This window comes from Balaenoptera physalus, assembly GCF_965194825.1.
Source record: "Balaenoptera physalus genome assembly, chromosome: 6".
NCBI classification, from domain to species: Eukaryota; Metazoa; Chordata; class Mammalia; order Artiodactyla; family Balaenopteridae; genus Balaenoptera; species Balaenoptera physalus.
Window position 1 is genome coordinate 73277321 of NC_138885.1, and position 144179 is coordinate 73421499.

The 144179-nt window shown below is 37.6% G+C and overlaps 1 pseudogene across 1 annotated transcript; it reads right to left on the reverse strand.

Annotated features, from left to right (window-relative positions):
* Positions 1 to 34889: 34889 nt before the first annotated feature.
* LOC309663178 (heat shock cognate 71 kDa protein pseudogene) lies at positions 34890 to 103596 on the reverse strand (annotated as a pseudogene). Its single transcript, XR_014268412.1, has 2 exons — positions 96684 to 103596; positions 34890 to 40774 (listed from the first exon to the last, which is right to left on the reverse strand). The product of XR_014268412.1 is annotated as a heat shock cognate 71 kDa protein pseudogene (transcript).
* Between the last annotated feature and the right edge of the window lie 40583 nt (positions 103597 to 144179).

A 144179-nucleotide genomic window follows, 5' to 3' on the forward strand; every position in this document is an offset into this window, starting at 1 on the left:
CACTTAAATACTAAAAAGCATGTGATAAATTTCAAAGTTCTTTTTTAAGCCTAGTTCAAACGCTGCCTCTTTCAAAAAGTCATCCTTGATTCCTTTGGCTGAAAGTAATCGCTGCTTTGAACTCTCATATCTCTGCATTTATTTCTTGCACTTTTCACACTATATCTTATATTATAGAAATTGTGTATATATTCCATGTGCTTTGCTTCATTCTAATCGCCTACTGGTAGAGATTCTGTTTGTTCTTATTTCTCATGTCTCATAGAACCCAAGTGAGAGTAGCTTCCTAATAAATGCTTGATGAATAAATAAATGCTTGAAATTGGGTACATCCTAATTAAAGTTATAAATGCCAGGATGTATATAGATAAGAATAACAATAACTTGTATAAGCATTTTCCACTGGCATCATTTAATAATTGGGGACATCAGTATACACCAGAGGTCAGAATATAGCCTTTCTAACTACTTTGTCCTTATGACAATTCTTCTCTGACAATACAAAAGGGTGGTATATGTTATTACATGATGGGGGTTATAGTAATATTTACCCTGGGAAGATTATTATTGCTTTTTTCTTCTTTTTCATGTTTGGGGAACAGTTGTAAATTGTCTAGGCAATATGATAATGCAACAAAGGAAATTAATTTCTGTAAATATTTGAAAATCATGGGGTCACAGCAATTATATTAGGAAATTCTACAATAAATGGAAGTTCTTATTAAAATAATAAGTACATTTCCTCTAAATAATTCAAAATGCTTTTCTCGAAGTTATATGATTTTAGTTACACGTGCACTCATTTTATTATGGGTCTTTAGTAGGGAATTACACCTTAAGGATAAAATCCAAAGTGACCCCATATTACATGGAATTTTCTCCATAATGCTCATGAGAAATGTGGTCCCATAATGCTCTGATCTCCAAATTGTAAATTGTCAATAGCTCTTCTACAGATTTAGTTTGTTTCTATGAAGCTATTTCATAGAGAGGCTGCATGATCGTAGTAGAAAAAGCACAGGGTTTGGAACCAGATAAAGGTGGTGTCTTATTACTGCTCTGACATTTATGTGGCTGAGTGAACTTGGGCAAGTTACTGATTCTAAGCCTCAATTTGTTCATTCCCCACATAGGGACAAATACTTCATATTTACGCTAAAGATTAAATTATGTAATGATCATAAAAGCACCTAGCACATAACAGGTGCTTAGACAATGCTCTCTTCCCTTACATGAAAGATCATGGATCGTAGGGATTTCTGTGCCTTTCTTCTGAGCATCTAGAAGAAAAAAACATAGATTTCAGGAGAGCAGGAGGAGATCTGTTGTGTCTTAGTGAGTTAGCCAGTGTTTGGTACATAGAGATGTTCAATCACTTGAAAAAAAGAATGCATGAAAATGTTTCTGAGGGTTTTTTTTCACTTTATGACCACCAAAAGCTGATTTCTAAGAATCATGACATAAAATTGTTCATTGGCAATTGTAAATTATTAAAATTCTTCAGCATCTCTTTTGACATCCTTGCCCACACCCCTATAATTCCAAATAAAACCAAAATTTATCTATATTCTTTTCTCTTTGGACTTATTTATAAAGTTATATTATTTCATATTTGTTTTCTTCTACATTTATTCCTATTAATAGGCTAAATCCAGTGGGATATAAGCATAACAATGCTTGTTTAATCTTTTACTCCAGTTGCTGTCCCAACTGGACCATGCAGACTTTCCCTTTATCATCCCCTAAAGCTATCTCAGACAGATCCCATAACTCTTTGATCATTATTTAAAAGATATTTTTAGTTGAACCCAGTTTAAAAGCATCTACCTTATATTCAATTTCATTATCATCTCTTCCCCTCTTCCCAGGAATACCTCAACTTCATCTTGAAGTGGAAAGGAGGCACAGTCTACTCCTCCACTCATTTCCCCCCTCTCACTTCTGGATCAATATCTCTTTTGGGGTTGGAGTCTGGGAGGAGGGAATAAGAAAGGTGGAAAGGGACAGGTGTCTCTTTCATAGTTAGTGTTGTGGTCTTCTCTCTGATATTGCTGTTCTTTTGGAGAATCCTGACTGGCCATTGATGTTCTCTTGCCAGCAGACACACAAATGCTATCGTTTTCATTGAAGGCATGGTTGAGTTCTTCAGGTGCCCTATGGGGACATCCTCATTACTGCCAAGATTTTTCCACTTCTGCTTTTTCATGTATACCCCAGCAGGGTACCCATAGCTGCTCGTTACTAGGGTTATTTTTCCAGCAGGTGGTCATCTTGGATAGGGGTCAGGCTAACTTTCATTGTATCTAATTGAGCCACAAACTTGCCATGCCACATGATGGAAGTGCAGGTTGCTACTCTGTTGAACTCTTCTCTGCCCTGCTGTCTCTCTCCACTTCTTTTCTCACAAGTTGAGATAAATGCAGGAGAAGATCAGAAAATTTGCTGCTGCAGAAGTATTCTAATGGGGAATGAAATGCCAGTCTTCCTTACTCACTGGCATCCTTAACCTCTATGAGTGATTCTTTGGGATCTCCTTTCCCTCAACTCTGTGGACTCTTCCTCTGAATACAGCCAATGTCTCAGGACTCCTGTGACTCCCTTCCTCTCACATCTCTCTCCTATTTAGTTTTCAATGTATATAGACTGGGGTTAGGAAGCTCTGGGATAACAGTAGAAGGTAATAGAGAGAGTTTGTCTGTCTTCTAATGAATTCTGAAGTGGCTTTTTTTTCCTCTTTAATTTTGTTCTCTTGAGAATATCAGAAACTTGGCAAATTTTTGTCCTCAACTCTGGATCCTAGTAACCAGTTCTGATGAAATAGGAAAAAAAACCTATCACCATTCTGTTAATTTCTAAAAAATAGTGCTGTGTTTTCTCTCCAAAATTTCAAATCAAAATGATGAATTTATAATTTATTGTACGGATAGTATTCTGTCTTTACCTTAAGCAAAAAAAAAAAAAAAAAAAAAAAAATCGAGATAAAGGGAACTCTAAGAGGAGCAAATTTCTAAAAATTTCCTCCAGTAAAAGAGTACAACTGTCAAAGGGTGGTGGGATCAGGGTAAACAAAATTAATCGAAGCCAATTGCTGAAGCAAGCAAAAAATATTGATAATGTGTCGTAAACTTTTAGTAAATATGGCTACATGGATACAGGTGGAACCAGCTTAACTCCAGTTTTTCTTCCAGGTAAAACCATGTGCTGTTGTGAGAAGTAAGAAATGGAAATCTAAGCAAACTCTGTGTGCGGAAAGGCACATATAGTCCATAGGAGGGATAAGAGCCCTCTAGTGTAGACCCTCGTCCTGTCAAAAATCCATACCAGCACTCACTCAGCTGTTTCAGCAGGAAAAGATCAAGTACATGGCTAAGCCAAACAGAAAGCCTGTCGGTGGTGGGCTTTTCTCTAACTTTTTTTTTTCTGATGGGTTCCCCTGAATATGGGAAAACGCTTTTCTGAATCTGAAGTCTTATCTCTTCAGAGAGTTGGTGCCCTCTCTACCTTAGACATAAAAGTGCCAACAAAGAGGCCAGATTCAGTCAAACACAAAGACTGAAAGTACTTACATATGTCGTTTAGAAAGTAGAGTCAGGTCAAGATATTTAAAAATCTCTATTTTAGGATTTTAGAGATGACGAAACCTTTCATTTATTCTTAGAGATATTTGTATCCAAGTAAGAGACTTATAAGGAGTTTGTAGCATATAACAAGTCCAGAAATTATTTCTATCCTTTAGATATCAAGAATTTCAACATATATTTTCAAACATGAAATTAAGATTAAAACAAGTTTCTATCATACCTTCAAAAAAGAAAATTCTGAAAAACTTCTTTTTTTGAACAACAATCTTAGTTACCTACTGGAAGAGTTCAGTCCCATCAAAAAGTGGGATTGAACCAAAAAGAGGAACCTGGTATCAGGAATCAGAGAATACTATACAGGAGAGAGACAAGGAGAATCCTCTTAGTGATAGTGAAGGGAAATACAAGGATGAGAGATGTGTACTAGTGATACATCACTACAGATTGGAGCCGAGGGATATAGAGTGGTCTAAGAAGATGAAATTGAGAGAATGGCTGACAGTAGATAATATAGGGAAGAATTAGAAAACTAAACAAAACAATTAATTGGGAGAGGTTATAAAAGAAAAAATGAAATCAGTTTATCCTACATGGCTCAGCTTTTAACATTTACCTAATCATAATTGCATTAAAAATGAATGCTAATCTAACCAATTATAATTAACTGGATCCTAGATGGATGGGAAATATGTGGGTGAGGGAGAGTGGTGGTGAAAAAGCTAACTCCTTATCATCCATAGTAAACAGAAACATTTTTTAAATGGCAGCATAAACCTAATGTTTTGTAAAATGATTTTTGGAATGTAATATTCAAAGATTTGATAGTGGTTGCCTCTATGGAGGATATAGAGAGAATCCTTGGGATAGTAATAAAACTTAGAAAATTATTGCTGGTACATTCTTCTATAACAAATATAAAAAATATAATCTCTAGATCCATCCATGTTGCTGCAAATGGCATTATTTCATTCTTGCTTATGGCTGAGTAATATTCTATTATGTATATACGCCACATCTTCTTTATCCATTCATCTATTGATGGACCCTTAGGTTGCTTCTGTGTCTTGGCTATTGTAAATAGTGCTGCTATGGACATAGGGGTACATGTATCTTTTCAAATTATAGTTTCCTTCAGCTATATGCCCAGGAATGCTATTGCTGGATCATATGGTGACTCTATTTTTAGTTTTTTAAGGAACCTCCATACTGTTCTGCATAGTGGCTGCACCAGTTTACATTCCCACCAACAGTGTAGGAGGGTTCCTTTTTCTACACACCCTCTCCAGCATTTATTATTTGTAGAATTTCTGATGATGGCCATTCTGACTGGTGTGAGGTGGTACCTCATTGTAGTATTGATTTGCATTTCTCTAATAATTTAGCAATGTTGAGCATCTTTTCATGTGCCTGTGGCCATCTGTATATCTTCTTTGGGGAAATGTCTGTTTAGATCTTCTGCCCACTTTTTGATTGGGTTGTTTGTTTTTTTTGATGTTGAGCTATATGAGGTGTTTGTATATTCTGGAAATTAAGCCCTTGTCAGTTGCATCCTTTGTAAATATTTTCTCCCATTCCGTAGGTTGTCTTTTTGTTTTGTTTATAGATTCCTTTGCTGTGCAAAAGCTTTAGAGATTATCATACAAAGTGAAGTAAGTCAGACAGAGAAAGATAAATGTCATATGATATTGCTTATGTGTGGAATCTAAAAAAATGATGCAAATGAACTTATTTACGAAACAGAAGTAGACTCACCAACATAGAAAACAAACTTATGATTACCAAGGGGGAAGGGGGGAGGGATAAATTAGGAGTTTGGGATTAAAATATACACACTTCTATATATAAGATAGGTAACCAACAAGGACCTACTGTATAGCACAGGGAACTATACTCAATATCTTGTAATAATCTCTAATGGAAAAGAATCTAAGTGAATATATATATATAATGAATATATATATTTATATATATGTAAAACTGAGTCATTTTACTGTACACCTGAATATAACACAACATTGTAAATCAACTATATTTCAATAAAAATTTATTAAAAAACAAATATAAAAAAGAAAAATTTTGATACCAATGAAAGGAAAAAGTAAATATTATAAAAGAATTGGAGAAGAGATACTGGGTACATTACTGTAGGGACTGCTAGCTGCTCCCATATGTCTCCTCTCCTCTTCCTCCACGATGATGGAATTTTTAGCTAATCTCATAGTATCCCAGAAAAAAATCCATATTTATCAGCTTCCTGTGCTAGTAGGTATAGCTATGTGACATCTCTGGCCAATGAGATGTAAGCAGCAGTGTCCTATACCAACTTCTCAAAGCCTTCCTTAAGAAATAGCATATATGTGCTCTTTGCTTTCTTCTTCATCCCTTCCTCAGTCTTCATTCCTCTCCCTATTCTGCAGCTGGGAACATGGTTGCTACTATCCAGGACCCTAAACTTCAGGCTACTCACAACTTAGTAATAAAGACAGGAGGAACCGGCTCCCTGACAGGGGAGCGCCCCATCTGTCCTAGACCACTAACCTTCTAAAAGACTTCACACTTATTTGGGGTTTCTCATGCTTACAGTTGAAGTTAATCCTAACTGGTAAGTACATTTTGCAATATTAATATTAAACTTGTAATTCAAGATAAATGAAAATAAGAATCAGACATTAGATTAAGAAAGAGAATATTATGTCTCTCTCTCTCTTTTTTTTTTTTTTTAAATCAAAACAACAGAATTCTGGAGCCACTATAATCAGAAAGCTTCTTAGAATGAAATAAACAGAATAGAAATGTTCAAGTATACATAGAAATGTGATTAATAATGCAGTTCAGATTAGTGGGTTAAAGTATGACCAATGGGTTGTTATAAAATATATACATATAATATATAAATATGTATATTAAATATATAATAAATATATTGAAAGAGTAGAAACTTTTCTGGGACTGAAAGAGTGAAAATCAGCTTATACAAAAAAAAAAGGAAAAAGTAGTCCTACCATTCATCAGGCTTTGGGTACAGACCCAGAAAAAGCCTGCTCCAAAGTTGACAGGAACCACTGTTTCTTCTGAGCTGATACAACACCTGAAAAATGCCAAAACAATACTCTTTGTGTAACTACCATTTTTGTACTAATGATGCCCCCAGACCACTTTGCTGCACCTGTCTGCTACTTGGGATACACAATTGCTAAGCCATCCTTGTCTGGTGACAGCACCCAATCCGAATTAATCCAGCTTCTCCAATCCCACCTCAGAAATAGTTACCAATTCAGGTATCCAATTCCCAGAGCCCCTTATCTCCTCTTCAGAATACTTGTGTAGGAACTCAAAGCTTACAAAAGAATTTTCTCTCCTTCTCTCTCTCTCTGGTGAAGGGCAGCATTCCATGGTTCCTCTGGAGTGCCTTGTCACACTGAGTCAATAAATCTGATTTTGTTTGACTACAAGCTTGTTCCTGTACTAGTCTTTGGCTGATTAGACTTTAACAGTATAATTATATATCTCATAGTTTCTATGTACAAAGTTGGAACTTTATATATATAAATATATTTCCTTAAGATAAATTTCAGATAAATTAAAAATATTTAATGAAATGAAATTGGAAATGTACTTAGAATAAAATTACATGATTATCAATGTAATATTTTATTCAGATGGATTTTTATCACTCATATCAGAGCTCACAAAGGGAAGTGTTGCTAGATTTAAGAAAGCATTTTGAACTTTTATGTAGTAAAGGAAAAAAATAGTAAGGGAAATTAAAAGGCAAATGGGAAAACATTTGCAACATGTAAACTATAAAATAACTAACATGTCTAATTTATGAAAAGACTTTGCCAGTAAATTTTTTAAAATACATATCTCTACTAGAACAATAGACAAAGGATCAAGCATGAAAATGTTTCAAATAAAATATGAAATGTCTTAACTTTACTAGTAATCAGAGGAATATAGATTAGAACAATGTAATGAGTTGAATTGTGTTTCCCAGAAAGATGTGTTGAAGTACAAGCTCCTAGTCCTGTGAATGTGACCTTATTTGGAAATAGGGTTTTTGCAAATATAATCAAGTAAGATGAAGTCATTAGGGTTGGTCCTAATCCACTGCGACTGATGTTCCTAGAAAAGGGAAATTTGGACACAGACAGAGACATACAGGGAGAATACCATGTGACCACAGAGGAGGAGATTGGAGTGAGGTGGGTGCAAAAGCCAAGGAACAGCTAAAGATTGCCAACCACCAGTAAAAACCAGAAAGGGGCAAGAAAGGTTTCTCTCTTGTAAATATCAGAGAAACTTAACCGTGCTGGCACATAGACTTCTAGCTTCCAGAACTGTGAGAAAATAAATTTCTGTTGTTTTTAAGTCACCCAGTTTGTGGTATTTTGTTATGGCCGCCCTATGAACCTTGTAGAAACAGTAATAAGGTACTATTTTCCAGTTCTCAGGTAGATATCAAGATTACCTTCATAATTGCTGAGGATGAAGTGGGAATTAGTATAACAGTTATCTGGAACAATATTTATTGGCATAAATAAAATTCATATATATTGAACCTCCAGTTCTATTGCTAGGAATTAATCCTAAAAATGAGGGAAAAGTGGGGGAAATATATAAGGAGTATAAAGGGGGATGTTTATAATAATGTAAAATTATAAAGAATATCTAATATTAGCAAGTGGTTAACTAAAATGGGCTATATTACCACCCTTAAATTTAAAAAGCTATGTTTGTTGACATGGAATTTTGATACGTTTTTAGTAGAAAAAATATTCACAGAGGATCCCATCTATGAAACACTTGAAAAGATATAATCCAAAGTTTTAATAGTGGTTATTAGCTGCAAGATAAAATACAATTATTTTTCTTTTGTTTTTGCTTCTGTGCATTTCCTCAGTTTGTAAAATAACGAATGTGCACTTTTTGATTACATGCCAATTATTCATTATTTTAATAAATAGAAACAATAGTTTAAAACATATTCTCTTCCTTTAGAGTCAGTTTGATATCTTCCATTTTTTTCCCAATTAAGGTACTTTTAACTCTACTAATTATGTTTCTGCAGGGATATTAAGATTAAAGTTAGTAAATAAATGTGACCAATACACTGAACAAGCAGTTTTCACAAGGTATAATTGCAAAGCAATTTCATTTTGTCTCTTACAGTCTCTTTAAATCTAATCAGTGGGTATTATCCCCACCTTGACAACTGGATAAAATTTTCTTCTGGTTACTCTTAGGTAATACAAATCACACACACACACACACACACACACACACACACACACACACACACACACACACACACACACACACACACACACACACACACACACACCCCAAATCTCAACTCCATAATTAAGAAGGTCCTGTCCCAGATAATAAACTTTTGAGACTGACAGCAGGCAGAATCTAAATACAAAAAAATTGATCTTTCCTCTCTGTTTCCTCATTGTTATAGTGTTTCTACTTTTCTCTCAGGCTGCTAATGGGAAAAATTTGGAGGTAGAAGGAGAGAAGGAAAGGGACAGGAGGACAGGAAAGTTATTACCTGATTAGTTTTTTCCTAAGACGCTTGATGCTCTGTGAGCCTGCAGATTTTGAAGTTGCCCCTTTCTGGGGAACACATTCAGGATTTCCTCAGACACTCTCACTAAGAACATCCCCCTGCAACTTCCTGGGATGCAGGTGCTGCATTTCCCTTAGGCTGCAGCTTTGCTACAGCTTCTGCAGTGGCCCTTGATTTTTTGGCAGGACACTCCTCAAAGTCTTTGCTGTTGGGGTCCTGTTATCTCACATCCTCTAACGGGTTCTAGGTCATGATGGGTAATACTCACCTAGGGATAGAGCATCTGTTATCTTCTTGTTCAGCTGCAGGAAGCAGGAAGAATCTCATTTTAATATTCTGTCACATGTGGTTTTTATTTTTTCAACATATGTAAGTTGTTTGTGAAGGGAGGTGATCTAGTTCATGGCTAAAGCCAGCTTGGGAATCATTGTTGCTACCAATAATGTGAGAACATTCCACATTCTTTGTAGTTTTAAACACATTACCCTGTGTTTCCCCAGATGCTATGAAAAGTATCCTCAGTAGAATTATCATTTATTTTTACCCTTCCTCCAAATACCGTTCTCACTTCCTTGTCTTTAAATTGGAGACTCAGGGATTTTATAAACACTTATTTACCTTAAATCTTTCAAGATACATTCCACCCCACCCCCTTCCAAAACTAACTTTGCATTTTCTTACAAAAAGCACTACATTGTCATAAGAAACAATGTCTTAAACGTCCTGGGAGGAAGATGTTAAAGCAGCTGGCCAGGATCCATGGGATTCATTCTCTTCCTTCACCAGAGGAAAGTCCCCTAGGGAAGGAAAAGAAGGCAGATGCCGCAGTCTAATCTCCTTAACAAATGGACTTCTGGGTAAATAGACTAGCTATTTGCTAGGAGGAACAGACCTTATCTCTAAAATGCCCATAGTAGGATATCCCTAACTAAGGATTACATACAATAAATGGAACCCAGGATAAATGACATGGCTCCTTGGAGAATGTTGCATAGGCTACAGAACACTACTGAGTATGAAGCTGAGACATTTCATAATTTAAACATGGCTTGCTGCATTAGGAACCCAAGAGCCTCCCTTTAAGAACTTATCTATTATCCTGGGCTAGAGGTGCATGTCCCATGTGGGAAGAAAGGACCTGGGGAGCCACTGTTGATGTCCTAGAACTCACTCTGCTTCATCTGAGCCTCTTGAATGCCTAATATTCTTATAATTATTTAGTAAGCTTTGATATTGAATAAAATCTGTGTCATATGAATCTGGTTTGACAATCTGATCCTTTGTGCTGGCTCATTTCTTCAATTTCTCTTTTAAGAGGTTCATTCTAGATTGCCCTACATTGATAACAATGAACTTTTTCCAGGAATTTTGTGACTACTTCCAAAATGTGTCATACTGACATATTCTTGACCTTGACTTCAACTTATTCATGACTGGCATTATATTTCTATTTTGGGAAAGGCATCTATAGGTTCCATTTTTGCAATTAAGTGATTATAAATGTTTCCAACATACATTTGGTTTGTTATTCCCGTAGTTGTTATTTGAACAATAAATGAGCTGCTCCTAATGGACTCTGTATCCATTATTTTTTTGGTAGGTTTGTGTCAGCTTCTTAAATCTTTAGAATCATTTTAATTTCAATTGTTTTCATTTTCCCTCCCTGATTTTTGAATTTTATTTGATTTTTCTGGTATTAAGTCCTATAGACAGGGTCCTTTCCCATTTTTGCTTCCATGTGTCTAAATCTAGTCCAGATCTTATATTCTGCTCTTGTCTGGAGACCCTACTCTTTTTCCTGGTTGGTATCCAATGACTACATCACTTTATTCTTCTCTCTTTAGTTTTCTCTTTTCCTGCCATTTTATGGTGCTAATAATTTGGCTCTTTTTACCTAGGAAAAAAAATCACTGAGCTAACTTAGTACAATTGATACCAGTATCCCTAACAACCATCATAATGTCAAGTGTGTAAAGAATTGTGGCATTCATTTTTAGTTAGGTCTAATTATAAACAAAGGCTCTTTGGGTATTAAGTAAGTTCAAGAAATGTTTACAGCAGTGTTCCGGAAACCAGAAGGGACAAAGATTGTATTCTAATGGCTGTGGTAAGGATTGTACCATGGTACAAGTCCAAAGGCAGAAATGAGAGAAATAGAAGACACTGTGGTTGGAGCAAAGACGAATTGATTCCTTTTTAGTTGGAAAAAATAAGAAAGCTATAATATAAGAAGTATCACTTCAACAATGAGTCTTGATGCATGGGGTTGAATGGTGTATTAATATTCAGGGTTCTACAGAGAAAGAACCAATAAGGGGGAGAGAGAGAGAGAGAGAGAGAGAGAGAGAGAGAGAGAAGAATATTAAATGGGATTTATCGTAAGGAATTGACTCATAAAATTATTGAGACTGAGAAATCCCACATTGCAAGCTGAAGACCCAAAAAAGCCGGTGATGTAAATTCTAGTTTGAGTCTGTAGGTCTGAGAACCAAGAGTGTAGTACCAGTCCAAGAGCAGAAGACCATTGTCTCAGCTCAACAGTCAGGCAGAGAGAGAATTCAATTGCATTCATTTTTTAAATTACATTTGAGCACTCAATGGGTTGGATGATTCCCACCTACATTGGGGAGGACAATCTACTTTCCTCAGTCCACCAATCCAAGTGCTAATCTCTTCCAGAAACACCCTACAGACACACCAAAAATAACGCTTGACCAAATATCTGGGCATCTTCTGGCCCAGTCAAGTTAACACATAAATTTAACCATTGTAAATAGAGTTCAAGGGTAGGATAGAGTAAGAGGAAGGGGACAGAAAAGGCATGACAGACTAAGAGATTAGCAGAAGCAGCATGGAGAAAATGACTGGGTATTTAAGGGTTCTTGGGTTAATTTGCAAAGGGTTGTCCTAGGTTGTCCCATGTATTGTCTGTTTTGAAACAGAAAACAATTTGGTGGCTCTCTGTACATGACAAGGATTACAGAGTAAAGTAAAATGCCCTGAGTATTTGAAGTCCTTGAATGAAGAGGTCTACCTGAGAAAGTGACCATTTCTTACTAGCTCTGCTGCCATCATCCTGGACAAGTCCCCATCACCTCTCTCCTTGATATAGCTCTGAACTTGGGTCCCCATTTCTAACTTTGCTCCATTTACCACTCCCCAGGACAGCTGGAGTGATTCTGTTAAAACTTAGTGAGATCCTGCCATGTTGTTTGTACTCAAAACCCTCCAAAGACCTCGTCTCCCCCAGAGTAAAGCTCTAGTACTCCTTGTGACCCTCAAAGTGTCCTTCCCGCCTCCCCATCTCAGACTTCCTCTCTGGTATCTTGCCCTTCTTCACTCCTCAATGGCAACGCTGGCCACCTTGCTGTTTCTTACTCATGCAAGATTGACTCCTGCCTCAGGGACTTGGCAATTGCTGTCTCTGCTTGAGAGTGTTCTTCCCCCAAGATGCGTGTGAGGCTCATCTCCTCATTTCCTTTAGGTCTTCACTCAAGTCACTTTCTCAGTGAGGTCTTTCCTCAACACAGAATCTAAACTTTCAACTCTCACTCCCCACCCTTCACCCACATTTCATGTCACTCTTCTCTGCTTTTATTTTTAGAACTTTTAACTTATTTAATGTACTACATATTTTATTTATTTATTTATTTTTACTTTATGTCTCCCAGGGTAGAATGCAGACACCACGAAGGCAGGGAAGCTTGTCTGATTTGGTTACTGCTGTATCTCTCCAAGACCTAGAACAGTTCCTGAAACATTATGGATGCTAATAAATATGTCTTGGATGAATGAATAAATTAATGAATCCCCACTGGTATATATTTTGTATGCTAAATTACAAATGTAGTATTTTGATTTCATTATACAACATGGGAAATAATTATTCAAAAAATTTTAACATTTTGTAGTTACAAAGTTTGTAGTGCTCCATTGTGTAAAAAAAATATTTCTAAGATGGAAACTATTTCTTAAAATTTAATAAAAATTTTAAAATATTATAAGGAAATCAAAAGACAGCAGATATTTTCCATCTTGTCTTCTGACTGGGGTGCTGACTCTGTAACAATTAGCAACTTCATTAGTGACCATATGGCCGAATGATCTCACTATGGACCTTTGAATTAATTTGCATTTTCATTATAACTCTGCTTCTAAATTATATGTGTTATGTTTGGTCATTTATGTACTCTCAAAAGAATTGGAGAATTCTTATTTCATTGAAGAACATATATCTTGAGATGGAACCTAAGTAGTATGTACATTCCAAATTTTAAAACATTTAGATCACTAGATTATTAACAAAAATAAAAACAAAACTGAGTTGTTTGCTTTGTTTGATGTGCCTCTTGCCACTCTCCATGTATCTCTACAGGAGAACCTCTCATATGGTAATACCATTATTTGTTTACTAAGTAGATTTTGTGAAATTTAAAGAAAATCACCATTTGAAAGTTAATTATGTCTATTTAGGTTAAATTTCTCAGTGTAGGATAGACCTCTTAATTCAAAAAAATTGTCTGAGAACTTCTCTCCATCTCATCTACCATCCTTACAACCAAAACCGTATTAAATACAAGACCAGGCAGTAGCTGCTACCTTGGGAAAAGTATTACCAGACCATTATGGCTTAGGGGTGACTGACCTTCCCTGTCCACTGTCCTATAGATCTTGTCAGTGGGGAGGAAGCAGTGAATTAGAAAAGGGACTTGGAGTCTCCTGGGAGGAAAACACTCAACAAGAACAGGAAAGGAAATAATGCCACCTCCTGCGTGCACACGCATACACACACACACACCCACACACACACACACACACACACAGAAGATGGAGTTTGGGGTACAGGATGTTTATTAGGGGTCAACTCTTATGAGAGGAAGGAGAGGTAAGTAGGACTGGGCAGAGGAAAAATTTGAACTGTGATTCAGGTCTGACAATGCCCAGGCCAACCTGGCAGGGAGCCTGGCACGGAGCCTGGAGGTGAGTGTTACCTGTCAATGACCCATGTTGAAGTGAATTTGTTGGGCATTTTTATCTGTGCCTCATTCAGTCACTGGCTGTGGCTGCCCTGGGGTGAGGCTCCTTATCACACTTTCTCTTGGATCACTCACCCTGGGGAAGCCAGCTGTCCTGTTGTGAGACAGCCCTTCAGAGAGGCTCACTTGGTAAGGGGCTGCGGGACCACATCAGTAAGCTTGGAAGTGATGCTCCAAATCCCCCACATAGTAGAATCTTCAGATGAGACTGCAGCCCCAGTCAACAGCTTGATACAACCTCATGAGTGACCTTGAGCAAGAGGCACCCAGCTAAGCCATATGCTGATTCATGACCTATAAAAATTTGAGATAAAATTCTTGTTTTAAGCTGCTAAGTTTGGCGGATAGCTTGATAGCAGCAATTGATAGCTCATACAGCTGTGACAAACCCTGAAGGCAGCTAGTCCTTCCCTGGAGGAGAATCTGAGTGGCACATCTTAATATTCAGTATAGCCTCCCCCCGACCCCCGCATTTGTCCCTTGTATCCACTTTTTTGTATATGTTTGAGGAGCAGCTCCTCCAGGATTCTTGTGGGCCTGAAATTTAAAAGAGGGAGGTTAGCAGAATCAACTCCAGCCCCACTGCTGCAGTTGACCTCAGGGCCACAATTGCTGCTTTCTTTCCCCTGTACTCTTATTTTTAGATTTCTTGCACCCTTAGCCGTCACCTCTGCTGGTCTTGGTGGCTCATCTGGTAGCATTACCCAGACTGTCCTTCTTGAGTGTTCCAATCTCTTGGTCACCATGTTCTCATACCTGCATTGCTGTATCTGTCTATTTACACTTAGTTTGGCAAGAGAGTACCACAAGGCCCCCAGGTGGGTTAGCTGGGTCCTATAGGTATCTCTTCCGGCCCCCATTGTGTAACAGCAGTTCTGCCTCTTCCTGATGATCTAATTCAGTTATTCCTGACAAGATGATGACTCCTCTGCCTGCCCCAGATCCCTAGACAGCAGTCATAGCTTACAGGCTTGCATGTTTTCCTCTGGTAAAATTGTCACCCTTTTGTAGATCAGCACTTTTAACCCTGCAGAGTGCAGAGTTGAAGGGACAGGGAGCACAAAGTTCCCCATGGATCTTTGGTTATGATTGTAAATGGGGCAGTGAAGACTCAGTTGTCAATTGATTGTTAATGATGGTGGTCCCCATGTTTGGGAGTGAGTCCCCTAGGGCATTCCTTTCCTTTTCATATACAAAAAGGGACATCCCTTGGGATGCCTAAGGGAAGGTGATTTCATCACACTCTCCTTTAAGGCCTGGCCTCGTTGGCTATGTCATTCAGTTCTTCCCGTAAAATTAGGCTGGGGTTGTTGTTGAGCAAAAGATACAGAGGTTTGGCTGTAAGAGAGAAATTTGGAATCCAAGTTCAGCAATTACCAACTGGTCTGAGAAAACCTGGCAGTTGGTGCTAAGTTTTGGGTTTGGGGACACTTAGGACACCATGAAATCTATCTGGATCTAGGTGTAGATCTCGTTCTGATATCAGATGCCCTAAATATCAAACCTGAGTTTGGGAAAATAGTAATTTTTTTGGCAATCTTATGTCCCTTTAAGGCTAAAAGCTTTAGCAAGTAGATGGTGTCTTCCTGTGAGGAGGCTTGAGAAGAAGAGCAAAAAGGCAAATCATCCACATATTATACCAAAGTAAAACTCTAGGGAACTTTACGTCATCCAGTTCAGCCTTTAGAATTTGCAAAAAATAAGGACTCTTAGTATAACCTTGAGGCATTACTGTCCAGGTGAATTGTTTTTCCTCCCAAGTGAAGGCAAAAAGGTATTGGCTAGCTTCATCAGCTGGAATAGTAAAGAATACACTGTGTAAATCAGTTACAGTAAAGAATTTACTTCCGGTGGGAATGGATGTTAGTAATGTGTGAGGGTTAGGAACAGCAGGGTGTTGAGGGATAATAATGCTGTTTATCGTTCGCGGTCCTGGATAAACCTCCACCCTTGGCCTTTAGGTTTTCTCACTGGTAAAATGAGAGTGTTCCAAGGGCTAGTAAAAGGGATCATGAAGACTTGAGCCTTGTAATCTTTTATTATGAGTTTTATGCCTTGAAGGGCTTCTTCACTTGTAGGATATTGATTAATTCTGGGGAGAGGTTTGTGAGGTCTATTTGAATTTTGATGGGAGATACACTGTGAATTTTGCCAACATCAGTTGGAGATTTTGCCCATAAGGAAAGTGGTAGCTGATTTAATAGGGTCAAATGATCAGTGTTTCCAGAATCTGCTCTCGTACCAGCAGAGATGGAACAAATAAAAGATGTCAAAGTGTCATTTAATTCACCTGGTTGGTTACTTTGATGACAACTGTCAAATTCTAGAATTATTGAATACTTCCCCCTTTTGGGAGAAAGAAATTCTAGCATTATACTTCTCTAAGAAGTCTTGATGTAATAAATGGATAAGGGCAGAGGAACTAAGGAGAAAAGGGTGTATATCTCTCAAAGGGCCTAAAAAAAAGGAAATACATTCAGAGACAGGAACCTCTTGAGTTTCATGAGAAATCCCAACTATTTGAACTGAGTTAGTACTCCGAGGCAGGGGCTATTTTATAGTAGTGGGGTTGAGCACCAAGAGTGTAGCTCTAGTCAATTATAAGTGGAAGAGATTCATCCCCAATCTGGAGAAATGTTTCTCTAAACTGATTAAGAAGAAGGATTGGGAAGAGCCCCTGTAGTTCCTCAGAGCCCTGTCATTGAGAATTAGGAAGACAAAGAAAAGGCTGGTTAGAGGGCTGAAGGTACCTAAAGCTCTTAAATTTGTAACAATCTCTTTTCTAACATTCTGGCTCTTTGCAATAATAGCAGAAACTTGGAGGGTTTTGGTTTTGTTTAGAAGCCTTCCTTTGTTGGAGTTGAAGATTAAGAGTTTTATCGTTCTTCCTTGGAGGTAACTCATTTAGAGTATGAGAGAACTGGTATGCCAGATTAACTAAATCTGAAGTGGACATAGTTTCCCATTCCATCGTGGTCTTTTGTATTAAAAGGGAAAGGTCCTGGTTGTGCCTATGAATAAAGAGTTAGAAGCTACCCAGGTGGAATCAACATCTTAAGGAAGATCAGAATTTTCTTTAAAAACATTCTGAAGTCGATTGTGATAATAATGAACAGATCAGTCAGATTTTTGTGTACAAGCATGAAGTTTGTTCCAATCAACAGGCTTTGGAAAGCCCCTCGGAATTGCTCGATGAAGTCGCCTAGAGACTGTCTAAGCCTAATCATATAATAAGTTAGCTGGCTGGTTTCCCAGTTGTAATTCTAGATACCTTTCAGGATTTTCCCAGTTAGCATTTTCATCCAATGCTGGGCCTGGCCGTCACTGACAAGCATATGAACTAGCTGATATAAATCAGAGAAACCAGGTTGATAAATGTGAATGACTATATTGAACTCCTCAGAAAATATGTGAGGATCTTAGGTTACCTTGGGAGAATCTTTGTTGGTGGCTTACAGTTCAACTTTAGTCCAGGGAATATAAGAAATTAAGAGTTTAGCTTCTGGATCCTCAGAAGGCTTAATTTTAGAGGAAGAGATTCTGACAATTTCAGAGGAAAAGGGAGTAGGGAGAGTTTCGGAGAAAAGGGGAAATTTGGTGAAATAATTAGTATGGGGACTTGAGGTTATAGTGGAGACACGGGAGTAGAAGGAATGGAAGAAGGTGGCAATGGAGGCAGAGTCTTGCCACGAGGAGCTAAGGGAGAGAGACAAGATGGCACCAGAGGTGCAACCCGAGACAAAAAAGCCAAGGAAGAAGAGCCTCGGGCTTCAGGAGTCATTTTATCTTTTTTCAATCGTTTGTTTGCCTCGGTTAATCTTAAAATAGTATTTTGCAGAGGGGGAAATTTAGATTCCTGATAAGGTTGAGAAACCTCAAATTACCATTTGAAATAAACATTCCACTCAGTTCTGGAAATTTTTGAGCTATTATAGTCCAATTCAGTTTCAAGGAAATTAAGTTTGGAAATTTCAGAAGTTCCCCATAATGGCCATTGGTATTCTAAACTGCCTTTGGTCAGGTCAGTCCATTTGGTTAGAAATGCACATAAAGAAGAACTGCCGTTTTTGAACATGAAATAGGCTGGAATCCCTGTAGGTGGCTCAAAATACTTAGGTAACTGGGATCCCATTTTCTAGAGGTTTTTCCTCTAGAATAAAGAACAATTTTCAAATGGCTTGAACAGCTTAAAGCACGAGCAGCTCAGTTCAAACAGCTTGCAAGCCTGACTACCAGCCAGTTCAAAGGAAATAGCTTTTTTTCTGGAGGAGCCATATCAAAGGCTTTATCAGCCAGCTTCCAGAGAATAGCCCTCCCTAAGGAGAGGCCAGCAGCTGAGCTGGCACAGTTTCATTTGAAGCAGCCCTTTCCTGAGGGAGTTGGGCTGAAGGCATTTTCAGCCAGCTTTAGTTGAAACAGTCTGATCTCAAAATCAGACTGAAGTGCCAAACTAGTCCTCACATACAGAACAAGGCCTTAACCAGAAAGACGAATCCTTTAAATAAATCTTGAATAAAGCCTGGAGAGCTTCAAATGCAAGGAGAGCGTGGCCTCAATTCCAGGAGAAAGCCCTATCTTCAAATTCCAGGGTCAGAGAGAAAAACAGTGAGTGACAACGGGCTCAGTTGTGGATACCACACCTGTTTGCTCACCAGCCCCAGAGCCATCGGGAATTTTCTCTGGTCCCACCAAAATGTTGACCTAAAATAAATAGGCTGCCAGATATTTCTCCAGCAAAGATGGAGTTATACAGGATCAGCAGAGAATTGCAGTTTGGGGTCTGCACCCATGTTGAGCCACATGCAAGAACCCCCACGGCAAGGGAAGGAGAATGCTTTTAGAGAGAGGAGAAAGAAGTTGGGAGGGCTGTAGTAAACAGTCTGTGGCTTTTCACTGGCTGAGTCTTTGCCAGGAAAGAAGAGGAGTCTTTCTTCTTCCTGTTGGGCTCTGCTGTCACCATGGGGCATGAGAACTTCCACTTCTGGTCTCCTAACTCTGTTTAGTTGAGGTCTTTATTTATTAGTTTTTTTTTTATAGATTCCATACTTTGGATCAGGCCTTTCATAATCCCTCATATAGAGTGCTGCCTGAGGCCCTGGGCAAAAACAGCAAACCCGTACCGGAATACATGTTGTATCTTGTCCTATGAACATAAACTAATGGTCCCTTCTGGATGGAGATGGCTCATGTAGCTAGATGGGCGCCTTGAACAATGCCATATCAGGGGTTCCACATTGATGTCTATTGTTGGCAGGTTGGAAATCAGTAGCTAAACAGGCCTTGATAAGTGGGAGTCCATGATGTTAGCACGTTCATGTTCTTTTCTGCCACTGTGACCACTTTATTCATCTGTTCCTCAAGCCAGCGCTGAAGTGGCTGATGACAGAGCCTGGCTGACATTAATTGGCTAAGTTATCTTGCCTACTTGGTTGATTACTTCATCTTCTGTGGTAGATGTTCTTTAGTGGGCATCTTCACACTTTATACCCATTCACATATGTCCATCTCATACATAATCCACATGTTTAATCCAGCCTCCTTATCCCCAAACTTCTCATCTTTTTCTTTCCATATCCCTGAAGAGTTGGTTGGGCCTTTCACCATTGCCTATAAGTCTGAATGTATTATAACCTCACTCATTTTATCCAAAATGAAGACAAGGTACACTGCACCTTATCTGTTCATTTGGAGGATTTTCCTCCTCCTCTAGGTCATCATTCAAGACTCCCCATACAGCTGTAAGAATGAGCCAAAGGAGAGGGGCATGGTGTAACAGTGGTTGATTCCAGTTCTGTTTGTGCTCAGTTGCAGATGTACCATTTCACTTTATTATGGATTGCTTCTGGGTCCACAGTACCTTGTCATTTGGTGGATCTTATAGGTCTCAACTCATTATGGACAGTTCCAGACATATGTTCACTTTGTGAGTCATAGTCAGACATTCCATCTTTACCGAAGCCCAGTAACATGCCAGGAATTATTTTTCAGAAGATGTATAACTTCATACTGCAAGTGGCAATACCTTGCCCCAAAACTCGGAGGACCCACTTTATGATTCTCCCATCGGGACTTGGCATATGGCGTCTTTTCCCACCACTGATACCTCCCACACCACAAGGTGGACCAGATAATATGGTCCAAGTGTGAGGGCTGCTTGTACTGTAGCCAAGACCTGCAGCAGAGCTTTTTCCTGCTTTGCAACTCACTTAAAGCTGATAGTCTTATCATCCTGGATATTGATGTGGAATGCACTGATTCCAGAGATGGAAGAGGCCCACCAGCATGGTGATTCTTTATCTAAATGATCACATCTTGAGCATCGTGGTAAGATGCACAAGATATGCAAATTTGTTGTTTACTTTGAAGAGGATGTCTTGACATACCTTGACCATTGGGCTCCTAAAAATTTATGGTTGTAGTGGGTCCCTGTATCTTAATAAAGTTTATTTCCTTCCGTCTGGAGTGCATGTGACTTACTGAAACCTTCAATATGCTAGTTGTCTCTTCCTCATCTGGCCCAACCAACAAAAAGTCACCAGTATAATGGATCAAGTGGTGTTTTGCATGATGTCCAGATCATCCTACATGCATGAAAGAAGGCTAGAGAAATGACATAGTTCTAGGGCAAAACTGAAGACTCTCCTTGCTTACTCCCATTTCTTCCTTTGTCTGTCACAGGAGTTTCTCCCAATAAATCTCTCCCATTTCTAATCATAATTTAGCATCTGTTTCTCAGAGCACCTGATCTGGCACATGCCCCACTCTTCCAGGGGTACCTTGACATTTCAGTTCTCCAGATATCAGTGTCAACTCTGACCTTGTGTGTGACTGTCCTTAAAATGTCTGGACTTATCTTATTTTCTACAAGGTACAGTTGTCTGAGTAAATGACCATAGATCCCTTTGGGGAAGGAATGGGGGAATCATTATTGTGTAAACTTGATGTAGTGTGCAGGGTCCTCCCTTCTAAGAATCCAGCCACCCCTTCAGTCATTGTGTTACGGGTCTGTGAAATAGCTCAGGTTTGAAAACTGAATAAAGGATTGTAACTTTTTATTGGGACAACAGTTTTCGGGCTTCTGGTTATTCATGCTTGAGTTCTTCTGCTATTATAAATTGAGAAGTACCCTTGTTGGCTACACATTTTTGTGACCCTTAGGGTGTTGTGTTCTGTTACTATCTCTATAACTCTTTGCAGCTCAGGTCTTCTTGGCTGCAACTCTGACCTGCTTGGTCATTACAATGATTGCAACTCCTTGACTTCTGGAGGTTAAGCACTGCTATCTAGCTCTATGGTTGTAGGGTCCTATTACCTCTTTTGCTATCAACAAACCAATTTATATAACAACTTTCCTATTGTCGATCTTGAATTTAAGACGAGAGCCACCACCAAACTTTTTGGTGGTGCTGTTGTCCCTGTCGCCATCGCATTCCTATAACCATGGTATATATATAGTGTGTCTTCTGGGCATTGCCATGGAACATGATCATTTGGTGTGTCTTCCAACCTCACATGATATATTCATTCCCAAATGCCCACTTCCCTGAGCACTTTATTCCCTTCCTCCACTGTCTGCCATGACAATTATGACATATTGACTTCCCTCAGAATGAGCCATCACTTTTTCCATGCTTCTAGGATCCATCCTAGTAGCGACTTCACTCTTTTCCTTGGGGGTTTTGTTAGTGTGTATCTGAATAGAGAGCTCCAAAGTCAGTAGACTCTTCCCTATCCAACTTAATGTTCTGGTCCCCCGATCAAATACCTCGGATCCACTTCCATGCTTATTCTCCTTGTTCCTATCAGTTCACATGGACTAGGTCTTCTAGCAACTTTGGGGTTTTTCCAACAAACCCACACATTTCTCCGAACTGCACATAATAGACCTGCCTTGGTTTTGTGTTTAGCCTTCTTTGAAATAAAGTCATTCATACTATTGAGTACTAGGCTTGATCCTCATTTTTTTCTGCCCTTCCCTGTGAATAATGAGAACTTCTTTGTATGTATGTAACCAAAGAGGTTCACTCCTTTCATACCTGGATTTCAATTGGCTGTCACTCACCCTTCACTTTATAATATCTTTCTTTAGAGTATCAATGGCACTTAGAAATAGTCATCTAATTGTGTTATAGCTACTATTTCTTCTATATGTCTCAAATACCTGATAGGCTGTACCCAGTGCACTTGTACACCCACCTAATTTACCACCAGTGAAAGTTTTAATGACTGGGCTACCACTTTGTGCCAGGGGCTGTTGGTGCTTCACCTCCACCAATGATGAGACATTCATTGCCAGCTGTGCATAAGTGATCCAGCTTTGAAACCATCTTATTGCCTGCTTTCTCACACCACTCCTGAAAACAACCGTCACTTCTGAGACACTAAGATGGAGTCTGAGATGCAAGATGTTTATTAGGGATCAACACTTGTAAAAGGAAGGGAGAAGAAGCAGTATTGGAAAGAGAAAAAACAAACAAACCAACAGTGAATGAGCCCAGCCAAGTCTCAGCCCACCTTGCAGAAAGTTCTGGAATGAGTATTGCCCATCAGAGCAGATGGCTGGGCTTTTATATCCCTGGCTCACTCAGTGACTGGATGTGGGTTGCCCCAAGAAGGGCGGGATGTGGGGCCAAGCAACTCTTCGCAGCCGAGGCAGACAACCAGAAGCACTGAGAGCTGGCAGCCATCTGCTGACCATCTTGCCTGCAGCTGGGTAGCCTGTCTTTCTTTGAAAGGAGCTCTGTATTGCGCATCTCAGTGTATACCACAGAGAATCTGCACTGTTAACCAGAGTTCAATAGCCAGGTCTTGGTGAATGGTTGTTTCAAGACCTGAATTTACTTCTCACTCAGGCAAACTGGCATTGGGGTAAGGGTTGTATTCTGGAAACAATGGGCTTATGAGTTTAGAGCATGGAGTCACAATCTATGTTGCCTAAGCATTGGGTACCTTTGACCTTGGGTACCACTAGAAGTTGCATTCTCCTTCCTGAAGAAATCACTGTGATCTGTGCAGATATATGGGCCAGCAAGGTTACTTCTGAAGCCAGTGGATAGGAAAGCATTAAAATTTACAGAACAACAACTCTGTGAATATACTGAAACCCACTGAATTGCACTTTTTAAATGGGTGAATTATAGTATATCTGAATTATATCTCAGTAAAGTTGTTAAAAATTTTTTTGTAGAACAAGTTTTCAACTCATCTAGTTCTAGCCAAAAAGTCAAATCATTCCCAGTCTGGCTTTCTGGGGAACTTCTTACAGCCTCAGGTAATCACCTCATTTTGTTTCAAAGGAAAACTGAGGAAGCCTTCCAGATATGCTGTGCAAGGAAGGGTGAAGAGGGGAGAGATACTAGAGGGCCAGCTATTTTTGACAAAGAAGGTTTTCCAGCAATTATTTTTAAGTATTAAAACAGATATGACAATTTATATCCCGGGCTGGTAAAGAGGGTCAACCAAATACACATGCTTGTATGTTAGTCTTTTTTAAGGAACTTCCTTGGTAAGATGTTTCTTTTCCAGAACGGTTTCCAAAGACTTACTCTAAGCTTCTTGAGGATAGTGAGAACATTGACTGGTGCTTTAAGACTGTTGATTCATTCTTTCAGTTGGCATTTATTCAAAAAGTAATTTTGTGTATCTACTAAACAGTGGACATTAAGCTGGCCACTATAAATACAGAATTGATTGGGATGGTCCCTGTCTTCATAGAGGGGAAGATAATGAAAATTTAGAATTATAGTATATTTTGCTGTACCCTGTAATAGATGCATGGAGAGAGTGCATGGGGACGAAAAATAGAGTAAGATCTTTTTGATGTTTTGTTTAAATCGCTTGTAATAAGATTTGTGCTTGCAAAAACTGTGTTTGGCTTACAAAACTTAAATGGTTTCTTAACAGTATTTACTCTTTTCCTTTTTCTTCCTTTTGCCTTCCAGTTTCCTTCTGGGTTCTTTTAGCTTTCCTTAAGAAACACAAAATCTGGTTAGAGAAAAATATGCCTGCCTAGGTACACACTATCACGAAAACACCAAACTAAGTAACCAAAACAGGAGGCAGGGGTATTATGCTAGTAACTGCTTCTGATTAACTCTTCACTGAACTATTGTGATCTTTAGGAGAATATGCATGCAAAACACTTCAAGAGCCTGGTACCTCTAATAGGGAAGAGTTGTAAAGGTTGGAGGTGGGGCAGAATCTGATTTTGTTTTCTGAGCAGATGTGCCTAGAGGTATTGAGGATTAAAAAGTGTTAGAATGAGAAGAAATTGTATAGATCCACCATCATTTGTATCCTGAGAAACACCCTATTCCTAACGGAGGTCCTGAGGGGTTTTAGGATTTGTTTCATGGGGCACAGTATTTGAACTGTGGAGGGGCGCTGGCTCTACCACAGGCACACCCCGCTGACCCGTCACACCCATGTACAGAGCTGCTCTGATCCAGGTTGGCATCGCAGCAGATGGCCAGGGCCAGCAGTGGGAGCAGTTCTTACTAGGGATTTTACAAAATGACTCAGACCTGGCCAGAACCAGAAATATCTAAATCCCATTCCAGTGTGATTTGTGATCTAAAACGTTGCATAAAAATAGCATCAACTGCTTCAACACTAAAGGAATAATTACTAATAGCTTTTTAGATAGATGTTAAAGTACTCTTCTTGTGGAGTGCACATAGGATTTCTTTCTTTTTTCCTTATCGAATATGACCTCTATTTAATAAAATCTATTTCTCCTCCAGTCCTGGACCACAGATGCAATACTTGCGTAATGCAGTGTAGTGTGGCTGGCAGTTGCCAAGGGCCCTAAATAATGCACCTCAGTAAAGCACTGTGATCCCATTGCCTGTTGCATATGGGCTGCTGTGAACCAATCTGACACCAGCTGCAGGCTATTTCTACTCAGTGGTTCAGCATACTGGGAATGAGATACCAAGGTTTCCTCGGGCAAACCAACAGGTCAAAGCTAGGATGTGTGGCCAAAAGTCATTATTTATTATGAAAGTTTAATGGACATAGAAATAAATGAGAAGAAAAAATTAGTTAACAAGCATGTACATCATTTCAGATATTAATATTAATTATCATAGTTATCAAAGTTTTATAAAAGGATTTTATGTTCTGCTTCAATATTATGAAAATAGTTAGCTTGTGTCTGTTACCTAAGGTTGTGAGGGCAGAATTGGGTCCATATTTGGCCCTTATCTGAATTCACAAAAATCCTAAGACAACTCGTATAAGGGCATATACAAATGTTTTTTCTTTTTGTTATCAGACAAGAGCTAATCATAGGTGTTGGAAAATATACAATTTAAAATATCGCAACATGTCGAGGACAGACTTTATGAAACCAATTCTTCTGATATTTTGAGATTTACTTTGGAGTCAACATAGTCATCAATTACAAGATTCAGAGTTGCTGAGTATGATTTTCTCTCCATTGTTGGATTAGTTGGTTAACCTGATTGGGAACGAAATTGTTTACTGAATGTGATGGTGAAGTGACATTTTTGCAGACACTCGCCCTTTGGGAAAGATGGCTATACTTTTGGATGTGGTAAGTGACTTGCTTTAAAATGATAGTATCACAAATATTTTGAGGATAATAACTACTGAGAAGTTGAAGGAAGAAAATTCACACTTGCTTTCATAACTTTTAAATCACCACTTTTCCTAAGCATTTAAGAAGTAGATATTCAAAAGGTTGTTAGATAAATATGCTTTATATACCTTTCTAGTTTACTGGAAGTATTAGTATTATGTGTTCCAGTATTTTCAGTTCCAGTTAATCATTAGAAGATGTAATGAACTTTTTTTGTCATGTGTTTTTATCTGGCTGGAACTTTAAAATATGAGCTTTATAAATGATGTGTTGGCACCTCTGCTACCTGGATTATTCTGGAGAGAGAGTAATCAAGGTATTAGATGCTCTGGAATCCTTAAGGCAGTTTGTCATGATCTCACTTTTCTGTTTCCACTTTTAATTCATCTTCAACCTATTACATTAGACAGTCTTCTGTCTTGCTCTGGCTTCAGCCCCAACTTGTTTTGACTTTTCTCTGTCTCCTGCTGCCCTGTATTCCTTTTCCTTTGACCTCAGCCCTAATACCAACTCTATTCCTAACCCTCAATCGTCTATCTCCCTTTCTGGCCTCAGTCACAATCCAAAATTTTTCAGGATTAAGCAAACATCAAAAATACTGGCAAACTAAGACTGAGAGTATTTGCCACATCCTTGCTTTAAAATTAAACCAGTAGAACTTGGGCAAAGCAAAAAGAACATTTGATTTTTGTCTAATGTGTATGCCATTTTTTGCCATTTTTATTTCACCTTGCTCAAATATAGTGAAAAATTAATCCTGCTCTTAGAAAAACAGCTGGGAAATACTGTTTCAATTTTTCTACTTGTTAAATTTGTAAATCCAAGTTAGTTGAATTTCTACTGAAATGATAAAATAATCTCAATGCTATCTTTTTCTTTTTAGAAGTATTTTGTGATTGTCATGCTGTGTGGAGGCTATTAACTGCAAATCATTCTTTGACTTTCTTGCAATGTTTTAGTGTACTGCTCCAGTATGAACTAATTAAGAAAATTTTGTTTTAAACTGTAGCTTAGGTAAAAACTTCATTCTCACAAGGGAAACACAGTGGCAAATCAAATTCTTTTCAGTATTAAATAAAGGTGAATTCCTCAAAAATGATAATAGGAAAACACTTTTCAAAAGATTATGTGACCCAGTTGTTTAGAAACCTAAATATTTAGAGATAACTGTGCTACTAAGGAGTTAAAGAAGGTATGGTTAATTAAAAAACAAAACATCAGTGTTGCCATAAAAATCTCAAGTCACACTATAGATGTTTTTTTAATAAAAAGGTGAGGGCTTCATTTGAAAAATATTTTACCGTGTAAGGATTAGTAGTTTTTATTTATCATTGTGTTTGTAGGCTGTGTTTATAGATGACATACTTATAGGCTCTGATGTGAATGAGGTAAAATGACACCCCAATTGTGGGCTAACCTTTTAGAATATGTATTACTTAATTCTTATTCTTAATGTCACAACAGTTGATCACTTACCCTACTGACATTTTATTAACATTTGCAGTCATTTATTAAAAGAAGTTTTATTTTGTTGTTGTTTTTTCAACTGTGAAGCAAAGATTTATTCTGACTACTCTTTTTCTTTATTTAGAGTCCCTCACTTCAGGTCATGATGTGGCTGAGGGGACTAGATAAAGACAGGTTTTCACTGTAATTTTCAGGTTCAGACACCTCCCACATCAGCTTTCTGTTACTAAAGTATTCAAACCATGCTTTGCGTGATGGTCACTCGGAGTCCTGATTTAAGTTGAAGCCAAGCTTGTGTAATAATGGCAAGAATTAATATAAAGTATGCTAACATTGTTCGGAATTTATCACAGTTCATAGAAATGGGACGTACTAACGAACCACTAACATATTTTTTCCTGAAGCATGATGCCTAAAAGGTCAAATTTGCATATGATAAAAGAGCAGGAGGCTAATTAAAGAATCCATAATCTTTTTTTTTTAACATCTTTACTGGAGTATAATTGCTTTACAATGGTGTGTTAGTTTCTGCTGTATAACAAAGTGAATCAGCTATACATATACATATATCCCCATATATCCTCCCTCTTGCATCTCCCTCCCACCCTCCCTATCCCACCCCTCTAGGTGGTCACAAAGCACCGAGCTGATCTCCCTGTGCTATGTGGCTGCTTCTCACTAGCTATCTATTTTACATTTGGTAGGGTGTATATGTCCATGCCACTCTCTCACTTCATCCCAGCTTACACTTCCCCTTCCCCATGTCCTCAAGTCCATTCTCTACATCTGTGTCTTTATTCCTGTCCTGCCTTTAGGTTCATCAGAACCTTTTTTTTTTTTTTAGATTTCATATATATGTGTAAACATATGGTATTTGTTTTTCTCTTTCTGACTTACTTCACTCTGTATGACAGACTCTATGTCCATCCACCTAACTACAAATAACTCAATTTCATTTCTTTTTATGGCTGAGTAATATTCCATTGTATATATGTGCCACATCTTCTTTATCCATTCATCTGTCGATGGACACCTAGGTTGCTTCCATGCCCTGGCTTTTGTACATAGAGCTGCAATGAACATTGTGGTACATGACTCTTTTTGAATTATGGTTTTCTCAGGGTATATGCCCAGTAGTGGGATTGCTGAGTCATATGGTAGTTCTATTTTTAGTTTTTTAAGGAACCTCCATATTGTTCTCCATAGTGGCTGTATCAATTTACATTCCCACCAGCAGTGCAAGAGGGTTCCCTTTTCTCCACACCCTCTCCAGCATTTATTGTTTGTAGATTTTTTGATGATGATCATTCTGACTGCTGTGAGGTGATACCTCATTGTGGTTTTGATTCGCATTTCTCTAATGATTAGTGATGTTGAGCATCTTTTCATATGTTTGTTGGTAATCTGTATATCTTCTTTGGAGAAATGTCTATTTAGGTCTTCTGCCCATTTTTGGATTGGGTTGTTTGTTTTTTTTGATACTGAGTTGCATGAGCTGCTTGTATATTTTGGAAATTAATCCTTTGTCAGTTGCTTCTTTTGCAAATATTTTCTCCCATTCTGAGCATTGTCTTTTTGTCTTTTTTATGGTTTCCTTTGCTGTGCAAAAGGTTTTAAGCTTCATTAGGTCCCATTTGTTTATTTTTGTTTTTATTTCCATTTCTCTAGGAGGTGGGTCAAAAAGGATCTTGGTGTGATTTATGGCATAGAGTGTTCTGCCTGTGTTTTCCTCTTAAGAGTTTTATAGTGCCTGGCCTTACATTTAGGTCTTTAATCCATTTTGAGTTTATTTTTGTGTATGGTGTTAGGAAGTGTTCTAATTTCATTCTTTTACGTGTAGCTGTCCAGTTCTCCCAGCACCACTTATTGAAGAGGCTGTCTTTTCTCCATTGTATATTCTTGCCCTCCTTTATCAAAGATAAGGTGACCATATGTGCGTGGGTTTATCTCTGGGCTTTCTATCCTGTTCCACTGATCTATATTTCTGTTTTTGTGCCAGTACCATACTGTCTTGATTACTGTAGCTTTGTAGACTTTCTGAAGTCCAGGAGCCTGATTCCTCCGGCTCCGTTTTTCTTTCTCAAGATTGCTTTGGCTATTTGGGGTCTTTTGTGTTTCCATACAAATTGTGCAGTTTTTTGTCCTAGTTCTGTGAAAAATGCCATTGGTAGTTTGATAGGGATTGCATTGAATCTTTAGATTGCTTTGGGTAGTATAGTCATTTTCACAGTGTTGATTCTTCCAATCCAAGAACATAGTATATGTCTCCATCTGTTTATATCATCTTTAATTTCTTTCATCAGTGTTTTATAGTTTTCTGCATACAGGTCTTTTGTCTTCTTAGGTAGGTTTATTCCTAGGTATTTTATTCTTTTTGTTGCAGTGGTAGATGGAAATGTTTCCTTAATTTCTCTTTCACATTTTTCATCATCAGTGTATAGGAATGCAAAAGATTTCTGTGCATTAATTTTGTATCCTGCTACTCTACCAAATTCATTGATTAGCTCTAGTAGTTTCCTGGTAGCATCTTTAGGATTCTTTATGTATAGTATCATGTCATCTGCAAACAGTGACAGTTTTACTTCTTCTTTTCCGATTTGGAAGAATCCATAATCTTTTGATCTTCTGGATCCTAAAATCACACCAGTCTGGCAACTAACCATTTGGTAATGGGACCTATGGGGCACTAGAAAGTTTTCCGTATGTGGTATTATTTGTCATGTTCATGAGCACTTGTATCTCATGGCTCAAGTGTTCTAGTCAATGTCAACATCTAATGCATGGAGGAAGAATAGGAGGAACTGCTGAGTAGAGTGGGTAGACACTCATGTTTTGGAGCCAGACAGAGCAAGTTCTCTGCCTCTGATACCTTGCGTATGACCTTTCTATGTCTTGATTTGCTCAACTGTAAAATAGGAATGTAATAATAACTGCATCTTACGAGGCTAATACTAAATGAGATAATTCAGGGAAAGTGCATAGTACAGTACCTTGCCTGTAGTAAATATTAAATAAATATGAGTGTTATTACTAGCAATATTGTATTGTTATAATTTTAGATGTTGCTACCTTAACTATAGCATGAGTTTCCCTGTGTAATAAGGCTCCTAGTTAAATTGTCTAGACTCCAGATATGGAAATTTCGTTTAGATAGTCACACCTCCCTATCACCTCACAACAGGAGTTCAGGGATTTTTTTAAAAAGTAACTTTGATGAAGGTTTCAGCACCAATTTGTTCAGTATTTAGTTGGAACATACACAAGAATATCTATGTAGTTTCTTAGTCATTATGTAAACTCTATGTAGTATTTCCTTTGTCAGGTAGGAGTGGAGGGAAGTTTCTTCAGTGGTTTTCAAAGTGTGGTTCCCAGATCAGCAGCATCACAGGTGCCTGGGAACTTGTTAGAACTTGGTCCCCACCACCCTCGACCTCCTGAATCAGAAATTCTAGAGTGGAGCCCAGCAAGCTGTGTTTGAACAAGCTTTCCTGATGATTCCAGATCCACAGTGAAGTTTGGGATCCACTGCTTTAGTGTTTCTAGCAACAGGGGGCTGGAGATACTAATGGTTGTTATGTAGAAATTATATGAGGAAAATCCTTTAAATTGATGAGATAATCCCTGGTTTATAGTCTTTTACTGAGAGAACAAATTTCACCAGTGAATATTCATCTGTGGGGTGGGCCAAAGAGAAGAACCTGAGGGTGGGTAGATTCAGGAGAAAGAAAGGTAAACGGTTACATCTCAAAGGGCTCAGTGTTTGTTTGAAGAATCCTTGCTGTTGAAGGCTGCCCCTGGAATTATGTTAGAGTAGCAAAAGCAACACTTATGGTACATAAAATAGAATTAAAATAGTTGGTTTCCTAGCTTGTATTCTTCATTTTCTTCGATTTAACTTTTAAGGGATTATGGTCAGTTTAAAGTGTTTTAAAATCAAAATAGAAAAAAAAAGAATCAAGATAGAAATTTAAAAACTGGGTGAGAAAATGAACAGATAGTGGAAGTGCTAAAGAAGCTAAAGAATTTTCCTACTCAAGGTTAAACGTGGAAGGAAATTTCTAGAATATGAATCTGGAGTCTAGGCACTGTTTAGTCCTCATTTCAGCCCTACCTAATTCAGTTACCTGCGCATTTTCTAAATGGAGGAATAATTGGCCTAAGAAGTCAGTGTAGTGTAATGAGAAAAGCCCGTTCTTTAGAAATAAAATAGACATGGGTCTGAATCTCACTTACTAGCTATTGACTTTAGGCAAATTATTCAAAGTTCCAAGAGTCAGGTTTTTAATTTATAAAATAGGGCTAATGTTGCCTACTCTTTAGGATGGTGGTTCCCCAAATGAGGAGGGGGCAGCACTTTCCCTTGGAGGGAGTTTTTGGTGGTCACAGGATTGCCGTTCAGTAGGCAGGGGCCAGGGGTGCTGGGCCCCTTGCAGTGTGTGAGACAGTCCCAGCATGGAGGACTGTACCATGTCCTGCACTAATTTTCAGTGCCCCCGAGACATTTATGTAAGTGAAAATCTTCATAATTATCTAAGCCTAGAACCTAACTGTGTTTTGCATATGAACATATTTTTGCACAATTTAAAAATACACTGACTTTTCCAGTAATGTAAATTACTATGATGTAAATTGAGGGAAGATAATATTTTGTTTTGTTTGTGCTTTCTTATCAAAAGTTGTTCACCTTTTGGAAAAAAAATCACATAGCCAGCAGCAACTCTCTGCATAATATTTGATCTTCAGTTAAACAGCCTTATCAGACTGTTTTTGAGGGGGCTTCATTCACAGTGCTATTACCTATGGGTGTAAACCACTGACTATCTCATTGTGTCTTCTAATAATTATGCCTGGCATTTCCTCATTCAAGTAAAGTAACTGAAGTGTATTAATGTAAAATATTATTTTAATATAAATTACTTTCTTTTTATTTCTCCTTTATATTCTAGCTAGAACATTATACTAATTTTTAAAAAGTATGTGTGCAGGTAAGTTATATCAGCTATGAATTTCATTTCAAGATAGTAAATGTGGAATGACACAATATTGTTCTGAAAAGGAGATGTTACATCTGAAGGCTGGGTGTGCTTTCAACTTGAGAGGATTAGATGAGGCAATGTTAGTAAGTGGTTAACATAATATCTAGTACATAGTATGTGCTCATACGTAGTAGCGTAGTAGGTATTATTACCATAATTAGGAGGCAGTGGCGCTGGTGGGATTGGATACCAGTGTAAGTCAGGGCAAGATGCCCGTTCACAGGCCAGGAAGTCTGTTTCTTGCCTGGGAATGCAGATCTGGGCCAGCCCCATGCTGGGCATGTACCCATTGGGACCTCTATTTCAGGATGATGGTGAGAGCAGCCTGGGAGTTCTGAACTTAATCTTGAGACCCTAAGAGAAGAAGGAGACAGGGAATGATTGCAAGATTAGGAATTAGATTCAACACATTGCTTCTCAGTCCACATTGGACAGACAGTAGTGTGGTGGGTGTATTTGTTGCTACTATTACTCTTATTCTCTGCGGACTGGTTCTGCCATCTGGTTGCCTGTGCCCCTCCCTCTAGTGTTGCAGTTTCTGTGTTACCAGAGGTAATTATTAAAGGAGAGGAAGCTTTAAGCAGCATTTTAGAAAACAAGCAGACCTATCGGTTTTGGGAATGACTGCAGTGGACTGAAGCCTGTGCCGCTGTAACTGGTACACGACCGTAATGCACCAGAGTGGTTCAGCAGGAGCCCTGCCACTATACTTAATTCCCATTTGGCTCTTGAGTTGTGACTGCTTCTCAGGACGAGGATATCTGCAGCAATTTTGGTAAATAAAATAAATAGTTGAATTCTTCAGCACGAATTCAGAGACATTTCATGGGGTAGATGGTATCCCAAGATATGCTAACCTTCTTCCCATATGCTAACCCCAGGTGTTATAAAACAATTTCATAAGAACTGATGATGTACCAAGTGCAATAATAGATACAGTTTTGGTCAATGTAAGAAAAATCTCTCTTTCTTGTTAGAAAAAACAGATTAAAATCCTTATTTAAGAAGTCTTCCATGGATTTTTATACCAAGGCAAGGCAACAATCTAGAAGATGTTTCTTTAGATAATTCACCCAGGTGTGGCCACTTGCTTTGTAATGCTCACTAGCCAGAATAATATATTAAATTATTAGTTAGCATTTATGTAATTCTTGATGATAATGATAATTAAGTAAGTAGTTAAATGGAAGTGAGACAGTATTCTAGGTTATCATATTAACAGTAATAGAAATAATAATTGACTAGTGAATAGCATTAATCAGGATAAGAACGTAACTATTTCTACTTGAAACCCTTTAAAAATGTAACAGTGTAGAAATCCGTATGGCTTAGAAGGATAGACTTAGACATCTGTGTCTTAGAATATGCAGACCGGAAATGAAAGATGATCCTGTCCCAGAAGCCACTTTACCTCTGAGGTTTGTTTAACTAGAACACTTCAAAAAACTGAAATACACACTGTCATTTAATACATAGGCTTTCAAAATTCTTTCAATTCTGCCACAGTATATTTATATGGTGAAAATGTTCCCTCCCCTCTGCCTTTTCAGTGCTGTTTTGGTAAAAGTAAAAAGCCTAGGAAATTTCTTTAAGGGTTACTCCGCTTATTTCCTTTGATTCTCGACTTGTCATACAAAATATGTTCTTCCCTTTGAAAATGTGTATTTTTTCTGAAAGCTAATCCTGTGTAAAGCACATTCTGGATGGTACAATCTCTAGTTTGTTACCGGCTAAGAAAGGAACAGACATGATTCCAACTGGGACTCCAAGTCTCCACACTCATAATTGAAATATATACTGTACATGGTTCCTTTGCCTTCAACATTAATACCCATCTGCTGAAATGGCAAGGTGCCTGCTCTCTAGTTGATTGGATGGATGCCCTGGAGCACAGGTGCCTGGCAGTGATGGGTTTAGAGAAGTCCCCGGCATAGCATTGTTCGTGACATTTCCTCTGCAGGACATCTCTCCCGGGTGTGTGTTATATGGAGGGCTCTTTCTTCCTGTCTGATGTCATGACTGCTACTGGACATCTTCAGAAATGTCTGTTCATCATTAAAAGCAAAAGACTTAGAACAAGATGACATTTAAAAAGTAGCAATCATAATATTTTGATTCTTGAAGTCTAGCTTAAAAGTTTTAAAAATATGTTCTTTCTTGGAACATCTTAAATACCAAGTTTTTAAACTCAGAGTATTGTTCCAGGTATCATTTATTCATTACTTACATATTATGGCCTGTGACAGTTGGTGATATAAAGCCAAAATCATGCTGTAGTAGTATACAAGTGGCAGTATTTTATGAGACGTATGTTTGAGGATTTCAAAGTAAAGGTCGTCTTTTGGTTATCTCATTATAAAAGCTATTGTGGGGGGGGGGAAGACCCCACAAAACCTTTTTTTTTTAAGCTATTAATCAGTATTATTTTTCTCCCCTCTGGTTTTTTTCTCTTGGAAGGAAATATCCCACTGAAGTAGCTAGTGGACTCTGTGTTTAATCCCTCAGGGATCAGGTGTGACAGTACAGAGAGAAGAGAAACCCCATGCATTATCCTAACTGTGGTTTCTAAAATTCTAAGCCTTTAGTAGAAGCAAGAGTTTTTATAGATTAGACATTTGGGAAAAACAAGGGGAAGAGTATAGGGTCTCCTAAGCCAAATTTGCAGTCTAGAAAACAATTGGGAGAGTTAGCGAAGAAGAATTGAGATACAGATGTGTTAACAGGCCTTAGAGAGAGCATCATCTGTGTCCGTCTCTTGGGCAGAGCTCAGAGGTATCACAATTATAATTATTATAAGATATTATAGGTATCTTATTTCAGAGAAGAAATAACTGTGAGCTTCTTACAGGTAACTGTGAGCCATAGAAAGCTTTTCAGAGACACCCACACCTCAGATTGACTGAGTTAAGGATTATTGCAAGGTTAGACCTTACCTTATGCCCAAATGGTTCATGGATCCATGCGTTCATGCTCCTTTCTCTCATCTCTTATGAACTAGAGACATGTAAACCCTCTGACACTTGGATATAATCTCAAGAAGGAAGAATGAAACCCAAAACTCACTGACTATATTTCTTTTCTCTTGGGAGGCTTGCGATTGATTGAAGTTGTTTATAAAATATAAAGTTATGCTTCTGGTTCATCTAAGCATGTATACTGAGGTTCATATTAACTAAAGTATTTATATATTGTGAATTGTTCTAGAAAAGACTTAAAGACTGTTGCAAAACTTTTTAGAATTTTCTTTTCTACTTTGATCCGTTTCTTTCCTACTTTTGAACCTTTTATTAAAGACAGTGTTTATGAGATGTTCTCTTTTCAGATGGAGTACAGATTACCTGGGTTGCCCACTCTGTTCACTAGAAGCCTAATTCCACAGCCTGATATATTTTAGTTTGGCAATCTAACTATAGCCATACGTAGAGGAGATTTTAGCTTAGTGTTTTGCAAAAACAACAGAAGGATTCTTTTTATAGTGACCAAATAAATACACTGTAATAAGAACTCTATTCAGTCTAGTGCACATATTATATAGAGTTATTTGCAAAAGCTGTGTATTGGATTGGCTATCAACATCTATTTTTCACTTCCTCTTTGCTTAGGAATATATGATAACCTCAAAAGTATTCATGAAAATTCTGATCAGGAGAGAATCCCCTTTAGTGGGTGTCCTGCTTCTGTTGTGCCATGATGTCTGTACTTTAGTTTCAAGTCTCTTATGACTGGGACCTTTTTTCCCCCCCTCTATCTTTGCTCACAGAATCATACAAAGGAAAACTTTAAGCACTAAATCATTCTTGGTAGATTCCCGTGGAAGATGATGCTTGTCCCCAGAACGCTTTGTGTGCATTCTTAGTGTGAATGGCTGCCTGGTGTTGCTGCTCTGCCCCTTTCAGTGGAGAGTCTTTGTGTTTCCAGTGATGAGTCTTCCTGCTACCTGATCAGCATCCCGGATGCACCATTGGGGATCTGCAGTCAGGAGAGTGGTGAGGGAACTTTAAATGTCTTTTGTGGGCAAAAATCACTTTATGTATGGTCCAAAATAAAAACAGATTTCCCCTATTATTCAGCATCAAGAAAATAGTGGGTTAACACAATTTAGGATTCTATTGCCATCTTCCTGTTTATTTACTTTGTCTTTTACTTCTTATCCAAAAGAGGGAGGGCATGTTTGTATTCATGAACCTGGGGAGACATCAGTAAAACCTGACCCTTGGCTATGGACCTTTGCTCCCTTTGCTTGTAACTGTGTTATTATATGAGTCAGCCTCTGCCTACTGCCTTACTATCAATATTTTTCAAAAGCTGGGTTTATCCCAAGAAAGAAAAGCAATTTCTAACGTGATCAAAATTGTTGAAATCTTTCTGATTTTCAAACAACCCATAAGCGTTCTAAATGGTACTTTGGGGCCTCTTGTTATACTCTACATCAAACATGGGAAAAATAGAAAGAAACTTGTAAGAATAATCCATAAGGCATTTATATACCACATAATCTAGTTGTATAAATCCATGTAACAGGAGAATCCCTGGGAATAAATTTCATTGATTAGCTTTTATGTCAATTTGTTATTTTTAAATAACAAAAATCTTTAGCCTCTGATTCTTCCAGTTTAGTAATTATCAAAATAATTATTTGGTAAGTACCAGATAATTTCGTCTAGTTGTCTTATTCTCTAAAGATTTCTTAAACAATAGAACAGCAGTTTGATATACAGTTTCTCTAGATGATCTATTTCCCTCTTTGAATCTTTAAGTAAAGAAAGGAAATAGGATAATAGAACATTAATATTGTCTTTTTTAGTATGACAAATGAGGTATTTCCCAAATCTGTACAGTTTATAACAATACATTGAATATAGTATGTAGTGAATTAATTATATTGATATAGGGTAAAATATAAATCATATGAAAGTATTTTTCATGAAAAGCTGCAGGTTTCAGGTTTAGAGGTACAATATAAGAGACAGTGCTTTTTATCTGATATTACTGCAAAATTTTAAAAAGAGAAAGACTAGGAAAAATCTCTATATTTAGACAGATTTACTCAATTAAAATGAAGAAGAAAATTAATCTGGTTATGTGGATAATTAAGGCTAAATCATCTTCTTGAAATATATTGTTGCAGCAAATAATGTTGCAGGGTTTTTTTCTTTTTCATTTTATTCCGCTAAGGTAGATGTAACCTTTAAATGAATCTCAGGACAACAACAACAGCAGCAAATAGAATCCAAATATAACAAGTTAGATCAGGAACTCACACACCAGTGTAAAGCAATTATACTCCAATAAAGATGTTAAAAAAACCCACAAATATAACAAATCAGAGTTAGATTCATAACATAAATTCAGCATTGTCTATGTAGGCAAGACTGACATTGCACTAAAAGCCTGATAGAGATTCCATATTTATTTACTTCAGAGTGCTGAATCGAGCTCAATGAAAAGTGATTTGTAAATTGCTTATTCAGTGAACTCGAATAAATAACTCACAAATCAATGTCTTACAAGAATTTGGTAACCAGCCTATTTCATTTGAAACTGTACTACAGCCTTATCAATTTCCTCCTCTGGATAATGTTGAACAGGAAAGACTCAAAGAGAAGCAGGCCATTCTACTTACCTGTTCAATTCCAAAAGAGGAACAAATGTGACTGGAGTTTTCAAAATAACCCTCTTTCCAGCTACCACTACCACCCTCAGAACTAAGGAAGAGGGACCTCTCAAATGGACCCTGCACTTTGGAAGACCTGGATCTGACTTTACCGCATTGCACTTCATAGGGCCAGGAGTCCACAGGGCAACCAGATGTATCTACACAGAGCTCATGTTCCCTCCCTCTAGACCGTGTTTCAAGTACCTGAGACCCCGAGCCCACCTTCAGGACTTCAGGTCCCTCCTCCCAGGCATGCGCCACATTGCACGTTGGGTCAAAGATATCGACAAGTGAGGGCAATTTGCAGAAGGTTTGGGTAGACCTTGAACAGCCAGGCTGCGGTGTCCTCACACAGAAGTGTGACGTCCCTCATGAGACCAAAAGAGAAGGAAGAACAAACTACAGGGATACAGACCTGGAACAGGTACTCTCTATGCTGTCACATTCTAGTGCAAAATTCTGAGAAGTCCAAAAATTTCAAATTTGAACTTGGTTTTCTTGATGGCTATAAATATACATTTTTTAAGGTAGGAAGATAGATCTTTTATTTAACATTGTGTCAGCTTAACTTATAACATTAAATATTTGGACATATGGCCTATGGGCCATCATTGGTACTCTTGCCCCGGGCTCTTAAGTGTTAAGGACAGGCTTACCAGCTATTACCCTAATCCTCTACCATTTTTCACAAACAGACTTCTCAAGGTTTTCTTAACTTGATACATCCCATTTGCTCATCCCGTATTTACTTTTCTCCTCACCTGATTTTGCTTTGGCACTTAAAACTTCAACAAATCTCCTCTTGCTTATCCCATTGCTTACTTCTTATTTAAAAAAACCCAATGGATATGATCTTCAGACCTAATCTTGTACTCTTAGCAATATTCAATATTATTGGAGCCTGGGAAGTCCAAGGTTGAGGCACCTGCAAATTCAGGGTTAGGTGAGGTCCTGCTTCCTAGATGTGTCCTCACATGGTGAAAGAGGCAAGGGAGCTCTCTAGGGTCTCTTTTGTAAGGGCACTAATCCCTTCCAAAGGCCCCCATCTCCAGATATCATCACATTGGGATTAGGTTTCAACACGAATTTTGAGGGGACACAGTCTATGGAAGCTCCACTCCAGATCTGGTTCTAACCTACATCCCCAGCCTCATCCAGTGTATGTCAGTCTTTTACTTCCTCTTCTCTAGACCAGAATTTCTCAACTATAGTCACCATGTTATATATTAAATCTTCAGACCTTATTCCAAAGAGACCCACACCAAGACACATAATAATTATCAAAAGTTAAAGAGAAGAAGAGAATCTTAAAAGTCGCAATTTGTTACATGCAAGGGAGCCCCCATAAAACTGTAAGCAGATTTTTCAGCAAAAAATATGCAGGCCAGAAGGGAGTGGCATGATATATTCTAAGTGCTAAAAGAAAAAAACCTGCCAACAAAGGCTACTCTACCCAGCAAAGTTGTCCTTCGGAACTGAAGAAAAGCTAAAGAGTTTTCCAGAAAAACAAAAGCTGAAGGAGTTCATCACCACTAGATGGGCCTTAAAAGAAATGTTAAAGGGAATTCTTCAGGGTGGAATTAAAGGACACTAACTAGTAACAGGAAAACATATAAAAATATGAAACTCACTGGTAATAGTAACTATACAGTTAAACTCAGAATATTCTAATATTATAATGGTGGTAGTTAAATTACTTACAATTCAAGTATGAAGGTTAAAAGACAAGAGTATTGAAAATAACTATAGCTTCAGTAATTTGTAATGGATATATAATGTAAAAAGATGTAAATTGTGACATCAAAAACATAAAATGTAAAGAGGGGGTGTAAAAATGTACAGCTTTTGAGTGTATTTAAAGTTAAGTTGTTATCAACCTAAAATAGATTGCTATGTTTTATGTAAGCTTCAGAGTAACCACAAAGCAAAACCTACAGTAGATACACAAAAGATAAAAAGCAAGGAATCTAAGTATACCACTACAGAAAATCATCATATCACAAGGGGAGAGAGCAAGAGACAAAGAAAGGAACAAATGAATTTTTTTTTTAAATAAAGAACAATTCATAAAATGGCAATAGTAGGTCCTTTACCTATCAGCAATTACTTTAATGTAGATGGACAAATTCTCCAATCAAAATATATAAAGTGGCTAATTGGACAAAAAGAAAAAAAAACAAGACACAACTGTATGTTACCTACAACACTCATTACAGTTTTAAGAACCCACACAGACTAAAGTGAAGAGATGGAAAAAGATACTCCATGAAAATGGAAACCAAAAGAAAGCTGGGGTAGCTATACTTATATCAGATGAAATAGACTTTAAGCCACAGACTTAACAAGAGACAAAGAAGGTCAGAATGTAATGATAAAATGGTCAAGCCATCAAGAGGGTGTAACATTTGTAAATATTTATGAATTCAACATAGGAGCACCTAAATACATAAAGCAAATATAAACACATATGAGGGGAGAAATAACAATGCAATACTATTAGGGGACTTCAGTACCCCACTTTGTATGTATGTATGTATGTATGTATGTATGTATTTACTTACTTACTTTTGGCTGCGTTGGGTCTTCGTTGCTGCACGCGGGCTTCCTCTAGTTGTGGCGAGAGGGGGCTACTCTTTGTTGCGGTGCACGGGCTTCTCATTGCGGTGGCTTCTCTTTTTGCGGAGCACAGGCTCTAGGCGCACGGGCTTCAGTAGTTGTGGCACGTGGGCTCTAGAGCACAGGCTCAGTAGTTGTGGCGCACGGGCTTGGTTGCTCTGTGGCATGTGGGATCTTCTCGGACTAGAGCTCAAACCCGTGTCCCCTGCAATGGCAGGCAGATTCTTAACCACTGCGCCACCAGGGAAGTCCCCAGTACCCCACTTTGAACACTGGGTAGCTCACCAAGACAGAAAATCAATAAGGAAACATTGGGCTTAAACTATGCATGAGATCAGATCAACCTAATACTACTGGGTAGAATGTTCTGTATATGATATATATATATCTTTAATGTAAGTCAACATGCTGGTAAAGGAAACTCCACCTTTTCCTTTATTCAAAATTTTTATGTTTGATTTTATGTTTAAAAGATTCAAATAGACAGAAATCTTATAAATTTCTACTATATATAATGCAGATGAGGTTTGGTATGTGATGTATGGTACATACAAGAACAATTGTATTTTTCCTTATTTAAAGCTAAAAATGACTTTTTATCCAAATTTCCATAAAAAAACAGTTGTTTACTGCTTTTGAAATTATCAGTTTCCTTTTTATAAATTCAAAAACAATTATAAAACAACATAATAAATTTCTTTTAAATAACTGCCTTGAACCAAGATGGAATTTAATTTTTCTAATGACAGGCTCTGTATATTTCATTTAAATGAAGGTCATAAATTGACTTTAATTGTTATTTCAACATGAAAGTTTACTAACAATGTTGAATAATAAAGCTACCAAAGCCATTAGCTAAAGCAATATGAATGAAAAATATAGCTTAAGCATGATTTTATACAAGACTTTGAAAAACATTTTCTTGCTGAGTCACATGTCAGGATCAAATATAGGCCTCAACAGTTACAAAATTCTTATACACATGTATTGTTTTCTTGATCTCTCTTATAAGCCTGTTCATGCATAAACTAAAAATAGAATAAAATTCACCTCTTTAATGTGAAACGTGCTTATTTTTCACTCCATAAATGTGAAAAAATTAAGGTCTTTGACTGAGCAAGTGAATCAGAGAAAGGGCCCTTCACCTGGCCAGATAATTGTGTTGAATGGGAGTAAAAAACTGCAGTTTTCTTCTGCAGTTCACCAAGTGGATTTCAGTAAAACTAGAGATGGCTAATAATCTTTCTCACCCTGAAATCCAAGCAGCATGGTAAATATTTCAGTTTCCTGTTGCAACATGATTTTTTCCCAGTGATTCTGTTTCTTTTAAAGCCAAACATCTTGTCACCTGAAGTCAAAACATTTTCTTCAGGGCCTTGCAGAGACTTGTCCAGCTGGTTCAATGTGATGAAAAATGTTTGGTAAGCAGGTTTGTCTGTAGTTATTCTTTATCACCCAAGCATTTAATAAAATCTGTCCTTCTGTATCCTTACAAGTATTCCTGCAATTTACCTTTCAGCTCCCACATCCTATAGATCTCCTCCTATGCAACAAATATGTGGATTTATGCAGGTAACAGATTTATGTTGTCCGGGTTCCCGAAAAGTTCTTGAGTGAACTCGTCTGACATCATTGAAATTTTCTTTTTTTTTTTTTTTTTTTTACAATAAACACAGAACCTTTCATGTTGATCATTGATGGGACACCCATCAACGCAGATGCCAGTAGTCCCCCAAGACTTTTGTTTCCAGATATGATGGCACCACATTAACTAAGTTTTGGCCTTTGCTTGTTTGGGCAGGCTAGATGCAACAGAAAGTTTTCTTGAAATTCACCACCATTTAGAAATCATACAAATGCTACAACATGACATTCACTGATGAAATCTGTTGACTCATCAATCTGTAACGGGAAGCTGTTGTTCTGTAGTTTATCATCCCAGAGCTCTTCAGCATCATGTGACATGCCATCAATATGACAACTTATCATATTGTATTATGTGGAGTCTTTTCAATTTCTCTACTTGTCAGCATTTTCCTCACTACATATTTATATGCTGGTATTATTAGATTCTTACCAAGTGGATGATCTTTTTCATTTTTCTGGGCAATAAGTTCTATTACTAAATAACTTTTTTCCTGAGTCTTTTCACTAAATATGACCTTTTTAACAAAAGTTTTACTCTAAAATAATCAACCGGTCACTTGTTAAATGGCTATGATTTGTACTCACGTGCCTTTTAAATTTTCCTGCAGCCATGGATTCATTTGCATAATGCAATACAACCACTTAGATAAGCAACCCATTCAAAACTCATTGATAACCAGTTTTTATTGTGCAAGTCAACTTATTTTGTAGCTCTTCTCACACTAGGACAGGGAAGTGACTCAGAAGTTTGCAACTCTTCTCACTAATCTTATCATAATTATCCATAAACCTAGGCCTAGAATATTCCTTTTCCACTTCAGTCTGTCTTCAAAAATTGCCATGATGGAATACCAGACATTTTGGAAAACATAAACACTGATAAAGTATGTCAGAATGACATAATGAATAATAAACGATAAAAATCACAAAAACATGAAACCACAGTATCATTCACTGCTAACCTACACAATCATGTTTTCTAACATTTATAATAATAGCAAAACAGCATGAGAGAAACTGAGTCATGACACATAAAAATACCTTCTCTAGAATAAAAATTTCCCTATAATTTTCTATTATACCAGTAGAACTAGGTCACTCCTATAAAGCAGTCACTGGCACAAAATAGGAAGATGTGGGAGATGATTTGGGATGGAGAGGCTGATGCCATCAATCTACCTTCCCTTTGAGGTACCACAGTGCTCACCATTTATCAGTGACCTCCTATAGCTCATGGAAAAGCTGAGAATGCACTCCACCTGTGACACATTCCTACTGCACACTGTCAGAGCTGCAAGACTGCTAATGAAATTGCTGTTGGGGCCACTCAATCACTAGACATTACTGCAAGTGCTAACATTGTGTGGTGTGTGAAGTTTAAAAAAAAATGCCCCCCCTTTCCCCAATCTAGTGAAACCCCTAGTGACACCTTGTAGAACCCTAGAATTCCATGGAAGGTCGGTTGAGAAACCTGCCTTAGTTATCCTGATTTATTTCATTTCCTGGTGTGCACCATGTTCTCTCCACTCATGCTCTCCAATTATCATTTCTTCTTCTTGGAAGCCTCTAACCCCTTAACTCCTGGATACTCAAGACTTTGAATTAGTTCACATTCCCCCATCATGCCTTTTCACAGTTCCCTACACTGCCATTCCTAGCACTTATCACAATTGCATTGGAGTAACTAGTAATGCCAGTGGCAGTTTGCCATCATTCTCTTCTACTCAGACTTAAATGGCAAGATGGCAGGGCCCAAGTCTCTTGTATTAACTGATAAATTTTCACTCCTTACTATGATCAAGGGCTCCAGGAATAATGTTGACCTTGGCTTTTGTGGCTCAGATTTTACTGAGTGGATATATGAACAAATCAGTGAACAAGTTGAAGCCACAGGATTCAAACAGGTGGTGGGCATGAAAACTAGGGCAGCACAGTAGATTGTACAGCTGGCTCAAGATTTTCCGTGAGCACTCTGGTATGCATTACACAGGTATGCATTATGCAGAAAGACAGGGAAGAAGCCCAAAGGACTGTCACAGCCATATCAAATTTTTGTTTTAAAAACTGAGTCTTGGGCTTCCCTGGTGGCACAGTGGTTAAGAATCCACCCGCCAACGCAGGGGACACTGGTTTGAGCCCTGGTCCGGGAAGATCCCGCATGCTGTGGAGCAACTAAGCCCGTGCACCACAACTGCTGAGCCTGCGCTCTAGAGCCCACGAACCAGAACTGCTGAACCCGCGTACCACAACTACTGAAGCCTGTGTGCCTAGAGCCCGTGCTCCGCGACAAGAGAAGCCACAGTGAGAAGCCTGCGCACCTCAACGAAGAGTAGCCCCTGCTCGCTGCAACTAGAGAAAGCCTGTGCGCAGGAACGAAGACCCAACACAGCCAAAAACAAATAAATAAAATAAATTAAAAAAAAAAAAAACGAAAAAAACCCTGAGTCTTTCAGGGCATAAATTACAATAAAATACTGGGAACATAGAATTCCAACTTTATGTGAAATAAAGTATTCTCAATTTTCTGGCATGAAACTCCTAATGCCACTTGTGTGGATCAGCATTTGTTAGGTAATTTTTTTCCTCAAAATTCTAAGAATGAAATGACTTACTGAGCAAAGGAGGCAATTGTCTTTGCAACAACACTGGTCTTGAAGGAGGACCTTGGCTCCATTTTGGCCATGAGCCGTACTCTCCTTCCAGAAGTCATATGCCCTTTTCCTGGGGAATATGAATTGAGAAAATGGGAAGAAGTAAACAAATGGGCTCTGAGTTCCAATGCTGTGTGTATATTTTATTTTTAATGATTACAGTGGGAAGTTTTTAAAATTGCTTCCATGCAAAGGCATTCTCTGGCAGAAGGTAAAAACTTCAAGCTAAGCAGTTATTAATGTCTTCCCAGAGACACTGCTCTCTAGTATGAAACACTGCCTCTGTACTTTCTAGACTGTGCCAAGTTAAGAAATGGATTTTGGAGTTAGAGACTAAATATGAGACTTCTAGATTTGTGATGAATAAGAAGTTTCCATTCAGTAGACTGTAAAAAAGAACACCTGTTTGGAGTTTAGATCAGGCTTTTGAATTCAGATTAGTACAAATTCTATTCTCAGATTTCTCTTTTTTAAATTTTTTAGTTTAAAAATTTTTTTATCTTTGAGGCATAGTTGATTTACAATAGCATGTAAGTTTCAGGTATACCATACAGTAATTCACAATTTTTAAAGATGATACTCCATTTGTAGTTATTGTAAAATATTGACTATACTCCCTGTGCTTTACAATATATCCTTGTAGCTTATTTATTTTATACATAGTAGTTTGGACCTTTTAATCCCCTACCCCTATTTTGCCCCTCCCCCCCTTCCCTCTCCCCACTGGTAATCACTATTTTGTTCTCTGTATCTGTGAGTCTGTTTCTTTTTTGTTACATTCACTAATTTGTTGTATTTTTTAGATTCCACATATAAGTGATAACATACAGTGTTTTTCTCTGTCTGACTTAGTAAACCAAAAATAGAGCTACCATATGATTCAGATTTCTCTTTGACCTTGTTAATATCTGTTTTATTCCATTTTGTAGCATTACAGGACTATTTCCATTGGAAGGAAACATATTAAAAGAAATGTTTAATAAGGCATGTGAACCTTTGTTTTAAGAGATATAATATTTTCTATTTATTGTGAATTTTTCAAGTAAAACTATTCTGTGAAACACATTTACTATATTTTATCCTTTCAATTTATCATTCAAACTCAGCAAAAATTTCAGCATCCTAAAACAACGAAGAAAACACTAAGAAAACATTATGCCTCAAATGAAAAATTGAACAAGTCTACCTGTCGCAGGGTAAAATAAACTTACCTTTTACTTCTCAAAAATTTAAAGCCTCGAAAAGACCTCTATAAAAATGTATCATCCGTATGCCAACAAGCTGTTAACCAAAAATTGATTTTGGTGGAGAATATGTTGTGGAGACATTCTACTGCAGGAATTATTCAGTCAGTGCAAACCTGCTTTATTTTAAAATGCCTGGGTCAGGCACTACGTGACTATTAAGCTAATCAATGTGTGATTTTGACAGAGATGATTCCTCAAATTCTAGTATCAGGCTTGAGTGTGTTATGGGTTGCTTCGCATGGACATAGAGTTTGGTTCACCTCCAAGTGATTGCTTTCATTTCTTCAAGTGTTGCTTGTGGAAATAAGCATTCCACAGTTTAGTCATGAATTCTCAGAACGTAAGCAAGAAACAGCTCCCTACCTAGAGCACATAATCTACAGTCTGTCAAGCTAGAATCAGCCAGGACGGAAATAGTCCTTAACACTAACACAGATTTCATTATTTTCCTAACAAATATGTTTCACTGGGATCATGTAATTAATAAAATATATTTCAAGAGTAAGAATTAAAACACTAGTAAGAGAGTAAATTAATCCAGGAATGTATGCACACATTCAGCACAGAAGATTATGTTCTGTCGGTAGAAGGAATTTTCCTTCAAACTTCTAACTCACTTCTCCCAACATATAAATGAAAAGAAACTGTGTTTCAGCATTTTATGAAGTGAAATAACTTTAGGTTCCATCTGATTTTTCCATTCCTTTATTACTTTTTTAAATTTCAAGTTGCAAGACAGGTAAAAATTGCAAGATAACTAGAAATGTCTGTTTTTCTGTTGCCTGGAGAAAGAGAGCAAGTAGTTATGAATACCTGTGTAAACACCTTGATGAACAAGAGGGTCTTACGGGACAATCAGAAAACAACTCAACTTTTTTTCACTGTTCAGACCTATATTGCATGAGGTTAGCATTTACCCTGCTCCTTGATGAAATCTTGGCCATGACTTTCACGGTCACTCACAGATAGTGAAAATTCCCCCAACCACTTCAAGGCACAGATCACAGTCTCATTTCCATAATTAATATATCCAGCCTGGCATAATAATTAACACTTCAAGTTTATAAATTAATTGTCTCCCTCCTTGGACCTATCCAGGCTGGCCTCCTATAGTAGGAAACGAGGGGAAAGTCTTGGCGAGATTCTCTCTCTCTCAGTCTAGAAATTCTACCCCTCTTTCATCTTTCTAATAGAGTTTTTGATCCTTCCATGGTTGGAATATAGATAGGGGCAGAGGAGGTAAAATTAAGGGTGGCAGGAAAGTTTTACTTGAAGAAAGCATTTGAGATTTGGCATCAACACTGTCTGGGCCTGGTGACAGTTTCTGTCACGTTACTTTTGTGAGCTCCCTGGAGATGCCTCATCTTTGGGGACCTCTCATTATCAGTGGACTGGACAGAGGTAACCACATCTTTCTCAAACTGCTGCCTTATAAAGCTCCTCGGCCTCCAGCAGATTACTTCCACCTTCTTTCTGCTCAACTTTTCTTATCCCTCAAGGCAGGGTTTGAATAAGCCTCCTGTTACCTGTGTTACAAGAGGCTGACATTTGGCCCTCTGGAAAAACTGGTCCCCTTTGCCTTGAGAGACATGTGGCGCCAGGCCATCCCAGTGTAGCCGCTTCCTCCTCGTTTCCTCCCCAGGCTTTGGGCAGCCCCAGTGTTGTGAGCCTTGATTTCTTAGGTATGAGGCAGACAACAACCCACCGAGTCTCCCTGGGCTCCAGGGACACACAGGAAACCCTCTGAGTGCTCCCTGAGGAGCACTGCTTCCTAGGCGTGAGGTGAGCAAGAGGCAACTCCGACTTCTACTTAGGAGGGAATCTGAGAAAACCAGCTCTCTACAAGAGTTCTTTTTTCTCCAACCTTCCCCTCAAACTCCCAAACGTTTTATGTGCTAAAGGTGGGAAGAGATTAATAATCACAGAACTGGTCCTCGGCCTTCTCCTTTGAAATCTTGCATATTTATCTTGTACCTCAATTAGAATGTGGTAGTAATTATTTGGGGGCTTCAGTCCATTGCAACATCCTGTTACATCTGGTTCTCTAAAACTAAGATTACAGTTTAGTTTCTTGTGTAAATAATCAACAAATGCTAGGGTTTATGTTTAAATTTTTGCTTTCTTGTTCAGGAAAGCCAAGGAAGAGTAGATCAGCTCACCCCATAAGCACCATTTTGAAGATGCTACAGTTATCTTTGGTGTTATCAACCTTTGTTTTCTGGGACTTTGGTCTACTCTTTCAGATATTTCTATCCTTATTTTTATTTATTTCTCTTCCAAAACCTTTTACTTATAAAACCCGCATTTCAATCAATTTAAAAAAAAAACCCATGGGTTCTGGACCCCATCCTTTTCAAACTTCCCTGGAACTATGGGCTGTCATTCATTTATTCTTTCTTTTATATCTTCGATGACACCACCTTTGAAGGAGTCTCTCTACTGAGCCTTCAAACACTTTTCCTCCCTCCTTCCATCTTCCCCCTTTTTCCCTCCCTCTCTCTCCCCCCTTCTCTTTTTCCTTCATGACTATATGTATTGAGTATCTACTATGTGCTGGATATGATACTAAAGGCTTAGGTCTCTCCCATTTCATAAAAACAAAACAAAACAAAACACACACACACACACACACACACACACACACACACCCCTTTCCTTGATCTTATGTGCTCCTTTAGTTACCACCTTGTCTCTCTCCTTTTATTTTCTTTTTATTTGCATGCATCATGTGCTGTATATTTCATAGCCCTAAAATTGCCTTCATCAGTCTCTTTTGGGTTATCTTTTCTTCTGAGCAGCCTCATTTTTTGGCTTAGGGAACAACCTGTTGCTTTTCCGTGAGGGTCATCTCCATGTGCTGTGGTTGCTCACATATGGGTGACGTGACTGTGATCTCTGTCAGCATCTTGGAGGCTTTGTTCACCTGATACGTCCAGTGATCAGAGAATCCATTTCGAAATCCTGACGTGAACTTCATCATCATTTCCTGCATTTTTAGGCGCATGTAACAAAGGTTCAGCACTCTTTTTGAGCCACTGACACCATTTCAAATTGCACTCTAGTCTGAGGATGCCAGCCAGCTACCCCATTATATGGAATGCATGTGACATATTTAAGAACAAAATAAAACATTCCGTCAGCCCATAACCCTCTACACTTATTGGCGTATCTCTCTGCTCTTTCACAGCCAAACTTCTTTTAAGTCTTATTCGTGCTCTACTTTCTCACCTCCCATTTACTCTTAAATGCTTTCTAATTTGGCCTTAGTACTCATCCCACTGTTTAGACTGCCTTCTTGCCAAGGCCCTTTTGCTAACTCCACGGAGCCTTTTTTATTCCCTATTCTGTTTTACTTCTTGGCAGCATTTGGCACTGTTGGCTACTTCCTACTTGTAGAAAAAGAGTCCTTTCTTTTGCCGTTCATTCCCCTACCCCCACCCCCTGTTTATTTTTGTGTTCTTTCTCCATCTTTTTGGACACCTTTTTAACTCTGACCATCCTCAAAATCTGGGTTTTCTTAGGGTTCTTTCCACTGTTAAATCACTTACCTTGTCACCCTAAACTCTCTAGCTGTACAATATTCTCCCCTTCTGTCTTTAACTTCAGTCATTATCTAATAAACTCCTAAATCTATCCTCTTAGATGGCTCTTCTGAACTCCAGTCTCTCCTAACCAGCCACCTATTGGATATATCCACTTGGATTTCCCATGGAAGCTTTAAATTTGTGTCCAGTACTGAAACTCTTTCATCTCCTAAATTTGTTATTCTTCTTTTGTCCTTTCTCAGTGAAAGATATCATCCTCTTCACCTGGTTCAAGCCACAAATCTGGCTCCCTTTCTCTCATACCCACATGTAGTCAAACCCCAAGCCTAGTTCTGCCTTTACACTGTTGCTCAGATCCCTGTACTTCTGTACTGCTGCTCTCACGCCAGCCCTGACCATTCTGCACCCTTTCTTAGCTCAAGCAGCAGCTTCTCAACACCTCTCCGTGACTTCCATATTGCCTTCCCTTCGGGACATAGTCCAGTCAGAGGGACCTTCCAGCATCAGCTTCTGCAGCTCCTTCTCAGGAGATGTCTGCCTGCAACCACGTGATGGTGGGCCTCCGTGGCCCTATGTTTCCTATCCATTAAAATAAAATCTTAACCTTCAAGGTTGGAATCATTGTATCCATATCCATGAAACCTTTCTCTTTTTTTAAAAAATAAATTTATTTGTTTGTTCATTTATTTATTTATTTATGGCTGCATTGGGTCTTCATTGCTGCACGCAGGCTTCCTCTAGTTGCAACAAGTGGGGGCTGCTCTTCGTTGCGGTGAGTGGGCTTCTCATTGCGGTGGCTTTTCTTGTTGAGGAGCACAGGCTCTAGGCATTCGGGCTTCAGTAGTTGTGGCACATGGGCTCAGTAGTTGTGGCTCACAGGCTCTAGAACGCAGGCGCAGTAGTCATGGCGCACAGGCTTAGTTGCCCCGTGGCATGTGGGATCTTCCCAGACCGGGCTCGAACCTCTGTCCCCTGCATTGGCAGGCAGATTCTTGCCACCATTGTGCCACCAGGAAAGTCCCATGAAACCTTTCTTGATATCTCAACTGAATGTAATCACTTTCCTATACCTTTCTTGAGTCATTTATTAAAATTTATTTCAATCAATTATAGTTTTTTAGTGTATTTGCCTTAGCAACTAAATCACTAGAGCACCAACTCAACACCCCAAAATTATAATGTAAAGTTATTGAAGGTAAAGACTATATCTTACTCATTTTTGTATTTTTACAGTATCTAGTATAAGTCAAAAGTTAAGACAAAATGGTATAATAGCAGTAATAATAATATTTAATATTGTTTACCATGTTCTAGGCAATTTTCACAAACTGTCTTACTTAATTTGCATGACAACCATTGAAGTTATACTATTACTCTCCCATTATAAAAATAAGGCAGACTGCAAAAGGCATATATTTGACATAATGCAGATATAAGCTAGAATCTTGACTCAACCACCCACTGGCAATTAGATCTGGAAAGTTATTTAACCTTCCTGCATCTTATCTGTGGTGGTGTCCTATCTCATAAGGTTGTTGTAAATAGTTAAAGAACTAATAGTGCCTGTCATGTACAAGTTACTTAATAAACATTAATTCCCTCTTTCTTTTCTTTTGCACATGCAGATACTCAATATGTATCTGTTGAAATAAGTTAAATATCTCTGCACCTGCGTACCATCACAGATAGGGCTAAAGAATATGTTATTCCCATATGCCTTGTAAATTGCTAATTTAATCTTGAATATGGCTGTGCCTTGTCCTACCTCTGGAAGTGTATTGAACCTGCATAGGAAATTTGGGAACACTGAAAGAATGGAGTGGATGATGCAGCGCTGTCTCATCATTTCTCTGAACAATCAAGAATGCACTAATGACAGAAGCCAAGAGTAGAAAACAAAAACATTGGTACTATTTCAAATATGATGATGTTTCAGTTACTGTGGCTATATAATACATTATGCAAATGTATTTGAATAAAACAAGCATTTAATATGCTCATGGATCATGAGAGTTAAGAGTTAGACAGGGCACAAAGGGGACAGCTTATCTCTGCTCCACAATGCCTGGGGCCTCAGTTGGGAGACTCAAGGCTAGGGGCTGGAATCATCTGAAGGCTCATAGCTGGCAGTTGTGACTAGCTGTCTGTTAGAGGACTCAGTTTTTCTCCACGTGGAACTCTCTATATGGTCTCTCCATGTGGGCTAGTATGGGCTTGCTTACTGCGTGGAGGCTCGCTTCCCACAGTGACTGGAAACAGAGAGAGAGGGCAGGGAAAGAGAAAGAATAGAGGAAATATAGACCTCATCTCTTGAGCAGGTGTTGCTATCACATTATATGAAGAATATGTAAGATGGGACATATATTGGTGCAGCCTTCTTGTGAAAATACAATCTGCCACTGAAGAGATATATACATACTTGGCATTTCTGTAGCCCATTACTAAGATTATTAAATGTAAGCTTTAAGTTGTAAGTTTCAAGGTATAAGGTGAAAATAATCAAGGCGATGCCTTTGACCAATTTTTATCTTAAGGCTGACATTTTAATAACATATCCAGTAGTTGTTCCAAGTACAATAAAAATGGCAAGCTTTCATTTTAGGAGGTAGGCAAAATGATAGAGAGGGGGAAATACTCTGGTGCCTTCTGAGTCATTACAAATTAGGTACTTTAGCAGTTATTTTGCCTGTTTTCCCAAGGATATCTCCATTCCCAAATTTTCCTCCCCAAGAATATATTTCCTTCTGCAAAATATTTTCAAGTGTTAGATGAAATAAAAGAGTTGAAATGTGTTGCTTTTGGCACTGGGTTTGATGTCATTCTTCTTAACCCAAATATTACTCTTTGCGTTTAAATTAAAATGTCAAAGATCTCATCCTTAATCTTTCTAGAACGTCTGTCAGAGGATCGGAGTAGAGAAAACTACTCTTAGGATCACAAAGTCAGATTCTGATCCAGATAAAGAATCAGCCAAATTTATACTCCTGAAACAAAATCTCTGCCCTTTACTGTTTTCCTCACAACCTTCCTATGAATTTATCTTCCTCATTTGAGCTGAAGTATCTTTAATAGTCTTTCATTCCAAAAGTAGAGTTACTTGTTAAATATTAAAACCTTTCAGTAAGGTAACTTAAATTTATAAAAGAGTTTAACGGGTGTTTATAGTACTCTTTCTTCAAAGCAGATTTTGATTGGAGGAGTGATTGGTGAGTCACAAATACTGACCTGAGAAGGATCACGCACACTGAGGAGGGTGGGACACCTAAAGGCAGGCTTCATCCGGTTCTCTGTCATGCCCAGGCCCATTATCATTATGTACATGGTCTTAGTTTAGATGTAGAAGAGACTTATGAAGCTGAACAGAAACATACAAAGTACTAAGCAATGTGGATGTGTGGAACAGACATTCCAGGGTTACATAATTTTAAACAGAGGAACTGAGGTATAGGATGGAAGAAAAATGGCAGCACATCAGCTAACCTGGCACATAGAGTTCAAAAGTTTAAGGAAAACTTTTGACATGAGAAATCGAGGCACATTTAAGCCAGATTTTTCGATGACAGCCATTAACAGCAATGGGGCCTGGTCTGTGGGAAGGACCAAGCATTTTTCAGGTGCAACCTCAGATAGAGATGGGGATATAGAGTTATCTTTGAATATTGTAGTCCAATGACAGTATCACTGCATTTCTGGAATTCTCAAGTCTCTATGATCCAAGAAAATGAGGAGCTACTAGACGATTTATGAAATATTTTGTCATGAAATTTATTGCATGACATTTAGGACATTTATCTCCTTGCTTAGCTAAAGTTCTTATATGCCCTATATATTCTCAAAACTGAACCCCTACACATGTCTTGATACCATGATGCAAGAATAACTCCTGAGCTAACATTTTAGACAGAAGATGATTAGAAATGTAGTAAGTATGTAGATGGAAGAAGATGCACAAACTAACACAGATAAAGGGATCAAAGATATAAAATGTGTGAAAATTATCTTTTCAGCTATAAAGCACTAAAGAGGTACAAATATAAAGGTAATGGTACTATATATAATACTGTTATTTGGAGGGCACTTTAGTTATAAGAGTACAGTGCTGAGTAGAAGAAGGTTCTGAATGATTCAAAATAAATCTTTTTTGAAATAAGTTTTCAATTGACTTCTAAAACTTTCCTGCAAAGGAAATGCATACATTTTTAAAAAGAATAAACAGGTGTTAAAGGATTTATTTTCCATTTAACTCCCTGTGTCAATTTGCTGATTCATTTTTTTCCCACCATTCCTTTAATATAGACCTTAATGGGCTGTACTCCTAATCAGCTTCTCATGAGCACTATAAAGACAGGATTACAGGGCACACATATCACAGACAAGAGTCTCTTTGTCCCATAGCAGTAGGTAGGTAGATGTTAGACAATTACAAATTAAAAAGCATAATAATCATTAAATGTAGTATATCAAGGAAATTATGTATTAGAACTAATTACTGTTCAGGTATTTCATACTTTTATCAAATGACTGAGGCTTCAAACAATTACCGGTCTCAAGTGTAGTTGTTTAGCAACTAAACTAGATTGAAAAATAATTTTTAAAACAAAACTATAAGACATCAACTTGGCTCTTACAATGCATGTTGGCTCTGCCCAATGTAACCCACCCAGGCTGCTTCACTTCTAACAACAGGAAAAGAGAATGAAGTAAAAGAAGCCAGAGTTTAGAAGCGGAACTCCCTGGATTTAGAGCTTTGATTCCTGGCTCTGGGACTTTGTAGCTATCAGAATATGGGCAGGCTGCAGAATTTCTCTGAGCCTCATTTTCCTCATCCAGAAGTAAGAAAACTTGTTCTTTTTTGCATTACAAAGTTTTGGAAAGGATCGCGTTGATTCAAGTATGAAAATGAGATATATTTTGTAAACAGAAGCCTAGACTCTAACCCTTTGGCTATATCAGGGGCTATAACCTTGACATGCAAATTCCATATGATACTGTTTGATTTGCTCAATTATCTCTCATTGTTCAAACAACTTCCAAATTTTCCCTCCCTCTGTATGTTGCACTAAATTGATGCAGAAACATAAATTGCTTTTATTCAACACATTGATATTAAGTGAAATTTATGTTCCAGGGGAATAAAGCTCATATGACTACATGTAGCATAAATATGAAGAATATTATTAACATATAAGATATATTTTTTGTGTGATATGAGAGATATATGATAAATATATGAGTTCATGTTTAATTGCACACCTGATTGTCTTTATGCCCACTCTCTAGCTTTTAATAGTTTTCCCTGATTTCATTTAGGCCTTGAGGACAAGGGCTGTGTGTCATCTCCTATCCCGGTCTAATTTATTTAATAATATAAAATGCATGTTTTCATTTTCAAATGAGTAGAGTGCTGAGAAAATAGTGTTGGTCATGTTGCATATAACAAAAGTGTGGATGCTAAGAGCCAGTGTAATTTAAGCAAATGGTTATGTTTATAGAGTAGCAAAACTAATGCTTTCTGACAGGTGCTCTGGCCTTTATCTTAACCTCTATTTTCCCAGTTACAAATAGAAAGTAGAATATCTAAGCTGCCCTGGAGGGGTGCTAAAAATGTATTATGAGTATCAATCCCTGCAAGTGGAAAATCTCAAGTTCAGTCTTGATAATAAATTTTGGCTCTCTTTGCTGTTGTTCATTTACAGTATCATACATGTGAAAATCTTTGCATCTTCACCTAGAGATATATCAAAGGGACAGTATTCTAAAATTGCATAGACCATTTTAGACTTTGAACATACAAAATATATAAGTGAAATATGTCATTACATTAAAGTTTTGGCAATGTGATGTACTGAAAAACAACACTAAATGCCCTAAGGAGGACTCCTGGCTTTATTTCCTCCTTTCCACCCACTGACCCAGTAAACTTGGGCAGTGTAACATCTCTGGTCCTTAGTCAACTCTGATAAAACAAGAGACTTTGTGATCATAGGGACTGATTTTCACAGCCCTAGGATCTGTGATTATAATATTGTGATAATGATTTTAACCAATGGCTCAGGGTCTATTGGGGCAAAATGCAACATCATAAGAATGCTTAATTATCCTTCCATCAGAGACCACTAAAATATCATCCTGAGGTTATATTCTTCTGTGTGAGGTTAATTCATTTAATAAGAACCTATTAACTATCTACAGTATGCTGAGTGTTCTCTGAAACCCTGGTGGGGAAGGGAAAGGAGAAGAAGATGAATAAGTCACAGTGCCTGCTCCAGGGTGTGTTTCCAGTTAAGAGGGCAAATAGATAGACAAACAAATAATTACGGTAGAGTGTGGTAAGTATTATGATGGCCATTTGCACAGAGAACTATGAGAGTTGAGTGGAAAATGGAAGGCTCTGGGGTAAGGTTGTTAGACCAGTATGATATACCTGTAGGTGGTTGATACTGTGGGGTGGTATGATGGATGTGCCATTGAACAAGGAGCCAGAACACTTAGGTTTTGTTCTTACCAACTTCACTTACTATCAACTCTGCCTACTCACAATATAACCTGGAGCAAATCACTTTAGTTTTTCCATATGGAAGATGGAAGGGTTTATACTAGGCAGTTTCAAATTCTAGTAAAGATCTAAAACCCTACCACTCTCTGACAGATATGCCAATTGATTTCTGATATTCTCCCCTTCTTTCTTAACAAAGTAGAACCTCAATTTTATTTGAGGTTACAATATTCCGATAACTTGATTCCCAGCTGCCCTTTTTTATAGGGATGACCATGTAACACATTCCGGCCAATTGGAAACAAAATGGAATACTTTATTTTCCTGATACAGACACTACCCTTCCTCCTTTTCACTTTCTTCTTCTCTCTGCCTAGAATATGGCACAACACAATAAATGCAAATGCCACTATTAGGATGGAAGAGTAGGAACCTATAAGGAGCCTGAATTCCTAACGGATCCCTTAACAGTTTCACTGACCCCAAAGTACCTACTTCCAGACTTGTTACCTAAGTAATATTTGTAATCTGGTTTCTGTTACAAATAGCTAAACTCAATCCTAACTTATACAGATCCTTAAGCTTTAGTATCAAAAGATGATGTATTCTGAATTCAGAAGCTGGTATTAGTTATCTGAATGTGTGTATGTATGTGTGTATGAGCATGTGGGCGTGTATATGTACATGTCATATCTATATACTATGTAAGTTGTAAGTCAGTGACTCCAAGATTTATATCCCCACTCAAGACTTCTCTTCTGACCTCTAAGCCAATTGCCATCCTAATACCTCTTCCTGGATGTCTTAGAGCTCCCTCTAACAAAAAATTATCTAAATCTAACATTTAAAATACACAGGCACACTCCCAAATCCAAATGTTCATCCAGTGTTTGCCATCTTCTTATTGGCATTTTCATCCAATCAGATACTTAGGCCAGACAACTTGGAGTTACCTGTGACACTCTCTGCTCCTATGCAAGATAAAGCCAAAAGTTTCCTCATTCTTCTCTCAGTGTACTTGTTATATAATTTCTTTGGGTCTCAGTTTTCTCATTTGTAAAATGGATATAATAATAGTATCTCTAGTATAGGATTGTTTTGAAGATTGAATTAGTTAATACACATAAAGTACTAGAACAATGCTTGACACATGCTAAAGTGTTCAAGAAATAATAATTTTTTTGAAATAGAAGTAATATGGTAATTACAGCTGTCAGAAATGTAAGCACTTTGATGTTAGGTGGGTGAATATGGATAGATGTATAATTTTTATTTTTATTTTAATATTCACTATGAGTGTCGTGAGTCAGATTCTATATATATACTTCAACATATGCCTTGGAAGTAAACTGAAAAATTAATGGATTGAAACTTCATGCAACAAATATTTAATGAGCACATTCTATGGCACTTTTCTCAGAATTGAATATACGATAGTGAACATGCAAAGTCCATATTATACCTTTGAAATTCCATGTCTGCTTCTTTGTCAGTAAAATAAAATGGTTGAATTGGAAGTAGATGATACCTAATTCCTTATGATAAAAGAGTATCAGAATCTATGATTATATACAGTGCTGTGCTATCAGTGGAAAGGCATGAAACTGGAGCATGGAAACGCTTGGATGCTAGGCTAAGGTTATGGCCACAGTTTGATATGCAATTGAGAAGCATTAAACACTTTTAACTGGTACAATAAAAGTTATGCTTTAGGAAATTTAATTGGGAAGCATTGTATAGGATGGATTGGATTCAGGATTTTCACGGATAGAAATATCATTACCCAAGGATAGGAAACTGATTAGCAGTGTGCCTGGAAGAGACAGGAACTCCAACACACTGGGAACTATGCAAAAAGGTAGTTCATGGCATAGCATGTGGCTGAAATAGGAAACCCCTCTAGATCTGGGCTTGTTTTGGTTGAAAAATATTTTTAAAGGTGTATAAATAAAATGTGGGTAGTATATGTGTGTATAAATAAAAAGATTTGTGTCATTAAACAACTTTCATGCCAGGAACCCAAATAGAAGGTTGCATGGAGCCGTGAGACATAATCATGAAACTACCTTGTTTATACCTTCAACTAGGGCCAGGCAATGAGGCAGGAAATACTTTATTTAGTAGGACAGGAATTGTACCTGGATGCTGGCTCACCAAACATTGGGCTTAGTGTGTGCCCAGGCCACTGTACATTGTTGCCAGGAAACACCTTGCCTTCCTGGACTGTGTTTGCTTGGGCTGGCTGCCCAGGTTACAGCAGCAGTCCAGTGTAAGCAGCCAAAGTACAGCAGGCAGGAACAGGGCCCTTCCTCTGACAGAGCGTGCTTTCCTGGATTCTCTCCCTGAGGTGAGAGTAACCAAGATGGACCCTCTGGATTAAGACATCATCCCTGGGGGTCTTAAAGCAATCAGTAATGAGAGGATTCTGAAGATATGGAATAGAGCCTTTAAACTTTAATTTGAATGAAAGAAATGTGACTTAATTTTGTCCCTCATGCTGGTAAGTGGGACATATTGACTGAATTAGAATGGAACTCTAATAGTGTTAATATTATAAAAGGATAATATTCTAAAAGGATCAAGCAATAGAAATATCAGAGATGTTGATGAGACTTCTGGAGTGAGAATTCACTCTTTGTGGTGTGAGAACTGCCTTATACTCTAAGAACTGATTTATTTTATGTTTTAGGAGTATGGGTTGTGTTGATTTTTTATCATCATGTCCAATGTGCCTTTTCAAACAGTGTACCATTTATTTAGAATTTTGTCACATCTCCCTCCATGATCTGTCTAGCAAAAGCCCATTCATCTTTGAAAATCCAGCTCAGGTGTCACTTCCTTCAGGAATCTTTTATAGACTTCAACAGCGAGAATTAAGCCCTCCTTCTTTTTTGATACTTTTATAAATGATGTACTCTTTTATTGTGGCCCTTGTCACATTGCATTTTATTTATTTCTCCTATTAGACTATGAGCTTCTTGGTTATGTTCATTTCAGAATCTTCACTGCATCACAGAGCCCGTAGAATGTGTTTGATAAGTATTTGTTTAATGAATGAATCAAAGTTCAACAAAAATATATTTTTGTTGAAATATGTACCAGCCCTGTGGCTACAAAAGTGATCAATAGTGATTAAAAGAGTTATGATCCCTGACCCTCGAACTTGCAGTATATTGGTGGGAGGGTGTTATATGGATAAAATGCCGTTTCACAACCTGGTATGAGGGGCATATATCTATATCTATGGAGGCCCATAGAATGAATGTGCCTCCTGTGTCCAAATATTTGAATATTATATATTTCTAACTTAAAAGTAATGATATTATTCAGAAAGTGATTAATTTTAAAGCTAAGGGGGGAAAATGGCTAGAAATATGAATGCCACTGAAATCTTGTGTGTTTGAGTGTGTACCCTTTCAGTTATATTAATATTGAAAAATATTTTGAATCCAACTTTATAAAAATATGTCTGTGGTAATGTGAACTGGGCCAATAACTCTTGGACAATGTACAGTTGAGAGAGTCAAGACATGATTGTCTTATCATCTGTACACAAGATGTACATTATTTTTTATTCTTCTTGTTCTGACATAGTTACTTAGAAAACCCTTTAGAATGGTTTGCTTTTAAAGGATTTCATTCTAGGAAACTGGGTGCATTTTTTAAGTACTTCAGTAACTTAGTAAAGAACAATGGTCATGTAACATGATGGTCAGGGTGCTTCTATCACAACCTTTCCTCCCAAACTATCAAGTAATTGTTGCACCCTGCACCTTAGTTGTCCTATTTCCTGAAAGACGGATTCATATTCTGTAGGGTAGAGCAACGTATCTTTATGACTGCATCAATACTTATATATGCATTTAAAAATTATGTGTAGAATTAGTTGTGTATACGTGTGTGTGTGTATGTGTGTAATTCATATGTTTCAACACTGTTTGCTGTGGGTGCACATAAAATATTATGTGTCCATCATGTAGGTTAGTAGAGGTGAAAACAACGTGCCTTGTTGTACATGTGTTTGCAACATTTCAGAATAAGTTCTCAGGGTGAGGATAGCCAAATTTCAGTCGTGAACACTACAAACTTTAAGTGTTGTTCTTTCTCATATTTGTAGTATGTAGAGATTACTTTCAAATTAGATGATGCATTAAGTTATGAAGATAAAAAAACTTAAATGAACAATATGACAAATTAGTATTTAGATTCTAAAAAATATAGCATAATACAGTGAAGTATGTCAACTGGAAAAAATTCTAAATTCTAAATTCATACTAAAATTCTAAAGTATGTCAACTGGCAAAAATTCTAAGAAATTCTAAATTAAGGATTTCAGTTTCTCAAGATTATGCTCTGTTATTTGTTTCAATTTAAACTGCCTCTCGGACAAGTGTGTTGACATGGATTCTTATTACTTTTTAAACTACAAAAGGAATTTTCCAATTTAGATAAATGATTTCCTGATAAAAGGTGAATGTAGAGTAACGGATTGCTAGTAACCATATCCCATAAATAACTCACTACTGCACCTTCTTCTCATTTATTTAATTTTCTATATAAAGACATTATCGATGAAATGCAAATAAAGTAATAGACCAGATGGCACTGTACTACCTGGAAAACATGAGTCTCTTTTCACTGACAGAGACCACTGAAATAGCTGAATTGTGGTTATAAAGAAATGTGACTGATATTTTTTTATTAAATCACTTACTCTAATGAAGGATCCTCAACTCAAAAGTACTTAACTACAGTGGTTTCCACTGCTCAGTTTTGAAATTCAAATTTTGAAATTGTCTTCAAAGCTGTTTATTTCTCTCTGGTGTAGTGTATATTTTGAACGATTTCAATAAACAGTGATACCAGTCCTTTCAATAGATAATCGAATCTTCTTAAACCTTAGCATTCTAAAAAGATTCAGAAGGACTGAAGGTCTATAATGCCCCATTAGGGTAAGGCAGTGCTCGAGCACTACATTCATGGGACTGACCTTACCATTACTCATCTAGAAATGCCTCTGTTGCCAATGTGCTAAGAATTAGCTTAGTTTTTAGAAACACTTGAAAGTCATAAAAGTCAAAGTTTTTGACATTTGGGGTTAAACAAGCTAGATTCAATTTTACTTAAAAAAGAAAAAAGTCTGACAATAAGTAATGAGATATAATACGTTATGTGTCTCATGAATTTCCAAGTAGAGGTTTTAAAAGCATATTGGGAACCCAAACTTTTAATCAGTGGGTCACATGAGAATTTTCAGGTAGGTAGAGGGTGGAGGTAATATAATTTAAAAAATCATAGTCAATATTATAACTAAATTTTATTTGGAAATGAAGGATCTCCATTATTTTCATAAAGGAATTGAGAGAAAAGTTTGTTAAAATCTTCTTGCCAAGATCAATATTCAGGAGATCAATTAAGAAAACATGTGTTAACCTTTTATTTAATCGAAGGTCTGACACATATTTATTTGTTATTTATAATATATATGGAACATATAAGGCAAATTTAAGTTGCTTTTCATGTTATATACCATAAACATAATAAATTATTTATGTTGAGGTTGAACATGTATTTCATTTAAAAATAAAGTTTGAGACCACTTCCACTTCTGCTTAGAAGTCTCAAGAGAACATCGATTCCAACTTAGAAATGAGAACAAGCTGAAAAACCTACAAAATCACATTTTTAAAATGCCCATCAGAAGTATGAGTTTGTAAAGAAAATTAGTGAACTGAAATTCAGAAAGTAATGAATCCCTCCTAGGAAAGAAGAGACCCATGGCTCCATCCATCCTTGGCAGAGCAGTGGGAGAAGGGAGGAAACTATGTGTGAGAAAAAATAGAATAGTTGACCTTGTGATGAATTTGTAAAGGCTGAAAATGGGAAGGCATGATCATTTAGAATACCCAGGAACCTTGGAGAAAAATTGAGTCTACCACAACTCTCTTCCAAGTTCCTTCACCAAGTACTCATAAGAAAGACTGAAGTTAGAGCAGGAAAACTGAAAGAAACTCTTTCTGAGGTGTATGGGCACCAGGTTTGCTGAAGTCAGAGGAAGAATTGAGGGAAACCTAATAGGCACTCCAAGACTTACATTGAGACCAGATAGTGACTATCTATAGCTAGGGGTGAGGACGGAAGAGAAACCCCTTCTGAGATGCAGGTACATTGAGCCTGCTAAAGGCTGAGAAAGGGGCAGGAAACCTGAGAGGAATGCTCCAGGCACTCAGACCCCAAGCTCTGATAAAGGAAATATTTGTTCCAGCCATCAAATCATTTGAAGCCTATGGTGAACTGAATCAAAGTAAATCAACAATAAAAACCCAGACTCTTGACATTTTAAAGACTAGGTTAATGCTAGTGGTCAGAGAGAAGGAAATGTGCATCCTTTTATATGCATAAATGTAATTTACTTCAGTCTCTACTGTTCTTTAGCCCACTGTCTGGTATTCAATTAAAACTTCTGAAAAGTTAAAAAAAAAAAAAAAGTATAGCTGATATGCTAAGAAAGAAGAGAAAATGTAATCATGTAAAAATGCTCAATTAAAACCAAGAAAGGCAGAAAAAGAATAGAAGACCAAAATATGAAAAAAAGAACAAGGGCAACAAATAGAAAACAGTAACAAATAGGGTAGATATCAATTCAACTATATCAATAATCACTTTGAAAGTCAGTGGTTTAAATTCACCACTTAAAAGACAGAGATTATTAGAGTGGATCAAAAAATATGAGTCAACTATATGTTGTCTAAAAGAAACTCCCTTTACATATAAAGAACACGTGGATTAAAAGTAAATGGATGGATGGGACTTCCCTGGCGGTCCAGTGGTTAAGACTTCAACTTCCAATGCAGGGGGTGCGGGTTTGATCCCTGGTGAGGGAGCTAAGATTGCACATGCCTCGTGGCTGAAAAAACCAAAACAAAAAACAGAAGGAGTATTGTAACAAATTCAACAAAGACTTTAAAAGTGGTCCATATCAGAAAAAAAAAAAAAAAAAAAATTAAAAAAAAAGAAAGTAAATGGATGGAGAAAAAATATATACCATGCTAACATAATCAAAAGAAAGCAGGAATAGCTATATTATATCAGAAAGGGAAGACTTCAAAGTAAGGAAAGTTATCAGGGTAGAGAAGGTCATTACATAATGATAAAAGAGTCAATTTTTTAAGACATAATTCTTAACATGTATATGCCTAACAAAGAAAGGATCAAACTACATGAAGCAAAAAATGATAGAAAAAAGAAGAAATAGATGAATCCACTATCATAGTTGGAAACTTAAATATCCCTCTCTCAGAAATTGACAGATATAGTAGGCAGAAAATCAGTAAGGACATCACTGAACTCAACAACACCATCAATCAACTGGTTATAATGACATCTATATATGCCATCATATCTATAGATGTCTATATATATGACATCTACTTCATCCAACAACAGCAGAATATACATGTTTTCTCAAGTTCACATGGAACATTCAACAAGGTAGACACATTCTGGGCCATAAAACACATTTTAACAGATTTAAAAGAATAGAAATCATACAATATCTGCTCTCAGAACACAAGAAAATTGAAGTAGAAATCAGTAACAAAGATAAGGGAAAATTCCCAAATACATGGAGATTTAATAATACACTTCTAAATAACACATGGGTCATAGACGAAATCTAAAGAGAAATTTTAAAATATGTATATTTTGAACTAAATGAAAATGAAAACAAAAGAAATCAAAATTTGTGGGATGCAGCAAAAGCAGTGCATAGAAGGAAATTTATAGTAGTGAATATACATATAAGAAAAGCAGAAAGACCTAAAATCAATCATCTAAGTTTCCACCTCAGGAAACTAGAAGAGAAAATTAAAAAGAAATAATAAGGATTAGAGTAGAAATCAATGAAATTGAAAACAGGAATTTAATAGGGAAAATCAACAAGACCAAAAGGTCGTTCTTTGAAAAGATTAAGAATATTATTAACCCTCTAGCCAGGCTAGCTAAGGGAAAAAAAAAAGGGAAAGAACACAAATTACTAATATCAGAGATGGTATCACTATAGATCTCATGAAAATTAAAAGGATTAGAAAGGAATTCTATGAACAATTTGTGGCACAAATTTGATAACCTACATGAAATGGATGAATTCGTTGAAAGACACAGTCTGCCAAAAGTCACAATAAAAAAATAGATGATCAGAATAGGCCTACATCTATTCAAGGAATTAATAATTAATGACCTTCTAAAACATAAAGCAACAGGCCCAGATAGGTTCACTAGTGAATTTTGTAAAACATTTAAGTAAGAAATTATACCAATTCTCTACATCTCTTTCTGAGGATAGAAGCAAAAAGAATTCTTCCTAACTCCTTTTATGAGACCAGGATTATCCTAACACTAAAGCTAGACAAAGACATTACAAGAAAAGAAACTACAAACCAATCTCTCTCATGAACATAGATGTAAAAATTCTCAACAAATTATTAGCAAATAGAATCTAAAAGAAGTCTAAAAAGAATTATATACCACAACCAAGTGGGATTTATATCAAGTATGCAAATCGGGCTCAATATTTGAAAAATCAAATTAATGTAATTCATCACATCAACAGACTAAAATTTTAAAAATCACATGATCTTATCATTGAATATAGAAAAAACATTTAACAAAATTCATCACTCATTCATGATAAAACCTTCCAGTTAACTGGTAATAGAGGAGAACTTTCTCAACCTGATAATCTACCAAAAACCTACAGCTAACATTCTACTTAATGGTGAAAGACTAGAAGCCTTCTCATTAAGATCAAGATAAGGCAAGGATGTCCCCTCTCACCACTCCTTTTCAACATTATGCTGAAAGTTATAGCTAATGCAAAAGGTAAAGAAAAGGAAATAAAAGTTATACATATTGGGAAATAAGACCTAAAACTGTTTTTGTTCACGGAAGACATGACCATCTATGTAGAAAATCCAAAATATTTGACCAAAAAGAAAGAAAAAAACCCAAACAAAACTCCCAGAACTAATAAGCAATTATAGCAAGATTGCAGGATACAAGGTTAATATACAAATTCAATTGTTCTGCTACATACCAGTAATGGAAAAGTGTAATGAGATTAAAAACACAATACAATTTACATTAGCACATTTCAAAAAAAATTAAATACTTAGGTATAAACCTAACAAAATACAGACAAGATCTATGTGAGGAAAACTACAAACTCTGATGAATGAAATCAAAAAAGAACTAAATAAATGGGGAGCTATTCCATGTTCATGGTGAGGATGACTCAGTATTGTCAAGATGTCAGTTCTTCCCAATTTGATCTATAGATTAAATGCAATCTCAATCAAAATCTAAGTAAATTATTTTATAGATATCAAGGAAATGTTCTAAAGTTTATAGGGAGAGGTATACGACTCAATAATAGGTGACACAATATTGAAGAAGAACAAAGTTGAAAAACTGTTATGACCCGAGCTCAAGACTTACTATAAAGCTACAGTAATCAAAACTGTGGTATTTGGAGAGAGGGAGAGAGAGACAGAGACAGAGAGAGACAAAGAGAAATAGAACAATGGAACAGACTAGAGAGCCCAGAAATAGACCCACATGAATATAGTCATCTGATTTTCAACAAAGCAGCAAAGGCAAAACAATGGAGGAAAAATAGTCTGTTCAACATACGGTGCTGGAACAACTAGACATCCACATGCAAAAAAGTGAATCTAAATACACACCTTCACAAAAATTAACTCAAAAATGTATCATTGACCTCAATGTAAAATGCAAAACTATAAAACCTTCAGAAGATAACATAGGAGAAGACCTAGATGACCTTGGGTATGGTGATGACACCACCAAAAACATGATCCATGAAAGAAATAATTGGTAAACTGGACTTTGTTAAAAGTAAAAACTTCTCCTCTGCTAAAGACGGTATCAAGAGAATTAGAACACAAGCCAGAGACTAGGAGAAAATATTTGCAAAAGACACATCTGATAAAAGATTTATCCAAAATATACAAAGAACTCTTAAAGCTCAATAATAAGAAACAAACAACCCAATTTAAAAATGGGCCAATGACCTTTACAGACATCTCACCAAAGAAGAAATACAGAAGGCAAATAGCATATGAAAAAGTTTTCCTCACTATTTGTAATCAGGAAAATGCATATTAAAACAACAATAAGATACCACTACGCATCTGTTAGGATGGTCCAAATCTGCAAAACCAAATGCTTATGAGGATGTGGAGCAATAGGAAAACTTTCATACAATGCTGGTAGGTATGCAAAATGGTATAGCCACTTTGGAAGACAGTTTGGCAATTTCTTATGGAACTAAACATACTTTTACCATATGATCTACCAATTGTGGTGCTTAGTATTTACCCAAAGGAGTTGAAAATGTATCTGCACACAAAAACTTCCACACAGGTGTTTATAGAAGCTTTATTTATAATTGTCAAAATTTTGAAGCAACCAAGATGTCCTTCAGTAGTCTAATAGATATAATAAATAAACAGTAGTACATCCAGACAATGGAATATTATTCATCCCTTAAAGGAACTGAGCTATCAATCCATGAAAAGACATGGAGGAACCTTGCATGCATATTACTAAGTGAAAGAAGCCAATTTGAGAAGGCTAAATGCTCTAACATTCCAACTATATAGCATTCTGGAAATGGCAAAACAATGGAGATAATAAAAAGATTAATGTTTGCCAGCAGGATGATGGTAGAGATATGAATACACAGAGCACACAGGATTTTTAGGGCAGTGAAAATGCTGTGTGATATTATGATAGATATATACCATTATACATTTCTCTAAACCCATAGAATATACAACATCAAGAGGGGTTTAAGAGGCAAATTTCCAATTAATAAGTAAATAAGTTACGGGGATGTAAACTACAGCATAGGGAATGTAGTCAATAATACTGTAATAACTTTGTATGCTAACAGATGGCAACTAGACTTATCATGATGATCATTTCATAATGTATGAAAATATTGAATCACTATGTTATACACCTGAAACTCATATAATATTGTAAGGCAATTGTACTTCAATTACAAAAATGGAATAAAAGGTTAACAATAAATCAATCTGGATAAAGGTTAGTAAAAAAGGAGTGAACCCTCAGGTAAACTATGGACTTTGAGCGATTATGATATGTCAATGTAGGTTCATCCTTGGTTAAAAAAAAAAAAAAATGTACCATTCTGGTGAGTGATATTAATAATGGGGAAGACTATCTGGGGATGGAAAGTATATGGGAGTCTCTTTACCGTCTTCTCAATTTTGTTGTAAATGTAAAACTGCTCCCCCCCAAAATCTTAAACAGACCAAAAAATAAGACAAACAACTAATTAAAAGTAGTCAAGAGCCTTGAATAGTTATATAAGTAAAGAAGATATATATGTGGTCAATAACATATGAAGATGTGCTGAATATCATTAGTCATCAGGGAAATGCAAATTAATATCACAGGAGATACCAGTAAACATTCACTAGAATGGCTAAATGCAAAAAGATTTACAAGAGCAAATGTTGGGAAGGATATGGACCAACCAAAATTCTCCTATGTTCTTGCTGGGTGTGTAAAGTGGTGCAGCCTTTGGAAAACACTTTGAAAGTTATTTTAAAAAGTTAAACATACATCTTCCTTATCATTAATCAATTCAACATCTAGGTATTTGTCAAAGAGAAATGAAAACATGTCCACAAAAAGCTTTCTACAAGTGTATGCATAGCATCACTATTCACAATAGCCCCAAACTGAAAACATCCCATGTTCCATCAGTGAGAGGAAGAATAAACAAACTGTGCATGCTCAGAAACTTGAGTACTACTCAGCAATAAGAAGAAATAAATTAGTGACACATGGGAAAACATGGATGGATCTCAAACAAAATTATGCTCAGTGAATGAAGCCAGACACAAAAGATTACATACATTCTTACGAAGTTTTAAAACTGGCAAAGTTCATCTGTGGTGATAGAGAACAGAACAGTGATTGCTTCTGGCAGTGGAGTAGTGGGGAGGGAGATGGTGAGATAGATTGGGAAGTGACACATGGGAACTTTCTGGCATGATGGAAATGTTTATATTTTGATAGGGGGTTGGGTTGCACTGGCATATACATTTGTCAAAACTGATCAAACTTTATATTAGATCTCCTCTTTCACTGTATCTAAGTTATACTTTAATGTAAAAAATCTACACTTTGATTGTCTAATAACTAACATTGAGTCTTAAAAAGTCCATTATTTTATATGTTATGTTTCACCTGCCACTTAAGGTAGCATGTATCAGCATAACTAAAATTAGGGCACTATCAAAGTTGAGTCATTTGAAGCTGACCCCTAGTATTCTAAGATGATGTAAGATATTAGGCTGCAGAGACAGGTATATACAGAGGTTAAATTTCAGTTATTGAGTCTTAGACATCCCTGGGTGTCTAGAACATTTCACACCCACCAGTTAACACACGCCTTTATTGATCTGCCAGTAAGACAGTGACAGCTTTTTGAAGATCGTTGCCAAAAAAAATGATGATTGATTCAAATCTAGACTCATATATATTACAAAAGATAGAGTCAAAATTTCTCAACAAGTTTTACGTTTATAAGCATTGAGCAGTGATCCATATGGCCTTCTTATTTGAATAAAAATCATGAAAACATATTTTAAATTGTTTTACTGATGATTCTTTTTAGAAAGTGCAGCTCACTGAAGTACATGAGAGTAAATGGTAATAAAACATGCCAGCAATCTCTAAAGGCTGTGAAAATTTGTTTAATATAGCCCTTGTAATTGTTAGGGGGAAAAAGTGATTCCATTTGAGAAATTCTTGTGAAACCTTGCATTCTGAGTGCTTTGCTAAAACATTACTTGGAGAGGAAATTGAAATGATATTTTATAATATTTCCTTATTGAACTATATAGTCAAAGCTGAACAGAAGATTTAAATAAGAATATTGAATTCCCGGTTTCCCAAAGATCAAATTATTGTCCTCCTTCTCTGTTGTCTGTCATGAAGGAATATGCTTAACCTTTACTTATGCTCAATCTGTGCCTAAAACTATCATGAGAAAAAAATTCTCTTTTCCTAATGCTTGGAGCTCTTCACTATCATTGAAGCTGCATGAACATTCTTCACTGTGAATATGTGGAAATGTAGCTGCAGCAGGGGATAGGGTGGGCAGTGATTAGAGGAAGCAATGTAATCTTGGTCCAACAACTCTGTTTTATGATTTGAGGGATGCACTAATTGTTCATCTTCAATCATTGACCTTCAAAACTATGTTCATCCGTCTGTGAAATGGCCTTAACCTCATCATCAAGGAACTCCATAGTGCAAAAGTTCTGTTAAATATTGTATCATTTTATTCACATTGTATGGATGTGAATCCTGGTCATAAAGCCCTTTGATTCATACTGAGGATTGTTGCTTATAAAAGGAGATTATATTTGGCTATATTTAAACACTAATGCTCGTAGTTTTCCTAAATTCAGTATAGTAGTGATAACACAAATTTTCAAATCTTCAAAAACAAACAAAAAAGTCAGTGGCAATTGACATATTTAGCAGATAGCTTTGAGGTTTTGAAAATATAGGATTTCCTTGGAGCTGACACCAACATTATTCTGTATTATATACCGCAAATATTTATAACTTAATATAATTTTGGATATTATAGATTAGAGTATTTTAAATTTTTCAAATTGATAAAGTTCTTAAGAACCAGGGCCTTGAACATAATTTCACGAAAAAAAAAATCAACTGGTCTATCTGAAGGATGACTTGTAATCATTCTTACCAGTGTTTAGTTGATGCCAACAGATTTTTCCAGACAAGGTTTTGGGATATCAAAGATATCTCAAGAAAATTAGTTTGGAGACTTTTGGGGTGAAATCTTTCTTCTTTGAAACAAGTGAGCAGGCTCCTGTGGACACTTACATACATTTGTGAAGTTTGTTATTCTGTATTTTTGTAAAAAAAAAAAAAAAAAGGCAAACGGCTTGGTATTTGTGCTCTGCCCTCCATACTACCTCATTTGTATGTGTGATATAGAATATTGCTGTCTTAAGATATAAACACACAGAGACTAAAACCCTGCTTAGGTTACTGCTATTGTATATAATTTAGACGTTATGACATCTGGTGTCTTCAGGATCAACAATATCAAATTATTTTAAAAACAACAAGGCATCCACACATATGCTATTGCTATATCTGTCTATATCCTTATATATAGCGATATATACTTATGTTTAGGTAGGTAGGTAGGTAGGTAGATGGCTAGATAGATAGATATTAGAACATTTTAAAAAGCACAGTTTTCTTTCCTTCCCAAGCTAACAAATAGAGCAGTAGAATGAGACTGTAAAGGGGAGTTAGTAATTTTGAGAGGATTTAGGTGACATGCTTAAAGTCATCGGGCAGGTTAGCAAAAGAGGAAATGAGAGTCTGGGTTCCCTGATATCCAGACCTCAGTTACCACATAAACAGGTTACCATTACACACATAGTCTAAATAATCTGCAATTTCTGTTTTGAATTTATCTTTAACCCTAGACACTTGTTAAAGGAATGCCTTTACATTCAGTGTTTAAATCCTTTTTCTATAATTTTGTTGTTAATATTGAGGTTTACTGGCCTGTGGTAAAAAGAAAAATGACCTGTGTAAATTCTGCATATTGAAATGTACTAAGTTATTATGTATTACCCAAAATAGGTATTAATGATTACACATATAAGCATATGACTGTTAAAATTAACCATGTTAAATAAATTACTCATATCCTCTATATTCTTACTTTTTTAACTTGTTTGATTTGTATGGTTTATTGGCTCCATAACAACCATTTCTGCTTTTTCGAACCAATTGTTTTTCCCTGGGGAAGTCCCCTCACTCCCATTCTCCTTCAAGTGTTTTGGGTAAGATTGACCCCACCCCCTATCACCACAGGCAGACCACGGGTCCTGAATGGCTCAGACCTGTGAGAGACTGGACCCTGGGACTCATGCAGCAGCTACCAGAAGAGAGCTCTCTCTCATTCTGGATGTTTGTGAAAGAAAATTGGAGACCTATAGCAGGTGTAGTTATTTTTTGGCCATGAAGGGAAGGCCTGGAGCTGGGTGAGGGACCACTATTTGGAGCCTGAGGATAAAACATTAGTGATCATGAAAGATTATATAGAAAAACAGAGAGAAGCATCCTGTCATCCAGTCCTGCTATTGCTTTACTTTTTTTTCTTTTTTTTAATTTTCACCATCATGATTCTCATCTCAAAGGTTTAATTACTTCTTTTTTCATGGTGGCCTGTTTTTATTGTATGTATATGATAGCTTTTTGAATTTCTCAGAGGATAGTAATATTACTCATTTTAAAGTCCTCTTCTACCTTGTTGCATCAACATTCTCATTTGGGGTTTGTTCACTCGGGATTTTAATTTTCCTCATAAGCTTGGTGATCTCTAGGGTTTACTCATACTTACAGTACTATTAACTGGATGCAGTCTCCCTAATACAAAGGGAAACCTCTCTTCCCCTGGCAAGAAATACTCACAAAAAGTACTGGCTTCAGTTTGTGGGAGCAGAGGGTATTGGTCTTTGGTGTCCAGAGAGTTTACCCTCTTTGCCCTTTATCCATCATGATGACTGCCTGTGGGCACTGCCCTACTTTTTTTCTTACTCCCATCTTAATTCTGAGCGTTTCCTTCAAGAAATCTCACTTTATTTACAGAGCTTTAATAATAGTTTTTTCTTGGGGACAAACATTGAAACCAAAAACTGAAATTGGGAAGACTGGGACAAAGCTTCCACAGCCTTTAACTTAATTATGATGCTTACTGCTAGACAGCTTACTGCTATTCCGATATTCATTCCTGATCTTGGGGTTATTCTTTGGTTCTGTTGGGGAGATTTACTTTTGGGGAGAGATCCTCTGTTTCTCTTCAGCTCTGTTGGGTTTCATGTTTGGTCTGTTCCCAACTGTTCTCTACTTTCTAGAAATTTCTTAATTTCAGATCTGTTGACAGTAGCATTTCTGTGACATCACACATTTATTATTTGTATATTTCTTCTTTCACTTTAATGGGCTTTATCAAAAGAAGCAAAGTAAAGGTTTTTACTTACTCAGCCATTTTAGAAAGAGAAACCTTCCAGACAATCTGTTTACTACTATTGTCAAACGTTTTGATTCTATTTAATATCCTTTTCTACTAGAAAAGTCTGATCTTAAATTCTAGTGATTTCTTAACCTATAAGGTAATTAAAAAATATAATTTCCTAACAGTTTTCCAACTCATCGCTAAATTGGGCCTGAATCTCTTGATGGGCCTTTTGCTGTTCAGTGACTTACAAGTAATACCTACTACACATAAAAGTATTCTCCCTTGGGTTCAATCTATAGGTCAATAAGGAAACCAGATAGTTATTTTCAGGCTAACGGTGGTTGTCAATCTTCTTTTCCCAGAGATTTTCCGAATTTCTAACTGGGAGTTCTAGGAAAGGAAGGGAATCCAAACTGGCAATTGTCAGGCTCACCCTCCAAATCTCTCCAAGTTGCAAAGAAAGATGGAGAGAGAATTGTGACTGTGACTGTGAGTTGGAAGTGAGATGTGAAATTCTTCTCCATTTCTCACTCATGGACCATCACCTCCTCTTGACTCACCAAGTCTTAACTGAGGGATACATTCACTTCCTTTTTATCATAAAAAGCTTGGACATCTCTATCTGATAAATTACACTGGAAAATATTTTATGTAGAAATCAGACCATCTCAAGGCTTGTCAATCTTAATTTCCTCTACCAATTAGGCTTTATATCTCTAAGGATAAAAAGAAAGTAAATATTGCCTTACTGAAACCGGTACAAGCTTTCATTTGTAGTCAGATGATTAACTTCCTGCATGACTAATGCATGTAATGTGGAAGACCTAATGCTGTTTCGGTTATGTTAGAACATTTCAGTTTATGAGGAGGAAAAAAGCAGAATAAACTGACATTATGTAGCTACTGATTTCCAGGAATATCACTTTATAATAAGGACCAAGAGATAAATGAAACCTATGTGCAGTAATGCATTCAAAATGATTTTCTTTTTTTCTAACAGAGACACTGCTTTTATGAGATGACCAACACTATAACACTAAGGTTGTGTAGCTTGGAATGACATCCTGTCTAATTTGTGTTAATTTAGCCACTGGAGAGAAGGTTAATTGAAGGAAGGATTGTAATGACATAATATCCCATGATGGGGTTTATTTTGCAAAAGTAAATTCACTGGCATAATAAACTATCTCAAAACAAACAATGACAACAACCAGTGACATGAGAACTTAAGGGCTTAGTGTGGTGTGAAGAAGTAGGAATATAATTGAAATGATTCTTCTCTACTAAGAGAAGGTAATTTTCCAGAACAGTACTACACCTGATGCTATTTTTAAGAGGAAAAAAACATTAAAATTCGGTGGCTGTGGCTACTTAGCTTAATCTAAATTAAGGACAAGGACACAGATTTGATTCCCAGACAGATTTGTTAATGGTTTATGACAACAGACTCTCATCATGCTCTAAGTAGGTGTCCTCAGAAATGTGAGCCCAGGATCACAAAGTGGTCTGAAGACCTTAACACAAACAACTAAAAGCATGAAGATTTGAGGGTATTAAAATGCTGCAATATTTTGTTTTCCGTAGGTCAGTACATTAAACTCAATTAGCTACGTGGGGAAAGTTTCTGTATATACCCCCATTTACATTATTGTGACATTAGTATTTTAGAGAAAATTTAACAATGGTGTATGTTTAAGAAATTACTAAACTGGATAGAAGTGGAGATGGCTGGCCACAACAATTTGTTCTTAATAGGTTTTGCCGCTTTCATTTATTGAGCAGTTGACTAGGTATCAGCTAGTCCAATTCTCAAATTTATTAAATTTGTTCTTCTGAGAGAACTCACAATTTTATACCAGTGAAAGAAACATTGATGACAAAACATAAGGAAGAAAAAAGATTCAAATTGATACCATGACAGCCATTAGTGTCTAATAGGGATTGACAGAATTAAATAGCTTTCTCTGTTAGCCAAGTTCTCATTTATGACTCGTCAAGGTCACTTGACACTTCTGCTTTAGATGGACAGTAAATAGAGATCCAAGGGAAAATGACAATAAGATCCAAAGAAAAGTGACACCTCTTTATATGACAGAAGGTACTGAGCTGGGGGGTATAATAATCACTTGAAAAAGATATAGAGACCTTTCAGCCACTGACAAAGCCAGGCTGATTATTAAATGCACAGAAAGAAACTACTTTCTCCTGTTGTGTTATCCATTAGGTTATTTTATTCATGAATACATGTTTTAAATATATTTTTAACTTTAAAATTAAACTATAATAGATTAGAAATAACACAGTTCTTCCCCACTCAATTCATTTTCCCTTCCAGTTTTTGTTCATATGCTATGTGTTTTAACAATTTCAATCATGTTTATTCAAATTTTTATTCTTTCTTCAATTATTATTTCCAAATATTTTCCATATCTTCTTAGTTTATATTTTTCAAAATGACTGTCTTTAATGGTTGCACAATTTTTTTTTTTTTAAAGTTTTTTTTTTTTTTTTTTTTTGGCTGTGTTGGGTCTTCGTTTCTGTGCGAGGGCTTTCTCTAGTTGCGGCAAGCAGGGGCCACTCTTCATTGCGGTGCGCGGGCCTCTCACTATCGCGGCCTCTCTTGTTGCGGAGCACAGGCTCCAGACGCGCAGGCTCAGTCGTTGTGGCTCACGGGCCCAGTTGCTCCGCGGCATGTGGGATCTTCCCAGACCAGGGCTCGAACCCGTGTGCCCTGCATTGGCAGGCGGATTCTCAACCGCTGCGCCACCAGGGAAGCCCGGTTGCACAATTTTTGATCTGATTAACGTGTAAAAATTGCAGCCATCCCCCCCATTGGCCATTAAGTTGTTTTCAGATTCTCACTAACATCATGCTAGAGGAGGCATCTTTATGCACTTCTGTTCTTCTTGAATTATTTCCTTAAGATATACTTCCAGAATTTACTATGTTGGTAAGCAATTCTACCACTTAAGCTGTTACAAAATTTTCCTACCGTTTGTTAAAATTAATGCCTATTAATGCACTCTAAGACATTGTATTAAGTATAGATGTTAGTTCCCTTTATAAAAATTACTTCGGTTACACATATTAAGAATGATTTCATTCTAAGAGCTTGGGTAGTACTCTGGGAAATATAAATGTTATTCATGTATAAAGTTTATTTCCAAGAATCTCATCACCTAAATTAATAAAAAAATTATGAAGACAATCATAAAACACAGGAATATGTAATGAGTCATAGCGTTATTAAATAAAGGACCATGAGAATTTAGATAAGAGAGACTGTATTTTCAACTACCTAGAGTCAGGGCTGCATTTTTGAACAGGTGCCATTTGAAGTGGAATTTTGCAAAGTGAATTTAGCAACACAAAGATAAAGTCTCTGTTAAGTTCATCACAGATAGTGAGCACTAGCTGTGTGTTACAGGAAGCTCAGGAGGACTTTTCATGTTATCCCAGAATTGCAGGGAAGACCCAAAGTAAGGGCAAGAACCTCACATTCTGAAGAAGTTCACCAACCAAACACTTTCCTGCAAAGCTTTCAAAGAGGCAGCAGAACCAGCCACCTACCTTCATCTTATCCCACTATCCTTCTTCCTCTTCAGGCCACATGCATGCAGAGGATTGAAGGATAAAGGAGGGATGTTGGCTGGAAATGAGATATAGGCTGCCTTCGTGGTATGCGAGGGAACAGCTTCCAAGAGAGTCACTCTGAAGAGTTGGGGGTATATGCAAAAAGGGACAGCTTCTTGTCTCCTTTTAGATATATGTTTAGGAGCAGAGTTCCAGATCTGCTCCTCTGACTATGTAATATTACTTTTACTGATATAAAATTGTCACATAACTTGGTGTAAGTTTAAGGAATACAATGTGTTGATTTGATACAATTATATATTCCAATATGATTACTAATGCAGAGATAGCTAACACCTCTATTGTGTCACATAATTATTATTTCTGTTTTGTGGTGAGATAAAAGATCTAGTCTCTTAGCAACTTTGACGTTTATAATGCTTTTGATTATATAATATTTTTATTTATTGTTGACTATAATCACTGTGCTATGGATTAGATCTCCAGGACTTATTTATCTACTAGCTGCAAGTTTGTACCTTTAAACAACATTTCTCTAATCTGTCTGTGTACTCTTGAAGAGAAATAAAAAGACATGGTAGGGTTTGGAGAAGAAATGAGAAGCAGTTTGCTCTCCCATGTCTGGCTGTGTGAATTTCCCCTTTATCAAGAAGCTACCGGAGCAGATAGCTAACCCCAGAAGGCTGTTTACCACGCCTGAGGCTCCAGGCAGTAACAGGCTGTGAGATCAACCATGGATGACAAGAACTAAGACAGGGGTGGGAGTGAAAGAGGTTCAGCCAAAGCAGAATTTTCCATGACAGTGGACCACACAGTAGCAGGGCCCTTCAAAGAACCCAAACATGTACCTCATAAGAGAATCAACATTTTGATACCAGCCACACCAGAAAGCGCTGATGATCAGTGAGTGTTAGCCAGAGAAGCAGCAACAACTTATGCACAGAATGCTGTGGCCTCATTCAGTTGGGAAAGCGATGTTTGTCCTCCTCTCTATCCTCCCCAGCTACCTCCCAACACTAGAGAAGCTAGAAGGTAGAGGAGGAGAGATGTATTAAGAGCAACCACACTTGACTCTCCACTCCAGTACCCTTCAATCAAAGGTCTAAGCCATGGTTGGGGGAAGAGGAGAGCTTTGAATTATATGTGAGATTTGATTTTTAAACTGGGTTGGACTTTTTACTAATCAAAAGGAACAGGAAAACATTGGATTCTGTTCATATGTCCAGAGAAAGAAAAGAGGAATTTGACATAAAGTTTTTTTTTTTAAAGCAACGGCATTTTTTTTAAAGTCCATGTTGATTTCCCAACAAATTTAGATCCTTTGGTTTACTCTTTGTGAAAAGAAATATATAATATGTCACATTTCTAGAGATAAAAATGAAGGTAAAGAGAATTAATAATAGGAACTTCAAGCCAGATGATGCCGATGAAGAAGGTGACGATGATATTAATCATAGCAATAGCTAACTTTACTGAGTATCTATTACATGCCAAGCACCATTCTAAAAACTTTACACACATGTATTATCTCATTTAATCTTTCAAACAACCAAAAAAGGCAGATACTCTCATTAGTCCCATTTTATAGATGAGAAAAGGGAAATGCAAAGAGGTTAAGTGACTTGCCTAAAGACACAAATCTAAGTGGCAGATTGAAACCAGGCATTCTGATCCCACAGCCCTTGCTTTCAATGAAGTGCACTTTATTACTTTTACTGAATGCTATACTTTTTCAAAGATATACCTTAAATCCTACATCCTCCTCAAAGCCATGTTTTCAGTTCCCTGTAACCAATTTCTCTGAATTTCCGTGCCCCTTAATTTGCATAATACCTCCTAGCATTAGGGATAATTCCATATACTTTTTTTGTATTCCCACTGCCACCCCAGGTTCCCCTCTCCTTCCTGATACTCCACCTGCCCCTGAATAGCATGTAACACCCTACAAAGAGCACAGACAGGCGTAATTCATAGATGTTGACTGTCTTTTCTTAATCCATTATTTTGTAGGCTGCTGTAGCAAAAATCTGACAGAAGAAAACCCTTTAAGCTTCAGTAAGAAACAAACTTCTCTCACTACCTATTCTTAGTTAACAAAATTTAAATACCATTTAGGTGGCGGGTATTGCTCTCATTTCAAACATTTAATAGTTTTGTAGATCTATTTCTCGAACTAATTTTATGCCTAATAATCATTTTGCTTGAGTACCAATAACCCACGTCGCATGACATCCTGGCTCCGCTGGAAAGCTGCTGTCTCTGAGAAACGGTTGGCAAGTACCAAATGTATTCTGTCGCAAATTGTTTTTATAGCAGCCTGATGTTCTTCAATCTTTTCTTAAATTGAACATTGGTAAGATACAATGTAAACTGCCTTGCAGCTACATTGGATTTGCCATGCTTGCTCTCCACACTTGGAATTAGATTGATGTTTCATTTTACACAAAGGATATTTTAAATAGCTCTGAGTATACCTCCATACTACACACATAGCATATTTCCTATTATTTTAATATTTCTTGAGTCTTCTCCTTTTTTAAAAAACCAGATAGCAATTTGATTAGTCGCTTGGGTCAGGGGAACAGCTCACGTTTTCAATGAGCGCTCACAACAGGTTTTCGCAGAGAATGCTTTGACATCGCTCCTATGACAGAGATCCCTGCGAGCTCATTAGAGGGTAGTTAAATCACAGCATCCAAGTATAAATCTCTCAAAGATAACCCTAATTTATGGGTATATTTTATCAAAATAAAAGTATGCTGGAGGAGGAAAGCTATTCATGGAAACACTTTTTCTTTGAGATATTTTTCAAGGCAGCAGTTCCCTCAGCGGAGTTTGCCAGTAATCATCAATTCATCTCCTTAAGCACATAATTCAGTCTATTCAGTGTTGTACGGTGACAGTGCTGATGAGCTCTTAATTCTCCTCTATTTATTACATCAAATATAGCAGTGACCTTAATGAACCATCAATTAAGACACAAATGTCAGTGCCGTACTTTTAAAGATGGACTCAAGTGCAAAATTCCAAAGGTCAACATAACATTTTGAAGTGGGTCATTCAAACATATATTAAGTGTTAAAAGAATATAACTGGAATCTCCTAATAATTTGATACCTTTGAATTAAAAAAAAATAGGATATGCAGGAGTGGCTGAAGTTTAGAAAGTATTGACAGTGGTCTGATTTTACTTTTACTTGACTGTTGTGAGTCCCCTAAATGTATAAATTTTACTCTCTCATGCAAATAGTTATAGCCTATTGATAGTATAGGTTGAAAGGTGGGAAATACAGTCCGTCATCTGACATTGGTCCTAATACACACAATGTGAACTGATTTTAAGCACTTTCTTGACCCAAGAGTCACATTGCCTTAGAAAATTTAGTTGTCTGAGTAAAGCTGTTGGATTGATTACTTTTGGATTGAATTAGCTGGATTGAATTAAATGAATACTTTTGAATTCTTTATGTCATAGCAGTCTCAAGGTGAAGTAAATCATAAAATTAATTTAATCATAAATTTTAAGAGCCTGTTATGTTCAGGATTCTTTGTTAGGTGTGGAAATAAGAAATATTTAGAATACCCAATTCTTGTCTTCAAGGAGTATACAACACAGTAGGAGGAATAAGAAACAAACAAACAAACAAAAAGAATATTTATTCTAACGTCTAACTCAGTAATGAGATTATTCTGTATCATCCCATACAAATGGCTCTCCAGTTACTGACCACTGCCAGCTAAGTGCTGCAGTCTGTTCTTCCATAAGTTTGAAAAATAATTGGGAAGTTCTTCATTGTACTGAACTGCAATCTGTTTCTTTGTGATTTCTTTCCATTGATTTTTGTTCTGATCTTTAGAATCAAGAACAATCTAATCTTTCTTTTGCAGGATAACCTTTTCAATATGTGAAGACCCTTGTGTCCCCATTTGGGTTCAATGTACTTCAACAACTGTCTTTTATTTTCTCTTCCAGCTAAACCCCGCTAGTTTCTTCTTTAAAAATTTTATGTAATGACATTTTGAGATACTTCTCCCCCTTCCCCCATCTTACCCCATTTATCTTCTTCTGGTTGGGAGAAAAAGCCCATGTGGATTAAAGATAAAAACTTTTTAATACAATAGCATGCTTTAGACTAACTATGAATTGGAGGTTAGATCGCACTGAGCACAAAACGCCATAGGAAATCACAATGCTAGAATGCTCGATATTCTTTAAGGATTTTTCTGGTGAGTCAGATCTTTCAAAAACTTAAAAAGTCTGCCCTGTCAGTGCTCACAATCTGGATGTATGGGTGTTGCTGATGCTGAAAAATGCAAAGCAGTGTTCTCCCCGCTGCAGACACACAAAGATTGCCGTTTCATTTTCATCTGCAGCCACCATCTAAGAATCTGTTTCATTTCCTCACAGTCTGTTTTACACCTTTAGTCAAAAAGTTACCCCATCTGTGATACTCCGTGCCATATTGTTCTGTCTGCCAGGGATGCTTCCAATCCGCTCCCGGCTCTATCACGCAACTTGAAATTGGGCTGCAGCGTCTTGAGAAAGCTTCCCTGTTCCACCTGCTCTTCAGCTGCCATTTGGACTCCTGCTGTTGTATGTTTATTCTGTATCCCTCATGGAGCAGAGGTATATAACCACATTGGCTGCTGCTTTAGACTGATGGCTTCAGAAGCTTCTTGGAGATCCCAGACTGTCTATTTTATGCTAATTTTGGTTGGCTGGTGACATTAATGAGTTTCAGAGAATCTGCTATGGCATCAAGGGTATGTCAAAGACATAGCAGGCATCTTGAAGATCAGGCCCAACCACTGCATAGATCCACATTTGGGTCTGTCCCATGGGATATGATTTTTTTAATTCATTTTTTTTTCTTGCCAATTAGCACAGCTGTATAAATCTGGTACAGACTGCAGAGTTCAGTGATAGTTTTTGACTCTATTGTTCAAGATAATGTTAGGTCTGAGAAGGTAATTTTTGTAGTTTCTATTTTTCAGGTTTATTAAAAATAACAGCACCAATAACAATGACAACAAATTCCCACTAAAAGTTATGGAACGTGTTGTGCACAAGAGAAGGACTTTTTGACCAACCCACACTTTCCTTGTCCTTCCTGAAGGACTTTTCACTCGTGCTCCAAGACATCCCTCTCTTTTTGGATCTTTTCAGAATGGTGTGTGATGGTGAGGTTGTAAGCTATAGGGACACAGAGATCTGTATTCCTATCCCAGCTCTACTGCTAACTACTGCAGAGAATTAGAACATCACATGTGAAACTGGGATAATACCACTGCCTTCAGAAGGTTATGCCAAGGATTAAATACATGTAAAGTTGAGGCCTCTACGTATGCTGTCCTTGCTTTGCACTTGCAACTTGATTTGCACGTTGTACTTTCCTAATGAGACCTTGTTGCATGCTCCATTAAAGTCATTTGTGTATTTGCTTATCATCCTGGTGGCAGGTACTCTGTCCCTTTTACCCTTAGATATTCAGCCATGAATAATACAATATTTTTAGTAAATTCTCCCATGTAGAAGCTAGGGCCTTGCCTAAGCTATGAGTCTTCCTTATATGGTTTACCTCCCAGAGACAGAACTGGGCTCAGAACCCATGACTAAAAATATTAAAGGAAAAACTGAATTATTTAATTGTCATTTCCCCTCTCAATCTCCCTGTTCCTCTTCTCCTGAAAGGCAACAAAAATTTGAATCTAGAATAGGTTCTGATAAATGTTTGCCTTATTGTTTCCCCAAATGTGTGGCACATAGAACTAGCTCTACAAGATGATAAATAGGAGTTAGTGAAAAAAATGTTTACATGATCAAATAAATTTGAAAAAATCTGGTTCAAGCAAGATTAAAAAGGTGTTTTGGTTATAGGACTGCTCAGCACTTCCAATATGCTAATATATATTTATAAACACAGATAATTAATATGGAAGAGAAAAAAAAAATTTTAAAAATAGAATTAACCCTGGACAGTTATAAGAACCTCTTTTCATTATATAGCTAACTACTAGAGCCACCATCACTTTTAGGGACATCATTATTAAGTATCTGACTTATTTATTTTGGTATTTTAAAATTAAATTTTTTTTCTCTTTTTATACACATGGTTATCTGTTTGTAGAGTAGGCCTGTCTGCTTACAACTTACAAGCCAGATGAAACAGCAGTCTGGATTATCTGGAACTCAGATCTTGATGCAGCATTCTTATAGCTGCTCTCTGTGGGAGCTACGAGCCATCAGAAAGGATATTTATTCACGAAAGGGGGTGAAACATCAGGGGCTATTAACTATTTGGGGGTCACCACTCTGAGAATCTAAGAAAAGCTATGGACTCTCCCACTTAGAAAAGGAAAATAATGTGTTTTATGTATAATTACAGGTGTTCACAAGAACCGTAGAGTCTATAACTAAACTCCCTAGAATTCCAAAGACCCCATGTTAAGAATTCCAGAAGAATGTATCACCCCTCCTCATTTATATGCCTCTCGAAGGAAAATACCATCATTTTCCCTTCAAGGAAAGAATAATTACTAAAGAACTGAACTGAGAGAATCTCAGAAGAGATGAAGAAATACTAGGTCTTCAGATTATCTAGTGGGTCTATTCCAGGAAAAGAGTCACCTTTTTCAGGATGGATCTTGGTAAATAAAAAAGATAACCAGGGATGTGCTTGACACATGCAGTGAGGGTATTTGCTCACACCCGGCTTCCAGCTTTGGTTCCTGAAGTAGGTATCTATTCAGTGGATAGCTACCTGTTCAACATCAATTTCCCCTTTATCTTCTGATCGTAACCCCTGCCTTTCCCTTTGAGGATGCAGTCTTCTCTAACTCAATTCATTTGGTTCAAGTATGGCTGAATCCACCTCAGTTCCAGAGTCTGGCACATAATGCAAACCTGGCTTGTCAGTGTATTCTCTCTCCTGCCTCCAGTGTTTGGTTCAGGGAAGGATCTGTGAGCCCATTTGGGGACTTATGTTCAACTCTCAGGGACAAGAAACCCTCTCAGGGCTGGCCAGGCTGATAGGACTTAGGCATAGAGCTACTGGTGGTCTTTTTGCCACCAGGGAGAAAAGCATGTCTAATGGTGATGAAGAATAAAGAAGGTCTAGTAGATGGAGACCTATCCCTGACGGAATCATATCTAGTTGTGCTTCTGTTTGCCTTTTCTGCCTGGCTTCCGTTTGCCTTTTCAGAACTACTCTCCACCTTTCTCCACTAGCTCCCTACCCCAGTGTCTGACCTGTGGAGACAACGTAGAGTGCCTTCTGGTTTTCAGGTGGGGTGGAGCACTGTGGAGCACTAGCTGAGTAAGGTGAGATACTTTGGGTCTCTCTGCAGAACTGTCTCAGGCTGGTTTGTCAAGTAACTTCTCCCTTCTCTCATATCATTGGGCCTAGAGGTGGTAACAACTGTACCCCTACAAAACCTGGGTTCCTGTACTAGATCATTTTCATTCACTATTTCCACAATTTCATGATAGTCCTTGTATAAATAAACCATTCTTGTTATTCTGATACAAGTGTGCCAGCTGTTTCCTCTTAAGACACCTGCTGATACACCAACCTTGCCTGAAATTAGCCCAACCCTCGACATTTCACATACATGAGCAGAAACATTCCATTTTGTGCTTAATACATTTTGAGAAGTGTTTCTATCACCGGCAACTGGAAAGAGTCTTGACTAATACAATCTCTCCTAACCTCCTTGGGCCACCCTGTGCTTTCTACTTGGAAAATAATTGCTTTAGAAACATAGACAGACACATTGTGAGAGTTAAAACTCACACAGCTTGGAACGTAATGCTCAAACCCATCCATCATGTCACTCATGATCTATTAATCCTCGTCCTGTAGGATTAAAGCAACCCTACCGCCCATGTTAAAAAAAAAAATATATGACCTCTACTGCCTGCAGAATTTTAACCAAATTCTTATTTACACAAGTTTCTGACACATACAAGTAAAAGTATGAATCAGACCAAAACATACTTCTTCCAATTAAAAGGTGCGAAAAGAGCAAAGAGAAATGGCCTTTTCTATTTACTCAACTCAGCAGCTGAGCAGTTCATTAGCAAATCCTTGAATGCACGTAGGTCATAAGCTCTAGGAAAGTGAAGGCTGTTTAATAAAGCAATCTTAGAAAGGCAACCTTTAAGTCAAAAGTACTATTCCCTGGTGAGGTTTATTAATTGAATCATTTGTTTACAAAAGGTGAACGTGGTTCTAAGGGACAGTACTGTTTGCACAGTGGCACCAGTATTAGGAAGCTTATGTGTAATGCATTAGTAATGTAGAAAAAGATGCCTCCTGAGTCAGGGGTATTTGTTTAGCACTTTGAAATCCTGTAATTTTAGGAACTCCCTGAGCATGAATTGAGTTAGCTTATTAAGGTTAAAAATAGTCTTTAAAATATTGCTAATGAGCACCATGAGGTACATAGTATCTTTTCCATCCTTGCCAGAGACTTCTTAATGTGAATCCTATGTTGGGTATCGGGTAGTAGAAAAGGTAGAAAAGAAAAAAAGGCGGGGGGGAAGGTGTTTAGGTTCCACTTTTTACTTCTTTATTCTTCAACCATACTAGAAGCAATTTCTAGAATGAAGACTTAATTTAATAATCCTTGTCAGTAAATATTTTCTCTTAATTGAACCGTAATTCCTTGCAGAGAATGTGATAGGAATACATATACTGATTAATATTACACCTTTTTTTTTTTTTTTTATGTTTGTCTGTGTTGGGTCTTCATTCCTGCGTGTGGGCTTTCTCTAGTTGTGTTGAGCGGGGGCTACTCTTCGTTGTGGTGCAGGGGCTCCTCACTGCGGTAGCTTCTCTCGTTGCAGAGCACGGGCTCTAGGCATACGGGCTCAGTAGTTGCGGCTCTCAGGCTCCAGAGTGCAGGCTCAGTAGTTGTGGCACACGGGCCCAGCTGCTCCACGGCATGCGGGATCTTCCCAGACCAGGGCTTGAACCCGTGTTCCCTGCATTGGCAGGTGGATTCTTAACCGCTGCGCCACCAGGGAAGCTCCTACACCTTTTTAAAAAACTTTGTTTCACCTGATAATAATTCACTGATATACTTTAATTTTGTTCTGGAGTGAGAAGTATTCAAAAGTTTATGTATTTTGATTAGTATCAAATGACTGTGATCATGTGAAATTGTTTTCTTTATTTGTAGAGATGGCTAACTGCCCATCAAAAGATGTTTTTTCCCATTCCGTAGCATACAGGTGGAGCTGGGAAGTGACTTCTTGGTCAGGGAATGCCTGTGACAGACCTTGCAGCTAGGTGTGACCATGTGATTAACTCACAATGGACCGTGAATGGAAGAGATGTGGGCTCTTCTGCACTAAGGTTTTTAGAAGCAAGCATGCCTCCTTTATGCTCCATTTATCTTTAGAGAAGTAGATACAGACGATAACAATGTCCAGAGCCTCAAAAAGAAAGGAATCTGGGTCACTTCCTGAATTGCTAAGTGGAGGAGAACCGCCCAATAGTTACATCAACCTTGGACTGTTACATGAGTAAGAAATAAGGTTTTTATTGCATTTGAGCCATACACATTTGGCCTCTATATTTTTAAATCCACTTTAACCTGTTTTAAAAGGTATATGATACAATATATCTTTTAAAACAGGTAACCCTGGGCTATCTGAATCTGACCCCACTGAGTAGGTAAAGCTCCAACATACGTAATAGAGCATGTTTGGCTGGCTGAACTAGACCCAGACATTGATGGTGTAGAAAATACTCCTCTCCCCCTCTCCTTCCACATGTGCGAACGTTAAATACGGGAGCATTTGTTTAGTAATTAAGGGAAGGGAGAGGAGTTTGCCTTCCTACTGGCAAGAACCAGTAGGAGAATGAAGGGGATCGACCGTGTGAGGTCTGCTTCCTGTTTAGGCACAAGGCCTGGATTTGAACCCTCATATATGGAGGAGAGAGGACCAGAAACTAACAGAAACCACAGGCCAGAAACTTGACAAGATGGTGGACCCAATTTGTTCTGTTTGGAGCCAAGAAGATAAGGCCCAACCAGGAGTTTAAAAGAGAGAGTTAATCTTCCTGCCTCTGTCCAGATCTCAGCACTAAAGAAGGGCAGCTGTGGGACACCTGGATACAGGGTGCTTGGCCTAGACATTGGCATTCACCAGACAGGCACCCTCAGCATGGGCAGTGGTGGGGCTGAAAACATCTCCTCTCCCCAAAACATGATAATAATGGCTAACGTTTATTAATCATTTATCAGACGTCAGACATTGTCCTACTAGCCATAACATTACTATGAGTGGTAATTACTAGGAGGTAGGAAGGTAATATTATCCCTGTTTTACAAATCAGGAAACAGGCATACAGAAATAAAGTAACTTGCCCACTGTCATGTAGCTAGTAAATGGCAGTGTTAGGATTCCGATTCACATAGTCTGAATTCAGAGCCTGAGCTGGTAATTGCTGTGCTATACGCTTATTCCAATCCATAGGGAATGTGCTTACTGGAAGAGAGTGAGCCTATTACCAAATTAAGTATTCCAGTCATATGAGAACAACAGGCCCTTCTAGAAACAATCAGGAACACTTGGAGAGGGGGTACTTCATGGAATTTCAGATAGGTAGAGACTTCAAATTATGTTTTGGGCAAAAACATAAATACCACCCTTTTTGATAGCTTTAGTCCGGTGAGTCCAGTGGACTTATGAATTTTATTAACTCATCATTTCCTCTCTAGGTCACAGTCAGTGGGATTATGCCACAGATTGGTAGATGACATAGATTCAAATGAGCAGATGTTTAACTATGATGGAAGAAATTAGTATGGTTGATGCAGAGTATCATGGCATATTTTTTATTGCAAAACAAAAACCTTGGGTTACTTATATTTAACAGATAGAATAGTAGGGAAAAAGAAGAAAAATGTACATTAGGACAGTGAAAGAAAAAATAGTTTTCTGCAGTAACCAATGCTGTTACTCATTTCACTGTTCCTTTGGGGTTAAGGGTGACTTCCTGTATGAATGTCTTATTTATGTGAACATACATGACAAATGGGGCCTATCTGGCCACATATTTCCCAGAGAAAGGGGTGGGCCTGTGTGTGTCATTTCTTCTGATCCTATTTTTACTCTCTTTACAGTTGAAAGATTGAAAAATACTGTATTTCTTTTTTTTTTTTTTAATGTGATGATTTATTTATTTATTTATTTATGGCTGTGCTGGGTCTTCATTTCCGTGCGAGGGCTTTCTCTAGTTACGGCAAGTGGGGGCCACTCTTCATCGCGGTGCGCCGGCCTCTCACTATCGCGGCCTCTCACTATCGCGGCCTCTCTTGTTGCGGAGCACAAGCTCCAGATGCGCAGGCTCAGTAATTGTGGCTCACGGGCCTAGTTACTCCATGGCATGTGGGATCCTCCCAGACCAGCGCTCGAACCCGTGTCCCCTGCATTGGCAGGCAGACTCTCAACCACTGCGCCACCTGGGAAACCCCAGGTTTCATTTTCATTATTAGGAAGGCTAATCCTGGGTGTGTGTTGAACACTGGGCATCTGTTTTGAGCTTTCAGAATGACTGTGATGGTGGGGCTGAGAGGTGTTGCCCTGTGTTGTTCTGCTCCCGTATTTACCTGGATGATTGGTGAGTGTGGGCCTTCTATCTCAGCTCCCAAATATTACCAAGGAGCTCTAGGTAATATCCCACAACCACTGGGAATAAATCTCCCTTGTAAGACTCTGCTCTCCTAGCTTCTACATTTACCCCTTTTCAGTCTGTTTTCCACACAACAGCCAGGTGATGCTTTTTGGTAAAATATGAGTCAGATCTAGTCACTCTTTTTTCTACCAAAAACTCTCCAGTGGCTTTCCAGCACACTGAAAAAGTATCCAACCACCTTACAAAACCAGCCCCTGGCTATTTCTCCAACATCGTTGGGTAGCACTCACCCCTTACCCTTCCTGGACCTCTGGTCTCCTTTTCTCCAGTATGCCAACCTCACTCTCCACTTGGCCTGCCCTTTATTTTTCATCTGGTGGCTCTTCCCCCAGATACCTCTTGGCTCACTCTCACATTCCACTCAGGGCTCCACTCAAATGCCCTTCCTCAGAAAGGGCTTCCCTCACTGCTTCCTTTCAAATAGCACCTTGGACAGTATGCAACATCTTACCTTGCTTCATTTTTCTTCATACCTCTTATCACTACCAGGCTGGGTCAGGTGGGTCTTGTTGCCCATGGCAAAGACATTAGAGGGGTTTGAGTGAAGTTATCTGCTCAACTTATCTGCTGATAACTTATCTGCTTATAACTTCATCTGAGTTATGGTTTGAAAAGCCCGTGTTGGCTATTTTACTGAACTACTAGAAGGAGTAGGGTGAGAATTAGAAGCTATTACGTTAATTCAAGTGAGAGGTGATGGTGGCTTGGACCAAGGTGGAGGAGGTGAAAAAAGGTCAGATTCTGGATGAAATTGGAAGCTAGAATTGACATTCAGTGTGTACTTTGCTCACGGAAAAGTATTAGAGAGATACATATTTGTGAGTGCCAGCAACTTGCCTGATCCACATGGCCATGTGGGTCTGTGGGCCTCTTCAGAATGAAAGCGTATTAATAGCTCCTCGTAGACTCTTTCTCCACCCATGATGATTCTGCTCCCATCTGAATGTTTTTCACTTGCTTATATTTCTGTGGGGTTAAAATAAGCTAAGTGTTTATGTTTATTTCACTGGGAGTTACATGTTCCAATTAGAAAACTCACCAATAAATCCCTTTTTGATGCTTTTTAAAAGAATTACAGTTACTTTATGTAGGTAGATTTGATCCAAAAGGTGCTTACTCTCCAGCTTTGCATTCTCAGTTGTTACGCCCACCTCTGTTTAAGAAAAAAAGAGTAATAACCAGTAGCCATGTGGACTCTATCATAAGGCTTAGAAAGGAGAGGAGGCTCAATGATCATTTCTATTTAAAAAAAAATCTTCTTTGAAATATTATAATTATCATGCATTTACTATGCACTGGATTTAGGGATTTTTATTTTAATGACTTTATGGAGATACTTAATCTCACAGAGCTAGAATACTAATTACTATACTGTGTTGCAGTAGGAAAAACAGCAAATTACTCAAATTGTAATTATGATATTCAGTTTTAAACAAGTGTGTAATAATTGACTTTGTGTGCAATAATGGATTTGTCATTTAGGCAGTAATTTTTTATGCAAATAGAGTACTTTATATGTGTGAACCAGTTATTATAAAATTAATTACTGCATATAATATCTTGCAGAACTGACTATCAAGAGTTCCTCTAGCTGGCTTATCCATTCATGCAAAATTTGGGTTTTTATGTACAGTGATGAGCTTTATAACCAAAGGAAACTAAACCACATTCTACATGCCTGCTAAATGTGCTTTTCATTGCAATTATCCTTTTCAAGTGCTTTATAAACACTTTTCCTCAAGGCTCTCCAATAATGAATTTTCACAATAACCCTAAAAGCTAGTTAAGCATTTTAAATCTTCCACATTTTGGAGACGTGGAAATTTACTCTATGGTTATATAGTAAATATTTGGATGATATTCACTTTGTAGTATCACTAATTATATTTGGTGACCTGGATTCCCCTCTATGAAGGACAATTTTTATTTTCTTGGTATTTTTTTTTCTCTTAGAGAAATTAGAGACAGTTGAGGGTAGTGAATGGGGCTGTTATTGAGGCACAGACTCAAGGGAGAAAGGAATCCAGAAGACCAATGAATATTTGTGCAGATCAACACAGCACATGGCTTCACATGGGCATCATAGCACAGCCATGACATCACTCCAGAAACTTCTGAGACCTTCTTTACCTTTCCCAGGAAACTCCTCAGATCTTTCAGTCAACTTAAACTGGATATTTGTTCGAAGCCATTTGACATCATTTTCTCCCAGTTCTCATGCTTGGCCCTAAGCTTGCCACTGGGAGAAGTTGAGCAGTCACTTCTTTTAAAGCAATTTTTGAAGCCAAAGATGGCTCATAATTGAGGCTCTAGAGTCTAATTAACTGCAATTACACATTGTTTTGGCTTTCAGATCTATTTACCTTCCCAAATACTACCAAGAATTTAGTGTTGTCTTTGTATGGTTTAGCTTTTCACAGTTAGCAGGGATGCTTCATAAGGCAGGGATTTTGGCCGTTTACCAGTATCCGCAACATCTAGAACAGTGTCTGTCATACAGTAGGTGCTTAATAAATATTTGCTGAACAAAGAAGTAGTTACAGTACATTGTCTTTTTAAAATTTTATTCACTAAAACTGCTATTGGTAGTACAAATAATGAGAACTTTTATGTTCAGTGGGTTTCCTTTTAATGCTGATACTAAAAATGTAGAGTATATTATAGGAAAAGGAGTTAAAATTGACTTTCTTCTGAATATTTTTCAAGATCATACATAAAGTCATCTTGAAAAGTTATTAAATTATGGTTAACACATTATAAGAATTTCTCCTCAAAAGAAGTTACACTGAAGACAGTATTACAAAGTGGTTGGTAGTAAGTAGGGTAAACATGATTTAGGTTCCAATCTCAGTTCTACCATTTAGTGACTTTTCACAGTTTCCCTGTTCCTCAGCCTTCCTCTTCTACCAACCCTCTTACAAGGCAAGTTTTTCTGCACCTGTTAACTCATCTCCACTGAGAGATCAACTGATAGTCCTCTCAGTCTCCTCATCTGTAAAACGGGAATAGCAATGCCCCAGAGCTGCTTAGTGTAATTAGTTTCAGTTCCATAGTCAAACACCATCATGTATTTCTAGGTACATGACTAGCACTAAATACATACTGGGTATTATTACTATTAATTTTATTAGTAAGCAGACATGAATACCACATATTGGACCCATGTCTGATCTTTATAAATGAGGTCACTTTCCATATATGATTCTGATTCTCAAATAGAGATTATTGAAATCATCACATCAACATTCTAAATGTAGGAAAAAGTTTGGGAAAGGTATTTATTGAGGAAAAAAGAAATCTGAAATTCAATGAATATGGATTGTTTTTCCTCATATATGTTAATTTTAGGCCAAGGGCCTTACAGGTTGTTGAATTTAGATACTGTTGGGGGAAATTTCCCAGTAGAAGTAATAGATTTCTCTTCTTGTTTTTTCTTTAATTCATATAAAATAAATTGCTCCTAAATCTAGTCAATGTGACTGAGCCTTCCCTGGATATTATTGACATTCTTTGTTTGTGACCTTTGTCCAAAAACTATAAAATGTAAAATTATAACTTTCTTCCTATCAAAAATTCTGCCTATGTGGCCGGGGGTGTGTGGGGTGGTGGTGGGATGAATTGGGAGACTGGGATTGACATGTATACACTAATATGTATAAAATAGATAACTAATAAGAACCTGGTGTACAAAAAAATAAATAAAATGAAATTCAAAAATTCTGCCTATGGAACATAGGACATAGAAATATGGTAGCTTATGGGAAAAATTGTGAAGCAGGCGAAATTTAGACTTGAGAGTCTTCTCTTTTCCAATCAGCCCATGCTGGTGTCTTTCACTGAAACCTGGTGCCCACCATGCCAAATTCATATGCTGTTATCAGTTAATCCCCACTGAGGCGTTGGCTAACAGTCACTCAAGGAGTTGTCCTCCAATGCAGTATTTGTGTGTAGCAGGGGCTCTTGAATGCTCAAAAAAAAATCAAGACCCAAATAAATAAATCGGTAATTGTGTACTTATAGGCCCCTCTGACAAACAATAGGGAAGATGATGGCAGTGTGGGAGTGTGGCAAGATTGCCACTTCAAGGTGCCCTTAAACATCCCTCGTAGTTAGCCTTCAAATAATAATGAATATTGTCTTGTAGTTTACCGTCTCTAAGTGTTTTGACATGCAATATTTCATGTGATCTCACACTCTTCCAGTGTAGTAATTAGGGAAATGTTAGTCTCCTCATCTAACAAATAAGGAGTCTAAAATATAATGGAATTAAACTATTTTCTCAAATTTACCTATTTAGTGACTGATTTTGTAAAGTCTGGAAGCTTTTTACTCTACATTCTTGTAGCCATCATTGACCCTTTTCTTTTTATCATAACCCTATAAGACCTACCATGAAAATATTGCCAGAACTCAAACATATAGTTTCGCCTCCACTGCTAACACCCTAATCTAAGTCACCATCATTTTTCATCCAAATTGTATACTAGCTCGCTAACTGGCTTTCTGGCTTCTGCCATTATCCCTTATTCTCCACAAATCAGCCCGAAGGATTCTTGAAAAAAATAAGTCAGGTCATGCCACTGATTTACTCAACAGCTTCCAGTGGCTTCCCATCTAACTCAGAGTAAAAACCAATGTCCTTATAATGATTTTCAAGTCCTGGGGTGCGCCATGTGGTTGATAGGCTCTACACTGCATATGAGTGCCCCAGACTGAAGCAGCTAATAGAAGCTGAAATCCACTCATCAAACCATGTGTTCTGGCGTTGACTGATGCGTACCTTTTTCTAAGTCTCATAGAGTTGCCATATGGGCCAGCAGAAGCCTTTCACCTAAATCTCTGAGACCTTATGAGTCATCGTTGACGCCCACTCCATGCTCACCCAGTGCCAATCACTCCTGCCCAGCCACATTGACCTCCTTGCTCTTTCCTGAACATACTAATAACCAGGCATCATATGAGCAGTGTCCTTTGATTATACACATATAGGGGAGAATTTGGTGGAAAGTTTTATGGCTTTATCAAGATTGCCACTTCCTGAGACCCATATGCAACATTTATATCTTGTTGAGAGAAGATAGATCAATTTCCGTAAATACCCTACAAATATAGTTTCTAGAGGGAAAGGAACCTGTAGGAGTACCTGTCCAGATAAACTAACGTGGCCCCAACAAAGACCCAGTGACAGGAAAGGCAATGCAGCCACTGAAACAAAATGATCTTGAGATTAATGAGGAGGACTTATTACAGTACAGCCTTCAAGACAGCCACTTTGGCATGGTGTGGTATTCAGTGGAAAAAAGTACTGAGCGTGTGAATGTCATGTAAGACAACTGATAACCCTTGGAGCCCAAGCACACCATTATGACCCTTGCAAGAACTTGAGTCAGTTAGCAAGAAGACTGATGCAGAATGAAGAGAGTCCGCCTTGCTGTGCAAGAATCAGCTCCAACAGCAGCACCATGTGGCAGCAATGTGCAGTCACATTAGTAGGCTAATTAGGTCTTCATGTAGCTATGGAAAGTATCCCGAAATAGGAAATAAACCCCTTTGTACTGAACAAAGTACAAAGAACCTACTATTTGAAAGAGTCTCAAAGACTTATACCTGGACCTTACTGGTGAGCTCTGCTGGGGACTTTGCTACTCAGACCATTGTTTAAGAACTTCTTAGACTCCTAAGAGGGAAAAATATGGCACAGACCCAGAAGATATATGTTTTAAAAACAATAAGTGTCTGTATACAAACATATACACACATATATATAATTATATATAATAAACTAAAAGAAGTACATCTACATCTGCTTCTTGGTATAAAAAGTAACAAATTTTCTTAAGATTGTGGAGCGTGCATATGTGATCACATATTTTTCAAGGGCTTCATGGGCTACTGAAAGCCCTGCTGTAACTCCTGTGATACCCACTAAGACATGATGTCCTTTTCCCCTCTGGTTGTTTCTATGTCTCTGCACAGGGAATGAGAGGAAGAAATTTTGAGATTTGATGATTTAAGGCAGGTTTTCCTGGTGTTAGGTGGTGAATAAGAGGACTGTCAAGCATATGATCCTATAGTTAAAGTAGTCAACAAGACCTTTGGAAAAGGTCTGCACAATTTTACTTTCTGAAGTGCACCAAATTAGCAAAATAAGAATGAAACTTAATTTCCATTGAAACAGATGGAGAGCTCCAATTTCAAATCACAGACCCCAAAGAATACTTTCTGACACAAGATAGCACTGTGAAAGAAGTTTAGTGAACTTACCTAGTTCACAAATTTTAACCATTTCCTGCCCAGACTATGCTTACTATCTTCTACCCTAAAATAATCTTATGACTAACCCTGGCCCCAAAACATTATAAGTACCTTTCTCTAATCTTCTGCATATTATATGCTACCGCGACTTTGTCGAGGTGGTACCTGCCCTTGCTCAGCTATTTAATAGACCCAGCTTTGTGAGCTCAGTACATATTCCCTGTGGTCTCTGCATGGGGGATTCGATAAATTATCTTTGGATGGAGTTTGCCCTTTGTCCTAGTTCAGGCTGCTATAACAACAATACAATAGACTGGGAGGCTTAAACAACAAACATTTCTCACAGTTCTGTAGGTTGCAAAGTCCACGATCAAAGTTGGCAGATGCGGTGTCTAATGAAGGCTCATTTCCTGGTTCATAGGAAGCAGGTCCTCTAACTGTCTCTTCACATGCTGGAAAGAGGGCTAGAGAGCCCCCAAGGTCTCTTTTATAAGAGGTCTAATCCCTCATAACCTAATTACCTCCTCCTAACACCATTGCACTGGGGGTTAAGATTCCAACAGAGGATTGCAACATAAATGCTGGGGGGACACAAACATTCAGTTCATAACCATACCTTTTATATCTAAAGATTCACGCCTTCCTTAATTTCATAAAATTTGTTTCATTACATTTTTTTTAATATTTTTCCTTTTTCTGTTTTCTTCCATCAGGCACACCAGTTATACTTCCGAGTTGAGTAGTATTATCTTCATAAATGGTATCTTCTCACTACTTGCTCTTATTTTTGTCATGTTTTCCCTCCATGTTTGGTTTTTTGCAATGTTGAGTCTGCTCTTTGCACTTTCTAAAGCATTAAATTTAAAATGTTCTTCAATGCCTTGGAGAAATTTTTTTTCCAAATGTGTGTTTTGACTGTCTTCTGCATGCCATATTCTCTCTTTACCTTGTGGTTGCAGAATTTTTTCATAGATAGCATACTGATTTTTTTTCTCTTAGTTATTTTTAACATATTCAGTCCTACATGAGTTTCCTACTTCTGCCAAAAGAATCTGAGTGGGAACTTTGACTCTGCTGCATCTTTATCTGCTCTTTTATAAGTTTTTCCCTTAAAGCTGAAGTTGAAAATTTGAATGTTGAATTTCTTTCTTCTCTGGTAGGATTTTGGATGCCCAAGGAGAGTAGGGTGAAAGCTGGGACCATGAGTACTCTTAGTCTGGGAACTTTGTCCCTGTGTTCTTTTGGCTTGATTTTATGATTTGGCTCCAGCAAGGCAGATTAGCAAGAAGCCAGGTGAAAATTTTAAGCTCCCAGGTGTTTTCTTTGGTAAGTCAGTACATTTTTTTTTTCAGATGATAGTAATCTTCTGTAATTCAAAGTTGGCTGCAGGATATTGTTTCATCTCTTTTCTTCGCCTCTTATAAGCTTTATTTTCAGCATGTGCTTAAGTGTTAGGATGCCAAGTCAATGAAAATGCCACTGGTGATGCTGTTTCTACTTCAGCCCTGGCTGTCATTCCTGTTTGGCAGTAGAGACAGACACCACAGGTATAGTGTTTTCTATCACTGTCTTGTCTTCAGAAAACAAGAGCTGTGCACCATTACTGTTAATTCAGTTTGAGGTCTTCTCTCACAGCCTATTCAAACTATGAGTTGGAATGAGCTGATAATAAAACCATTTAGCTTAGTTTGTGTTGCATATCAATATTAGGTCCATTTTATCTGCCTTAAAAGTCGTAGTGTTTTCCGTTCCATTTTTCTTTATAAAGGAAACAGGTTAAGATATAATCTGGTAACCATTTTTAGTTAAATATTTTACTGAAGAAAGGAGCTTATAAGCATCTGTAAGAAAAAGAAATCTGTCACCTCTAAAGGGGAAAATGTTACAATCGTCTTTGAATATTAGATGCTAGTATAAATGGAGCATTTTGTACATTATTTGGAAGGAGAAGAAAGTATGATTCAATAATTTCTCTACCCAGACAAATTCATGAACATAAAGTTCATGAGTCAAAGCAATAAAATGATACTTAGATATACAAAATTTTATGAAATGTGCAACTCAAGCATGCTTCTTAAAAATGTCTGTGTCTTGTATTCCAAACAATTGAAAGACAAATCAAAATAAAGAACTCATATGGGGAAGTTATGAAAGGATAGGGGAAAAAAAATACCTGTTTTGCAAGAGAGAGAGAAAGAGAGAGTGAGTGAGCAAGAATGAGAGAGGGAGAGATAGAGAAGAAAACCTAAACCAAGTGAATTGTTACTTTTAAAATAGTTTGCTATCTTTAATTTTTAAATGGAATTTGTCTGGCAGAGGGAAGATAACCTGTAAAGTTCTTTGTTCAGGTCAGAAAGGACCAATAGGAGCTACTTAAACAATAAACATTTACCTATTGAAGGATTACTAGAACCTGCTCTATGATCAGAGTATGAAAAAAAAAAAATCTCCCTGAAAAGTTTATTTATTCCCCTAAAAACATAGTATCCAATTATAGAATTATAACACTTAATTCATGAAACATCTCCCCTGTGGCAAATGATTGTTTTTATATCTTCTAGTAAACAGAAAAGAGCAATGAAATGTGATGTCTCCAGATGCCCTGCTGGCTTTATGCTTGTATAAAGTCCTCATTTGCCTTCTTTGGCAGCTGTATTTCTTTCCTGAGAGACATTGCTCCTGTCAGATTGGCTCAGTTTTTTCCATCCCTCCGTGAAGTGTTAGTGGTACTGACCAGGGGAAAAGAGGACCGACTAGAAAGTTCTCAAGTGTGAAATTGAACTCATAGCCAAACACTGAAAATACTCTCTTTGTGGCTCAGCAAAAGTTCCATTACCTTTTGTTTATTTCTGGGTAACACAGTATTTCTTCTTGATTATATCCAGCCCCAGCTGTGGAAGTAATAGAAATGTCTTGTGAATCAATTAGTACATGGGGAACTGTTGTACTATAAAAAATTTACAAGCACCTGAGTTTGAGAATGTTTTTCTCATCTGTACCTTAAATTATACAAAATCAACCATCCTTATTGAAGATTAGCTTATTTTCTAAGAACTTGTCGAAGCTAGGCCTCAGAACAAATGAACTGAGATTTTGTTACTATTTTCTCCTACAAAACAAATTTTCCCATGGAATGGCACAGAAATGGCTGTTTGAAGGAACTCTTTTTCATTTACAAAGAGCTTTTTTGGTGTATTTGCGCATCATTTTAAAACCCGTGTCTCCCAATACTATTTCTGTTTGCAATCCTGATTTTCAGTACTGAAAACTGATCATAATCTTTAATATGGTGTTTCTAAGATGGAAAAACTATCCTTGTTAGGCAAATCATCTGAGAAAGTGTCTGGCACAGTTTTTGACACATGGTTCATTAGTTTCTTTTATTTTTAGATTTTTTTTCAACTTAAAATATTTTCTCTCCTTCTTGACAACTATTGTGTCTAATGCAGCTACTGTCCCTCTTTAAAACAGATTGTGCTATGTCAACAACTCATAAAATAGAGATAGATGATTTCACATATTAAAGAAAGTTTGGTTTAAGGGCAATTTACAACTGGACAGAGAAAGCTTAACTTTTTTCCAGGCAGTCAGAATTTTCAATAAGTCCCACATATAAGCAGTGAAGTAAAATATAAATGTCAAGGTATCAAGAAAGATGAAACCTCAGTTAGTGGAAATGAAGTATATAAACCAGTTATGATTAGTGTCGTTCATCTGACCTTTCTGGAGTATGGTCCATTCTCCTGTATGCTGCATGACTTTAATTATAGGATGCTAGGCTCCTATATATACACACCCAACTTTTTGTGCAGAGTGATGTATAACACCTAGCACGCTGGTGGCCTTCATTAAATATTAAATAATAATAATGCACATCCTGCCTCACTTAAAAAGTAAATACTGCCTTATTTTAAAAGGTCGTAAGTTTTCGTCTGTGCAAGGGACTATACCCTGAATTTTTAGTGCTGTTTTTAAATGATTTGCTTTATGGTGCTAGTTTTATAAGTGAGCTAAATTGCCCAACTTTTCAGTATCCCATCAGAGCAGTGGTGGAAAAGCAACCTTGCCTATTCAGCATCAGTGTCACAAGGGGAATTTACGCAGGTGAGGCTCTTGGGATAGAGTCTTCTACAGGTGATGATATGATGGCTCATTCTTATTTTTCTCCTGAGGTTGATGCCTGCTGTCAGAAGACGTATAGATTGATTTGATCACCTTCCTTTCCTCCCTCTGGTGTCCAGCATGAAAAAACTAAAACTAAAAAAGTGACCTCACTCTATGGAAAGAGATGATCCAGCTATATTTCGAATGGCTCTACAGCAGCCTTCAGTAATCAGAGGCCACTCAGGCACACATCTCATCACAGATGTCTCAAACTCTTTTTTTTTTTTTTCCTTTATTGTAAGGACACATTCATACAGGTGATACCCCCTTGTATGCAATTCTTGGTGTCTTAACCTCACACTTTCTCTCCCTCTTAAGAAAGTAGATATCGTAACCCCAGTGGGGTGTTGACTCAGCATCCCCACCACTCCCTTCCGACACTGGGGACTTGTTTCCCAGATCCCCTTTCCTGTCTGGTTTCAGGTTAGCTTGCTGAAGAAAGGTACTTGTGGAAGGTTTGGGAGGCAAAGGGAGAAAGCAAAGAGAAAACCATTATCCTGGGAAGCCACCAGATGAAGCAGCATCAGAGACTTTCCCACCAGCTCCCACTTTGCAGGCCAGGTGGCCAGACACGACATATTCTTAGACTGACCACAAGCCCAACTCTCCCAGCCATTCCAGGGCTTTGAAATCACTAGTGATTGTTTCTTTGTCCCAGTGCCTACAGCTGTACAGTTCCTGCCACATTTGTATAAACCTTAATTTCTATATTGAGTCCTTTATTCCTAGAATAATTGCAGGGGCTCTGTTTTTCTGACCAAACTCAGACTGACCAAACCCAGAGAGAGCCATATTATAGGTATAACCTTGTATCTGCTCTGCTTTAAGAAGAAAACTAAATTATTCAATTAAGTCTCAGCACTTTATTATAGTAACAATACATGTGGTACATTCCATGAAAGAATATGGAAAACCTATGTGTTTTGATACTACTGTTAAGAAATTATTCCTCTATTATTATTGTTATTATCACTCCTCTGTCATATATTAGCTATAGTAGTCCCCTCTTATTTGTGGTTTCTCTTTCTGCAGTTTGAGTTACCAGGTTTGGTCAACCAAGGTCTAAAAATAGTGAATGGAAAGTACTAGAAATAAACGATTCATAAGTTTTAAATTGTGTGCTGTTCTTAGTAGTGTGATGATATCTCACACTGTCCTTATCCATCCCACCCAGACGAGAATCACCCCTTTATCCAGTATATCCTGCCTGTTGGTCACTTAGTAGCCGTCTTGGTTATCGGATGGACTGTCACACAAATCCCTCCTCAGGGGATATACTGCATACTCCTTAGTTCTCCACTTATTTTTGGTATCCCAGTACTTGTGTTCACGTCATCATTATTTTACAAAATAATGGCCTCAAGAGTAGTGATGCTGGCAATTCAAATAAGCCAAGGAGAAGCCATAGTAAAGTGCTTTCTCTAAGTGAAAAGGTGAAAGTTCTAACCTTAATAAGGAAAGAAAAAAAAATTGTTTGCTGAGGTTGCCAAGATCTACTATAAGAATGAATTTTCTTGGGACTTCCCTGGTGGTCCAGTGGTAAAGAATCTGCTTTACTATGCAGGGGATGCAGATTCGATCCCTGGTCAGGGAACTAAAATCCCACATGCTGCGGAGCAACTAAGCCCGCATACCACAGCTACTGAGCTCGTGTGCCACAACTAGAGACCGTGTGCCGCAAACTACAGAGCCCACGTGCCCTGGAGCCTGCGTGCCACAACTAGAGAAGAGAAAACCCGCACGCCAGAACTAGAGAGAAGCCTGTGTGTCTCAACGAAAGATCCCGCATGCCTCAACAAAGGTCCCACGTGCCGCAACTAAGACCTGACACAGCCAAAAATAAATAAAATAAATAAATAAAATTTAAAAAAAAGAATCTTCTATCCATGAAATTGTGAAGAAGGGAAGAGAAATTCATACTAGTTTTGCTGTCACACCTCAAAATGCAAAAGTTATAGCCACGATGCGTGATGAGTACTTAGTTAAGATGGAAATGGCGTTAAATTTGTACACTCAAATATCTTGAGAGAGAGACCACATTCACACAACTTTTATTACAGTATATGGTTATATTTTTTTCTGTTATTAGTTATTGTTGTTAATCTCTTACTGTGCCTAATTTATAAATAAACTTGATCATAGGTATGTATATGAAAATACACAGTAAAATATGGTTGGGTGCTGTCCGCTGTTTCAGGCATCCACTGGGGGTCTTGGAACGTATCCCCTGCTGCAGGTAAGTGGGACCACTATACTGTACTGTACTTAAATTCTATCTAGTAAAGCAGTAGTGTGAGGGGATGCCTATTGTTCACTTAAGCGATACTATGTGTATATGCACACCTGCATGCTGGCGCACACGCAGACACACATTACCCTCATTATACAAATCCCTACTCAGGGGCCAGCCACACTGCTCACCCCTTAATTCTCTGTTTATTTTTGGTAACCTGAAAGCTGACACAGTGACCTGCCCTCTCTCTTGTCTAGCCAGTTACAAATAAGCAATACCCTTGCCCTCCCATCATCACTTTGTATTAGTTCTTCCTCTTTTCTGTCAGGAGCCTTCTGAGTGAAAAATGATTGTTGATATTCTACCAAGCGGTGGAACAAATATGGGCTTTGAGTGGAAAAACCTGTATTTGAATCCATTCCTTTCTGGTTACTAAACACAGAGTAATGCAAAGCCCCAGCAATGTGTCTACCACATCACAGGTATTCAACACATGTTAGTTTACTAGACAAGACTTGGCCCCTCTATGCTTTGGTTTCCTCAGTGGTAAAAGGAAACACTAGTGATCTTAACCCACAGGAGTTTTGTGAGACTAAATGAGGTTATGCTTAGCACAGGGCACAGCGTAGTGAGAAGCTAGTCAGTGGTGTCTGCTTCTGCTGTTCTTGTTAATGCCTCACCAGAGATATAGTATATGAGATTCTCAAATGCAACTCTCTTTTTAAAACCAATCCCAAGGTAGATCTGCCTTTCTTAAAATTACATTGTGTATCTAGAAAACACTCCTCTGTTCCTAGAGTCACCCTTGCCACTCTGCAGAGGCCTTAGTGTTCAACCTTGCTGACTTGTTATTCCAGCTCTGCTAAGGCTTTTTTATTTTTTTATTCACCGCATGTCAGTGATGGTGAGTTTTATGTGTCCACTTGGCTAGTTTTTCATTCAGACACTAATCTGGTTGTTCCCTGAAGGTATTTCTTTAGCGATGATTCATATCTTTAAATACTTGACTTTAGGTAAAGGAGGTTATCCTGCTCCTTTAATAACAAATAACTAATAGAGTTTGTTATTATTTAACGGGTAGCATGTTTACATAACTAATATTTATGAATTGCCCCCTTTTTTTATGGTGCCAATTTTAAATACAGTTTTATTTAAGACATTGTATTTTCCACTTATAATACAGTGCTTGTAAAGTACAATGTTATTTCCTTTCCCCGTGCACACATTCCATGTTCAAGCATCAAGAATGCCCAGTTTACTGTAGCAGCTCAACTTTAAAACTGCCATGGAATTTGCTACAAATTTGGGTCCTTCAGTGTTTTGTGGAACAACGCTAAACCTATGCTAGGCTGGCTTAATCAACCTATTCAATGGTGGGCCCAGAGGAGGCACCACCAGATGGAGGAGCTCCACCACCAGGGAAGCCTGCAGGCATTCCTCCTGGCATGCCTCCTGCACTCTGATACAGCTTGGTAATGATGGGGTTGCAGACTTTTTCCAGCTCCTTCTGCTGATGTTCAGATTCTTCCTTCTCTGCAGTCTGGTTCTTATCAAGCCAGTTGATTATTGCATTACACTTATCAAGAATCTTCTGTTTGTCCTCATCATTAATCTTGCCTTGAAGTTTCTCATCCTCAACAGTAGCTTTCATGTTGAAAGCATAGGATTCAAGAGAATTCTTTGAAGACACCTTATCCTGCTGCTTCTCATCTTCAGTTTTGTACTTCTCTGCTTCCTGAACCATGCGTTCAATGTCTTCCTTGCTCAAATGGCCCTTGTCATTAGTGATGGTAATCTTGTTCTCTTTTCCTGTGCTCTGATCCACAGCAGAGACATTGAGGATGCCATTGGCATCAGTATCAAAAGTGACTTCAATCTGAGGAACACCATGGGGGGCAGGAGGTATGCCTGTGTGTTCATACTTGCCAAGCAAGTTGTTATCCTTGGTCATGGCACGCTCACCTTCATAAACCCGAATGAGTACACCGAGCTGGTTGTCAGAGTAGGTTGTGAAGGTCTGCATCTGCGTCTGCTTGGTGGGAATGGTGGTGTTGTGCGCTTGATGAGGATAGTCATGACTCCACCTGCAGTTTCAATTCCAAGGGAAAGAGGAGTGACATCCAACAGCAGCAAGTCTTGAACATTTTCAGATTTGTGTCCAGATAGAATGGCTGCCTGGACAGCTGCACCATAAGCAACAGCCTCGTCAGGGTTGATGCTCTTATTCAGTTCCTTCCCGTTGAAGAAGTCCTGTAGAAGTTTCTGAATCTTGGGGATGTGGGTTGAACCACCCACCAGGACAGTATCATGGATCTGAGACTTGTCTAGCTTGACATCCCAAAGGGTTTTCTCCACAGGGTCCAGTGTGTCACGGAACAGGTCAGCATTCAGTTCTTCAAATCGGGCACGGGCAATTGAGGTATAGAAGTCGATTCCTTCATAGAGGGAATCAGTCTCAGTACTGGCCTGGGTGCTGGAAGAGAGAGTGCACCTAGCACGCTCACAAGCAGTATGAAGGCGACGGGCAGCCCTCTTGTTCTCACTGATGCCCTTCTTGTGCTTGTGCTTGAACTCTGCAATAAAATGGTTGACCATTCGGTTGTCAAAGTCCTCTCCACCTAAGTCGGTATCTGTAGATTTGACCTCAAAGATTCCACCCTCAATAGTGAGAATTGACACATCAAAAGTGCCACCACCTAAATCAAAGATCAGCACATTTCTTTCTGCTCCGACCTTTTCGTCTAAGCCATAGGCAGTAGCAGCAGCAGTTGGCTCATTGATGATTCGAAGTACATTGAGCCCAGCAATAGTTCCAGCATCTTTGGTAGCCTGACGCTGAGAGTCATTAAAGTAAGCGGGTACTGTGACAACAGCATGGGTAACAGTCTTCCCAAGGTAGGCTTCTGCTATTTCCTTCATCTGTGTCAAAACCATGGATGACACCTCCTCTGGATAGAAACTTTCTGTCTCTCCCTTGTATTCTACTCGAACCTTAGGCCTGCTTGCATCATTCACCACCATGAAGGGCCAGTGCTTCATATCAGACTGGACAACAGCATCGTCAGGTCTTCGCACAGTGAGGCGTTTGGCATCAGAAACCGTGTTGGTGGGATTCATTGCAACTTGGTTCTTTGCAGCGTCACCGATCAATCGTTTGGTATCAGTAAAGGCGGCATAGCTTGGGGTAGTTCGGTTCCCCTGATCATTGGCAATTATTTCCACTTTACCATGCTGGAAGACACCCACACAAGAATAGGTGGTGCCAAGATCAATGCCAACTGCAGGTCCCTTAGGCATGGTTGCTGGAGCGTAGGCGCAGGTCTGCTGCAGGAGAAAACAGCAATCTGGAAAGCTGCCGCCGCATTCAATGAGCTTGCCCCATATTAACAAGCATTACTGAGTGCCTACCTAATACATCCTGAGGAGTACTAATTCTCTGATCTTAGGATCTTCATTAATTAACCTAATAATACTATCTCTATAGAGAGCAAGGATCTACAACTTGTGTGTGTGTGTGTGTGTGTGTATGTGGTTCGTTCTGTTTGGTCATTTTCCCTCACATGCCTTCCTCCAGCATCTTTCTTCCTACATCTCAGGTCTCTGTACATTCTATCCTTGGTCACTTCTCCCTCTCTGTATTTCTTGGCATTCAAATTTCCTTCATTCCTTCCTACTTTTTTTTTGTTGTTGTTATTCCTTATTCTTCCTTGAGACAGTTTCACAAGCATCTTCACCATCTCTTCTCTAAGCAGATGATCAACCCCAGAGGGAAGATCCTATCACAAGCCATCATTTTCCCTGGGCTCTGGGCTACAGTTTGTCAGTTTGTGCGCCTGCATTTGTTGGTTCAGCATGGTACTTTGTGTGGCAAGCATTGTTGTCTTTTAATTCTACCTAGCGCTGGAACTCATTTCCTGTTTCAGGAGAATCCCCAGCTCCCTGTTCATAGAGGTGGTGAGCATATGAACTCAGCTCACCCACTGTCCACAACTTCAGGGCATTTAGACTCCTGAAGGCACTCAGACACTGAGAGAGTTTGGTTCTCCCTCTGTGATGGAGAGCAGGCAGAGGGCAGTGAAGCAGCTATTGTAGGATTTACAGTTGGTGGCCCAAGCAGATCATGGCTGGAGTCTGAATCTGCTGTGTTCTCTTTTCAGAGTTTGGTTCTTCACACTTTTGATGAGTTCTGTGAGCTATGCAAGAGCTTTCCAATGTGTTCCTTTTCTGCTCAATTTAGCCAGTATTGTTTCTGTTGTTTGTAATCAGGAACTGTGACTGCCTAGAACACTTTAAATGGGTTATGTCGTTTTAACTGTGGTGTCTATGGTAAGTGATGTGGGAGGATAAGGGTGGATGGGCAGGCACTATGTCTGCAGTTTGAAAAGTCCTCTTTACCCCTGGATATCCTGATCCAGAGACCTGTACCACTTGGCTTGCTTAATAAATGGTAGTAACTTGATAACTGATTGAGTTTCTAGAAACTTTGCCAGTGGTTTGCTGAGAGGGTGATGGGCAAACATTCCTAGGACCACTCTGCCATGGGTTCCCTGATGTATTATTATCAAGTTACTCTTTGTGCCTACGAAGTGAGAATAAGTTCCCAACCTAGCTGAGAAACGTGTCAAATTACAAATGAGTGAATATGTGTGATGAACTTGCAACCCCATGAAAGAAGTGACATAGAAATGACAGATCCTTCATCAAAAAATTATAAGAATTATTTTTTCTATCATAAAATTAGTGAAGGTCTAGACCATAAAACTTAGAACATATAGAATATCATAAAGGAGAAATAATAATTTGTAATTCCAGGACTTAGAGTTAATATTTTGTATAGTCACTGAAAGTTTTCCAAAGGCAGCAATATTTCTTTGCTCTTCTGATTACAGAATCATATGAAGGTTTGAGAATTAAGTTCATAGTTTTTAATTCACGTAGAAATTTCCTTGATGTATTAATCTAGAGGCTATTGGGGAAGGGAAAATTTCCCCCTATCCTTTTTGGTTCTTTTGGCTAGTCTAATAATTAAATTGACACAAGGCATATTAACAGGACAAAAAATTAATTTCATATGTATAAAGGCCTTATAGATATATGACTCAAAGTAGTGACTAAAGCAGGTACCTTTTTTACCAAGAAACAATAAATTTGTGAGGAATTGACAAGAAAAATAAGTTTGGGCTTGCAAGAAACAACGTTTGTTTATACAGCCTTCTCAGATTTGAATTCCCCATCTCTGGTGATAAGGATGTCTCTGTACCTCCTGGTACAGGGAAGTTACCTTTCACATGGGAGATTTATTTTCTTCTTTCAGGGGGGCAAAGGAGGGTCAGAGTATCCTTCTTGCATTGGCTGTTTCTTAAGTAACTTTAATTTAAACTAATCAGTACACCAAGTGGCATATTGGGGGTGGTCTGCTCTGATCCCCATCATGGCCAGATTATGATTCTAGAGAATGAGTAGATATTAGTCATTGTTCTTTGGTGAGTGTTTGGTGCTCCAAGCAAAGAGCAGGGCAGAAAGCCAAGGTCTGTGGATGTGGAGAAATGGGTTTTGTCCAGGGATGTGGACATGGTTCAGGGTGGCTGGAGGTCAGTGGAGAAGTGGGTCAGTAGGCAGGTATTCCTTCACAGATGGCTCAGACGTTTAAATTTTATCCTGAAACTAGAGAAGATCTTTATAAGGACTCACAGCAGAAGAATGAGTTAATCAGATCTGCTTTCTTGAAATCTGATTCATCAGCAGTTTGATTCATCAGAGAGGACTGGGGATGAAGAGTAGGGCAAGACCACAAGCAGGCTACTCCGTTGCAATAGTCTAGCAGCAGAGCCAAGACTAGAAACAAAAGCAGTGGTGGTGGCATGGAGATAAGGAAAAGACTATAGCATCACTGAGTAAGGGAAACCAGACAACTCGCTGACTATTTGGGTATAAGGAGTGAGTATAAGGAGTGAAGAAGGCCACCTTACTAAGCTATGTGGTTGGTCACCATGTGCTTAATCACAGAAGTAAAAGAAAGACGCTTTCACATCTACTCTAAAATTTACTCTCTTAGCCACGTCTCTGAATAATGAGACTGGGAGGAAAAGGCAATGGTTAAACTCACATTCTCACCTACCCTGTTCTTTCTTGGTTCCATTCAGGAGCTCTCAACTTTTCCCAGAGGAAAGTAATAAACCAAGTTCATACTAAGATGTTGCAAAGAGGTTTCAGTCAATGTGGACCAAGGATTACCTGCATGAAAATCTCAAAGGGGCAGGGCTGGATATCTGCATTTTAACAGGCATCCAAGATGATTTTTATGCCCAGTAAATTTTGGTAACCACCGTGACAGAGACTTAACATCTCACCTCTCCCAAAAGTATTTTAAGAGAGGAACACAAAACAAAATAATCCAATTCAATAGGTGTTTATTCAGTATATCTAATGCCTTTGCTAAACACTATCTGCTCTTCCAGATTATATCTATCTACAGGGGAACAGATGGGAAGGGAGGGAGCGAGGGACAGAAAGATCTGCCCACAGGTCAAATAAGTAAATAACTAACGCTAGAATTTAGATATTCCTCTGCAGGTCAGGAGAAGAGATATTTTTACAGTACAAATGAGGTAATTCCTCTCAGGAAGCCTTAAATCCTAATCCTTGGGTGAATGCCTACTCTCTTTCCACCACACATAAACGCTGTCTTTCCAGGAGAACTCAGAAAATAAGTTTTTGTAATTTTTTAAAGTAAATCTTAGAGATTTCCCCCAACTATTGTTAGAGCCACAAATAGGACCCACCCCAACCCTTCCATAAGCTTTTATTGCCTTTGTATTTGCAATTGTAAATGGTTTTATAGTGTTGTTCTAGATAGTCTAAACATAATTGATTTTAACAAGGAATTGGCAATAAAGCTCATTTCAATCCTTTCGGTTTAAGTGAAAATTCATAAAAAGTGAACTAAGAGATGTAAAAAATTGATTAAATCTTGGAAACCAATGTATGATCTAAAATAAAAATTCCGTATCACAAAACAATTACCTCCAATGATTTAAAAGGGAAAATTTAAAAGTCTGATAATTTCATTTTTAGCTAGATGGGAAAAAGTTGAACACACTGTACTGACAGTGTTTAAACCAGAAAACATATTCAACATCTGTTTAACCTCAATTGGAAAGAGAGCTCCTTGAAAGTATTTTTTATGCCTTTTAGATTGCTTCATATCATCGAGAGACTCCATTTCCACTATATATAACTACCTATTGAATGTGATGAACAGCTTTACAGGGGGATTGGGCTATAGCTGAAAATACAGAAAATTCAATAGATATAAAAACGTGGCTTAGTTTTCATTGCTATTGTAATAGAGTAATGCTAGATCATTTTAGGTTAATAGAGCAAAGTATTTTTAGAAACTTCTGGACCTTAAATAGGTTCTAAAGCAGTAGAAATAAGATTTGAGAACTTTAAAAAAATGGGAAAAGATTCACATTTACAGCTTTGTCATAATGTGAAAGCAAGCATTAGAAAAAAATTTGGCTTATTATGATTTTTAAACAGTAAACCCTTTATTGAGTATAAGCTGAGCTCGACAAAGAAAACTTATTTCAAGAGTAATAGCTGATTTTCTGTAACATTAATATGAGCATCCATATCTAGCACCCTCCCTCCCAGTTGACTAGTGAAATGGAAAATAGAGTATAAGGATGGGGAAAGCTTTATCAAGTGGAAATTAGGAGAATGAGATATTCATGCCCAGAAACTTTGAGCAATTTCTGCAAGGTAAGTACAGACATAATGTAGCTAAGAAAGGGAAGGACAATTTGTAAATTCCCACCTATGAAGTCATGACGTAAGTACAAGAGATTCCAACATCCTCCTACCCCACCCCACGCCAGTGCCACACGGTCATCCCTAACTCATAGGGGCAAAGGCTGGAGGCAAACCCCCATATGGCTGTGTCCGCATTAGCTGGGGAAGCCTTGGTGATGCTCACTCGTCCACCCCCCCATACAAACACACTTGATGTGGACTACCAAGTCAGGCAGAGAGCTGGCATTTGGCCGTGGTCACCTTGCATTAAGAGGAAGTGGACAAGGTTTAGCATACAGGAGAAATGAGGGTTGGAGCAGAATACTCCAGCACATTTCTGGCTGCCATATCTAAGAAGAGAAAGACACCTTCAATCAAAAGTAAAGTTTTCTGCTGCTGCTGCCTCAGTCTCAGGTGCCTTCCAGACTGGTCCCAGAGAAGGGAGATTCTGAAATAGCAAAGTATCACTATAGCAATTCTGAATTTTCTTTTTCTTCTTTTATCTAGACCTGTCAGGTTAGAGTAGGAATCCAAGCACTCTTACAAAACCAGTCTCAGCTCCTGCCTAGACAATAATGGAACTTCCTCTGTACTAATTGTAATGATGTTGATTATGATGGTGATGAGAACAGTGACTATAATGGCAACTACCATTCATTAAGCAATTACCATGTGCATGACACTGTGCTAAACTCTTTCTGGTATTAAATCAGTTAATTATAACTGAATTTAATAAAAAATCATATTTTTAATGATCATAATCATACTTTTTATAGTATGTGCCATTATTAGGAATATTTTATAAATGAGGACTCTGAGCTTAGAGAGACTTACTAACTTGCCCAAGCTTGTTTATCTAGAGAGAAACTGAGTTAGGATTTGAATTTAGGGTGAGAAAACAGAGAAACGTCGATGAATTTAAGAGATGGTAGGTATCTACTCTGAGAAATCAGAGCAAACAAGAGAATGAAGAATACAGAAGTTTGAAAAATCTCTAACTCATGTTCTTTAAAGGATACTATGTTTATAAAGTTAGAGGAAGCAAACATGAAATGAGACTAAGATCTGAAAGGCCTGAATGTAGTTTAAAAGAAATAAAAAGATTGCTTCCATACGAATTAAAAAATTTTTTGTTCTAGTTCTGTGAAAAATGCCATTGGTAATTTGATAGGGATTGCATTGAATCTGTAGATTGCCTTGGGTAGTATAGTCATTTTAACAATATTGATTCTTCCAATCCAAGAACATGGTACATCTCTCCATCTGTTTGTGTCATCTTCAATTTCTTTCATCAGCGTCTTATAGTTTTTGGAGTACAGGTCTTTTGCCTCCTTAGGTAGGTTTATTCCTAAGTGTTTCATTCTTTTTTGATGCAGTGGTAAATGGGGTTGTTTCCTTAATTTCTCTTTCTGATATTTCATTGTGTATAGAAATGCAACAGATTTCTGTATATTAATTTTGTATCCTGAAACTTTACCAAATTCATTAATGAGCTCTAATAGTTTTCTGGTAGTCTTTAGGATTTTCTATGTATAGTAGTAATACGTCATCTGCAAACAGTGACAGTTTTACTTCTTTTCCAACTTGGATTCCCATTATTTCTTTTTCTTCTCTGATTGCTATGTCTAGGACTTCCAAAACTATGTCGAATAAAAGTGGTGAGAGTGGGCATCCTTGTCTTGTTCCTGATTTTGGAGGAAATGCTTTCAGCTTTTCACCATTGAGTATGATGTTAGCTGTGGGATCATATATATGGCCTTTATTATGTTGAAGTATGTTCCCTCTATACCCACTTTCTGAAGAGTTTTTATCATAAATGGATGTTGAATTTTATGAAAACCTTTTCCTGCATCTATTGGGATGATCATATGGTCTTCTTCAGTTTGTTAATATGGTGTATTACATTGATTGATTTGTGGATATTGAAAAATCCTTGCATGCCTGGGAGAAATCCCACTTGATCATGGTGTATGATTTTTTTTTAATGTATTGTTGGAGTCAGTTTGCTAGTATTTTGTTGAGGATTTTTGTGTGTGTGTTCATCAGTGATATATGCCCGTAATTTTCTTTTTCTATGGCATCTTTGTCTGGCTTTGGTATCAGGGTGATGGTGGCCTCACTGAATGAGTTTGGAAGTGTTCCTTCCTCTGCAATTTTTTTAGAATAGTTTTATGATAGGTGTTAACTCTTCTCTAAATTTTTGGTACAATTCACCTGTGAAGCCATCTGGTCCTGGACTTTTGCTTGTTGGGAGTTTTTTAATTACTTATTCAATTTCAGTACTGGTAATTGATCTATTCATATTTTCTATTTTTTGCTGATTCAGTCTTGGGAGATTGTAAATGAAAAAAGATTGCTAAATGAAAGCACAATGGAGGCAGGACACATTAGGTTAGATAAAATTAAACCAATACTATAGAAAATAAGTGTAAGAATTCTCCCAAAATTTAGGAAAAGAAGTAAAATAATGAGAGAAAAGATAAGAGACCCAAAGAACAGATCTGAGAGATGTAACATACAAAATAGGAATCTAAGGAGTAAAGAACTGAGCAGATAGAGAAAACAACAATAAATAATAAGAAGAAAGTTTTCCTTAAAAAAGATTTTTGTCTTCAAGGCAAAAGAATTAGAAAAGTTATAGACAGGAAACAAAGATTTCCTACCAAAAATGAACAAACAAACAAAAAAGGATAGTCTAGCAGAGAGAAAGAGAGAGGGGAAAGATCATTAGTAACGATCTAGAGGGTGAAAGAAATAAAAGATTGTGACTTGAACTGTCAAGTTGCTGTTTATGAACAGGGGTAACTGAAAGTTATTCTCACATATGGAAGGATCTAGAAAATCACACAAAAGGGCCCTTCCTAAAAAAAAACAAAACAAAAACTCTCAATCAGTTCTTTAGGCTAAGATTTTAATCAAAATAGACAACACAGGAACAGGGAGCTAGTAACATTAAGAAAATTATTAATGTACAACAAAACCAGTGGAACATAAATGTTGTGATAACTATAATGCATTGATTTTTCTATTACAGTAACAAATCACCACAAACTTAGTAGCTTAAACAACACAAATTTATTTTTTTACAATTCTGCAAGTTAAAAGTCTGACATGTGTCTCTTTGGGCTAATATCAAGGTGTCAGCAGGGGAAGTTTGTTTCCTTGCCTTTTCCAGCTTTTAGAGGCTGTCAGCATTCTTTAGCTGATGGTCTCCTTCCTCCATCTTTAAAGCCAGCAACGTTGCATTGTTTGGGCCATTCCTCTATAGTCACATCTCCCTCTGACTCTCTTCTTATGCCTCCCTCTTTTTAAGGAAGCTTGTGATTAGATTGGGCCCACAAGGATAACCAGGAAAATCTTGCCGTCTCAAGTTTCTTAACTAAATTGCATCTATGAAGTCCCTTTTGCTATGTAAGGTAACATATTCACAGTTTCCAGGAATTTGTTCTAATTGGAGGGGAGGGGAATTTTCTGCCTATCACATGGTAATAAAACAATGTAAACATCAAACCTATTCTGAAATTACTGTAAAAATTAGTATTTTAACTCTTGTTCTAAGGTTTCATGATTATGTGTTTTCCTCATATATTTCTTTTGACTCTGGCCTTAAATGTTGCTATTCTTGATTTTGCAAACAGACTTCTAAATTCCTATCTTTGGCTTTTGAAACCTGACACTGATTTTAGTTTCTTCTTCTGAGTTGAAGTGAGTATAGGACCGCTCTATGGGAGAGCATTATATAATATTACACTCCTATGTAAAATCTACAGATAGAGATAAAATTAAAATGCTTATTATCTCCACTGTTCCACCCTTGGATGGGTGTGTGAAAGAAGGGAGATGGGGGTTGATATACTTACAGAAAAATGAAGACATTCAGAAGAGCCAAACTTTAGAGTATGGGGAGGGTAATACAAACTCATATATAAAATATAAACTAAATATAAATTACAAGATGATTCTTAGATTTTTTTTTGGTTTGGTCTATATTTGAAGCATGAAGTTATGATTTTTAAAACTATAAAGTGATAGACAAAGTTTATATGCGTATAAAATATAGACATATACATATATATTTACACATGTGTATGTAGATATGCATACAACATATCTGTAAGTTATCAAGAAATAAATAAGCTTTCACCTCAGAGAAGCTGTTACTTGAAGCAATTTTTACACGCTATTGCGCAAAGGGTAGAACTAAGAGGAATGTAAATATAAGTTACGCTTGAAAACCTGCTTTGGCTAAAACCCTGAATTCTTTTTAAGTGATGAAAGAAAAATGGGATTACAGTAGATATTTCCAATCCAGTTTTTTAAAAGTAGTGTTAATGTCTGCCTGTTAAAGGAGGTCATTATTTGTAACCTAAATCTGTTGATGTTTTTGTTGGACATTGATTCATTAAAAGAAAATTCATAGGCAAGACATTCCTGCCAGTTGTCTGAAAAGCAAATTGAAATAAATTGGCAGGAGGGGTTTAGGCATGAATGAGAACTCTGCTTGCCTGCTTCCTTTCCAACATGGGAAAAATTTGCGACATTATTTCTAAACTGGAAATTTTGATCAGATTATACCCAGGCTTCTGAATTTTAAAAAAGTAACTATACAAGGAAAATATTGGCAGGAATTTTAAACTATTACATATATTTGAATGAAGTATATAACTAGATCTATTAAATTCAAAACCACATTTTAAGAACGATATGAATGAACTCCCAGGTAGTTGTAATTGAGGTGGTGGGAACCATGCCGTAAAACAAATGAGTGAATGAGTGGGAAAAGTTTCATTTCAAAAAAATAAGTCTAAGAAGAACGTGGAGCAGACTTATTCCATGTTGCCCTCTGGGTTAGGTACCTCCTAATTGCCACTTCAGACCCCGTCTCTACCTTTCTAGACCCTGGGGCCTACAATTCCTGCAATTTCTATACTCTACAATTTCAAGACCAGGGTTGGCAAACTTTCTATAAAGGACCAGATAGCAAATATTTAGGCTTTGTAGGCCATATGGCTTCTGTTACAAATACTCACCTCTGCTGCTGTAGCACAAAATCAGTTATAGGCCAACCTTATATATTAAAAAAGGCTGTAAGCAAAAAAAATCTGTGGGCCTGTTCTAGACTCCAGCCTTCAACTCTCTATAGGTACATGAGGCTGGGGGGTATGTGGTTTATAGACCACAAGCCTTGTGATATGAGGAGATCTTAGAAAATAGGATTCTTAGGGTACGGGGGGAAAATACCACAAATAGTACAAAGATAGAGCTCCCTTTCAAATCATAAGAAAACTATCAGACCTGTGAAAGGACTCAGTTGTCTGGAAAAACAGGGAATCATTCTGAGGAATTATTTTTTAAGGCCCCCAAAATAGAAGTTTATTTATGAAATAAGAAAAGAAAACATGGTAAGGGGCAGTATCATTGACAACCCTCCAATTCTAAGGCCAGAGACAACCCTGCTTAAGAATGAAGCTGGAGCAGGACAACAGAGAATCCCCCTACCACTGTTGTCATAAGGTTAGAAAGTACCAAATAACAAGCAACACATATCTGTCCCTGAGAAAGAGCTAAGAAAATTGAGATACAAGCACAAAGGGAAGGCTGAGAGCTGAAGGTGGGACAAGAGCACTGAGGAAAAACCTCTGGCTACACAGCTCCCAAGATTAACGCGAGATAACTCTGAAGGGGACAGTAGCAGCAGCAAAAATCAAACCAGCTCAGAGACTGCATAAAGTGATACAACCTCCCACACTACTGGTCTAACAGAAGAGGCATACCCATTCCCAGGCATAAATATTATGTGACTCAGTTCCTACTTATGCTACACACAATAACGGGCATTCAAAAAAAAAAAAAAAAATGAGACACAAGCAAGAAAAAAGAACCCACTGTCAAGAGACAAAGCAAGTAACAGAACCAGACTCAGAAATGACCCAATCATTGGAAATATCAAACAGGGAATTTTAAATACTATCATTTATAAATAATAACTTATTATTATAGTGGAAAACATAGTCAACAGGCCTGAACAGATATGGAATTTAACAAAAAAGATGTAAGCTATAAGAAATAGTCAAATAGAAATTCTAGAAATACCTTCCAAAAATGAAATAGAATTTTTAAGACTAAAGAATGAGTGAATGAATGAATGAATGAAAATAAGAGAATTTAATATCAGCAGACGTACACCACAGGAAATTTAAAAACAAAACCAATCCACAGGTCTTTAGGCAAAAGGAATATGATACTGGACAGAAACATGGATCTATATAAATATGTGTAAATGAAGAATTCTAGGAGCAGTTAAAGTGCAGGTAAATATAAAAAACATTTTTTCTCACTTGCATTTGCTCCAGAAAATAATTGAATGTCTAAAGAAAAACTAGTAGTTATGCATTAGGGTTTATGGCATATATAAATGTATCATGGATGACATCATTTACATCATTGGCAGTATGCTGTTTTAAGAATTGCACTCTAAATAAGGCAGCATAATATTTGGAGTATACTGTTATTAATTAGTGATGTACATTGAAAGCCCAGGGGCAACCACTACATTTTTTAAAAGAGGTATATATAATCTAATCATGGAGATGAAATAGAATTGTGTAAATTCATCAAAAGTAAGCCATGAAAAATAGACAAAAACAAAGAACAGATGGAACAAATGGAAAACAAATAGCAAGATGGTAGATTTTAATTAAACTGTATCAGTATTTAGTCTTTTAAAAAATGGCTTAAATACACCAATTAAAAGACAGAGACTGTCAGATTGGATAATGTCTTAGTCTGTTCAGGCTGCTATAACAAAATACCATAGACCAGGTGGCTTATATAAAACAGAAATTTATTTCTCACCATTCTGGAGACTGGGAGTTCAAGATCAAGGCACTGGCAGATTTAGTGTCTGGTGGAGAGCCCGCTTCCTGGTTCCTAGACAGTTGTCTTCTCACTATGTCCTCACATGGCGGAAGGGGTGAGTGAGCTCTCGGGGGTCTCTTTTATGAGGTCACTAATCTTATTCATGAGGGCTCTGTCCTCATGACCTAATCACCTAAGGCCCTGCCTCCTAATACTGTCACATTGAGGGTTAGGATTTCAACATATGAATTAGAGGGTGGGAGGTGGCACATTCAATTTATAGTAGATAAAAAGCAAGACCCAACTTTATTCTGTCTAGATGAAAACATTTAAATATAAAGAGATATGTAGATTAAAAGCAAAAGAATGCAAAAGTATATGCTGTGCCAACACTAATCAAAAGAAAGCTGGAGTGACTAGATTAATATCAGACAAAATAGACTTCAGATCAAGGAATACGACCAGGAACAAAAGAAGGACATTACATCATGATAAAGGATGCAATTAAATAATAAGACATAGCATTCCTAAATGTGTATGCATTTAACAACAAAACCTCAAATTACATGAAGCAAAAACTGATAGAATTGAAAGGAGAAATAGACAAATCCACAATTAGTTTTGGAGACTTCAATGCTTCTCTCTCAAAAGTCAATAGAAAAGTAGACAAACTGTAAAGATACAGAAGATTTGAAAAACACTATCACCTAACTTCATCTAATTAACATTTATAGTATGCTTAGCAATAACATTAGCAGAGTACACATTTGTTTCAGGTACTCATGGAACATTCACCATATTCTGATACATAAATCAAATATTAACAATTTTAAAAGAATTTAAATCATATAACGTGTTATCCATAACAGAAGTCAACTAGAAATCAGTAAAGACATTTGCAAAATATCCTAACATCTAGAAATTAGATAATACACTGTTTTAAACAATTCATGAGGCAAAGAAGTCACAAGGGAAATCACAAAATACTTTGAGTTGAATAAAAATCAAAACATCACATCAAATGTTGTGGGATGTTGCTTAAGTAGTGCTTAGAGAAAAATCTAGACATCAAATGCTTACATTAGGAAAGAGGGAAGGTCTTAAATCTATTATCTAGGTTTCTACCTTAAGAGATTATTAAAATAAGAGCAAATTAAGCCTAAGGAAAAAGGGGAGAAAATTACGTTTAATCCGAAGCATAAAAACAATAGAATGAAATTAAAAACTGGGTGTTTTTTTGACAGATCAATAAAAATGATAAAACTCAAGCCAGGCTGATCAGGAAAAAAAGAGAGAAGACACAAATAACCAACACCTGGAATGAGTAAGGAACATCACTGTAGAACCTATAGATATTAAAAGGATAATAACAGGCTATCAGTTTTATGTCCTTAAATTTGACAGCTTAAAAGAAATGAACAAATCCCTTACAAGACACAAACTACCAAAGCACACTGAAGAAGAAACAGATAATCTGATTAGTCTGACATCTATTAAAGAAATTAAATTTGTACTTAAGAAGTTTCTAAATAATAAGACTCCACACCTAGATGTTCTCACTTATAAATTCTATCATACATTTAAGGAAAAAATTACGACAATTCTACAAAACTTTTCAAAGAAATAGAAGTTAAAAGAACACTCTTGTTTTATGAGGCCAGTATTACCCTGATATCAAAACCAGTTAGAGTACAAGAAAAGAAAACTATAGAATAGCCTTCATGAATATATATATATACACACACACACACACACACACACACACACACACATATTTTTTTTTAGGTGACAGGATCAAGTGAGATTTGCCCCAAGAATGCAAGCCTAATTCAACATTTCAAAATGAATCAAAAGGCAAAGCTATGTTGATGAAAAACCAATCAGTGGTTGCCAGGGGCTGGGCTGGGGCTTGGGGTAGAAACTGACTACAAAGGGGCCTGAAATAACTTTTAGTAGGGATGAAACTTTACATATCTTGATGGTTGTGGCAGTTACATGAGTTTATACATTTGTCAAAACTCATAGATCTATACACTAAAAAAGGTGAATATTGTATGTAAATTATACCTCAGTGAATCTAACCTCAAAAAAAAAAAAATTGTCACCCTACATTCAAGCAAAATAAGAACAAATTTATTTATTTCCTCAAATATTTCTTGAATGTTTGCTATGTAAGTGACACTGTTTGAGGGCTACTATCTAGATATACCTTTTTCTTTTCATTTTCTTTTAAGTATAATGTGAGTTGTGTGTGACATATTGATTTTTTTCCAGTAAATATTTTCATTGACATAAAATACTACCTTAATGGCCCAATTAAAGTATTATTTAAGAAAGCTTTTTCTACTTTTTTTAAAATTCTGAATTCCCTTTCTTTTCATGATAAATCTGTAAGCAAGTAGGTGAAATCATGAACATAAAACAATTTTGTTTCAAAAACTATTTCAGAAATTCACAGTGAAGTAAATGATGTTTTTGTTCTTGTCCTATTACTTGGTAAGGACAATTGTTAGTCTAACCATCATTTTAAAATTAGGGTAAATAAAACTTTTTCTATACAGTGCTTTTGACAGCATGCTGTTGTATGGAATGAGAAGGAGGAGTGAAGGAGTGTCAGAAATGATGCTGGGACTTTGAATTGCTTTTTTTTTTTTCATGAAGTACATTGATAAATCACTTATCTCATATAATAACCCACAATCAATATGCTATAAAACTCATTACCATGAATTAGAAGTGAGAAATGTTAGCTTATCCTTTAAGTGTTAAGGCTATAATACTTAGCATCATTTTAATGAGTTGCCTGTGATTTATTCACCATCGAGTATTAACTGAAAAAAAGACATCTCAGATAATACTGCTCAATGAAATAGATAAAGGAGCATTTTTGGAAATAAAACAATACTTTGTATAGAATTTCCTTCTAGACACATATTTGGTGTAACAAATCATTGTACGAATTTAGAGTTAAAGTGTATTTCTAAGAGAATATATGTGTTCTCATGCATGAAGCCCTCTATGCCATATGCTTTGGTTGATGCAGGCTGAAATCTGCTCAAAGGGAGGTAAATACATTTAATATTGACTCGTGTGAACTGGGCCGTTTCACTGTTTCAGAGTAAGTAACTGATTTCGCTGTCCTGTTTATAATATTCCTGCTTTGCATGAATGGGAAGAAAAACTCTCTCCCCAAACTTTCACTTATTTTTATTTCGTATTATACAAATATTTTAGAAATTATAATTAAACACCAAATAAAAGGACAGCATTTGTTCACAATCTTGTCACATCCACAATCAAATTTTAAGTTTTCTATTATCCTTTTGAAGCCTTGGCAATCTGTCTATAAAATTTTTGACATAGTAGTAAACATAGTGACAAAACTGTTTATTCATTCATTCACCAAATATTTATTAAGTGCCAACATTATTTTAGGAGCTTCAGATATAGCAGACCAAAAAAAATCTCTGCTTTCTTGAAGATTAAATTCCAGGGGATTGAAGACAGATGATTAAAAAAAAAAGTACATTATATTACTGTTAGAAAGTGATAAATACTTTGGTTAAAAAATAGAGAAGATATGGGGGGTGTCGGTAGTGCCAGGGTAGGGGGAGGTGCATTGCCATGATAAATACTAGTATAAACTGAGTAGGTCTCCTTGAAAAGGTGACACTGGAACAAAGACTTAAAGGAGGTGAAGTGGTTAGCCTTGTGGATGTCCAGACAGGGGCCAGAGCCAGGCTGAGGCCCTAGTGGGAGCAGGAATGGAGGCCAGCATGGCTGGAGTGCAGGGACCAATGTGGAGGATGGTAGGGGATGAAGAGAGACAGCTGATAGGGGAGGGGTCGGGGAGGACTTTGTGAGCCACTGCAAGGCCTTTAGCATTTGGGTTGTATAGTTATCTTGTATTCTTGTTGCTTATTTTTTCCCCACTTACCATCATATCAGAAACATTTTCCATATCATTTCATCCTCTTCTACATCAGGTATATGGCACAATAGAAAGTAATTCCCCCAGTGATGTTAGCCTGACCAATGGAGCATAAACAACCTTCTTTGAAAAAGAAAACAGGGAAAGATACAAGTCAGTTAAATTTTATTTTTGGAATCTCTCATTTTTGTCACGATTTTTTTCCATGTTTTTCTTTCTCATCCCCATTACCACATACAGGTGCCTAAAGGGAAAAAAACCTGTTCTAATATTTGTGTACCTTAAAGTATTAGAGACTTTATATATATATATATATATATATATATATATATATAAATTTTTTTTTTTTTTTTTTTTTTTTGCTGACACTTCTTTATTTTGGGTGTGGAAAAAACAATGTTTAACACAAAAGGAAACTGCAAAGAAAGAATTTCAGGCATTGGAACCTTCTCCTGTCATGTGTAAGGAAGACTTGTTTCAGGGGTGGCTAGGATATCGACTCAATAGTGGTTGATATAACAGATGAGTCCTTAATAAGCCAATGTGTTTACCCTCCTGTGAATGCATGTGGCTAGAAATGGAATTTGGTCCAAAGATGACTATTTAAAACCATATAATTCTGAGGCACATATATCTTTAAGAAAGTCTGTCTTCTTCCCAGGAGATAGTGTTAGAATTGACCTGTCTTCACATCTCTATGCTAGCTATTCTACGAGCCTTACTCATTTTTCCAAAACTCTTGTCAGTGTCCGTTGTACATGCAATAAATAGAGACCAGGGCCTGCTCATTTCTATGAGACACTGTCATGCACTCACATTATTATTTCTTTTTTGATGCAACTGGCTAAAATGTGTTCTTAAAATGTGGCAATTAAACAACAGATTCAAATTTCCGTTTTTGCTTTCAAGTGACTAGCTAATTAGATGATTTATATTTAAATGCTATCCAACCTATGCAACTGTTCATTATATTTATTTCCAGTGTAAATATAAACTTTAAAACAACAAAACTTAGAATAAGTATTGGTTACCTAAAAATGAATGCACTCATTTCATTCCTTGTTATTTTGCCAATTTCACATTAGATTTGTTTCTGTGTAGAAGCACATTGGTCAATCGAATTAATTCTCCCACATCTTCATCATTTATTCCTTACAGGAATAGTTATTCCTAAGACTTAAAATGAAATATTTCAGATGTTGTTTTGCTTGATTGCCATGTTAGATTTAGGTAAGCATTTGCCTTTTAGTGCTCTCAAAGCTGTGTAATGTGATATACTATGAGTTTAATTTCTCTAAGTCCATACTTTATTTCATTGGCATAAATGCATGGATTTCAGTAAACTTAAACTCCTATTTATAGGAGGCAGAACTAGTTTTAGTTACACAGAGTAGGTGTCCTCCTTTTTCCTCATTTTTGCTTCTAAACCATTTCTCCTTCAGCACTGCCTGCTTCTTTGAAGTGCATTTTATCAGTGTTTTTTTTTTTATTATCAGTTTTTCCTTTTCCTTTTTACTATCATCTACCAATGCCAGGAAACTGTCCTCCCCACATGGATCTTATAGTTACTGGTTACTTTAATACGTGGGTCACTGTACTCTTCTTCATTCTGGTGATTTATTGTCTACAACAATGACCCCCACTCCTGGCATCCCAGTTCATTGGCACTTCCCCTGCAAAAGATCTTTTTCTCCTTATCTGCGCTGCCTTGAAAAATTTCAGTGTCAGCCATCTCCCTCTCTGACCTCCAGTCTTTTCAGTTCTGTGACTCTGTACCACCTTAGGACCCCCAGTCCATTCACTCCACTGTTTTTCACCCTCAGTCACCTCCATGTCCCCACTTAAGATTCTGGGTCTATCAAAATCAGCACAACCTTCCCCTCAACACCTTTGCCTCTCTATAAATCCCTCAATTCTCTTATTCTTTACCTATATCCATGAATCTTAATGGCCACTCATATACTGCCAAGTAATAATAATATACCTCTCGAATAAACTGCCTTCCCTAGTCTGTGAAATGAATACTTCAGACCTATTCCTTTCTTCTTTGAGTTTCTAACACCTGTCCCTATACCCATCTTGGCCAATTACTGTCTCATATTTAGAGAGAAAATTGATGCTATCAGATTAGAACTACTCCCCTTTCCCACAACCAAATTCACCAACCACCCTACATCTACATCCACATTGCCATTAAAATAGAAAAAAATATCTCTCTTCCTTTCTAAAGTTAACCCTCCATTAGTGTTCTGGATAACCTCCATTCGGTTCTGTGGGATAGTACCATGAAGTCATTAACGGTGAAGATAAGTTACTTGTGTGCCTTACTTTTTTCATCTATAACCTGGGGAATAATAAGAGTACCTCACTCAGTGTGAATGAGGAGTAATTAGTAAGTACAGACTCACCAGATCAGAGCTTGGCATAGCAAGTGCTTTACAGAGTTTAACCATTTTTATTTTTTCTCAGTTTTTATTCCTGGAATTTCCCCCATTATCTCCTGTATCAATTTCTCACTCTCACCTAGATTACCCCCATCAGTACACAAAGATGACTTAAAACTTTCTCTAGACACCAGGAAGGTCTACCTCCAACTATGCCCTGTGTTCACTGTATATATTCACTGTCTATACTCAGTGAATCTACTTCCTCATTTTCAGTTCTTTCTTCAACTCTCTTTAATCAAGTTTTCAAACCCGCCACTGAAATAAATCTAATAAAGGTCATCACAGCTGCAGTTGACATGGTTGGCTTCTGCTTTTATCTTCAAACTCTTAATTTTATAGGATTTTCTTCCACTACACTCAGTAGTACTTACTACAAATTTACTCACTTCTTCTAATATACTTTTATTATTTATTTCCAGTTGGGAAACATTCTCCATGGGTCTCTTGCTATTTTCTGCACATCTTGCAATCAGAGGCACTATCTGTCTTTGGTCCATACCATCTTTTCAAGGCTTTTTGTGTAGCAGATAGCCTTGGAGGATATAGATAGTGTCCCTCCCCTGTACAAAGGGTAGGTTTGTTTACTGCCCAGTATAATAAAATAATGTCTCCCTCGGAGCAAAAGTGGAAAAAGCTAACTGTTTACTAGAAAGATTGAAGTTTCCTAAGTTCACAGTTCTTTAGGGCACAAACCCACTGCATGTACAGCATCTACCAGACTCCTCTGTGTCACCCACCATGGAAACTGGGATATAAGCATGATGTAACATGCTGATGCTCATTTTACCTGTTATGCTATGAGTAATAAAATTCTTTGCCTCTGATCTAGTAGCCTGTCTTCTGCTAAGATTCATGAAACTTTAGCAAGCTAATTTGTTAGCTTGAAAGAAGGGCAAAATCTCAGACCTTTCACAATTCTTGCCACTTCTCAGTAGCCAGTTCTTCCTCTTAGAATGTTTTAAGCTTAGCCCTTGTCATTTTCTTTTTTCTGTCAGCATGTTCTTCCTTGACAAGCTTATGCAATATCCTGATAACTCCCAAATGTGCAATTGTAGCCCTGGTCTCCCCACTGAGCTACAGATTCTTAGATTCAATTTACCTTAAACTTTGACTTAGCTATCTAATAACTATCTCAAATTTAGTATAGTGAAAATAAAGTAATTAATATTCACCACTCCCTGTTCTGCCCCAAATTTATTCATCCTCAAATATTTCACCTACCTGTAAATAGCACTAGTATCTACCCAGTTGTTTAGTTTAAAAACCTAGGTCCTGTCATATTTAGCTTTAAAATATATCATAAATTCTATCACTTCTTATCACCCCACACCATCACCCTGATTTGAATCTCTTAAAGCTTACATCTGCATTATAGCAGTAGATTCCTAATGATTTCCTTACCCCTTACTAATTACCTATTTGTCAACCAAAGTGTTGTTTTAATCATAATCAGAGTCCCTGCTTAAAAATCTTAATTTTTTATTCTCAGAATAAAATCCAAATTTCTTACCATGAATCATACATAATCTCAAAATCCAGAGGCAAACATGTTTAATAATTGTTTCCTTCTAATCCTTTTAACAATTATGTTTCCTTCTAATCTTGTTTGAATTCCCTTATGCCATTAAAATGCTTTGTAATTCATATTTTTAATGGCAGCATGATATTCCATCATATGAATGGATCATAACTTATGTAACTAATATCCTAGTGTTGGACATAATGATTTTCCTGAAGTCAAAGAATAGGATCTCAGTTTCACTTATTGATAGAAGTCTCCTGGCAACTATGAGAGAATACATTTTCTAGCAGAGTTAGGAAAGGAAGGTATGGTTTAAGAATGAACCACACCTAGATAATTAGTTCCCAACTAAGGACTCTGTAGATAAAATAAATTTAGCCTATTTTATGCATCGTAAGTAAATGCATAGAGTTAAGTAGTTTTATTGCATTTAAACTAACTGGTCTGAAAATAAATTTTGGAAGAGTTAGTTTAAAAAAGAGGTAAAGTGGTAAGAGGGGGCTGGATGGATCCATTTCTGAGACATAACCAATGTAAGATGTAAAGATCTTTTGGATTAGTGTCTAAAACAGCAGAGCCTGCTATTACGCTCAAATTGAATCATGTCAGAATTGGGGTGATTTGGAGGGAGAGGATCTACCAAATATCTATGCTGCAGGTAGTCTTCAAAATAAAGATGGAGGGCTTCCCTGGTGGCGCAGTGGTTGAGAATCTGCCTGCCAATGCAGGGGACACGGGTTCGAGCCCTGGTCTGGGAAGATCCCACATGCCGTGGAGCAACTAGGCCCGTGAGCCACAACTACTGAGCCTGAGCGTCTGGAGCCTGTGCTCCGCAACAAGAGAGGCTGCGACAGTGAGAGGCCCGCGCACCGCAATGAAGAGTGGTCCCCGCTTGCCACAACTAGAGAAAGCCCTCGCACAGAAACGAAGACCCAACACACTCAAAAATAAATAAATAAATAAATAAATTTATTTTAAAAAATAAATAAATAAATAAAGATGGATGATTCAATAATATTTACAAGGAATAAATAGTTACATTAGGATCATATGTATCCAGAATTTAGGTAATCAGTTGCAACAAGCAGTGATACTGTATTTTATCTAGGACAGAGATTTATTACCTTTTGGCAACATGGATTCCTTTCTTGATTTCTGATTTAAAATTTTAAAAAATCTGTCCAGGAAATGCATATACGTATATAAGTATAAAGTTTTGTGTATACATTTGGGCAATTCCGAGATGCTCTGAAAAACATTGTTTCATTCTAGGTTAAGAATCACCAAGATGAGAATTAATAAAAAGTATTCGGAAGAATTCTCACTGACAGTATCAAGAAATGTAGCCTATTAGCAAAGGAAGAGTTTAAAAAAAAAAGTTATAAAATAATCACAAGATCTCAAAATACATGGGAATTTACTGCAGTGGCAAATGGCTCTATATATCTCATGTGAGAAATCCATAATTGTTTAATTGGATCTAAACAGAGTGTTATGAAAGATGTTCACAGCACATTCTCTGAGTTATAAAGAATAGCTAAATCATCTTTGGAGTTTCTAAGAAGGCACTTAATTTAATAAGGGTTTCATCAAAAAAGACTAGTATTAGAAATTTAAAAGGTGATATGTCCAGCAATTCCACTAAAGAGACCATCTCATTCCCCAATGATGCCAAATAAGCAAGTTGCTATTATAACAATATCAGTCTTCTAACAATCTTCCTCACATACTTGAAACTTTTCTTAGTTATAAGATCACTTTAGTTAAGAGGAGCATTCAGGGCATCACCTTTTAAAAACAATTCTTTTTTTCTTCAAATATAGTTGATTACAAATATTAGTTTCAGGCATATGACATAGTGATTCAATATTTTTATAGATTATACTTCATTTAAAGTTATTGTAAAATATTGGCTATATTTCCTGTGCTGTACAATTTATCCATGTAATTTATTTATTTAAACATATCAGTTTGCACCTCTTACTCCTCTATCCATAGTGGTAACAATTAGTTTGTTCTCTGTATCTGTGGGTCTATTTCTGTTTTGTTATATTCTTTCATTTGCTTTATTTTTTAGATTCCACACATATGTGATAACATAGAGTAGTTGTCTTTATTTGTCTGACTTATTTCACTAGGTGTAATACACTCCAGGTCCGTCCATGTTGCTATAAATGGCAAAAGTTCATTCTTTTTTATGGCCTAGTAATATTCCATTGTAGATAGCGATAGAGACAGAGATAGAGATAGAGATATAGAAGTGAGGACAGGGCACATCTTCCCTGGGGTGTGCTGGCAGCTATTACCTTGGTGGGAGTTAGGGCTGGAAATGGAAGGGCTAGAGCCAGAGCCAGGTGTGAGCCTGGGCTTCTTCTGTGCTCAGTGGCCATGGGGTTGGGGCCCAAGGTGCTAAAGCAGAAGTGCAAAGAGTCAGGTGTGAGCTGGTTTCCTTCTCTCGAAGTGGCTCCTCCACACGACTGGAGAACAGCACCAGAGCAAAAAGGGCTAGAGCAGGTGCCTGGCATGGGCTGGGGCACACTGGGATGGTCCTGACAAGTCAGTTACTGCCCCAGGCAGCTTGTAATCTGCTACCTCTGTACCTGCAATGGCAATGGCTGTTCAGATGCAGTGCCAGGTTTGAGCCGGCTCAGTTCCTTAAGTGGGCACACTCCCCTCGGCAGATGCAGCCTTCACCCTAGTGAAGAGCTCACCGGAGTAAGAGGGGCTGGTGCAAGTGCCTAGTGTGGGCTGAGGTACGTGCTGGGATGGTCACAGGAAACTGGCCAAAGCCCCAGGCTGTTTTCAGTCTTTTTCATCCACCTTGTTTCCAGGAGTAAGCAGGGGTCTGCGTGTGCTCTTCAGGAGTGGAGTTTCAGTTTCTTTAGCCCTCTGGTAAGTTCCACTGGTTTTCAAACCAGCTAAGGGGACTCATCTTCCTGGTGTCCGACCCCAAGGCTGAGTTGCCCAATATCTGGCTCAAACCCCTTACTTCCCAGGGAGGATCCCCAAGCCCTTGATATCCCCCTCCACTCTGTGTCCCCTGCTGGAGTTGTGGGTCCTGACCCAATTGCTTCCCCTCCCTGTCTGTCCAGTCCCACGTGGATCTTTCTAGGCTTGGTTGTAGAAGAGCCCTACTGTCAGTTTTCACCAAGAGTTGCTCCACAGGTAGATGTATTTTTGATGTGTTTGTGAGGGAGATGAGCTCAGCGTTCTCCTATCCTGCCATCTTGATCTCCCTCTCCAGAACTCCATATCATTCTCTTTTTTTGCCACATAGCTCGGCTTGTGGGATCTTAGCTCCCCAACCAGGGATTGAACCCGGGCCCTCGGCAGTGAAAGTGCCGAGTCTGAACCACTGGACCGCCAGGGAGTTCCCCGTATCATTCTTTTTAAATGTATCCAAGGGATATATTATGTTTTCATGATTGTTTGTTGTTTAGTCCCACCAGTGAAGCTTCTGCAAGAGTCCAGTGTTTGTTTGTTTGTTTTTGCCTTCTCCAGCAGGGAAGGCAGCCGGTGGGCCTGGGTGTCCGTGCTCAGAGAACTAGGTGGGCGTCACCTGGCCTTGAATGTGCGTGGTGTTCGGCTGGGGATCACTTTCTTATAGTTAAGAAACCTTTACAGTTTTGCCAGAATTGATTGTAATAGATTGTAACAGATTGACATAATTTAAATGAACAAGAGAATTCATCATTTAAAGAAATCCTATGGTGAAAGATTTATTTAATGTGAACTTCTTTAAAACTCATTGACTTCACCACTTCACTCACATTAGGATGGCTATAAGACAGACAACAAACAAGTTTGGGTGAGGATATGGAGAAATTGGAACTCTTGGGAATACAGAATGGTACAGCTACTTTGGAAAATGGTTTTTCAGTTTCTTTTAAAAAGTTAAACATAGTTACCCTATGACCCAGTATTTCCACTCCTAGGTGTATGTCCAAGAGAGCTGAAAACATATGTCCACATAAGAACATGTATGTGATTGTTCATAGAAGTCAAAACATGTTCATAATGGCCCAAAAGTGGAAGCAACCCAAATGTCCATCAACTGATGGATGTGTAATCAAATCGTGTATGCTATATGTACACAATAGAATATCATTCAACCATAAAAAGATTGAAGTATTGATTCATGCTACAACAAGGATAAATTTTGAAAACATCATACTAAGTGAAAGAAGCCATACACGAAAGGACAAATATTATATGATTCCATTTATATGATATATCCAGAGTAGGCAAAAGTATAGAGACAGAAAGTAGGTTGGTGGTTCCCAGGGCCCGGAAGGAGGGGGGAATGGGGAATAAGTGCTAAAGGGTATAGAGTTTCTTCAGGAGTGGTGAAAACGTTCTGGAATTAAGGGTGAGCATTGCACGCTTTGTGACTAGACTAAAAATTGCTGAACTTTACATTTTAAAGGGGTGAATATTATACATGTGAATTATATCTCAATAAAAAAGTCATCCTCTTTATAAATTTGGTTATTTTACGCATCAGCTCTTGAAGTGAGCCACACCCTGGATTTGATTTTCCCGGTGTGTGACACTTCTGTAAGTGAGCCCAGAGGCTTCCAAATAAAGGGGTGGCTCTAATTAAGCGAAGTTATAAAATAAAAGGGACAGTGATTTTTAAGGACTAGATATATCAACAAAATGGTGGTTAATAAATTGTCAGATTAAATATCTGAGACGAGTAAAGACCCAATTATATCAGTGTCTCCTAGCCTCTCTCTTCCCCCCTCCTTCTCTTTCCTCCCTCTCCCCCCACCAATTACAGACTCCTGAAGGATATTTCTGTTGTAAAGTAAACATCTCTGTCAAGAAGTTGCAAGAGGGCACTGAGCACTTTCTTTGGTACTCTATTTCCTTACTGATTTATACAGTTCAAATTAAGTATTTGATCTTTTAGCTACAAAGCAGATGCAACCCAGCCTGGGGATGCTGAAAATTGTTAATTAGGAAAATGAAAGGGGGAAGGAGAAGAAATTTAGCAAATACACTTAAGCTTTACATGAAGGAAAGTAATAAACTTCTACATAAACATCTGTGGTTTATGAGAGCACCATATACTTTATTATTAAGCAAAAATCATGAGGCAGCAGAGAATACACTAATGATGGTATATATTTGCCAGAACTAGATAAATTGCCTGAGAGTATAAAGGTTACATTTGTTAATAATAGCATCATAAGTTTATTTTATTATTTTCCCTCGGGGAAGTATTTTTCAGTATTCTACTGGATATGAAGGATTCCCTTTCTTCATTCACGGTTTCAAAGATCTTGTATGTTTTTATCTAATGGAGAAATAACACTCTTCAACAGTATAAACTATTCTATAAACTCTGAGGCTTTTTCCTGCTGGGCCTTAGCATCTGAACCATATGTAATTTGTAGCCCTGTCATTAAACTACTGAGATTTCCCCTCTTAATTCTCAGCTGACATGAGTAGACACAGAATCACAGAGTTCTGGGTAATTATTACATTGAGATTTTGCTTCTTTCATAGAATATTTTGTTATTATGATGAAATGCTTGGTCAATGCCCAACCTATTTATTTTGAGTTTGACCAGGAGGCATTTCCTTTTAGAAGAAAAAGTCTCTTGAATCTTTGCATCCATAAAATTTTGATGGTTGCTTATAAAATGGCCAACATGATTCAGCAAGTTATGTAACAATGTTTAGTTTTCAGTTGTCTATATGGAATTGTAACAATGATTGACATGCTCAAGGCACTGAAATCACAATATAGAACTAATTTCAAGCAGTAGGAAGAATTTATTTCAGAATGGTGTGTTTCTTAGTATGGAGGATTAATGGAATAAAGAGGGTCTCTGGAGGGGATCAATAAAATATCAGTATTTCATGTTAGTTCACACTAGTCATGTACAAGGAGAGAGTAGAATTGAGTTTACCAAATGATTAGGCTTGGCTCTAGAAAAGGATAGGGATTTCGTATCATAGAAATTAGATATCGTGGTAATAACAGATACAAGAACATTTAAAGTAGGTGATCAGGGGACTTCCCTGGTGGTGCAGTGGGTAAGAATCCGCCTGCCAATGCAGGGGACACAGGTAAAAGCCCTGGTCCAGGAAGATCCCACATGCCGCGGAGCAACTAAGCCCGTGTGCCACAACTACTGAGCTTGTGCGCTAGAGCCTGCGAGCCACAACTACTGAGCCTGCGTGCCACAACTACTGAAGCCCACATGCCTGGAGTGCGTGCTCCGCAACAAAGAGAAGCCACCGCAATGAGAAGCCCATGCACCGCAACAAAGAGTATCCCCCGCTCGCCACAACTAGAGAAAGCCCGCGCGCAGCAATGAAGACTCAACACAACCAAAAATAAATAAATTTAAAAATAAGTAAAGTAGGTGATCAGTGTATAGGTGGCGTATGGAGGCAACAGAAATATCTATCACGTGAATATAGAGATTCCAATAGTGCTTTATCCAATTTCTGAAACTCTTTCCACCCTGATTGTTTCAGTCATTTCTTTTCAGTCTCCATGTCTCTTGTATGGCTCCTTTCCGTTATCAGCATAACCACCTTAGGCTAGTTCTACCAGCCCAGTCTTACTCTTCATGATAAGAATGTGACCACAAATCCTTCTGATGCTGGCGGAGAAGATCAGACACTACCAGGTATCAGTTCATGGAACTGATGTAATAACTTATGAAAAATGATGACAGAGTAATATTTGTGTCCAATATTTTGTGCGCTAGTCACAGTTCTTTGAGCACCTAGGAAATAAGAGGGTATATTAATTCAAGATATTGATGATGTTATTATTTATATCATCATCACTAAATATTAGGTGACTTCTCAATACTTTGTGAAGTTTTATCTTTTTAGGTATGACTGGTTCTATTATCTTTTGACTTGTGATTTTAATTTCACATCAAATGTGTGATCCTTTGAAAATAAGGAAGAATAAGCGAACTATATTCAAGAAAAATATCCCTAAAATAGAACACTATATTGTAGTATGGGAGATTTGAAGAAAATATTTCTTAACATTTTCTTCCATATTAAGATATTTAAATCTAGCCCAATTACAAGTTTTGTTATGGTTTCTTTAATATTTTCTGTTTAGTTCTCCTGTTCTTATTTGCTAATTTGCTTTAAGCCTTAAAGATATATGAGTTTGTTTGTATTTTTAAGTAGATCTCAGGTGCAGAGTTGAGTTTCTTACTCCTCAGATCTTTGCACATTGTCATCATTCATTTCAGTCAATTCAAGGCTTCAAACTTGTCTACTGTATTTTTTTTCCTTCTTCCCAATACCCTTTCCCATTCCCCTCATGCTCATGGGCATCATCCTATTTGTGATACAGGTCTTAAATATGCACGTATCCCTGTAGTATTGTTTTGTGGGAGGGTATTTTTAAATTTATATATAGGATATTTTGCTGTTAAGCTTCTCTGTGTTCTACTTTTCATACTTTAACACATTTGAAATCTCACCACTCTGTGGTATGTACATTCACTTTCTTTTATTTTTTTTTTTCCTTGTAGATGGTTTTTCCATTATCTGCATGGTTTATATTTTACACATCCTTGGTTAGCAACAACCCAGGTTGTTTCTAGCTTCCTGCCATGCAGTGAACATTGTTATACATGTTTCCTTAGGAAGCTGTGTGAGAACTTCTCTGGTTATATATATCTAGGATTGGGACCCATGGGTTATAAGGCAAATGGATAATTTATCCCAGTATATATAATACCAATTTTCTTTCAGAAATAGCTATACCAATTTATAGTATTCTTAACAGCAGTATATGAGTTTCTCTTTTTTCTCATCTCTGTCAACATTCATTATTAAATGCTTTTCTTATTTTTGCCTTTCTGACTGATGTAAAGTGATATCTCATTATTGTCTAATTTTGCCTTTATCTGATTAATAGTAGCATTGAACATTCACTCATGTATGTTCTTGTTAGCCATTGCACCTTCTTTCTATAAATTGCTTATTCATCTATTTTGCTCATTTTTTCTATTGAGATTCCTGTCTTTTTCTTGTCAATTTATAAATATTTTTCTTAGTATGCCATCTGTCTGTTGACTTTGTGTTGTTTTTCATTAGATAGAAATGTTTATTTTTTTATTTTTATTTTTTACTTATTTAAGAAATGTTTAATTTTAATATAGTAAAATCCACTTTTAATTTTTATTTATTTATTTATTGCCTAATAGTTTGTACGTTTGGGGTTTTATTTAAGAAGTTTTTTTCTATGCCTAGATCACAAAAAAGTTGTTCTACATTTTAAAAAATCTTTTTAATTTTAACACATACATTTTTAATCTGTCTGCCATCTATGCTATGGTAACGTGAAAGTTTAGCTTTACTTTTCTTCATATAGTGAACCTGTTTTCCGAATACCATTTATAAACAATCCTTTTCCCCATTGCTTTGTAGTGCTATATTTTCCTTCCATTTTCTATTCCCGTCCATTTGTTTTCTTTTCTGTTTCAGTGTTAATACAGTATCAAATTTTTTATCACTATAGTTTTGGTCCTGTCTTCATATCTGTTAGAGAAAGTCCCTCCCCTCCCACCCTTTTATGCACCCTTTATTTTGTCTTTCAAATCTGACTTAGCTATTTATGTACCTTTATTCTTCTATATAAATTTTAATATGAGTTTTCCAAGTTCCTCTTCAAAGATCTACTTGTAAATATGTCTCTTAAGGACCATATATGGCAGCATATTGCTACATTTTGATTGTTATTTAAAATCAGGAAGCTATTTCCTTAAACCTTTGGAAAATGTTATTCTCCTCTTTTCTACACTCAAGTGTACTTTTATAAAGTCTGACTTTTTCCCCTCTATGGTGGTCTACTCTTCTCTCTAGAAACTTTCAAATTTTTTCTCTTTGTCTTTAATATCCATGCATTTTACCATAACGTTTCTAGGCTTGGCTTTCTTATTCTCCATGCTTTATCACTCTGAAGCCCTTTCAATCTGAAGTTTTCCATCCTCTTTCAGTTAGGGAAATTCTTGGACATCATTTCTTGGACTAGTTCCTCTTCTGTGCCTACATACATATTTCCTCTCCAAATGGGACTTCTTTTTTTCTTTTTTTTTTTAAAATAGATCCATAGACTTAAGTCATTTTATTTTATTTATTTTTTAAATTTAGTTTTGGCTGTGTTGGGTCTTAGTTTCTGTGCAAGGGCTCTCTCCAGTTGCGGCGAGCGGGGGGCCACTCTTCATCGCGGTACGCAGGCCTCTCACTGTCGCGGCCTCTCCCACTGCGGAGCACAGGCTCCAGACACGCAGGCTCAGTAGTTGTGGCTCACGGGCCTAGCCGCTCCACGGCATGTGGGATCTTCCCAGACCAGGGCACGAACCCGTGTCCCCTGCATTGGCAGGCGGATCCCTAACCACTGTGCCACCAGGGAAGCCCAGGACTTCTTTTTATATATATATTGATATTTCTATTGCTGATTCCATATCTCTTGACCTGTTTACCCTTTCTCTTTCTTCTTTCCAATTGCTTTTTGGGAAAATATTGTAGGCTAGTTTCCAGTACCCTATTTCATTCTTTTCCTGGATCCTTTTAGTTATTTATCCATTGCATTCATAATTTATTTAAACTCACATATTTTTCACACCAAGTATGCCTGCCTGGTTCTTGTTTAGAAGTGCTTGTTCTAACCCTTGAGTTGAAGAACACAGAATGCCAGGAAATTGCTCTCATGTGTGGTGACTAATTTAAATTTAAGACTTCTGGGTTTATCAGCACATTTTAAATCATAATCTGTAATCCCAAAGATGCACAACACTTCTGTGTCTCTTGTTTACTCTGATACAATGAGAAATGAATGAGGTGGAATCTACTTGAAAGGCTAAATGTGTCTCAGGATTTGTCAGGACCAGCCTCAGGGGAGATGTAGTATGCCTTATCGAGACCAAGGAAGACTGAAACTCAGCATTTCCAAGAATTGCACAAATATATTTTTTAAGTGAGTAGATTAATAAAATATGTTTAACAAAAAAAAAAAAGTGCTTGTTCTGCTTCATAGTCCAAGTTATTCTCTCTTAATTTGTTGAAAATTAGTTTTATTAGTTTTATTTTGAGTAACAAATAAGATAGTAAGTAAATAAATGATAAGAACTGCTTCACCCAGTATTTGCAGTTGGGTTTGTTGTCTTTGTTTTGTAGCGGTTATTAACGCTCCTCCTCGGATGTCTAGTTATTTTTGCCTTTGAACTTGTTTCCCTCTGGCTGGTTTTGTCAACAGGAAGGCCCAGGTTCTAGCTTGTGCTGTTCCTGAGGGCTGAAGGTGGGCGGCGGGATGATGATCTGGGGCATAGAGCCCACCAGGCTACACACTGGGCTTGGCTTCTTTGCTCTCTCCTCACCAGATGATCTTCACTGCTTGGTTGTAGTAGGTTAATGCTGGGGATGGGTTTGGTGATGCTGTGGGGTTTGCTGTAATCACCAGCCCTTTTGTTATCCATCTTAGCCTTTGTGAGGCTCCTGTGCAGCCTGGGTGTTATCTGCTGATCCAGTGACACTGGGTAGGCAGTGCTGTTTTTCTGTCCCATGAGTTATCATGTGGCCAGTATAATTAAAAAAAAAAAAAAATAGAGCTTTACAGACGCATAGATATAGAGAACACAAACTAATGGTTACCAGTGGAGCAAGGGAAGGGAGGAGAGGCAATATAGGGGTAAGGGAGAAAAAGGGGGGTTATTATAGGATGATATAAAATAATGTGTGTGAAATTTTTGAAAACTGTAAAGCACTGTAAAATTTAAAGAATCATTTAATTAAAAAAAAGAATAAAAATAAATATATAAATTTTAAAAATACAGCTTAAAAGCCCTCCCCATCTTATTCCCCCACCCCGTGGTACCTTGTTCCTCGGCCACATCCGCCCAATTTTCAAGCACTTCTCTCCATCTTTGTCTGTTTTTTTCCTTCATATTCACTTTGTTTTTCCTCTAGGACAACTTCTGTGATAAAAGGAGAGGAGAATGCCAACATTTGGGCTAATGCTCAGTTTTGTTGAATCCCATCCATATTTGTTTTCAAATGATGGATATCAAAATAGTACCAAATTTAATTGAATGCTCTCTATGTGCCAGGCCTGTGCTAAGTGTTTTTCCATGCATTGCATCATCTCATCCTCACAAACATTCTAAGAAATAGGTGCTTTTATTATTTTCATTTTACTGATGAGAGAATTGAAGTCTAGATAAACTACTTCACATAGGTAGTAACAGAACTAAGGTGCAAACTTAGGCTGTCAGATTCCAAAGTCTTTTCCTTTTAAACTATATTGTAATTTAGTGTTTTGGTTTAAATTATGTTTGTTCTGGGTGGATGGACTTCATGGTGTTCAAGAACCTTCTGAAAATGTGTCCAAAATTTTGTGTTTGTACATACAGGATTTTACCTTGTATTGAGTCCATTGCTTTCATTAGAGTCTCAAAGGTGTCTATGAGTTCCCACGAGGTGAAGAACCACTTTAAGAGTCAAAATTTACATGAGGGCTTAGGTGCTAAAGGTAGCCAGTAATGCACAACAATGGTGTATAGTGATTTACCTCTGAAATTTTCTTAAATGACCCTCATGTTTAGACTGAGCCGATAGAAGCTCAAAAGCCAAGAATTAACATTTTTTATTTCTCTTCACTTTTGGTGCGGGTATTTCTTTTCCTGGAGCAGTGGAGAACAAGTTAGTTTGAAAATATGATAGGGGTAGAGGAAGGAGGGTTAAATAAAGGATTTTATCTCAATAGCTTATATAATTGAGTTCATTTATTTCAGTGCTCAAACAATGGAAGTGAACTGCAAATTGAAAAAAAAAATGTAAGACCTGGTATGAAGAAGAGGAGATAAATAGCCATGTGTTCAGTGGCAGGCTCTCCATGCCCTAAAGCCTGTGCAGTCATGTACCAGCCCCAGGAGCTGAGTGCCCCAGTGACCCTATTCACTCCGGTCAGGATCCGGTGGATTTTCCATTCATAGGCTCTCAGGAGGATGAGGGCTGTTGAAAAAACTTCTGACACTTCTTTCCGGCAAATAGAATACTCTGTGATGAAGCTTAGATAGCAACCTCTCCAAGATGTCAGCGGCTCAACTTGGCTCAACTTCAGACCTGACCCGGCCTCTCAGGGCCCCTTTGTACCAGGGGTACCCCTGGTTCCCAAAGCCCTTTTTACAGCAGCCAGATCGTCCATGCTCAAAGGAAGCCTGAGCTGAATTGGCCTCTGGAAACAGATAAATAAATTGGGGAATTAGATCAACCTTTGCTCTTCTGAAGTAAGCTCTAAAGCATGAACATATTTCATAGAAAAATACTTATATGATAGACATGTAAGACTTTTAAAAATGTATGTCCTATCAAAGTTAGAGTACAGTGCTAAGTAAAATGAGAGACGATCTAGTTTCTGTATCTATTTCAGAAAATGAGAGGTTAGAAAATGTCAACATGTGCCATATGCTACTTTCATAATTCAGTCATTCACTTAAAACAATAGTGATTTATAATACTGAAATTTTTAAAAAGTCTGCCAGTTTCAGCCTTGAGATGTTTTGTGTTCTCTAGAAAGTGTCAATTTACTGGCTTTGGGTTTCTGGTCTCACATGGACCTTAAATAAAACTCCTCTGTGAGGTGTTAGCCAGTAGCTTGTAGAAAATGTTTTCTTGCCAAAGACACAGAATGTGGATCTTGAGTTGCCCCAAAATGAGTAACTGACTCTGAAGATGTCAGGAGTAAAATGACTCCATCTTACAGTATCTCCTAGCAGCAAGGAGCTTCTCACTTCCAGAATAAATTGATGGCGAGATCCGTTTTTTTAGCTGGTAGGATGTTGATCAGCAAAGCTTTCCCTCCAGCTTGCTGACAAGGGGAAAGGCCATCCCAGTTGCGAGGTGTATGTGACTTGTGAAATGGAAGGCTGTATAACCGGGCATGCATGATAGTTCCACTGAAAGTCTTTGGATGTTACAAGCACAACTATTTGTCAATTGCACTCACTTGGGGATACCACACCTCCCTCCTGTATGTGGGGTTTTGATTCTTCCTTCTTGCAGTTCCCCAATATGATACTCTATTTGATAGTCCCTAAACATCTCATTCCACTTAAAACCCCAGTCTGGTATTCTCATGTGTAAACCATAGTGCAGCTGTACATAAACTGTAAAAGGCTTTCACGTTTGTTTTCTGTATCCATTTAACTCTGAGCAAATATCACCATCTTATTTTACAGCTGAAAACTCAGAGACACAAGATAGGAACAACTACTACGCAGTCTGGGCTCCCTATATTTCTACTGTTTTCACTCTTTTCCTTGGACTGGAATTCTCAAACTTCAGTGTACGTGAGACTCATTCAGGTTGCTTGCTAAAAATAATAAGAGTGATAGTTAATGTAGTACTTAATATGTACCAGGTATTCTTTTAAGCACCTCACATGTATCAACTGATTTTTTCCTCAGAACAACTCTAAATTAAATATTATGGTTATGCCATTTCACAGGAAAGAATGTGGAACTACAAAGAGGCTTTGTCAGTCGTTCAAAGTTTAACACTTAGTAAAAAGCCTGGAACTAGAATTCAGATGAAGGCAGCCTGGTTCCAGGGTCTATGCTTTTACCCATTCTGCTGGTCCCTAGAAGATTCTTTTTTCCCTTTCCCTGAGATTTTGGAATCAGAGAGTCTGGGGTGGGGCCCATGAATCCTAATTTTCAACATGCAATTCCCCCAGTTCCCAGATGGCTCTAGTGCTGGAGGTTCTCAGATAATACTATGAAAAGCATTGACTTTGGGATTCAAAGGCATAGTTGGTCTTCAGTAGTCATACATTGCATTGAGAATTCCTCTAGGGGACATTATAAATGAACAGTTTATAATCAGTAGAGCAAAATATAGAGGGGATGTGACTGGAGATAGTGCTTGACGGTTAGAAAATGGTAAATGGTATCAAAGGAGAAGATTGATGGTAAGAAAAGCCACAGAACTACAGCAGACATCATCTACCTTATAACTTTCCTTGGAGCTAGATTTACACAAGACTGCTCAATACCAAATTTGAAAATTAGAATGTAAGTTTCTTTCTTAAGTGGTTTTGAGAAAAGTCAGTGGAAATAATGGCAGAGGGCTTGGGTTAGAGTTATTTACTAAATGATAACAATTCAAGGTTCCTAACTTGTAGGATCTGTAGCTGCACTGTCCAAAATGGTAACCACTAGTCACATTATTTAAATTAATTGAAATTAAATAAAATTTAAAATTTAGTTTCTCAGTCACCCTGGTCATATCTCAAGTGTTTAGTAGTCATAGTGGCTACAGTATTGGACAGCACACAGATCTAGAGTCTTGCCATCTTTGCAGAAAATTCTATTGGGCAGTGCTAATCTGAGAACTTTTCCCAGCTCTTCTCATAATTTCTTTTTCTTACCATTAGCAAAATCTTCCCTGTTAAAGTAATTAAATGACAGAATTTAGCATTCATAGTTAGGCGTGTTTCAAGAACACCCGAATGTTCAATGTGTAATTTTGCAGTGCTGGTCACTTAGCATCACATCTCAATAAGGATTTGTTATTTTCCCACTGTTTTATACGGGGTTATGTGGGTTGGAGGGAGGGTGGTCCGTGAATTATAAACCATGATAGTCTTTCCTCAAATGTTAATAGGCTATCTCCCATGCAAATATCACAGGGGGTTTCAGATGAACCGGTATCCCTGGATGAATGCACCAGGAGGGCCAGGAACCATATCAACATCACAGATACGACCTCTTGTATTTCATATTTAGCTGGGTTATGACTTTACCCTCCATTATTATTGTAACTCATGGATGGCAGATTTTTAAGACTTTCTGCCCTGATACAAGTCAGGAGTGATTTTATTAGATTTACGTACACAACCCATTGTCCCGCAGACTAAAGCATGTGCTGAATACACCATGTCGGGGCTCAGTGGGTCTTCAGAGACCCCCGAGCAGCAAGTTGTCTCAGTTCCAGTCCCCTTTCTCCAGCAGGAGAATGTGATGTTGGCCATGATTCAGTCTCCCATAGATGGACTGCTCTGGCCTGCAGCTGGACCCCAGAGCCGTGAAATTGTTACAGTTCTGGCCTGGCATTCCAGGGTCAGATTCCTAGAGTTATTTTAGACATTTTCCTAGAAGTGTGGTTCACAACATAGATATCCATTCCCTGGAGTGAGTTTTATAAGAGATCCAGTTAGCTCGAATCAAGTGAACTCTGCCCGGTGATCTAAGTACCAAATAATCAGAATAGACTTTGGTAAAGAATAGCTCTTAGCTGTTAGCTAAGTCAGTTTAAAGTGGTTTTTCTTTCAGCTTCAGATATGAATTATTATATTATACATGCAGTTATTAGCTATTAGGAGTCATACTAACCCTCCCTCTCTCATACTGAATAGAACCCTAAACAAAAAATCAAAATCATTGAAACTGAGAGCTGAAAGGGAATTGTGAGATTACCTACTCTAACCTCTTTTTTTTTCCATACTAGCAACTGTGTCTCAGAAAGGCTAAGAAAATTACCCAAGATCCCCAGGCTAATTAAGGGTATTAGTACTGCCAACACATATCTCCTAATTCCGTGTTCGGTACTATTTCTGCTGTGTCATCCTTTTCTGTAGGAGTAAAGATGTGTACTGTCACATGATAGTATGAAAATCTTTTCCTCCTACTGAGGGAAGATGCTTGGACTCCAGTTCCAGAAAAGGCACAACTTAACAATAGCTAATGCATATATGGCGCTAAGTGTAATATATGCTAGGCACTGTCCTGAGCCCCAGTGATCTACGATCTCCTTTAGTCCTCATGGCAACACTTTGAGATCCTATCATTATTCCCATTTTACAGATGAGTGAGCTGAATCACAGTGAGGTTAAGTAACTTGCCTGAGAGCACACAGCTAACACTTGGCAGAATCTCAGTTCAGAGTCAGGAAATACAGTTCCAGACTCCACATTCTAACCACACTGCTTTGCTACCTATAAGCCTCTTATCTGGGGCCACCAACCAGGATGAGTAAGTGCATGCAGATGATGTTGGAAAAACTTCTGTGTGTGTAGAGTGCTTAGTTCTAAGGCAAGATTTTAATAATATTTTCTAATTAGCATTTATGAAAACCCAAACTGTTATTTTCATTAACGCATTCATTATTAAAGGCACTGTTTTTGTTGTTGTTTTTTAACTAAAACCTCTCAGTGATCTTAATGAGTCCAGCAACCAAGTAGCAAGTAAGCATAGCAGTAAAACCTGCTCCTTTGGTGGCAGTACTGAGCAGTCATTTCTCACTGGTAACAGCAGCGCTGGCAGGCTAATGCCATTCTCTTGCTCTCTGGGGTGCAGCCCTTCTGAACAGAGACACGGCACATAATCAGGAGGGATTTCCATTTGAAACAGTGAAATGGCCTGGGGTTGTTAGTCTGGGAAATATTATTCCTGCTTTCTGTGGATAAGTGTTGATATCACAATGAAAAGGGAAGAAGTGTTCTGATGAAAACAGACTCACTTATTTTAATATAAACATACTGGCTTATATACAGAGCAAGTCCCTGGGCCCATCACAGAATAAGTTATTGAGCAGAGGTTAAGGAAAAGTGATTCCCAGAAATGAGCCCTCACCCTGTGTGGGGTATGTCATGTTCATAAGAGTGATAACGTGACATATTGAACTAAATAAATATAAAATATGGAAAGAACAGTCTGTCTAGATTGTGAGCTCCTTGTTGGTGAGGACGCGTGTTATGTTTCTGTTTTCTGCCTGGAGCCCCGCACAGTCCCAGGCTTCGGTAGGTGAGATGGACACATGGGTAGGTGAATGGGATTGGAACCAGAGATGGAGATCCTGCGAGGAGGGAAGTCATAAGAATGTTTCTTCCTGGCTTCATCTTGGCTGTTAGTGCAGAAGGAAGCTTTGACCCGTAGTCTCATCACTGATTAGCTCTCCAAGATTTAGCCAGACATTAACTTCTCTGAATCACAGTGCTTTTAATTAAAATCCTTATCATACTGGGTGGTGGTAAAGATAAAATTAGATATTTGTAAAATTCTTTATACCATCAAAAGCTACATATAAGTGTAAGTTATGAATAAATCATTTCATAATCAGATAATTAGTGGTGAACAAAATTAAGAAAAACATATCTACCTCTTAACCCCCATCGTGACTTTTCTGAGTACTTCCTTTCTCCACTACCACTGAGGGTTAATCATAGCCCACGTTTCTTCTTCCTCACACCTGTCTCAGACTTCCCTCTGTCTACTCCATCCTCCAAATAAGTTATTTATGTTCTTCTAATGTATATGTATTTTTAATCAAAATGTCACAGAGAATAAATCCTATTCAAAATTCCCTGGAGTAACCAAATGTCTGTCATTGGACTTCAGTCCCTTCTAGTTATAGCATAATTTATTGCCATTCAGAATACTTAAGAGAGGAACTAAAAAGTCTTGATAATATGGATGAAAAAAAATCTCTGGGTAGTGAATTGTCAACCACACAAGTACCTGTAAAACTTTAATGTTCATACAAATCCCCTGAGATCTTACGGAAAGGCAGATACTGAATGAGTGACCTGGGGTGGAGCCTGAGTTTCTGCACTGCCCAGGTGATGTCGACACTGCTGGTCCGTGATGTATACTTTGGGTGACTGGCGCCTACACTGTGATTCCTAATATTTCCAAGTATGAGGACACTCTTAAAATTTTAAGTATTGGCATTATTCTGATTATAAATTTTAAAATACATGTAAGCAAAAAATCATCTCACCAACCAAAGACAACTAAACTGGTTTATACATGGTACATATAGATACCAAATCAAACTTGGGGTCCTTCTATCCACATTGGTTGGTTTGTTTGGTTTTTTTTTTTTAGTTGAAGTATAGTTGTTGTACAGTCTATCCACATTGTTTTAAAGCTGCCTTTAAATAACTTTAAAACTAATCAAGTAACACATATTAATTTTAGAAAATTCATAGAATAAAAGCAAGCAAAAAGAAGATAATTTCATACCTGGGTACAAGGCACAAACAATGTGAGCACATCCATCTATTCTGGCCTGCTGGAGGTCAATATGGGTTTCTCCTTTGTCCCTTCCCAGAAGTTCATGATAATTGTGAAAACTAGCAATAGGTATCACAATAAGACTTTCTCTCACTAATTCTAATTACTTTAAATGGAGGTGAAACAGCCATATCTCTGCAGTTTTCCAATTGAATCAATGTCAGTCAGGAAGCGGGAGGCCAAGAGGGCAAATTTTCCTGAGTGCTAATAGTTGAATCACCGTCTATTTCCTCATATGAAATGATTACCTTAATGCTCGTTACTGTCAAGTTGCTCTGAATTGGAAATAGGGGTTTGTGTGGATGAATAGAGGTGCTGATATATAAATCAAATTCTTACAAATCACAAAAGACAGACACACACCCACACTCACACCTACGTGCTCACTCTTGTACGAAGGATATTAGAGCCTTTCCTTGGCACCAGAGATTTGTATGCAGCATTTGTGTTCTTATGAGCATCAGAGGGATAGAACAAAAAGGGCTTTGAACTGGGAGTCTGATGGACCAAGTTCTAGTTTCTTTTTTTTTCATTTAGTATGTCACCATAATTTTTTGAAATTTCTAAGTAATATGCTTCTGGGTCTCAAAGGCTGCAAAGTGTCATGTGGAGCTGCAGTCTTATTCATGTGAGGTTCAGTGGGGAAGTCTCCACTTCGAAGCTAACATGGTTGTTGGCAACACTCAGTTCCTTGTAGATTGGCAGACTGAAGGCCTCAGTTTCTTATTGGCCGTCCGTCAGAGGTTGCTCTCAGTTCCTTGCTAGGTGGGCTTTCCCATCACAGCCATTGCTTCCTCAAAGCCAGCAAGAGAGAGACTCTCTCAATAAGACTGTAATCTTATGTAATATAATTATATGTATATATAGTATATACATATAATATGTATGCAATGACATGTATCCCATCACCTCTATTAGTTACAAGTGTCAGATCCTGCTCACACTCAAGGGGGCAGGATCACAAAAGGGTGAGAATGCCATCTACATATACTGTATATGTATATATATATGAATATCATATATATATGTGTGTATATACACACACACATATATGATTTATTTTAAGGAATTGGCTCATGCAGTGGGTGGGGTTGGCAACAGGGTAGGCTGACAGGCTGGCAACTCAGGCAGGAGTTGATGGTGTAGTTTTTTTTTTTTTTTTTGCTTCCAGTTTTATTGAGATATAATTAACATACAGCACTGTGTAAGTTTAAGGTGTACAGCAAAATGACTTATATACATTATGGAATGATTATCACAGTAAGTTTAGTGAACATTCATCACCTCATATTTTATATCTACAAAATTAAAGAAAGAGAAAAAAGTTTGTGATGAGAAGTTTTAGGATTTATCCCCTTAACAACCTTTATATATAATGTACAGCAGTGTTAATTATATTTATCACGTAGTACATTACATCCCTAGTACTTATTTACCTGATAACTAGAAATTTGTAGTACCTTTTGACTGCCTTTATCCAATTTCCCCTCCGCCTCCCCATGGCCTCTGGGTGGTGATCTCTTTTTCTATGAGTTTGTTTGTATATTTGTTTGTTTCGAAGTATAAGATGGTATAGTTTTGAGGCAGAAACTCTTCCTCTCTCGGAAACTTCAGTTTTTGCTCTTAAGGCTTTCAACTAATTAGTTGAATTCACTCCTATTATTAAAGGAAATCTCCTTTGCTTAAAGTTAACCACATCTACAAAATACCTTCACAGCAACACCTAGATTAGTGTGTGACTAATAACTGGTACTATAGTCCAACCAAACTGACTGTACTAGTTTCCTAGGGCTGTTGTAATAAAGCATCACAAACTGGATGGCTTAAAACAACTGAAATTTCACAGTTCTGGAAGCTGTGAGGCTGAAATCAAGGTGTTGGCAGGGCCATATTCCCTCCAAAGATTCTAGGGGAGGATTCTTCCTTGCCTTTTCCAGTTTCTGGCAGCCTAAGCTATTCTTTGGCTTATGATAACATTACTCCATTCTCTGCCTCTGTCTTTGCATGGCCATCTTCCCCCTTTGTCTGTTGGTATCCAAAATTTCTTCTTATGAGGACACCAGTCACGTTGCATTAGAGCCCACCCTAATCCAGTGTGACTAAATTTTAACCTGATTACACCTGCAAAGACCCCATTTCCAAAATAAGGGCACATTCACAGGTACTGGGGGTTACGACTTAAGCGTATCTTTTGCAGGGGACACAATTCAACCCGTAACACTGACCATAACAGGCGTTTATGCACCATCTCCTGTTTTGCTTCAGTTGAGGGCTGCTCCAAGGGCTGTTAACTCTCTGGAAATTCAGACTGGCTTGAGAGTGGGCCAAGAACACTGAGGCCAGACAAAACCCTCAAGCAGAGCTTGCTGAGAAAAACCATAGCGTGTGTGAGAACAGTGAGTGTGGAGGGGTTACGGGGATGTGGGTGGGGTGTGGACACAATTCACTGCACAGCACTAGCCAGGGGACATCCAGAGGTGACATTTACCTAAGAATTCACGCTGTGTCCCCAGAAAGTTTATCAATCTCACAGTAACTAAACAGGGGTACAGAGTGCTTATGCCTTGAAGCCCAAGTGACTGGAGAGAAGACAAGCTACTATTTCACACCTCTTTTCTGAAGTGATAAGCAGAATTCAACCTTAGAAAGAACACTTTCTTTTTTTAAATTTTGGGTAAATGCTTCATAGGCCTCTTTGGTTATACAAAGGTAAAGCCAAACATTATACTATAATGGTGAGGTTTGAGACAACTTCTCTCATTGTGATTAGAATTACGTCTCAGCAGAACTCATTTTGATCTTGACTGTGAAACAGACCTTATGCAAACTGCAGAGAAAGAATATTTACTTACTTTTAATCTTTCAGAGGGGACACAAGAAGGTTGGTTGTCGGGTAGGCAGTAGGTAAGGAGAGCCCAGCATCCCTTCTACAGAGAGTTACATGTTTATCTGTAGGTGATCTGGGTCTGCAGTGTGGCAGCAGGTGGGGGCCTAAGATGAAGCAGGACCCATGCAGGGGCCTAGTCTGAAGTTTGAAGGAGCTGCTGTAACAAAGTACCATAAACTAAGTAGTTTAAGCAAGAGAAGTTTACTGTCTCACAGTTCTGTAAGCTAGAAGTCCAAGATCAAGGTGCCAACAGGGCCATGCACCCTCTGAAAGCACTAGGGGAAGATCTGTTCCAGGCCTCTACCCTAGCTTCTTATAATTCCCTGGCTTGAGGAACTCCAGTCTTCAGGTGGCATTCTCCCTGTGTGTGTGCCTTTCTGTCCAAAGTTCCCCTTTGTATAAGGACACCAATCATATTGGATTAGGGG